Here is a 115,439-nt window from a genome sequence, read left to right on the forward strand (position 1 = left end):
TATTAAAAATTAAAATTTTATGCCAGGATAAAGGCATGTTATAAATTTTTAAAATTACTAAAATGTAAAATCATAATGGATAATATTGATATTTTTTGATTTCTTGAATGATGACGAATTGTTGTTAATTAACAAAACCTGAAGATGAATTCTTAGATATAATTAAAAATAAACCATTAAAAATCCTAAACAAGAAGATAAAACTTAATTTTAAATATGTTAAAATGTAATTAAAACATATGAATTAAAAGGGATTGATTTAAATAACCCTTAAAGTAATACTTAATATGATAAAAATGTTTTTGAAATAAAGCTTTTGAAGACAAAAGGTGTAAAAATTAAACATCATTATTTTAGAAAAATATTGTGTGAAATTTAAATTTTTTTAAGAGAGGGAAATGTGCATAATATTTGCATATTTTAACCTCGGAGATTGAAAATAAATAAAAATAAATTAAATATTAAAACGCTACTAATTAAAACGCTACTAATTAAATATATAAAACGCTAAAAAAAATATAAAACGCATAAAACGCTAAAAGTATAAAACGTTATGATTAACTTAACACCTAAAAAATAATATAATAATCATTATAATTTATCATTCCTTATTCTGGATTAAAATTTTATTCCTTATTACATAAATTATCATTCCTTATTACATAAATTATCATTCCTTATTACATATTTTATCATTCCTTATTACATATTTTATTGTTCCAAAATTCAAAATTTTATTCGTGCATATTATTCATATATTTGATTTGATCAACTATTCCAAATTATATATTCCGATTTATTCCAATATTCGACTGGATTAATTATGAAACATGATAATAACAATTTTGAGAAATGTGAACAACGTACCGTTCAACGATTTTATCAAACTTACGCGATTGATTCAAGCCTACAAAAAAACGTACAAACTCACGCAACTCTAATAAACGATTTTATCAAACCTACGTAACAGAATCAAGCCTACGAGAACATTTGAGACTTATGCGCTAACCAAGAAGAAACCGAATACAATCGAAACGGGAAAAACTTCTAGGACAACAAACTCTCTCTATATTTCTCCGATGAAATTGTCAGAAGAGGGAGAATGTTGCGTTATTCTAATTTCTTAATCTTATTATATATTTTTATAATCTAATTTTTTGATATTTGTTATAATCTAATTTTATTTTATAAACGGCGTAACCTTACTTTTTTAATATTATTTTACTTTTTTGTATTTCGTTTTATATTCTAATTTATATATTAGAAAATATATATATACCTTAAGAAAAGAAAAAGAAAGAAGTTAATAAAATATATTTTTACTGACTCGAACCTCGCGCCATATCGTCTCCATCCTTATTCTTTGCAATAGCATTCAGCTATTTTTAATTGTTGAAAATCCTTCATTTATAAAAATGATCAAAACATTAGCTCCACAAAAAAATATAATTTGCCGACAGACAGTGGTTGCTAGAATCTCCCAAAGATGGGAAAATGAAAAGAAAGAAATCATTAAAAGTCTAATAGAACCATCGTTAATATGTACAACAGCAGATTGTTGGAGTGCCTATCGCCGGTATAGCTAGTTTTAAGAAATGTTAATTTTTAGTTCATACCATGGAGTCACTGCACACTATAGATCCAACAAGTTTGGAAAAAAAATGTAGCGTTGGCTTGTAAAAGAATGACTGGTAGTCATACACATGATAAAATAGAAAAAAAATTACAAGATATAGCAAAGGATTATTGCATACAAAATAAAATCTCAAAGAGCACTACTAATAATGCCAAAAACTTTATTAAGTCTTTTAGGTTTATTTAATTATAAATATAAACATAATATTACTTATGATAGAGTTTTCAAGCCAATTGAAAATATTAGTGAATCCATAGATGATCTGGAAGATGAAGAAACAGTTGCAACAATATCAATATCAGATCTTTATACTACTGCTCAGGATTTTGGAATATCAGAATCATAAACCTGTGAAAAAAAACCAATAATTTAATATCCGATTTTTTTCAGTATTACACAGCAGGAAATATGTTGTTAATATTCTGATAATCAACAAATTTTAAATAGTTTTTTCAAAAATGAATGCCGAAATTTTAGTATTTTTAAACAATATCCTGATATAAAAAATTTATTCATTAAATATAACACCACAATCTCTTTCAGCGCCCCTGTTGAAAGACTTTTTAGTATAGCTAAAAATGTCTTTACAGATAAACGAGGATGTCTTAATGACCAAAATTTTGAAAATATTTTGTTACTGAAATCTAATAATTATTTATAATCATTTAATCATATATTACATTATTTTATTAATGATATATAATAATTATTTATATTAATCATATATTATATTAATATCTAAAAATCATTATTTTAGTTATATTTTGATAATGTGATATCGAGTCAATAAATTTTTTAGATCATTTCATGAATCTTCACAATAGAATCCTAATTTAGGTTTATTCAAACCTTATCTAAGAGTATAATAAAAAATGTGTCTGTACCTAGATACATTTTAAATTGTATCTGTATCTAGATAACTTTTTAGAAGCTGTATCATCTAGATAAATTTTTAGACGATGTATCTGTATCTAGATCCATTTAAAAAGTATCTTTTAACAACTCTGAAATTTAGTGTTTTGTGTAATAATTTTGTATAAGAAGTAGATTAAAAAAAGGTAAAAAGAAAAGGATTTGTAAAAAGAGAATAACAAAAAAACTCTGAACAAGGTTTGTAAAAAGAGGAAAATAAAAACTTGGAACTGATCTTATTAAAACTACCGATCCTACAACCCCTTAGTAGCATCAAATTTGTTACTGAGTTGTAAGATAGCATTAAGAAAGAATCATAACTTCTTATTTATAGAAGATAGCAAAAATGACGGGGAATGAGAATTTTTTTCTTACTTTTATGATAGTTGTTACCTCTTATTTAAAAATAATATCCAATTTTCTTAAAACCCCCCCCCCTTTCAGGCCAGGTTTAATCCATTAAAACTAAGTGTAAATACTATGGTTTGGTAAAATTAAATTTAAAGCTTTTACTTGATAATACCAATATTATTTGTTAAATATTACTGATCATTTATACCTAATATTTAATATTAAAAAAATTCCCGCAATTTTCTTTGATTATTAGTCCAATTAAAATTTTTGTAGAGTCATCGTTGAATATTATATTTTTGTAAATTTAATTTTTTACCAATTCTCGTCATAAGAAGTAATATTATATATTTTTTATTATTATCATTAATAAATTTATATTTTTTTTAATAATTTTAGAAATTATATAAGCCCCCCCCCCCCCCAAAAAAAAAGGGAAGAAAATTAATTAATCTTTTTTTTAAGTTAATTTTCTTTTTAATTATAAACTTTGTTTTAATTTTGACATTTATTGAATTAATATTTTTGGTTGATTGGGAAATAAATAGAATTACGGAAAAATTCAAATTGAGAAAGTACAAAATTATATATATGTCGTAATTTTTATAGGGATCATAACTATCCAGGATCATCACGGGTTTTAAAGGGATAACTAAAAAATTAGGGTTTTAAGTTAAGGAATGATAATACGGTATTATCACGTTTTAATCGTGATAAAGAGGAATCTTATTTTAAAAAGCGTTTTAGGAGGGTTTCGTTTCGCTTTTTAATTTTATTGTTATTTATTAATTTTCAATGTTGTTTTTTTCTGGCCTTATGAAATAAGATATGTCTAATATAGGGTATCAATCGATAGCCAATCAAAAGATCTATTCAAATGGAGGTCAATCTTTTCCCTAGGTCTGGGGGGTCAGGAATATTTTTATCAAAATAAAATATCGATATGGGTATCAAATAATAGCTAATTTTAATATCTTTTGACTGGAAGTCTTCATTCTTGGTCATGATGGGTATGACTTGGTCTAGGGGGTAAATGGAGGGGGGGGGGTGTAAAAATTTTTTTTTTGTATGATTATCAAATAAAAGGTAAATTAAAATATTTTTTATTATAATAATAATCACTCATAGAGGGCGGGTCTAGGTATTGGGGGGTCAGGAATATTTTTATTAAAATAAAATGTTGAAATGGGTATCAAATAATAGCTAATTTTAATATCTTTAGATTGAAAGTATTCATTTTCTGTCTTGATGGGTTTGACTTGTTCTGGAGGATGGATAAATACCCATATCGGCATTTTATTTTGATAAAAATACCTGACCCCCCAAGGCCTAGACCAGCCATCTATGAGCGATTATTATTACAATAAAAAAATATTTTAATTACCTTTTATTTGATACCCATATCAATAAAAATCATTTTTTAAACCCACCCCGCAAACCAAGTCATACCCATCAAGACAGAAAATGAATACTTTCAATTTTAAAATTAGCTATTATTTGATATCCATATCGACATTTTATTTTGATAAAAATATTTCTGACCCCCCAAGGCCTATACCCGCTCTCTATGATAGATTATTATTTTTTACAATAAAAAAATATTTTAATTACCTTTTATTTGATACCCATATCAAAAAAAAAATTTTTACACCCTTCCCTTCTATCCACCCCCTCAAACCAAGTCATACCCATCAAAACCAATAGCGTCTACATGACAGTATATTCACTGGATGCAAACCCCCCTCAAAAAATATATCTACCCCCTAAAAATACCAAAATGTTATCCATAGATAATTTAAAAATGTAATGGAAAATTTTCTAGATTATTATAGCCTACCCCACAAATGCCTACTCCCTACCCCCTACAACCTACCCCCTACCCCTTTATAGATATTAGGATGCAAACTGTTCCTACCCCCCCCCCGCTCATGTAGGCACTGAAAACCAAGAATGAAGACTTTCAGTCAAAAAATATTAAAATTAGCTATTATTTGATACCCATATCGACATTTTATATTGATAAAAATATTCCCGAACTCCTAAGACCTAGGACCCGCCCTCTATGAGTGATTATTATATTAAAATAAAAAAAATATTTTAATTACCTTTTATTTGATACCCATGTCAAAAAAAATTATTTTTTACACTCCCTCCCCTTCTCTATCTACCCCCCCCCCTCCTTCCAAACCAAGCCATACTCATTCAAGACCAAGAATGGAGATTTTCACACAAAAGATATTAAAATTAACTATTATTTGATACCCATATCGATATTTTATTTTCATAGAAATTTTCCTGACCTCCCAGACTTAGACTCGCCCATTAAGGGGGAGAGTTGAATAGATCACTTGATTAGCTATCGATTGATACCCTATATTAAACATATCTTATTACATAAAGCCACAAAAACAACATTGAAAATAAATAAATAACAATTAATTTTTAAACATGGTTCAATCAAACGTAATAATACCGAGTTCTTTATCCTTTAAAAAATTGAATTTTTAAAGGGATCCCTTTAAAACCCGTGATGATCCCGGATAGTTCTGATACCTTTAAAAATGAAACTTATGATCTGGATGTCCCAGATACCAGATCCTTTCATCAACTTATAAATAATTTAGAAATTTTTTTGGTAATAACGTCATCCCATGCCCTAAAAATATAAATATATCAATTCCTTTTTTTAAAAAAATATCATATTCTAAAAGATTTCTTACATTTTTGGAAGTACATCCATTTTTTATGGTATCAAAATTTCTATTATTATAAAAAAGAGTTACGTTTTTTTTTTAAATGGCGCAATTGTAAAACGTGAATGTGTACAATTTAAACGAATGCATTATTTGCGTTTGCAAGGCAAGCTACGTTTGAAAAGCTCAATTTGTGGGCACTATTACTCCTTATATAAAAATTTATGGTCATATAATCTTATAAATAATATTTAAAACATCAAATATTAAAAGAATAAAAATATATAATAATCAGAGACCTGCCGGGCCGGGCCGGGCCATATATTTTAAAACCAAATATTTGAAATCGGCATTAATAAATAAAATATATTTTTAAAAAATCCGGGCCGGGCCGAAAAAATTTTTAGAAAAAAATCCGGTATCATTTCTTTTTGTATTTTTAAAAATATATTTCATAAATTTGTAGGAAAAAAAAATACATGAACGCTAAACCCACCAACAATTTCTAATTAGATGTTAATCCAGGTTAAAAACCTAAGTATTATATCTCAGCATAGCAAATCATAGTGTTTCTCTTTTCGAAATCAAATAAAAATTCAAAAAAATTCACATACCACCCCCCCCCCCCTTATCACTCCTCCAATCTTTACTTTTATAAATTATTGATATTAAATTCACCGTTTAAATCGTCGCAATAATATTAACTCGATCCCATATCTAAAAGAATATTCTCAAAAAATATCAAATATTGGTCACAAAGGTTGTAATCTTACTAAATATCTAAATACGTCGAAATTAAATAAAACAATTGACATTTTATATAAAATAAATCAGTGAATCATTACATTTTTTCCCATAAAAAATGGAAAAATCTTTATATATTTTTATGCTAGGTACAAATATAATCTTAAAAAAAAATATGAATAGCAAGTAGGCAATAATTATTTTACCATTAAAATGTGATCATTTGTAATATATAAAAACCCATATGTGTTCCTGCAATTTATATTCGTAATTGGTTTCAAGATCAATTTTTGATAGATAATAAATGGAATTTATCTTACTTTATAAGTAATAATATAATATGATTTAAAAATTTAGTAAAACAAAAAAATAATTATTTTTTTCGTAAAATAATAATTCGCTATCTTGCGGATTAAATGTTATTGAAATTTAAAATGTAATTATAATTTATTTTTTAATACAATTTCTTAACAATTCTCCAACTTACTTTTAAATAGAATTAATTTAATTATTAATTTATTTTATTGTAAATTCCCCAAATCAACAAGTCGTGATACTTTTTCCATTATACAATTGATTTTTGGTACAAATCTTTGAGAAAAAAAATTAAAATATAAACTTGTACAAATTTCGAAGAGGAAAAAAAAAATATAAATTTATTTATAAACAACTTTAAAAAAAATATAAATTTTTATTAATTAAAGTTTGTAATTATAACCTTAACCAGGCATCCACTAACCTAGTGAAGGTCAACGGTCCGATCCTATCGGTCTTAGACCGGACCGATCTTTTTCTTGAGGACCGTGGTCCACACCGGTCTTTTTATTTTTTACGGTCAAGACAGCGGTCCGGACCGGTCCTTTATTATTGTTTAAGTTTGCTTTACTATACAATTAATATAATTTTTTTGTACATTTTTTTTATGATATTTTTCTAGAGGAGTCATTTTAGATTTTGTTAATTTTTATTTTACAATATGAAAACCATAAGTTTGTCCAAGAAACATTTTACTTATAGTCCCAATAAAAACATAGAGTATGTGTTCACTGCAGTACCAAATTTAATGTATCGTCAGCAGCACCTAGTAACAAAATAATTGTTTATAATTTTTTAAGCAATAAATTAATCAAAATAAGCAATAATATTATTAAAATATTTTAGTTATTATATAGTTCTATTTTTTTTAAAGAAACTGTCTGTATAATTTATTGTAAAAATTACTTAACCTTATTCTTAATAAAATAATTAGGTACCTTAAGCAGACATCTGATAAAACATAAAATATATACTTCTAATGATGAAAATGAAAATATCTCAAAAAACACAATCTACTCGTAATTTTAACATGCCCTCTACAAGCACAAAATCATTTTTTTCAATACCATTGGATAAATTTTATTGTTTATATAATACTCTTATATTTAATAAAATGATAAAACAAATCAAATTAGGTTAAAAAATATGTTTTTTAAACAAATAAGACCGGTCCAGGACCGGTCTTTTTATTTAGGACCACGGTCTGGATCGATCTTTTTCTTAAGGACCGTGGTCCGGTCCGAGGGTATCGGTCCAGTCTGGACCAAAGACTGGACCGTGACCTTCACTACACTAACCTCACTCCCTTTTTATTTTTTTTAATTAACAACACTTGAAATTCCCTTTTACGGCCTGACTGAGAATAAATAGACCATTATAATATACAATAAGGGGGAAAAAACGAAGAGAGAGAAAAAATTAAAAAAAAAAAATCAAATATACCGCAACATATTTCTTAACTTATAACACACAAAAACATATTAAAAAAAATGTTTTTATCTTCCCTTTACAACAAACCTTCCACCGCATATCCAACCTTTATTCCACTTTTTATTAATTACTAAACAACATTAAAAATATATAATTTTTAAAAAAAAAACACGTGCACTCTCTTATCTCACATTATCAAAAATATTCCTTTCCTTTCATTTTCTTCCGGCGACCTGCCAAAGATGAAAAACAACCACAAATATGTAATAAAAATATCAAAACGGTTTCTATAACTCAATACACGATTCCCCTTTAACCATTAACAATATAATGTACCTCAAATTTCCATTTTAATCTTACATTACATTTTAACTCTTATTTATGACTAACAACTGGTAACCTCAATGAACACCAACTTTTCTCATTACGAACATGAAAGAATTAAAACCAATACCCTTGCATTTTATATCAATATATCTTACTGCCCTCGTGTAATAATAAATAAACCAAAACAAAATGTTACCAACAGTTCACATACATTTTAATTCCCCTTTATGCTTTATCTTTTCATAAATATCTTTTACCGCTGCTCTAAGGTGAGTCTAAACCTTCGGGTTGAACTCCCATTTTTATTATTATTTTTTTTTTTACATTATACCTATCTAAATTCTACTTTTCATTCCCTCCAAACTACCCTCTAAATCGGACATGATCATTATGGCGCATCACCGTGCCGCCCATTTCCAACTGAATCAAACTCAACTTCGAGCCTTTATTTTCACTGACAATGCCCTTGACTTTTCTGCCCCTCCCATCAAACAGGCGGGTCCATACCTTTTCCCCAACACCGAATTTAAATTTCATGTCTTCCAGAACTACATTTCCTTTGTCCTTTATTTTTAAAAAATCCAACGGCAAACTAGTCCTCCGACGAAGGAACAATTCCGTAGGACTCATTCCCTCCCGATTTCGCGAGTTAAGATAATACAACTGAGCTAAGTACGCTCCATCCTTATAATTTACTGATTTCCTTAGCCAATTCTTAACGACGGCTACCATTCTCTCAGCCTGCCCATTCGAGCTGGGATGATAAGGCGGCGTCAAAATATGCCGAGTCTGTGACTCCACACAAAACTGCTTGAATTCATCGCTCACGAATGCTGGTCCCCCGTCAGAAACAATGGTATCTGGCAAACCGAATCTGGCATACAATTCCCGTAATTTCCTAATCACTATTCTGGTGGTATGCCCATTAACCTCGGTGTATTCCACCCATTTTGAATACTAATCAACCAATAGAAAATACGCCCTTTTATCCAGATCAAAGAAATATATGTGAAGACGCTCCCAAGGTTTCTTTGCCCGGGGCCAAACCTGACCTACCTCCTTACGGAGCATAGCTGCACAAGTATTACAAGGAACGCATTTCATTGTAATTTTTTCGATATCCTTGCCCATACCTGGCCACCAAACATACTCCCTCGCCCAAGATTTCATCCTTTCCCTACCTTGATGTCCCGCATGTAATAAATTCAAAATTTTGCCACGTAATTTATAAGGAATTACTGCTCTATTTGCCCTCATTACACAATCATCAACAATTGACAATTCCCTTTCAATCTTTTTAAAATTTTTACCATTATTTTCCCACGGTTTTTTCCCCGTTAAATATAATTTTATTTGACTCAGCTCTTTATCTTTTAAAGTACTGACTTTAAGTTCTTCCCAGTTGGTAGGACCTCCTCGGAGCATATGCGAAAGCGAACACACCAATGCTTTCTCATTGTCCCGAACCTTATCATTATTCCCTTAGTCATTTCCTTCATTTAATCCTAATCGGGACAAAATATCAGGCAAACAATTCTCTTTACCCCGACGATAGGATCTCCACGTTAGAGCTGTCCACCAACAACAACCAACGTTGTAACCGGAGAGACATCATTAACTCCCGATTGTTCTTCCGGAATAAGTGAATTAACGGTTTGTGATCAGTAAAAATTACAAATCTTTTACCAATCAAATACTCACGGCATTTTGTCAAACCAAAAATCACTGCCAGGGCCTCCTGTTCAATCACAGAATACCTGGTCTACACCTCCCGAAAAACACGCGAGAAAAACAACACGGGTCTCTCCAAGCTCTCTATTATCTGTAATAACGCCCCACCAACTCCCTTATTTGAAGCATCCACCGCCAAAACAATTTCCAATTCATTATCAAATCACACCAAAACCGGCTCCTTTCCAATTTTTTCCTTTAAAATTTCAAAAGCAATTTGCTGTACATCCTTCCACTCAAAATGAATTCCTTTTTTCAATAAATCATATAACGGCGCCGCGACCTTTGCAAAATCTTCCACAAACCTATGGTAATAATTGACCATACCCAAAAAAGACTGCAACTCGGCCTTATTGTCGGGCCGTTTCATGTTCGATATATTTCTCAAATTTTTATCCAAAGGTTTTACCTCAATTCCATTAATTCGATGACCCAAATATTCAACTTCCATTACCCCCAGAACACTTTTCTCCTTACTGGCTCTCAAGCCTTTGTCACAAATTCTCCTAAACACTTCCTCCAAACGTTGATTATGCTGCTCCGGCGTCACGCCGGTAATTAACACATCATCCATATAATAAAACACTCCTTACAATCCTTAAAAAACTGACGCCATGGTCCGTTGAAAAATCGGCGCCGATACACTCAACTCAAACGGTAATCTACAAAAAGCAAATAACCCCTTTAACGTCGTTATCGTCAATAATTTACGAATTTTTTCCTTGAATGGTAACTGTGAATACGCTGAAGAAAAATCAACCTTTGAAAAATATTTAGCCCCCTTTAACTGAGCCAAAATCTCTTCAATCCGAGGCAACGGATATTTTACCTCCACTACCCATCGATTTACCGTGACCCTGAAATCAGCGCAGAGCCTCAATTTACCATTTGATTTTTTAACCGGAACCAAAGGAGTAGCCCAATCACTATATTCCACAGGAATGATGATACCATCCTTAACCCAATGATCTAACTCCTCGTCAATTTCCTTTTCCCATTCAAAAGGAACCATTCTACAAGTCAAAAAAATCGGCGAAAAACCCTCTCTAAGTTGAACATCCACCTGATAATCATTTAAGCATCCCGATTTTTCTTCAAAAATTATACCATATTGTCTAACTAAAATGGGAATAGCACTGTTCACGGTATTCCATTCATTTATTCCCCCGGCCATAATTTGCTTCTCATTTATCTCATCATCAAAATCCGACTTACTCGATTTCTTTATCATCTACTCCGAAATTTCACAAATTTTATTACCGGTATTATCCAAATTTACATTCTCTTCAACATCAGTTATTACACTACCATTAATATTAAAAATATTCCAATAATTATTAGGAGGACCAAGCTTGGTAATCCAATCCCAACCCATAATAGTCTCAACATTTTCCTTTACTACCCATAAATCAAGGAAAAACATAGTATCGTTAAGCTGCACCCCCAATTTATTTTTTCCTAAAAACCACCATTTCAGACCCATCAAATTGTCTGACACACATGGACTCTTTCTCAAGTGTTTCTCCAGGCCAATACTTATAAAAATTTTTGCTAGACATAATCGAAATGCTAGCCCCCGTATCAAATAACATATCTATATCCTTATTGCCAATCTTCAAATTAACCTTCGGACACAAACATTGTCCATTTAAGATCTCCGTCACTAAAATATCATACACTTTAGTAGGAGGATCAATGCTTATTCCACCTGAAATAACCATTTTATTAGAATTAATATTATCTCCTAAATTAAACTCGGAATTTAGATATTTTTTACTGACAATCATATTTCTTTTCACAAGATTTTTGGGACATTTTTCCCACCGAAAACTCCTGACATCCCTTCTATTCAAATATCGGACAATATTCACAGGATATTGTTCCCATTTGAAACCATTAATATTTTTTTTATGAGAATTAAGGGAAAAAACACTCCCTTTCATTTTATCATTACCATTATCAAGTTTTCCATTATCATATTAACAATTTTCTCGATACCTCGGTCTCCCGACCCCTATATGATTAACTCTGCCATCATATAGTCACCGCGAATTTTGAGGTATTTCATTGCATCGCATGGCCACATGACCCGGCCTACGACATTTAAAACATATTTGAGATTCATTCACCCGAACAACTTTTACACTGGCATTTACAACCTCAGATTTCTTTAACAAAAATCCATCTTTAAACCTCGCTCGGGTACCACGCCGGTATCCCTTTTATGTCCTCTCCATTCACACCGATTGCAAATGATCATTTCCACAAATCTTTTATTTCCCGACAATTCCTTATTTTCCTCGTAATCATTAAATTTTCTATTAATATTTTTATCACCCACCTGACTCTTAACCGGATTTTTGCTTTCCCTTATCAACGCATTGATGGATTTCTTTTATTTCCAGGAGGATCCTAACTGACCTCTCCCCAACATTTCCAGCCTTGATTTCTTCTAAAACATCTTTTAGATTACTTTCCAAATCTGCTATTTTCTTCCCATAAATATCCAATATTAAATTAAAATACGTTTCCGCCATTTTTTTTTATAAATATCTGACACCGCAATGTCCTTCTTCCAACTGCAATACATGCCTGCCAGTACCGCAGTACCCCTTTTTATCAAATATTTCGCCATAATGACCAATATATAAATTATTACCAATATCCCAATTACCATGCCCTGCTTAATTAAATCCAATTCATCAAAATTTTTATACAAAACTTTAAGACCCAAATTCTTATATAATGAAATCTTAGCAGCCACACTATAATCATCATGATACCTAAAAAAATGAACCATTTGGTCATGAATCTTTTAATCAATACTAATACTCAATTACAAATACTCTAAATATTTGTAGAAAATATTAATACAGCACCTTAAATAAAAACTCCACTAGCAAAATCGTATAATGGTTAATACAAATGCGCAGTCACAAAAAAATTCAAGAAAATTATATAATTAAAAAAATTTTTTTCACCTTCTAAACCGAATAACTCCTAGGCAACGATCTGGTCACGGCACCACTAAAACAAAACCAAAATAATAGAAACCGTACTAAAACAAAACCAGAAAAGTAGAAACCGTGAACAATATAAAGAAAAAAATAACTAAATTGGCCAAGATCCACAAATAAAAGATATACTTACTAAAAATTCACACTCTAAATAACCTGGCAATTTTTATTATACAAAAATAGTTTTTCAAATCTTTTATTCAAAAACATAATAATCATTTTCCTACAAAAAAAATAATGAATCATAAATATATCTATTTCTTTTTTTATAAAGAAAATATCTCTATTTTTAAAAGCTAATTATCAATGATTGACATGTATATATAAAAAAAACAATATACAACATTTACGACAGTATTTCTCACGTTTCCTATTATAATAATTCATTTTATTCAAATTACTAATCAATTTAAAGATATTTTATTTCATATAAATGACAATAAAAAATTTCCAACACTCCAGCTCGTTAAAATTTATTTTACAAATGATAATTGTCTTTTTTTATTAAATATATTCAAATTTTTTCAACCACTACAAGTGTTAAAAATTTTATTATTATAAATATATGATTTCTCGATTTTTATGTGATTAATTCGCAATTCATATAGTCAACTACAAACCACTCTTGAATACAATTCATAGCAATATGACCCATTTCCACATTTGAAGCACATTCGAGTACTATCCATATATATTACACTTAGATCTGAAATAATTGGATTTTTTTATGTTACTACCGGATTTATCAATATTGGTGGTCTCTTTGGAAAATAATTTTTAAAATTTACTTCTTTCACCATGCAATTTCTTTTTATATGACCTAAAAAGCCGCATCGATGACAAACCATATCATTTTTATCACTTATTTTTGCATGAGCGTTACGCGAAAAACAATTTTTTTTTTCTCTATGACCTTTTCGGCCACAAATATCACAATTTTCAATAAAATTATTATTTTTATTTCTAATAGTATATATTTCTTTAGAAAGGTTCTTCAACTTTTATTTAATTTCTCTGATCTCACATAATTAAATATTCATTTTCACTTTGTTCAACATTATTAGTGACACTATTACTTTTTATAATCTTCACAGGTTTATCAACCACAACCTCAGATTTTTGCTTTTCTAATTTCACTCGCAAGTGAATTTAAATTAACATTTATATCTTTCGATATACATACACTTTCGGAAAAATTAGATACCCTGTATCTAAACCTTTCATTAGATTATTCCCGCTGGAATCATCTATTTTCTCACTACTTGAATTTTTAAGCTCAAGTAAAATCAAGTTCAAACTATTTTTTATATATTCAGAAAAATCTAAAGACTTGGCAGATGCTATAGAAATTACAAGCAGAAAATTTGGATCATCTAACTTACTCATTTTATTTACAAAATATTTCTTCTTAATTTTCTTAACTAATTGTTGAACAAAAATTAATGATATATACAGTAGTGATCTGTATCGGGCCTAATTTTATAAACTCGACCCGGCCCGAATTTATTTAAATATAGAAATTAATTTTTATAATCACTCAAAATAAAAGACATATGTTATATGGCATCTGATTTCTATAAATAAATTCAAATATTTTTATTTTACATAAAAAATTCATTATAAAATTGATAAGTTTAGATAAATTTTAAAAAAATTCTAAGGCCCGACCCTACCCGGCCCAAATTTAAGCCCACCCCGAAGCCCGTTCTGGCCGGGCCGGTCCTACTTCTGCAGATCTTTAATATATAGTATAAAAAAAAAATTAAAGCTGTAACCACACTCTTGGTCACATCCAATTTATTAAACTTCGAATTAAAAACTTTATAAATAATATTCTTATAAATATGCATTTTATTAAAAGTAAGACTCCTACGAAAACTAGTGAAATAATAAATCATATTTTTGTTACAAAAATTCTACCAAAATTTTAATTATTTTAAAAATTAATTATCTTCAAAAATTTGCGTAGTGTATAAAAAAAAATTTTTTTTTAAAATTAACATTACAATATATATTTTTTTTTATAAATTTTTGTTATTTAAGCAATACGATTATTTTTTGACTCGCATCCATATTTATGTATTTCAAAAATTATTTTTCACAGTAATATCGTATGTTGTATATATATTTTTTATTATATTGATATTTTAATAATCTTTTAAAGGTATAATAAATGTGTGTGATTTGCGTCACTTAATAACGCAAACAAAGATTTTATATAATATATATCAGGAGAAAATTCTAAAAGTTGTATCTAAATATGCTTGGTTTCTATTCAAAAATATATATAAATTAAAACGACAACTTTAAGATGTTTAGTAATTGACAATGTTTAATATATTTATTCTAATTTTAAAAATAAATTATATATAGAATATATCTATATATAAGGTGTGCAAAAGACAGATAAAATCCAATATGGCATTGGTTGGATTGGATGCCAAGGATGCAATATATGGATTCATTTTAAATATAAAAAAATATAATTACTAGATTTTAGATCATATATAACATAAAATTTTATAATAATCGGATATTTTTTTTAAAAAAAATATAAACATTTCAAAATACACCATTAATTAAATTTTTACATTGATTAATCAAAAACAAAGTTTAGGATTTAATCCTAAAACCGAAATAAAGCTTCAAGTATTTTATATTGTATAAACTATTTTTAAAATTTGCTCTAGCTATTTTAGCATATAATAATTGCCTATTAGTGTATCTTTGTTTAAAATAATTTCTATATATTAACATGTATAACTATGTTTTATTAGAAATATGAGAATAATTGGTAATGTTTCACAAAGTAACTCGTAACAAAACTATTATATAACCGGATGTTTAAAATAAAAGTTTGTATTTAAAATCTTTGTAAATAGAAGGCTTTTTTTAAAAGGTTAGTAATACTATCAAGCATATTGCAATTTTTTCCTAATTTGCTAATTATAGATTAAAAAAATATCTTCCATTTTTTAAATATATTTGATTACTGGAATTACGCGTTCGCTTCTAATCTATCATATATAATCCCCCTAAACCACAAAGTTGACTTGAATCGAACTCAGAACTATCGGAATGACAAGACAGGTTTATACCATCTAGACCAGAGACCTGCAGAGGTACCATTTGCACGGCCCGGCCCGGTTTTAAATTTTTTAGGCCAAGCCCGGCCCGGATATTTAAAAAAAAAATTTTACGGCCCGGCCCGGATTTAAAAATTTAAGGCCCGGCCCGGATATTTTTCAAAAAAAAAATTTCAGGCCCGGCTCGGAATTTTTTAAAATTATATTCGACCTGGTATATACAAAAATTCACCTATGAGGTATTTTACCATATTTTTCAGCGAGTATTATTGCTTATTATTTAAAAAATACATGTAAAAAGCGAATATTTTGAGAATATTATATTGAATTTATAAAAATTATAAAACTGTTATTTATAAAAATGGATATTTTGAGTATATACTATATTATATATTGCATTTATAAAAATAAAACTAATATTCATAAAAATGGTAATAATATTTTGAGCATATACTATATTTTATATTGCATTTAAAAAAAATAAAACTTATTTAATTTATAAAAATGGAAAATATTTTGAGAATATAATATATTGTATTTAATTTACTATTTAATTTATAAAATAAAAATATCGCTATTTAAAAAAATGCATGTATAATAAATAGTATTTTGAAAATATAATCTAATTGCACAATATTAATATAATTTATTTTATAATATAAATTTTTAACAAAAGAAGATAATTGTATTATATAATATTGTAAAAAAAAATAATGAAAAATGTTGGATTAAAAACTTTCATGACTCAAGGTAAATATAATAAATGCAATAAATATTTGACAGTTTGCAAAGTAAGTAAAAAACCAGCATGATTGACGAAACCCTATACTCAAGAAAGATATTAAAAATTCACAAATTATCATGAAGAAAGAGAAGCATATCTATCTTTTCAGGTTGAAGATTACTTCTTCCTTCTTCAAGAATTCTCCCAATAGTGGAAAAATTCCGCTCACAGTTTGCACTTAAAGCAGGAATTGCCAATTTTGCTAAAATTGGAAATTCGCTTTGATGAGCCGCCCACTACTCTAACAAATTATCCACCTTAAATGTTTTATCTATTATTTATGTAATTATAATATTCATCATCGGGTATTGACATATTACCAGAATTACCATGGCCCCATTCATAAAACGATTCAGTTTGTTTAACAGTCGTAATTTGACTGGTCGATGGTATTTCATTTACTTCCTGAGCCTCTTGTAATTTAATATAATCTTTTATATAGTTTTCCGTCATTTTGCGATCTGTCCCTGACTACATACGTAATTGCTTGAATTTGGGACAGAGAAAAAGAGAAATAAAATGATACTTGTGTAAAACAAATTTTTCAATTAAAAAATGCTTTATATTAAGTAAAATCAATTACAAACTTTAAGAAGTGATAATCCTTTATTTGATTGTTTTGGTAAAATATATTCTAAAAATTTAGATATGAATTATAAAAAAATATATTAATAATACTTGAATATTGGGGCTAATTTAAGATATTCCTTTATTTATTGTTTTGGTAAAATATGTTGTAAAAATTTAGATATGATTTATAAAAAAATATATTAATACTTTGAATAAATTTGCAGGAAATTAATAATTAGATCGATCTGTGGGTTGTTAGGTAGTGTTAACCATCACCCAATATTATATTAATCATAACTATAATATAATATAATCTTATAACCATTGACTCATAATGTAAAAATTTTTATAAAAAATATTAAGGCCCGGCCCGGTTAACAATCTTAAGCCCGGCCCGGCCCGGATATATTTAAAAAAATATTTTTTAGGCCTGGCCCGGATATGTTTAAAAAAAATTTTTTTAGGTCCGGCCCGGGTATATTTAAAAAATTTAAAATACGGCCCGGCCCTGCCCGGGCCGGGCTTAGGGCCGATTTTTAAAAATTAATATTATAAGAGGCAGTTTCAATACAAATAAAAAAAAAATTAAAAATTGATTTTATCACTGTATCTGGTATTAACTAACAATAATCTTTTAAGTTATTAATTAAGGGGGTATATTAATTAAAATATATTGTTAAAATTTTTAAATCAGCTTTCTTTGAGAAAATCGAGATAAAAATTGTTAAAAACAAAAATTATTATAGCTCCTCAAATTTTTCTGAAAATATGCTAGATATGTTCGGGATTCCCTTTATAATACGAGGGCTCGGATGGATTGATAGCAGGATTGGAAAAAATTAATTACAATGACACTAGATCCCATTTTGATAAGATAAATATGATTCTGCATAAACAGGTTATATTTACCGAGAACGAGTATTTTAGTGAAAAATAAAAAATGAATACTACCATTTTCTGAATCCCCTAGAAGAGCTTGAACATGAGTTTGCATTCATTTTTTTAAAAAATAATGTATATTTACGAAGAACACATAATTTAGTCAAAAAAAAAGAAAAATTGTTTCAAAAGTCCCATTAAGTTATAAAAAATTTATAAACTTAATATTAACATTTTCTAAATGAGCTATATATGATTCTGTTTTCATTTTTTTATAAATTCATGTAAAAAGATTATTTTTTAAAAATTTTATTATGTTACTATTTTTTTTTAAAAAACATTTTCTAAATCATCTTATGAAGCTAAACATGATTCTATATTTAAATTATTTAAATAACTTTTTTTTATAGGGAGTGTGTAGTTTCCAATGGCGATATTATAGTAATGCCCTAAATTAGTTTATTAATCATTATGATGTAAAAAAGAGAGTACACGCAAATAAAAGATTAAAGAATACCAAAATAAGGCATATTATTTTCAATAAATTCAATATCCAATTTTCATTCATCATTTCTATTTCTTTTTACAATTTTCATAAAATTACAAAAAAGTTTTAGCTTTCAAATTATATTTTAAAATACTTTTTCTTTTAAAATTATTTGATTTTTTTGAAATTACAAATAAATTTAATTTTGATTTTGTTATTTTTTATTATTAGTAAATTATATATAAAATAAAAAATATTATAAATTATATTTTTATATATAATGATAAATTGCATGAAAACAATGAAAATAACAGCCCAAGTAAATATATCAACCCCAATCCAATATTTAAAATTATCAATTGATATATTTACATAAACTTCAAATTGTATTCTTGATAAATTTTCAAAATTTACTTAATTCTAATATATTACTATTTTTAAAGGCAAATTATTTATTAACTAATTACAATGGCATATAAAATATATATCAAAATAAATCATATATAAGCAAATAGATCAAGCTGATAAATGTTGTGATGTTGGTTCATATATTGATATTTCTAACTATTTAAATTATAAAAGTATCAAAATTTTTGTTAAAATTACCACACGCAATCCTTTCTCTAAAGGGTCTGTTAAATATAAGCCTTTTGGAATGTATATACTTTCATTCTGCTCATGTATATATTTTCGTATTTTCTTTAAATACTTTTTAGGAAAGATAAAATTACATAATATACATTTTTGTATTTTATACCTTTTCACAGGTAGTGTCAATAAAAATATAAGATAAATATGCAGTCATACAACCCAAACACCCTTCAATAAATGTTCTAGGTCCGAATTTTTCTGCTTCTCTATACATTTCATTGAGTGTATTAATTGTATCTTCGAAATATTGTTTATCAATCTTTTATCAATATAAAACAATTTATAACTAATATATAACCTTTCCCTCTAACTCCGGTGGAAATTTATTTTTAAATTTGCATATCGTTCCCTCTTGGTAATCTCTTTGTATATAGATCTGTGTAATACTCAAAGGTGTATTGTCCATATCGAAAATGAATGTCTCATTTTGACATTATATTTACCGAAACAGAAATTCAGCTGATATAAAATTACTCAAAGCCTTTTATTGAAAATAAATTCGATTTGCACACATATTGCGAACGCTTTTATATAACATCCTTAGAAAGTAACATATAAAGTATACTTTATTTTTCCTATCAAAAAATATTTATATATTTTCATGAAAGGGGTTATTTATAATATATTTTAAAGCTCTTTTTATTTTTTAATAAATGGGAAATAGTAAATCAAGGGAAATGATAATTTAACGCCATATGCCTATCATTAAGAAAAAAACTTTTTTCATAGGCCATAACGAATCAATAGAATTTCACGAAGATATTAAAACGAACATATATTTAGATAAACATCTTGCCCACATTTTATTTACAATCAATTTTAAAGAAATAAATTTAAGTTCAGGATATAATTCTTTATGTTTTTATCATATAAACTAAATTTTAAGCAATTTTTATCAGATAAATTAAAAACATGTTAATTGTAGCAATGTTAATAATTCTTTATATTTTTAACAAACTAAATGTTTGGTTTTATCATCAGATATAAACAATTGGTAATCTTCAGGCTTAATTCAAGCATAGGCATTAATTCTTTATATTTTCAGCCCATAAATTAAACTTTTTGAAATAAAAGGAGACCTGCTTTAATTTGGAAGCTATTTGTATTATATAAATCTCTATTCAATCAGGTAATGAACCAAACATCTTCTAAATCATAAACATCCTATTTCTTAAAAAAAATTAATTCTTGATGTAATATTTTTATCTATTTATTTTTATATATCTTAGGAAAGGTTGATGTTTTTAGTCAATATCATAAGAATGAGGAAAATATTCTGAAATGGTAGACTAGAGTGTGATTTAAACATTTTAAAAGTAACATCTAAACGTGGTGATCTCAACAACTTACCGACGAATTGATTTTTCGATATTATAGTAATTGTCCATAAATTTTATATTAATTTCAAGCCCCCCACATGCCCCCCTCCTAACTAAAAATTTTTAAAATTATTTTGACCTGAAAAATTTTTTGCATAATTACTAAATTCGAGTGTAATAAGAGAGAACTAACCTCTGTTCATTCAAACCATTATCACTAAAAATAATATTTATTTATGTCTGCCGAAATACCTAATAGCCCCCGCATCCCATTTAATGAGGTACAATGAGAACATGTAAATGTAGAAATCTCCTCATAAAAATGAGAACGCTTTAAAAAAAATTGTCATAAGATCGTAGTATCGTCAGTTCTGTCCTGTATATATGTCTATTCTATCAAGTTTTTTATTATAATAAGAAATTTTATTATTCAATAGAATTAAATTATTCCTGATCAAATCAGATTTTAGGTTTATTAAAAGGCAGAATATTTAGATGAAATCTTTATTCTATTCTTATGAATTCGATTTTTTCTTTTTAAGTAAATTTCAATATTATGTCTACTTTCTTTTACCATTATATACAAAGTTAATTTCATATAGAATTTATTCGACGAACAAATATAAATCGAATAATTTATTTGTATCTTGTTTTTGTCATTCTTTGAATTTAATTTTGAATAGGCCTATTCAAAACAAATAAATTATACTCTTATTTTTTGTTGACGCCTTGAACGTAATTTTATATCAAGTTTTTCTTCATGCTTCATCATGGAAATCGCAAACATAACTGAGGTCTTTAAAACGCGTCCTATCCTTTCATATGACTTGACATTGACCTATATCATAAATAATTTTTTAATCCAACATATCTTTGCCAATTTGAGAAAGTTAGTCATGGCCGTACAAAAACAAATTACATTTTAATTTACTCTAAGTGTGAATGCAGGGTTACGGAGAATAATTCCGCGAAATATATTTTAACTTAGTTTCCAAAATACCAACCCCCCCCCCTTCTCAAACCGAAAAATAATTATGGAATTTTTTTACCCCGCATACTATACTTTTACATTTCACAAAACATGTATAATATAAATTATATATGGAGTCCAGGCTGCTATTTTGGAATTCAGAATTAGGAAGAAAAATCAAGTTAAGCTAGAACGCGGCCTAAAACTTATTTCTCGAAATTAGGTATTTTAAAAATACATAAGTCACTTCGGCCACATAATGTAAAATAATTCCTTCATTATCAAGCCATAAATGACATTATGTAATTTCATCACCCTCCGAAGTAGCTGAAGCGCGTGTCAAGTATTTTAGCTAGCTCCCATGCAAATTTTTTACTTTGGACATATCCTTAAATTCAAAACACAATTATATCGTTATTAACTATTGGAATTATATTTGAATTATAAAATGATTCAAGATACTCAATTTTATTGCAAAATTATTTTACATTTTATATTAATTTGCATTACACCATAAATAAATGGAATGTTTATGATAAAGTAATACTAGAATTTGTATAATATTTAACATATAAAGTTTTATAAATATGTTATGATTATAAACTTTATAAGGTAAATCGTCTATTAAATTTAATGATTGTTCTTAAAAAGGAACTGTAATCAAATTTTTAGTCGGGTGTATAAAATTTTAGCATCAATGGTAATGTGACAAATTTTGTTTATGTTTTTCAAAAAAATTGAATGCTATTGGCGAAAATTTGGCATTGGTTGATATAGCTCTTAGTCTAAAAAGAAACGAGATGTTTTTTCTGCGAAAATAATTAGCAGGTTAGCGTCGAAAATATTTAAATAAAATGATGAGACACACACTATATAGTTCCAAATTAGTGCTTTTCTCGATAAAAAGAAATTCCAATAGGGTCATTGTGCCTTAACCCGCATAAGTTATGAGCCCAAGGTGGTTCGGTATATGAGCCAAAAGTCAGCAATAATGGATATAAACCCGTCCTTCTTTTTATAAGACTTTTTTTAACCCTCCTGTCCGTGGTTTTTATATAAAAAAATAAATAATAATACATTAATAGATTTGGTTTTTTATTTATTATTTAACCTTACAAAATTTCCAATATTTTTGAAATAAAAAATTAATTTTATATTTGATGTATACACGTTTTGCTCATCATTTAAAATTCATCTGGTAATTGTTTTTAAAATATTTCCTACCCTAAAACTAGAGGTCCATATCGAGAGGAGCGAATTAAAGTCAACCTATTACATTAAATTAATCGCTTTACTTAGGGGCTGCTTTTTCAAAATATAGTGTGATATCTAATAAAAATATTTTAAAATACTTTTGTTTAACATTTTACGAATGAGAACCAATACTTGAATACGGGGTGTTTTTGTTTTTCCAGAGTGGGTTCAGATCCACTTTGGAAAATACCATTCGTTTGCGCACAAAAATTCCACAAAAAAAAATAATTTCAAATTTTTGAAAACTTATGTTCAGATACTGGTAAAAGTAATACTAGAATTATATTTTGGATATTGGCAAGATAAAATAAATTATCATAAATATACGAATTGCCCATAAAAATTTAAAATATGATTCTAAAATAGTGATCGGTTGGGCCGATCCACAAATTTTTCATTAATTCAATATTTTTTGAAATTAATACAAAACCTATCATATAAGGGATAACAATCCGCTCCTATAAAGAATTTGCTTCTTATGGACAAAGCAATAATTAGTACCGTATCATAAATATTGCTTCATTTAAAATATGGGCAACCAGTTTTCAAAAACAAATAGTCTGAACTATATGATGAATCGAATAATTTAATTCGTATTCTTGCTGATAAAAAAATTTCTTCAATTCATAGATTTGTTTTTTAAAAAATAACATAAATAGGAAAATATATTGACAGAATTTTTAATTTGCTTTGCACATCTAATTTTAAACAGAAGAAAAAATATCGTAATCTGATAATAAAGTCAGCAAATTAGTTCCAACTAAGGAAAACCTTTGGCAAGGAGTTGATGTAATCTCTGTTAATCACATCATCAGGCAGAATTGATAGATTAACAATAGGAACGAAAAATGATTCAATTTTATTAAAAAAACAATAATTATTTCAAATAATTCTAATATTCGATCAAATTATTAATTACTCATATTCCAACAAAACGAATAATTACGTTTTTGAATAAGCCTAATGAGCAATGTTTATGGCTGAATATTAAATCGTTAAATATTTTTAATTTCTTTTGTTTTTAAAAAATTTAAAATTGATTTCATTTATTAATAGATGATTATTAAAATTAAAACATTAGATAATATACAATAATAAAAAAAATGAAAATATTGAAGTGGTCAATTTTTTGAAAATTTTTGCCCAATTATTTTTTTTTAAAAAAATATAAGTATTAGCCCTGATTTAAACTTTAATATCAACACATCACTAATATGTGATACAAATTTCATAATTGTAATAGTAATAGTAGAATAATTCATTATCTTGGAATTATTGAATATCAAAATATACAATAACTGTGCACAAATTAAAATAAATCAGTTACTTTTTTATGATCATATCAAGGGTATTATTTATCATAGTGATACCTGTGCCAGGCTACACAAGCATTGTTTAATATAATTTATTCTACAAATAAATATTATACTTGATATAAGCAATAATTTGTTTTTTAAATATAATAAAAAAATTGCTTAAAAACAATAAATACATTTAAAAAAAAATGATTTACAATATAATGAAAATTAAAACTAAAAAATATTAAGATTTCAAAAGATGCTTTAATCTAGTTCTTTTGGTGAGATGTTTTAAGGATCCAGCTATAACAATATCTTCAATAGTATAAATCTCATTTATTGAATTTAATTCCTTTTCCATAAGAAATACTTTCAATTTTTTGATAATTTCATTTGCTTCTACATAATTTATAAGATCATAATTATCACCATCATTATCATCATCTGGCTTCTTAAATTTATCATTTTTTACAGTTCTAAATTCTTTAATTAAGTCATTTATAATATCTTCTATATTTTTGTAATGATGAACAACTCTAAAATTGTTTTCAAAATTTACAAAATAATGGCCCAATACATCCGAATTAATAATAGATGAATTTAAATAATCGGTATCAATATCCATTAATTCTTGAGATTCAATATCATCCAAAAATCCAGATTTATAAAAACATTTTTTGATTATTGTAGGATTAATATCTTTTGCAGCCTTTGAAACCCAATATATAGCATCCATTAAATCTATGTCATGTTTCGTATCTAATTCCATATCACTAATTACCCTGTTTTATATAATTTATTGATTTAAAAAAAATTATAGTTAGTTACCGTTTGATAAATGAACTTCTGTATAAAACTTTAAAATTTTGTATTATACCTTGATCCAATGGTTGCATAAAAGAAGAGCTAGTAGGTGGTATAAAGACTAATTTAATATTTGATAGTTCATTGTTGGTATAATTAAATAAATCATTTAGAAATATTATTATATTTCTGTTGTCATTTATAAGAGTATCATTTAAATTATTTAACCACTCTTCAAAAATGGAATATACCATCTGTGCCTTATTGTTTGCTTTCCATGTAACAGGCAGATCATTACTATCTACATTACCAAAACATTTTGGTTTAAAACATTTTCCAATAACTAATGGTTTTAAGACTTCTCCATTCATATTTACAGCTAATAATATAGTTAATCGCTCATTAGAATCATTTTGACCTTTTTATAAAATAGTTTACATGCATTTATATTATTTACCAACCAGCTTGTTGATATTTTTCTATTGATGATGCTTTTGGAAGTGCTCTATAAAATAAAGTAGTTTCATCTACATTAAATACATCTCTGCTAGAATATCCTTGTTCTTGTAAAATTTCAGGAATTTTTAACTTAAGCTCTGCACCTCTAACTTCTGTTGATGCAGATTCTAAATTCATGTTTGAAAAATTTATCTTATGCCTATGTTTAAATGATTCAAGCCAACCATTTGAAGCATTGAAATTATCTTGTTTTAAATGTTTCGCAAATTGAACTGCAGCATTTTGTAATATAGGTCCTGATATCTTTAGCTCACTAACTCTTGCCCTTTGAAAAAATTCCCATGTATATTCATTTATTTCGCTTTCATAAGATTTGAGGATGCGTTTTCTTTTATTTGGTGCAGACTCGCCTTCATACCGCTTCAAAATAGTATCTCTCTTTCTAAATATATTGCTTACTGTTCCTTTTGCTATATGGAATTGTGCAGAACATTGTCTTTGGGAATGATTTTTAAGATATTCTATGACTTCCATTTTTTTACTTAAGCACAGTTCATTGTGATTCTTTTTATTTTTCGTCACAGTCTTCATTTGTTTCAAATGAATTCGGTACGAAACAGCGAAAATCAGAATAGCGAAAAATAAAAAAATGAGTCATAAAATAATATTATATTTATATATTGTCCCTTTATAAATACTAATTTTTTGTATATGACAATAATAATGTATGACCATTATATGAACTCTATCTTCTATAAATATTATCTATAAAATACTAATATTTTGTTTATTTAGTGTATTTTTAATTAAATATAATGTTTAATATTAATTTTATATGACATTAATAATGTATGGTTTGCCTTGCATAATATAATATGAATCATTTTTAAATCCTAAATATGATATTTATATATTTTCAATTTATAAATACTGATTTTTTGTAATTTTAATATAAAAGCATGGCAAACAAAATATCTTTCTTTCTTATAAAATTTTATTCATATAAATAAAGGGTTTTTTTTTAATTATTTATATTTTAATTAATAACTTTTACATTCAATTTTAAGTATACACTGCATAGACAAATTGAACATTTATATTTGCACTGAATAATATATAATATTATAATAACAAAATCATAATACAATATGCATTCATAAAATCTTAACAGTATATCTATTGGAAAATGACAATCATCGAAAATAGATTTATTGATTATGTTTATTTAAAGGGTTGAAAAAAAGGAATATTATATTCATATAATAATAATTTTCAATAGCTGCTTTTCCTGCTGATTTATTATGCAAGCTAAATTATTTGCCACTAAGAAATTTAAATAATATTAGTAAATAAAGGGTTTTTTAAATTATTTATATTATAAATAATAACTTTTACATTCAATTTTAAGTGTACACTGCATAGAGAAATTGATCATTTATATTTGCACTGAATAATATATAATATTATTATACACAATAATAATACAATATGCATTGATAAAATATTAACAGTGTATCTATTGGAAAATGACAATCATCTAAAATAGAATTATTAATTATGTTTATTTAAAGGGTTGAAAAAAAGGAATATATTCATATAATAATAATTTTCAATAGCTGCTTTTCTTGCTGATTTATTATCATTTGCAACTGAATTATTTGCCACTAAGAAATTTAATTTAATATTAGTAAATAAAGGGTTTTTTTAAATTATTTATATTTTAAATAATAACTTTTACATTCAATTTTAAGTGTACACTGCATAGACAGATTGATCATTTATATTTGCACTGAATAATATATAAAATTATAATAATACAATATGCATTGATAAAATATTAACAGTGTATCTATTGGAAAATGACAATCATCTAAAATAGAATTATTAATTATGCTTATTTAAAGGGTTGAAAAAAAGGAATATTCTATTCATATAATAATAATCTTCAATAGCTGCTTTTCCTGCTGATTTATTATCATTTGCAAGCTGAATTATTTGCCACTAAGAAATTTAATTTAATATAATAAAAAAAAACTAATTATATACTTTTCTCATATAAATTTTCGCCATATTGGGAACATTTTTAAAAATGTTCCCTGATTTTCGCTGTTTCGGTCTTCGCGATATCGTGCCCAGGCCGTTTCAAATAAAGCTATTAAATCGAAAGGCAAAGCCCAGATGATTTCTTAAATTTTATAATCTAAATCACATGACTTGTCATATTTGATTGGTTTTTCTTTAATTTTTTTAAAATAAAAATTTCAATATTAACGTGCTTGATATGATATGATATCAGCAGCACTATCTCACCTAGTGTTGTTAAACGTCTCAATTTTGATAAACGTCTAACTATTTGCAAAAATATCCCACAAGCCTAGAGATTTTACATAGAGAAGCAATGGCGTAACTAGCCTTACAATCTCAGAGGAGAAAAATTTTTTAAATTATATTCAAAATTACCAATTTATCTTCATTTTTGGATAACATCGCCCAAAATTACTTTCTTTTTTTATGGTTAATATTATCCAAAATTACTTATTTTAGCTAACATTAACAAATTTACATTTGGTATAAGAAAAATTTCAAAATTTTGTTAGGCTATTCAAATTTTTTTTAAAGGGTTCTCTAGCCCCGGCGCCTTCCCCTTAATAACCCTTTTGTATAGAAGATAGAAAGGTATCATCTATTAACGAAACCTTGATATAATATTTTTTGGCTAAAATATTGGGTTACACATTTTTTAAAATCCCATTCTTTTAAAGTGCAGATTGATAGTTTTTTTTAAAAGCTACTTTTAAAAGTAACGAAATGCCGCTATCACTATTTTTCTCAAAAAAATAGCTCGAATTTAGAATGTTTTTGTTATAAATAGTTTTATTATTTTTTTGTATGAGTCATGAAATATTTTTTTTGTTTGAAATTTTATTTTTAATATTTTTTTTTGTTTCGCGCAGTCATCTTGAACGTCATTATATAAATATTTTTAATATTTATTATGTAAAAAAAAAATAAATAATAATTTAATATTTATAAAAAAAAATAATCTTATATAAACTAAAAAAAAAGTGGAAATTCATTATTATTTAATCAATTATATTTTTTTTATATTTATTGTTTTAAAGAAGAATAAAACCAATATATTCAAAAAAAAAAGGGGTAAAAAAAAATATACTGTTAAGTTAAACGTTTCTGTACAGTGAAATTTTGAAATTGGTGCCGTGTTTATACAAAGCAACCTGGTTAGTGCGGTTGTCGTAATATCATATAGTGGTATTTGAGTCTTCGAGTGGAAAATATCATATAGTGGTATTTGAGTCTTGAAGTGAAGTGTACATCGTCTTCATCTACATCTACGGTAAAATATCATATAGTGGTATTTGAGTCTTCGAGTGGAAAATATCATATAGTGGTATTTGAGTCTTGAAGTGAAGTGTACATCGTCTTCATCTACATCTACGGTAAAATATCATATAGTGGTATTTGAGTCTTCGAGTGGAAAATATCATATAGTGGTATTTGAGTCTTGAAGTGAATTGTACATCGTCTTCATCTACATCTACGGTAAAATATCATATAGTGGTATTTGAGTCTTGAAGTGAATTGTACATCGTCTTCATCTACATCTACGGTAAAATATCATATAGTGGTATTTGAGTCTTCGAGTGAAAAATATCATATAGTGGTATTTGAGTCTTGAAGTGAAGTGTACATCGTCTTCATCATCGACATCAGCTGTCCATTTATTTTTATTTTTTTTCTCTGCTCTCTCAAAATAAAAAAAAAAAGTCTTATCGTACGGAAGTGCTGTCCGAATTTTACGAGTTGTAAATCTGTTACACAAAATTTGCCCAAATTTTTGTCGTATCTTTAGACTTATTAACTGTAGATGTACATGTGTATTATTGGGTTGTTTACACTATTAATAATATCATATCTATTAACATTACAAATAACAAAAATTTTTATTTTGAAATTAATTATAAATTTTTTATAAGGTCGAAATGAAAAGTTTAAAATTTGTAAAATACTGGAAAATACAGTATAATATTTTTGGGGCATTGGTTATATTAGTAATATGGATGTGTAGCTTAATATGGGGAAGAAAGTTGAGAAGAAGTCGAAGTGTGAAAATAAAGGGGCAGACATTGACTATAGAAGGACATAATGGGGAAGAGGATGTTATGGGAAAGGTAACATGGTTCCCAGTGCAGGAGTTAATTAATGGGTGGACGGATAGCGAATTAGATAAATTAACCTATAGGCCTGAAAGGAGAGATTCATCTACTAATCAGAGATTGGGGACATATAGGGGACCTAAAGAAAGTTCACAGGGAAGGAGAGGAGAAATGAGACCCAACTTTGATTCAAGAGTAAGGGGGAGAATGAATTGTTATAATTGCGGAAGACAGGGACATATGGTCAGAGATTGCCAAGAAACGAAATGTTTTGAATGTGGAAAATATGGACATATAGCCACGTTTTGTTCAGGAAGACGTGATAAGCTACGATGTGCAGGTTGTGGTCGATTTGGTCATAATAGGGAGGAATGCAATGTGGGTAATTTCAAAACTAGAGGCGGTTTTCCGCAGAGGGACATGGGGCAAAGTGCTCCAAATGTTAGAATTATAGAAAGTGAAAAAAATAAAGAGGTAGGAATACCATTTTTGGCTGTGAATAAAGAGCAGAATAGAATCTGTTTCCGTTGCCGGAAGGAAGGACATGGGGCGAGAGATTGCGAGTATTTGTGACTATATGATGGCAAAGAGCATGCCGCAAAGGTCGGGGGGCTTTGGGCGAAAGAGATGGAAAGATTAGATTATAGTGAGAAAGATTGGGTATCAAAGGGCATATATATGATACAAGAGGAAAGGATACATGATCCTTGCCCTAGAGTTTGGATAAATTTGAATGGAAATATGGTATCCATGTTATTTGATACCGGGGCAGCCATATCCGTGATGGGATATGAGAAATATCAGAGTATTTGGTCGGAAGGGATAATTAAACGGGAGGACATCAAGATCCGTCAGTTGGATGGATCAGAAGTCGCAGTGATGGGAAGGGTGGAGTTAAAGGTGGTATTAGAGAATAGAGTGGAGATTTTGGACTTATGGATAGTAGATCGAAAAATAGAGTCAGTAGTGGGATGGGATTGGATCACCCGAATTGGTCCAGATTGTGGTTTTTGGGGGGTATTCGCATGGTGTGGTGTATTTTTACCTGTTGCAAGATATGAAGAAAATAGAGATATGAATTTGTGGTATGGAGAGAGATTGCCAGGAATTGAAACCTTTTTGGAAGGGGAAAGGAGAAGAGAGGATAATAGGGTTGTTAGAGACTGTAGGGGAGGTTTTGGGGGGAACTGTAGGGGAGGTTTTGGGGGAAACTATAGGGGAGGTTTTTGGGGGAACTATAGGGGAGGTATTGGGGGGAACTATAGGGAAGGTTTTGGGGGGAACTATAGGGGAGATATTGGGGGGAATTTTAGGGGAGGTATTGGGGAGAATTATAGGGGAGGTATCGGGGGAAATTATAGGGGAGGTTTTGGGGGGAACTATAGGGGAGGTTTTGGGGGGAACTATAGGGGAGGTATTGGGGAGAATTTTAGGGGAGGTATTGGGGAGAATTTTAGGAGTTGTCGCGACTTTGGGAGAAAGGAAGAAAGAAATGATACTGAAGAACAGAAAGAAATTCATGATCAAGGAAAGTTTGAAGCGGAGCTGGAGAAATTGGCAGATGGGAAAATAATGTTGCCAGAAGAAGAGACTAGAGAAGATGATGATTTGGAACAAGGAAGTACTAAGGGAACACATAGCCAACAAATGGAAATGGATGGAAAGGAAACGAGACGACGGGAAGAGAGGGAATTGCGGGATAGAGAGATAGAATTTGGTATGATCAAAGTACAAGAGGGAGTGAGAAACTTGATGAAAAATTACAAGGAGATTTTTGATGAGAAGTTGGGTTGTCTCCGAGATTATGAAGTGGATATCAAATTAAAGGAGGGATATGTGCCCAAGTTTTGTGCATTACGTCGGATACCGTTCGAATGGCGAAATGAAGTAGACAAGGAATTGGAGCAGTGGGTGCAGAAGGGCATTGTTTGTCCAGTGGAATATAGCGAATGGGCAACACCGTTAGTACCCGTGAAGAAGGCCAATGGAAAGCTTCGTTTATGCGCTGATTTTCGGGTCACGCTAAACCCGTGGGTTGTGGAGATAAAATATACGTTACCTCGGATTGAAGAAATATTAGCTAATTTAAAGGGTAGCATATATTTTTCAAAGGTGGACTTTTCGAACGCTTACTTACAATTGAAGGTGAAACCCGAGGTACAAAAGCTATTAACGATCACGACTCCGAAGGGATTGTATGCCTTCTGTAAATTGCCGTTTGGACTTAGCGTGTCGGCTCCAATTTTTCAACGAACGATGGCGGCAGTTTTTCAAGGACTAGAGGGAGTATTTTACTACATGGATGACGTATTAGTGATGGGAAAGACTCCCGAGCAACACGAACGAAGATTGGAGGAGGTGTTCAAAAGGATCAAGGATAAAGGATTGCGGGCAAGCGTTGAAAAAAGTGTGTTGGGAGTATCAGAAATCGTATATTTGGGGCATAAAATCAATGGGAAAGAGGTCAGACCTTTAGACAAAAATATGGCAAATATGCATGTTGAAGCCTAATAATAAAGTGGAAGTACAAGCTTTCTTGGGAATGGTGAATTATTATCACCGTTTTGTGGAAGGCTTCGCGCAGATAGCGGCGCCGTTGTATAAATTGTTAAAGAAAGGAGAAAGATTTGAATGGAAGATTGAACAGGAGGAGGCTTTTGAGGAGTTGAAATTGAGGATTGGAAGGGAACCAGTACTAGTGTGTTTTGATAACGATGTGCCAGTGATATTGGCCGTTGATGCTTCGAATAGGGGTGTGGGTGGAGCGCTATTACATTGTATAGACGAATTGGAGAGACCTATTTTATTTTTCTCAAGAATCTTTAGAGAGGCCGAGACAAGATATTCAGTGATCGAGCAAGAAGCGCTAGCGGTTATATTTGGATTGACTAAATGTCGGGAATACTTGATCGGACGTCGATTTGTCATATATACGGATCACAAGCCCTTGGTTCATCTTTTCAGGAAGGACAACAAGGAGCTCATGTTGTCGCCTAGGTTGCAGCGATGGCTATTGCTGGTAGGCAGTTTCGACGTGCAAGTGAAATACCGACGAGGAAGAGAAAATTACTTACCGGATATTCTTTCTAGATGTGGAGCGGGAGAGGATTGCGAAACGAGTAGGTCGAAAGATATGGATGAAGAGGATGAGCACGGGTTGATTAGAGCGATAGTCGGAATATCTAAAGGAGGACCAGTTGCATGGGAACAACTCAAAAATGCTACTTTAAAAGATCGCGAGTTGACGAGAATCAAAGCGTGCATATTGGGTGGGAAGCAATGGCGAGATGGGGACAAAAAGTTCAAGCAAGTGGAGAAAGAGCTAACGATAGTGGACGAGTGTGTGGTACGAGGAAGTCGGGGAGTGGTGCCGTCCAGATTGCGGGAGGCAGTAAAGGCAATGATCCATGCTGGACATCAGGGTATGGAACGAATGAAACAATGGGGGCGGGAATACTTATGGTGGCCTGGCATGAATAAAGAAATCGAGAATATGGTGAGAAGTTGTGAAATGTGTAATTCATGGGCAAGTATGCCTCGAAAGGACAAGAAAAGTATTTGGCCTAGGGCTACTCAACCATGGGAAAGAGTACACTTAGACTTTTTCGACTTCGAAAATAAAATATATCTCCTCGTAGTGGACGCTTACTCAAAATGGGTAGAGTATCAAGAAGTAAAGGGGTTAACAACGCAAGTAGTAATTAAGACGTTAAAAGATCTTTGGGCAAAGTTTGGGGTAGCGGAAATAGTCGTGTCGGATGGAGGACCCGCTTTTATAAGTAAACAATTTAAAGTTTTTTGTACTGAAACTGGGGCGAGACACATTTTGGCGCCTCCTTACCACCCAAGCTCAAATGGGCAGGCGGAAAGGTTGGTGGCGGTGGTAAAGAGTTGGTTGAGGAAGTCGAAATATGGGGGTGGAGAGATTTGGATAGCGATTGCGTATTATAACAATAGTCGAAAGGGAGAGGAATTGTCCCCAGCAGAAAAGTTTTTGGGCCGTAGAACTCGTATTCAGTTGGATTTCTTAAGACCCAAACCGGCGCAGGAGGAAAATTCAATGGATAATCAGTGTGAATTTGTGAATGGTCAGACCGTATGGGCGAGAATTTTTGGAGGATCCCGAAAATGGGAGTCAGGAATAATTATACAGAACATGGGGCATAAAATGGTGAGAGTAAAATTCGTGGACGGAAAGGAAGGAGTTAGACACGTAGAACAGATACGGAAGAGAGTAGAGTCTGAAAGATTGAGATCTAGCCATGATGCGGCGAGGAGAGAGGGATAGATATCTTAGCAATTCTCGAGTTAAAGCACATAGAAAATAATAATACTAATAATGATAATTAACCCAAGATGATAATACCTCCGCAGTTCCGAGATTAAATCAAATTTAAAAAAAAAAACGATAATGATAATTAACCCGAGCTAGTAATACCTCCGCAATTCCGGAATTACATCACATTAGTAAAAAAAAACAAAATAAATACTAATTAACCCGAGATAGTAATACCTCCGCAATTACGGGATTAAATCACATTTAATAAAAAAAAAAAAAGGGGATCAATAATAATAATGGTAACCGGTGCTAATAATGTTGGAGGTTAAGGGGCTATATATATATATATATATATATAAAAAAACTTTCGTGATTCTCGAGTTAAAGCACATAGAAAATAATAATACTAATAATGATAATTAACCCAAGATGATAATACCTCCGCAGTTCCGAGATTAAATCAAATTTAATTTAAAAAAAAAAAATCGATAATGATAATTAACCCGAGATATTAATACCTCAGCAATTACGGGATTACATCACATTTAATAAAAAATAAAATAAATATCAATGATATCAGTTAGTCAATGATTTCGTGATTCGGGGAATAAAGCGAGTATTTTTTTTAAAAAAAGGGGGAACTTAGTTAGAGTGCCAATAAATGATGCACAAAAAGTTAAAAATGTTGGGTATGTTAACCAAAGTAATAAATTAAAGTAAGGGATAATTTTGAGAGATGTCGGGATGGTAAATCAAAAGTTGGAAATAGAACTTGTATATAGTTGGAGAATAGAATAAAAAGGAGTGACAATTGGACTAGGAAACAAATAAAAAGTGGTTCCAAGTTGGACTGAAACACGGAAAAGATTTCGGCAATGACAGTTGGAAGCGAGACACAAAACAAGGAAGGTTCCAATAATTGGGCTTTAAAAGGGGAATTTTATAAATGCAAAATTATAATTTTTTTTTGTATAATTGTTAATTTTGTTAAAGAAAATTTTCCTGTATTTATTCATTTTGACCCAAAAGAAAAGTGAGTGAAAACTGTTATTAATTTTTTTATATTATACCTTTTTCTTAAAAAAGAATGTCGGGGAGGCATCGGTGCATATATTGGGAGAATTTAACCGTTAGAATAAGTATTTACCGAGGACATGTTAATGAAGATGGGCGACCAATCTCGCCTTCGATTTACCGAAACATAATAGACCATTCGCCTCCAATACGCCGAAACAGTAGATCGCCCCCGGTCCAAAGGGGAGTGTCCGGAATAATAACGAACAATTTAGATCACTCCGAATTACCGGAACCCCGGCACCTCAGCATGCGCTCGAGGAGGAGACGTTCTTGTTACTTGTGTGGTTCGCCTAGTCATTTGCGAATGCGGTGCCCCCGTGGGCCAAATCGTAGGCAAGACTTAAATGATAATAGGGAAACGACGAGCCACAGAAGCCGAAGCCCGGGAAGGAGCGACGCACGCCCAGTTAGGACCATTTTGCCGCCTTTGACGATAGGGGCAATGCCGCAACAAGATCAATCCATAACTGCGATGGGGCGACCGGTGGGGATTATTGAGCCGTTTCGAGAAGAAACGCGGGAGGCGAGTCCCAGGGCCTATTACGCTGAAGAGTGGCCGATGGTTGATTTGTCGGCCTCTGAGATTCAGGAATTGTTGGAGGATGTAATGGGACCAGAATAAATTTTACAAATTTTGTAATAATAAAACAATTTTTTTTAAAATATCATTTTCCTTAATAGATTTTCGGGAATAATTAAAATACGATATTAATATATGTAGTAAAACTTTTAAAATATTTTACATCATATATTTTTTTTTTTATTTATGTTAACATATGTAGAGAATAATAAATAATTACATTTTGATTTTATGTACAAAACCCCCTTGTTTATCTTTGTTAAACAACAATTTTAATTTTTTTTTGTATGTTCAAGGGTTTTCATTTAATGGGGGCGTGTTATAAATAGTTTTATTATTTTTTTGTATGAGTCATGAAATATTTTTTTTGTTTGAAATTTTATTTTTAATATTTTTTTTTGTTTCGCGCAGTCATCTTGAACGTCATTATATAAATATTTTTAATATTTATTATGTAAAAAAAAATAAATAATAATTTAATATTTATAAAAAAAAATAATCTTATATAAACTAAAAAAAAAGTGGAAATTCATTATTATTTAATCAATTATATTTTTTTTATATTTATTGTTTTAAAGAAAAATAAAACCAATATATTCAAAAAAAAAAGGGGTAAAAAAAAATATACTGTTAAGTTAAACGTTTCTGTACAGTGAAATTTTGAAAGTTTTTAAAAATAATTTTTACGTTTCTCCATTCCCACCAGTGTCTAAATGAGCGGGGGGGGGGGGTAGGAACAGTTTGCATCCTAATATCTATAAAGGGGTGGGGGTAGGTGATAGGCATTATGGGGGGTAGGCTAAAATAATCTAGAAAATTTTCCATCATTATATTTTTAAATTATCTATGGATAACATTTTGGTATTTTTAGGGGGGTATATATATATTTTTTAGGGGGGTTTGCATCCAGTGAATATACTGTCATGTAGACGCTGATTCCCACCAAAAAATACTGGTATAAAAATATGACAAAAATTAAAAATATATATAATTTTTTTTATTGCATCTCATTACAGTCATTCACTAGTCTAGAGCAAGGATAAGAAAGTAATTTTTATTAAATAAACGTTCAACACTAGCTCTTGAGAGGGCAAAGCATTAATAAATTTAACACCTTTTTATATAAGAAAAATGATCAAAAATATTCGAGTATTATTAAATTTAAAAAAATGCATCTAGAGAATTTTCAATAGTATTATAATTAATAAAATCTATAATAGATAATAGATGTTATTTTATCCGGCTAGGTCATTCCAAAATTATTAAGTTAATAGTTAGAATAAAAATTATATAGGGGATAAGTGACATAAATACATATTTGCTGACCGGCCTGGTTTCCACCCTTTAACCTCTTATTTATTAAACCAATTTCTCTCAGAATTGGTTAAAATGTGAGAGTATTGAAATAAGGGATTTAGCGTGTTTTATAAAATTATAAATATTTAAATAGATGAGTGATTATTTTTAAGCATGTTTATCATCCAGATAATAATATAAAATATTATCCAGAGACCTGCAGGCCCGGCCCTGGCCGGGCCGTATTTTAAATTTTTTAAATATACCCGGGCCGGGCTTAAAAAATTTTTTTTAAACATATCCGGGCCGGGCCGGGCTTAAGATTGTTAAACCCGGGCCGGGCCTTAAATTTTTTTATAAAAATTTTTACATTATGAGTTAATGGTTATAAGATTATATTATATTATAGTTATGATTAATATAATATTGTGTGATGGTTAACACTACCTAACAACCCACAGATCGATCTAATTATTAATTTCCTGCAAATTTATTCAAAGTATTAATATATTTTTTTATAATTCATATCTAAATTTTTACAACATATTTTACCAAAACAATCAAATAATGGAATATCTTTAATAAGCCCCAATATTCAATTATTATTAATATATTTTTTTATAATTCATATCTAAATTTTTAGAATATATTTTACCAAAACAATCAAATAAAGGATTATCACTTCTTAAAGTTTGTAATTGATTTTACTTAATATAAAGCATTTTTTAATTGAAAAATTTGTTTTACACAAGTATCATTTTATTTCTCTTTTTCTCTGTCCCAAATTCAAGCAATTACGTATGTAGTCAGGGACAGATCGCAAAATGACGGAAAACTATATAAAAGATTATATTAAATTACAAGAGGCTCAGGAAGTATCGACCAGTCAAATTACGACTGTTGTTAAACAAACTGAATCGTTTTATGACAAATGGGGCTATGGTAATTCTGGTAATATGTCAATACCCGATGATAAATATTATAATTACATAAATAATAGATAAAACATTTAAGGTGGATAATTTGTTAGAGTGGTGGGCGGCTCATCAAAGCGAATTTCCAATTTTAGCAAAATTAGCAATTCCTGCTTTAAGTGCAAGCTGTGAGCGGAATTTTTCTACTACTGGTAGAATTCTTGAAGAAAGAAGAAGTAATCTTCAACCTGAAAAGGTAGATATGCTTCTCTTTCTTCATGATAATTTGTGAATTTTTAATATCTTTCTTGAGTATAGGGTTTCGTCAATCATGCTGGTTTTTTACTTTGCAAACTGTCAAATATTTATTGCATTTATTATATTTACCTTGAGTCATGAAAGTTTTTAATCCAACATTTTTCATTATTTTTTTTTACAATATTATATAATACAATTATCTTCTTTTGTTAAAAATTTATAAAAATAAATTATATTAATATTGTGCAATTAGATTATATTTTCAAAATACTATTTATTATACATGCATTTTTTTAAAAAGCGATTTATTTTTTTTTATAAATTAAATAGTAAATTAAATACAATATATTAATATTTTCCATTTTTATAAATTAAATATTAGTTTTATTTTTTTTAAATGCAATATAAAATATAGTATATACTCAAAATATCCATTTTTATAAATAACAGTTTTATAATTTTTATAAATTCAATATAATATTTTCAAAATATTAGCTTTTTTCATGTATTTTTTAAATAATAAGCGATAATACTCGCTGAAAAATATGGTAAAATACCTCATAGGTGAATTTTTGTATATACCAGGTCGAATATAATTTTAAAAAATTCGGAGCCGGGCCTGAAATTTTTTTTTAAAAAATATCCAGGCCGGGCCGTTAAAAAATATCCGGGCCGGGCCTTAAATTTTTAAATCCGGGCCGGGCCCGGGCCGGGACGTGCAACTGGTACCTCTGCAGGTCTCTGATATTATCATTAAATAGATGAGACTGATAAATTTATTGTAATTTTTAATTTATTATATAATTCTTGAGAAATATCTAATAACCAGTTGAAAAACCATACCATGTTTGAACTGGGTCAGATAATTAACTTTCACGTAAGTTCACCAAGGCTCAAATCTGTTACAGCATATTCAAATTTTATTGATTAAAGATTTAGCTACATATTGATATTAAATCTACTAGATATAATACTTTTAAATATTTTCACAAGTTACGGAACATCTTATAACGAAATTTATAAACTGGTAATTTATTTTATCAAGATTTTCGCGAATTTAGGAAAAAGGAATTCCATATTATGATCATTTTCCAGGATGACTTTGTCGATATGATCTGTACCAGAATTATTTATAATATCAATCTCTATTGTAGCCATTTTAAATTATTTTGAAAAATAGAGTGCAGATATTTAAATAAAATTTCAAAATTAAAATAAATATTATGAAATATATCTTAATAATTTTTATGTCTATTTATTATATAAAAGCTCTATTTCTTAAATTAGTTGCGAGCTCCTTGAAAAATACTAAGGAGATTTATAAAATAAATATTATTTTTGATTGATCACAACCTTACTAAAGATACTGAAATCAGGGAAATAACTAAAATCTTCAAATGAGCATTAAAAAGATTTTTTTCGTCCAAAATTTTAAGTAAAAACTTTAAAGATCAACAAATTTTAGGATTATTTTATATAGATCGAAATATCTTTTACAAAAATTAGTGATTTCATCATGGGAGATTTTTTTTTATAAATAAAAATCGCAAAATATCTACTTATATAAGATTATTTACAAAAAAATATTGAAATTTTAGATAAAATTTTGCCAAAAAGTCATGTCCGAGCATTCTCATCCTTTTGATCAAATGTTTAATTCTGATTGAATGCAAAATTAAATTATCAAAATACAGGCCAATTCTTTCACAGGTATGCTTTGTCCTAACTTTATTTTCCCTTTATCCATTTTTTTACCTATGAAATTCTTACTCGAAAATAGCTTTAAATGTGTTTTTTGTGATTCTATTATATCATATCGATAGATTGGATAATTTACTAATTTAAAAAATGATATGTAATTAAGTTTGGCTTAAACTAGTGTACGGCTCAAATTTTAGCAGATTTTTAAAACAGCTAACTCAATATTTCAGCAAGAAAGATATTGTCTAAGCCTCGAGATTTCACCCATTAAACCTTTGTGCCATCAGTCAGAAAAATCTTCCGGCTAGAACATAGTTTTTCGAATAAAATATTAAGTTAGCCGTTTTTAAAAAATCGGCTCAAATCGAGCCGTTTAACAATACTACCTTGGAAGTGGCGTTAATTTAACATTGATTTTTTAAAATACCTTTTTAATTCTTTTTTCTTCCAAGTTATTTGTATCTGAGTAGGAAAATAAAATAATATTCATACATATGAAGTTAGATGAGCGAGTAGAGCGGTTATAAAAATGCTATGTGAACTTACATTAAATCCAAGACAAAATCAAATAGCAATGCTTTAAAAGATGAGGTTAAAATTTTTTAAATAAACCTAATTTGAAAACTATCGTAGATGTCAGTTTGAGATTTGAAATTCGCCCGTAAAAAAAACAAATCTTGATATAAATAAGTAAATTCATCATTTAGTAAAAAAAAATTTTTTTATATTATTATTTGTATATACTCTTTGTTATATAATAATTATTATTAATTTATCAGTGTGAATTTTTAGTTTTGAATCGAATACGATTAATTCATTATTCGATTAGTATATGAATAGGTCTAGTTTGAACAATAAGATGCCATATAAATTGAACTTCTTATTTTTGTTAAGAACGGCTTCGGTTCCTAGAAATTTTAAAAATTGATCCTGGGTCTGACTCCTATATAGTTTAAGAATAAGGTGAAGGGGAGGTACATCGATTTATCCCGTTTCCGCGTAGTTCCGGTATCAAATTCTGATTTTATCTTATTAATATTTTTGATATAAAGTTAATAGATAATCTTCAAAATTTAAATAAAAAAATGTTAATCAATATTTTTACTGAATAAATATCTTTCAAATTCAATTCACACATTATAATTATAAATTTAGTATAATATTAATATAAGTGAAAATTCATATAATATTATTAATAATTTAAGCAAGCGAAAATTTGTGAATTCTTCATCTAAAAGAGTATTATTGGCTTTGCTTTGGCGGCCACTGATCCACTCTCTGCGCATGAGTTTCTGTTTTTGCCATTAATTTTGATGTCCTTTATTTAGCGCCAACGTTATAATTGGGAGCAAAAATAGCCTACGCGCATCCTATGCACAGGATGTTCAATCAGGGGGATTTCGGTCATTGAAAGTATAAAGCTGAGATCAAATTTTCACTTATTTAAATAAATATTATAGCTAATTTATAATTATAACATTTGAATTGAATTTAAAAGATATTTATTAAGTAAAAATTTGTTAAGCATTTTTTTAAAATTTAAAAGAGAAAGCGAAAAATAAGTAGCGTTTAAATTTAATAAATAAAATATAGATAATAGTAAATAAAATTAGCAGATTTAAGCGATCCCATTGTGTCATGGTGAGATTTATTAAATTTACGCTATATAAATGTGCCATTTAATAATTATATAAAATTTTTAAAATAATTGATTTACAAAAAAAAATATAAATAAAAAAATAGAATGTTTTGATTTGCCGAAGAGATTTATAATATTTTAAAATTCAAATAAACTAAAATATAAATCGCATTTATTAATTTTAATATAAAATTTAAAAATAGATTTTTATTTTAAAATTGTAAAAATTAAATATATATATTTTTTTTTTACAAATTATATAAATGATATAATATTATGTGATATAATTGTGATATTTAATAATTTTCAAAAATAAAATGTTGTGAGATTTATGAAGAGCTTCATAATATTTTAAAATAAAAATAGGCTAAAATATAATTGAGAAGCATTTATTAATTTTAAATATAAAAATATTTCACTAATTTTTTTTATAAATAAATTTATAATTGTAAGATTAAATATCAAACTATAATAAATGAAATAAGCCGGTCCGATTTCACTAATTTGATTTTATTCGGGATACACGTATTTAATATATCTTAGTTTTTATTATACCGTTACATAAGTCATTTAAAAAAATATACTACTATCAAATGTTAATTGAAATTATCATTTAGGTCTATTTAGTATTATCATTTGTAAATTGTCTATACATGACCAATAAAAATTATTAGAATTATTTTAAAATAATTTATTAAATTTTAAAATTACATACATTTTAAAAAAAAAATTAATCACTTAAATTATATATATATTTAAATATTAATAAATACAAATTAAGACGCCATTTATCGAATCTAATTGGTAAATTCAATAGTATCGATAGATACAAAACATCGACCCGATCCGATGAAAAATATAGGTATATCCCTGATTATAATTTTTTTTAAAAAAATGAAAATAATTTGATAATATTTTAAAAATAAATATATATTTTTTTAAAAAAAATAAGTATTTGTTTGAAATTTTTTCTATATTTGAAAGACAAAAATAAATATTGGTCCGCTAAAAAAAATAAATAAATCTAATTTATCTATTTGTTCAAGCTATCGATAATCTGCATATCGGATGCCGTGATTTCGAAATCGAATATATTGATATTAGAATCGATCATTGGTTTAGAATAGGCAAAATATTTGAGCATGATCATCAAACCGCGCTGCAGGGCCCACCTTAATAGTATTTGATCGGTGGTTTTAGAGTAGTTTTTACCTAATCGCAACAAAGTTTTGTCCAACAACAAATCCCTGCAAGCCGGTGAATCCAAGGATATCATGGCTTGCACCTGTGCCCCGTGACTATGACAATACTCTACGATATCGTTTCGAAATAGGCGAGGATGAAAACTGATTTGATTTACGGAAGGGGTCATTGAGGCTGGAGGGAATTTTGCGAGATTATCGAAATTGAACATGGTTTCCAATTGGGTTTTGTTAAAATTGGAGACGCCTAAGCTCCTAATTTTGCCTTCCTTAACGGCGACGGCCAGGGATTTCCATATAGCTAGTAATGTTTTCATTTCCTCTGAGTCAGAATTTTTAGGACTAGAATTACTGGGAGGATGAATCACGTAGAGGTCCACGTATTTCAACCTTAACCGGTGCAGGCAATCGTCAATATAGTTCGATGATAAAATATTTGGAGTGTAAACGTCTAATATAATTCCTTTTTTTTACGTATTAAATTAAAATTAAGTAATTCATCGTATAAATAAATGTAATATTATACCTAATTTTGAGATCATAAATATGTCTTCTCTTTTCAATTTGAATTTCGGGAGGAATATTTCTAAGGCCTCTCCAACAATTTCTTCATTTTTATCCGTTCCCGAGTCTAAAAGCAAATAAAAAGACGGATTAAAATTTAGAGAGAAAAAATCGATTGCTGCTAAAAATCTAACGAATACAATACACAATATTACATCCAAGTGGTCAATCAATTGTTTATCGGTCATTGGTTACTTTATTTGAATAGCAGCTGATATAATATGTTATCAAAAGGTTAAAAGCATATTATTAATTTATTCAATATATAGATAGAATTTACGAAAAAGGAAAAGGGATAAAAAAAATGAAAACTACGATGCCACTTTTTGGAGGCCGATCCGATATTTCCGATATTAAATTGATATGAGCCGAATACCGATCCGATATCTTATATAATTTTATGGTTTTATACTTTTTATTAGTATAACATCTATAATTTAACTATACCATAACTTATGTCATTTAAATACATTATAATGATCAGTTATAGTTTATATTCAATTTCAATTCATATATATTATGAAATTTGAAAAATTTTTTAAAATAATATTCAACATTAATATATCAAGGATTTTTTTTTAGAAATACCAAAATTTCCAATTTATTAGAGGTCAGCCTGCGGCGATGGTAACCGTTAATATCACCAGCTTTACTAAAAACAGATTCTATAGAGATTATCGCACACTTTGATAAACAGAATGAGCAAAAAAAAATAACGATATGGCAAGAATGTTATTAATTATTATTATTAAAAATAAATGATTTTAGATATATTTTTAATTGGCCGATAACCTATATTTAAAAAGAGTGATATATCAGCCCGATCCTATCCGTCGGTACATCCCTAAAAATTAGGAAAGAGAAGGGAAGAAAGAAAGCATATATATGGAATATTATTCGATGGAAGAAATAAAACTTATATATTTAGAGCCAGGGATTCGAACCGAACCCAAAATCGGATAAACCCGGGTTTTTGAAAATAATATCTGAACCCGAACCGAACCTGAGCCATTTATATAAAATTTTCAAAGCCCTGAACTGAACCCGGGTTCATTGTTTAAATCAATATAAGATATTTGTATAATTGTAAATACAAATATTAATAATTTACTTGAGATTTTTATAATATTTTCAAATTTCCAATTAAGTAAAGTGTTAATAAATTTTAAACAACTATTCTCAAAGATTCCTATTGGAGTGTTAATAAATTTTAAACAATTAAATTCATTTAAGTCATTTATTTTTAACTTATTATCAATGATTATTAATTAGAGGAAAATGAAAGTGAATAAGGCTAGGTAAAAATTATTATATTGGATATTGTTAATTTAAAGAAATACGTCTAAATAAAAATTTTTTAAATTGATACATGACTATGCTTTGTATTTTTAACTATATTTTTGCCCATAAATAAAATAAAAAAATTATTTTTTATACCAAATTTATATCTAGTTTTTTAATTATGATTTAAATATACATTTTTTTTTATCAATTCAAAAATTCTTCAACCCGAGCTGAACCCGGAACCAAAACCCGGGTTCAAAAATATTTCCCTGAACCGAACCCGAACCGAACCCAACTTTTTTTTTTATACCCCGAACCGAACCCGGTCTAAAATTTTGACGGGTTCGCATCCCTGGTTAGAGCGAATAACGGAGGTAGCAAGTCTTGGTCGTAAGAAAATGGATTCTTTAGGCTAGTCGGTTTTTTCACGAATCCGTTTGTCTAATTCTTTAAAAAAAATAGTTGAGCTTTGCTACCGAAGATGGGGAGATTGGAGCAGGCGATGGGTATCCATAAGAAAGAATGGTCTATGGAACTGTATCTGATGATTTTCCGGGATTCTGCCAGGGCGAGGCCATAGCCGTTATGGTAAGATGGTGCGTTTTTATCAATGCAGGGTGAAGTCCCAAACCAGGAGCTGACCCTTTGGCCAATGAATCAAAGACGTTTCATCAGGACCTCAATTGCGAAACTAGCGATGATCGCAAGGGTAGACATTGCCCCCATTGCCGCTTTTGTCGAGGCCGTTTTCCACGGCACACCAAATGATGATATCATATTAAGTGCCCTCAAATCCGTAGGCATCTTATCTGAACCGATGAAAAATTTCCTGATGGAACGTCCTTGATTCCTCGGTCAAAGGGTCGGCTCCTAGTTTGAGACTTCACCTGCATTGATCCAAATGCATCATCTAACCACAACGTCTCGACCTCGCAGAATCCCGAAAAATTATCAAATACAGTTCCATAGACCCTTTTTTCTTATTCATACCCATCGCCTGCTCCATTCTCACCACCTTCGGTAGCAAAGTTCAAAGTTTTTTTTTAAAGAATTAGGCAAACGGATTCGTGAAAAACCCGATCAGCCTAAGGAATCTCTCTTCTTGCGACAAAGACTTGCTACCGCCATTTTTCGCTCTAACAATCTAAGTTTTATCTCTTCCATCGAATAATCTTCCATGTCAATGCTTTCTTTCTTCCCTTCTCTCTTAGTTTTAATTTTTTTTATCCCTTATCCTTTTTCGTAAATTCTATCTTTATATTTTTCACCTTTATTAATTTTATCTTAGAAAAATTAATCCTATGCTATTACCTTTTGATAACATATATATTATATCAGCTAATGAAAACACTTTATCATGATTTTACAATACAATAACAAAATTTATTGACGCATCTTTCTTGTGATACTAGCTTTTGATAAATTTTATTATATTTGTCACGTGGTGATAATTTATTTTTGGGATTATATTTTGTAGTATGACTGTTGATTGAAATATCAGATAGGCTCATTGATATATTTTCTTGACCACAAAATATAGAGTAGGTTCTTGTCCATCTTCTGCAACATAACTCAGGACAGTATTTATCTAAATTATAAAAAGCTCGTAAAGCCACTATATGCCTACAAGGCAAGAGCATTGTTGAAAGGAACCCACATGAACATTTATCTAAGGATATATGTATAATCATCCCAGTATCATTAATCTCCACAGGTGAGAATATGTTATTATCATGATAAGGAATTTTAATTGATATTATTTCAAGAATTTCCTTAATAATTCTCGTGAAAGCATAGGTTGTTAATAAATCACTGTATTTGCTCTCAGGAGATAATGCATTATATGGAAATAAAGACTGTTTACTATTATTCATTATTGTTTTATGATTTTTTCCAAAGGACAAATTTACAATGGTTGATATATCTTTGAAAAAACTGTTTAATGTTGAAAATTTCGTGATAACCTTTTTATATTTGGTTCATAGATTCACACCTATTATTTGTAGCATTATAAAAATGTGGTGTTGATGAACGGAATCCCAAAACCCATTCTGATCTTATATTATGCCAATTTGTATCATAATATTTTTGCACTTGTGGCAAGTTCATATTTGCAAGCACTATATATAACCTATTATATTCTGACTCTGATCTCGCATATGCCATTTTTTGCAAAACAGTTAAAACTGTAACAACATCCTCTCCTGTTATATTCCTTTTGATGGTTGTTATTTTTCTCCTAAAGCTGCGCATAACATGAAATATATATATCTGTATATTGGCATTAGGAAAGCTTTCAAATAAGACCTGTCTATCAGCTAGGTTCTTATCACCTATAATAACCTTAATTTTGCTTATATCATTATGTATTTTGAGGATATCACAGCAACCTTTTACACAAAAATAGGTTTCACCTTTAACAAGCCAGAGAGCTGCTATTTGGGATTGCCCATGGCTGTCTATATTACAAGTAGAATAAAAAGTGGCATTCCTATAAGAATATATTTTTATTATTATTACATATATATATTAATATTTTAGCATAATATTTAAATCTTTTTTTAAAAAAAAATGCCATAACTAGATTTAAAATATTAAAAAACTAAATTATTAATTTACCTAGATTATTAAGGTTATAAATATTATTTATTGTTTTACCTATATTATTGAATTTATATGTTGCATCAATAAAAAGGACCTCTGGATAGAATTTATGATTGTGGGACATATTTATATCTTGGTAAAATATGCCCATTAGTTGATTATTTTCCTCTAATATTTCAACTATTGCCCCATTATCTTTTAACTGTTGATACACATTAAAAAGTATATTATTTGATGGCTTATTGAGGTAGCTCCCAAAATTGTGGATATCCTTTAAGGTTTGATGCAACATATAAACTCAATAATATAGGTAAAACAATAAATAATATTTATAACCTTAATAATCTAGGTAAAATAATAATTTAGTTTTTTTATATTTTAAATCTAGTTATGGCATTTTTAAAAAAAAGATTTAAATGTAATGCTAAAATATTAATGTAATAATATGAAAATTACAATATTATAGGAATGCCACTCTCTATCCTACTTGTAATAGACAGCCATGGGCAATCCCATATAGCAGCTCTGTGGCTTGTTAAAGGTGAAACCTATTTTTGTGTAAAAGGCTGCTGTGATATCCTGAAAAAACATAATGATATTAATAAAATTAAGGTTATTATAGGTGATAAGGACCTAGCTGATAGACAGGCCTTATTTGAAAGCTTTCCTAATGCCAATATACAGATATATATATTTCATGTTATGCGCAGCTTTAGGAGAGAAATAACAACCCTCAAAAGAAACATAACAGGAGAGGATGTTGTTACTGTTCTAACTGTTTTGCAAAAATTGGTATATGCACGATCAGAGTCAGAATATAATATGTTATATTCTGTAATTACAAATTTGAATTTGCCACAGGTGCAAAAATATTACAATACCAATTGGCATAATATAAGAACAGAATGGGTTTTGGGATTCCGTTCATCAGTACCACATTTTTACAATGCTACAAATAATAGATGTGAGTCAATGAATCAAAAATTCAAAAAAGTTATCACAAAATTTTCAACCTTGAACAGTTTTTTCAAAGATGTATCAGCCATTGTAAATTCTATGGCCTTTGAAAAAAATTATAAAACAATAATGAATAATAGTAAACAATCTTTATTTCCATATAATGCTTTATGTCCTGAGAGCAAATACAGGGATTTATTAACAACCTATGATTTCAAGCGAATTAATGAGGAAATTCTTGAAAGTATATCAATTAAAATTCCTGATCATGATAACAACATATTCTCACCTGAGGAGATTGATTATACCGGAATGATTATACATACATCCTTAGATAAATGTTCATGTGGGTTTCTTTCAACAATGCTCTTGCCCTGTAGGCATATAATGGCTTTACGAGCTTCTTATAATTTAGATAAATACTGTCCTCAGTTATGTAGCAGAAGATGGACAAGAGCCTACTCTATATCTTGTGGTCAGGAAAATATATCAATGAGCCTATCTGATATATCAATAAACAGTCATACTAAAAATTATAATCCCAAGAATAAATTATTTCAACGTGACAAATATAAAAAAATTTATCAAAAACTAGTATCACAGGCTCAATATATATCACATCTACCGCAAGATAAATTTGATTTTATTGATATACAAATTGACATTATTGAAGAATGTATTCAATATGACCATTTATTCTACGTGATACCATCTGATTTGACCTCCTCTCCAAATAATATAGGTATTATTAATATATATATATTATTTTATATTTTTTCATTTTACTTAAATTATTTAAGACCTTGATCATATCCTAATTGAATCTTCCTCAGATAAGGCTTCCTCTCCAAATAATATAGGTATTATTATACATATATTATTATATATTTTTTCATTTTACTTAAATTATTTAAGACCTAGCTCATATCCAAACTGACTCTTCCTCTCAGATAAGGCTTCCTCTCCAAATAATATAGGCATTATTATTATATATATATTATTATATATTTTTTCATTTTACTTAAATTATTTAAGACCTCGCTCATATCCAAACTGAATCTTCCTTAGATAAGGCTTCCTCTCCAAATAATTTAGGTATTATTAATATATATATTACTTTATATTTTTTCATTTTACTTAAATTATTTAAGACCTCGCTCATATCCAAACTGAATCTTCCTTAGATAAGGCTTCCTCTCCAAATAATATAGGTATTATTATTATATATATATTATTATATATTTTTTTATTTTACTTAAATTATTTAAGACCTCACTCATATCCAAACTCACTCTTCCTCAGATAAGGCTTCCTCTCCAAATAATATAGGTATTTTGAAATATATATATAATTTTATAATAATCTTTATTAAAATCCTCAAATTTGGTATAGAAGTATCCAAAATTATCTTAAGTATTTTATCATTTATATTTATATATATATATAAATCTATATAGATCTTGATATGATGACTGACAGAAGCAAACAACAAAAAGAGGAAGAATGTATATAATATACACAATTTGCACTATTAATTATATATATAATATTTATTTTTAATAATGTAGATAAGGAAAATATGGAGATAAAATTAAAGAATATCAAATTGCCGGCTAGGATGAAAAGACAGGGAAGACATAAAAACTCTGATCTTACAGTTATAGGCTTATCAAGAAAATTTGAAAAAAAAAATTGTTAACAATATAGAAAGTACCGATATAGAAATTGGTATTTTATTTTATATGAAATTATTTACATTATTTTATTTGATAGCATACCCACCAAATTCGCAGAAATAATTTATTAATTTCTTATTAAAAGATAAAATAAATTCAAGTATGTATATTTTTTTATTGGCTAAATATTTATATAGATAACCACATTTTACAGGAGTCCTCGCAAAATATACAAGAAACATCTAATAAACTTATCAGTAATTTATTTTTATAAAATATTAATATTTTTTTATCAGAAATTAAACCTAAGGCTTATGTCTTACTATCTCAGAATGAAAAAATTTTGTGGATTATAAAAAAGTTATGTACAATAAAGGCTATAGAATATTTTGGAAACAATATATTAATTTGCAGCTATGATGTCTTAGTTCAAACATCATTCGATATGCGATGCATCGAAAATGTTGATGTAGATATTACTATACTTCAAAAATATTTTACAAAAGAAGCTTGGAAATTACTTTATATTTTATATAAAAATATACTAGCCGAAGCATGGCTATGTGATGGATGCCATATATTGTTAAATGATGATCTTTCAGTCATGTGCAATATATGTCTGAATTGGTATCATTTTAGATGTCAAAATATTAATAAAAAACCAAGAATAAAATATTATTCGTGTACAACATGTCCCTAAATGTTTATAATATTTATGATTTTAAATAAAAATTATGAATTTGACAGATTTTCATTATAAGTATCTAATAAGCTTAAAAGTATTAATTTTTATTTAAATGTATCAATTTTTCTTATTGCCCCCACATTTTCATTATAAGTATCTAATAAGCTTAAAAGTGTCTATTTTTCTTATTGCCCCCACATTTTTATTATAAGTATCTAATAGGCTTAAAAGTATCAATTTTTCTTTAAAAGTATCAATTTTTCTTATTTCCCTCAGAATTTGAATATAAGTATCTAATAAGCTTAAAAGTATCAATTTTTCTTATTGTCACATTTTCATTATAAGTATCTAATAAGCTTAAAAGTATCATTTTTTCTAATTTCTATCAATTTTTCTTTAAAAGTAACAATTTTTCTTATTTCCCCCACATTTCCATTATAAGTATCTAATAAGTTTAAAAGTGTCAATTTTTCTTATTGCCCCCACAGTTTCATTATAAGTATCTAATAGGCTTAAAAGTATCAATTTTTCTTATTGCCCCCACATTTTCATTATAAGTATCTAATAAGCTTAAAAGTATCAATTTTTCTTATTGCCCCCACATTTTCATTATAAGAATCTAATAAGCTTAAAAGTATCAATTTTTCTAATTTCTATCAATTTTTCTTTAAAAGTAACAATTTTTCTTATTTCCCTCAGAATTTGAATATAAGTATCTAATAAGCTTAAAAGTATCAATTTTTCTTATTGTCACATTTTCATTATAAGTATCTAATAAGCTTAAAAGTATCATTTTTTCTAATTTCTATCAATTTTTCTTTAAAAGTAACAATTTTTCTTATTTCCCCCACATTTCCATTATAAGTATCTAATAAGTTTAAAAGTGTCAATTTTTCTTATTGCCCCCACAGTTTCATTATAAGTATCTAATAGGCTTAAAAGTATCAATTTTTCTTATTGCCCCCACATTTTCATTATAAGTATCTAATAAGCTTAAAAGTATCAATTTTTCTTATTGCCCCCACATTTTCATTATAAGAATCTAATAAGCTTAAAAGTATCAATTTTTCTAATTTCTATCAATTTTTCTTTAAAAGTAACAATTTTTCTTATTTCCCCCAGAATTTGATTATAAGTATCTTATAAGCTTAAAAGTATCAATTTTTTATATTGCCCCCAGATTTTAAATATATGTATCTAATAAGCTTAAAAGTATCAATTTTTCTTATTGCCCCTACATTTTCATTATAAGTATCAATTTTTTATTTAAAAGTATCAATTTTTCTTATTGCCCCCACATTTTCATTATAAGTATCTAATAAGCTTAAAAGTATCAATTTTTCTAATTTCTATCAATTTTTCTTTAAAAGTAACAATTTTTCTTATTTCCCCCAGAATTTGAATATAAGAATCTAATAAGCTTAAAAAATCATTTTTTCTTATTGCCCCTACATTTTCATTATTAGTATCTAATAAGCTTAAAAGTATCATTTTTTCTAATTTCTATCAATTTTTCTATAAAAGTAACAATTATTCTTATTTCCCCCAGAATTTGAATATAAGTATCTAATAAGCTTAAAAGTATCAATTTTTATTTAAAAGTATCAATTTTTCTTATTGCCCCCACATTTTCATTATAAGTATCTAATAAGCTTAAAAGTATCAATTTTTCTTATTGCCCCCACATTTTCATTATAAGTATCTAATAAGCTTAAAAGTATCAATTTTTCTTATTTCCCCCACATTTTCATTATAAGTATCTAATAAGCTTAAAAGTATCAATTTTTCTTATTTCCCCCAGAATTTGAATATAAGTATATTATAAGCTTAAAAGTATCAATTTTTTATATTGCCCCCAGATTTTAAATATATGTATCTAATAAGCTTAAAAGTATCAATTTTTCTTATTGCCCCTACATTTTCATTATAAGTATCTAATAAACTTAAAAGTATCAATTTTTCTTATTGCCCCCACATTTTCATTATAAGTACTAATAAGCCTAAAAGTATCAATTTTTCTTATTGCCCCCACATTTTCATTATAAGTATTTAACAAGCTTAAAAGTATCAATTTTTCTTATTGACCCCACATTTTCATTATAAGTATCTAACAATTTTTCTAATTTCTATCAATTTTTCTTATTTCCCCCAGAATTTGAATATAAGTATCTAATAAGCTTAAAAGTATCAATTTTTCTTATTGCCAGATTCTAAATATATGTATCTAATAAGCTTAAAAGTATAAGTTTGGGGGAACCTAGCCACTGCCTCCCTCAAAATCCTTTTCAATATTAATTAAGAAACACAATATCTTTGGGGACATAATGGTTATACTGTTGCCTTGGTTTATTTTCACCTGCCTTACAACTTCTCTTATTATGTTCCCCTTCAGTTTTATGTGCAAGATGTATTAATTAAAAGTACTGAATTCCATAACCATATAATCTTATAATAATAATGTTTTTACCCCATAGACTCATTCAGGGATAAATAATATAAAATTACTTGGTATACAAATAATAATTCTTAACATTTTTTAATAATTGCAATATGGAATCAAGATTATTTTATTTAGTTAATAAAAACCTACAATATTAATAAAATTTAACAAATATAATTCAAATATTCTGAAAAATTAATTATAAATTAAAACTATAATGTACCGAATGCACGATAACCTTCCATTAGAGCAGTTTCAATCAGTTTAAATATTGTGGCCTTATTATCAGCAAGATAGGTACATACTATAAAAGATATTTTATATAAATAATTTCATTGATTAGTTACATCCTAGAATTGGCATAGAATATCCTGAGTTTAACGTAATCGAAATCATGGACATGTTATTTATCCAAGTCTAACCTTAAATTGAATGTCGTAAAAATTCAATGAAAAATTCGTATGGTCATTTCATCGTAAAGTTTCGTTCAATTCTGTGATTGGTTCATTAAAGTGCGGGAAAAGTAATAGTTTATTTTTATTTATAATCATTGTAATGGAAATTAAAACGGTATCAAACAACATCAAAATTCTTCTTGAGAAAAGAATTAATCCCAATATAATTCAAAGTTAACAATCTAGATATAATCAATTTAGTAATGTAATTTTAGAAAACAAAATTACTAATAAAAAATCCAAAAGAGGACATGATATTCTATGTTTTAATGATTTGGAATATACAATGCATAGAGTAATTAATTCCAAATCATATTACCGATGTAGAAAAAGAAGTTGTTTTGGATGGGGTATTTTCCAATCAGTAAGTTCACAAGGATCATACCTTGGAACAATGAAAATCTCCTATTGGTAAGTTTTTTTTATAGATAATTCACTATAACACCTATTATTTAGTCAATAACCTTCTACTTATGTCTGATAGTCAACCAATAACTCAATTCCAATTATCTCAACAAATTATACAACCTTCATTATCAAGTTTCATAAAATATTAGATTTTTAAAATCAATATAGTTTTAGACTATCAGCTAACTCAATCTCATAGCAACGTCCAACATGCAGTCTGCTAATATCATATCAAGTTTCACAAAATAAAATTTCTATAATCAATTATTTATAGGCAATATGTTTACTCAGTCTCAGTTCTTTGTTACAAACTCTCAACCAACTTCAACTAGTATCATCAATTATTATCTTTTTATATTTATTACTTTAGGTAATATGTTTGCTCAATCTCAACGCCTAGTAACACCTAACATGCAACTCTTAATGCCATATCAAGTTTAACAAATTATCAAATTTTATAATCATTTAATTATTAGGCATTATATTACCTCATAGGAATGACTCTAAAAAAACAAATTCCAAATATATCCTAAAAGAAAGAAATTTGGAAAAGCTGACTACACAATATAATAATCATATTATTAATAAATTGGAATTGCTGATAAATCATCGCTTATATTAAATTAGTATACAATTCAAATGTATTTGATAATATTTAATTTATATTTGTTTTATACTTGTTGAATAATTTATATTTACTTTAATCATATTTCTTTGTTTTATTATACATTTTAAATAATAAATATTGTCTTATACATTATAAATAATAAATATTTGTCTTATACATTATAAATAATCTATATTTGAATAATAAAATGCTTCTTAATTTGCTGTAGAAATTGAATCCTATAATAACATAAATAAATACATTTAAAATTACATTTTTACCATTCCAAATGAATTAATAACATTTTTACCTTTCCAAATGAATCAATAACATTTTTACCATTCCAAACCTGTTAAATATAATAAATTATACATTAAAAATTAAATTTTCACCAATACAAATGAATTAATAAGATTTTTACCTTTCCAAATGAATCAATAACATTTTTACCATTCCAAACCTGTTAAATATAATAAATAATACATTAAAAATTAAATTTTTACCATTCCATATGAATTAATAACATTTTTACCTTTCCAAATGAATCAATAAATTTTTACAATTCCAAACCTGTTAAATATAATAAATAATACATTAAAAATTAAATTTTTACCATTCCAAATGAATTAATAACATTTTTATCACTTCAATCTTGTTAATCGCCATTTTGAACGAATTGGACGAGTTGGACGAAAAATACGATGAAGTGTCTTACGATCAAAGGCATCCCCCCCGAAAAATTTAAAAATCATCTGGCGGTAATACTGTCTTAGATAATAACGAGCGATGAATAACGTCAATCAGTTTAAGCAATGACTAGCCGATCCTAATAATCTATTTATGAATAATATAAAAGATGTAAGTTATACACCGATGGCTTAAAAGTCTATTGAATATTTTAAATAAAGCAAGAAATAATATAAATACAAATTCGCTGTTTTATAGGTGATAATTTATGAAATCATTGATGGGCAAAAAGTTATGATGCGTTAATATTACTAACTAACTTGCTCAAACTATAATCTTAAATTAAAAATGTAATGAATTAGCTTTAAGGGCCAAAATAAATATTTAATAATTTTAGCCTTTTGATTTTATGAGATAATAGACATTACAATATTTTTTAAATGTAATAAACCAAGACATATCCATTTTTATGCATAGCACATAAAGCTAAAATTTGCTAATATTTATTCAAAATAAGGTGATAACTTCTAATATATAAATTATCAGTATGATATGAAATATATTAAAATAAACGTTTTAAAAGCCCTTCCGTTTCCATTTTAAAGCAGTAAATTAAACATGTAAAATTATAACATAAAAATGCATTATAAAAAGGTAACATAGTTTGTTAAAAATATTATTTTATAAAATACTAATTTTACATATTAGTATTGCACCCCAAACATGAAAGGAAATTATTATATTTCTTATTTTAATGGCAAAAAATATCTTCCTAATATCTAACTATGCTTTACATGGGTGCAAAATATTATTTATATATTAATTTAGCTGAACATTAAAAAAGGAAACATATTTCCTTTCCTTATCAAATAAAATTTTTACAATTTCATTTTAGAGTCTTGAATAAAGAATTATAATTTAATATATATCGATTCTTATTCGAACTATCTCAGAATAATTATCTTAACATTTTATAGGAAAAAAGAAAAGGACTAAATTTCAGTCTTTCTTTGTTATCGTTTGAAGTATAAATATAGTAAGATATAGAGGAATCTCTATTTAGATCATCTTTTTTCTGATTAAGTCGGAATTGTGTTCCTGAATTTCAGATAATGTCAAACAACTTTAGGTTAATTTTACTATAAATTATGGTATACAAACATTTATAGGAAAAAAATTAATATTCATTCAAGTGTTTGGGGCAAAATTATAATATCATATCAATTTATAAAAGTATAATTCAGTCAGAGAGTAGAATTAAAATATTCGATTTACATATAAGAAAAATAAATAATTAAGAATCAAATTTAAGAAAGCCACGAAAAGAGATCTCTCAGAAAGGCAAGATACTTTTATAAAAATTAGGATATTTTCAATATTTAAGCTATCTTGTTAACTGTTTGGTTTTATTTAATGTTTTATTATTATGGTGCCAAAAATACAAATAATAAAACCATGTATGGATTTCTCAATATAGCTTTATAACTGGGGAATTATTTTTTTGGGTTCATTGGAAATTTATTTTCTATAGTTTGAACATTTTTCAAGTTTAAGGCGAAATGTATCGATTGGCGAGGAAAACTAAATGGGTTTTATTTTCTTACGTATATCAAAATATTATATAACTAAACCTAAAAAATTGGATACCTATCTGATCTGATCTCTTCTCTTCTCTTCTCTTCTCTTCTCTTCTCTTCTCTTCTCTTCTCTTCTCTTCTCTTCTCTTCTCTTCTCTTCTCTTCTCTTCTCTTCTCTTCTTTTCTCTTCTCTTCATGGTATGAAATGTCTACAAATGATCAACCCATCTCTGGTCTAAAAGCTATCAGATTTTTCAAATTTAAAATTGGTCCTCAGTAAATGATACAAAATTGTGAGATTCCTAATTAAAATTGTATCCTATCATTTTTATTATATATGCACTAGAAAATTTTTTATATATTTTTTTTAATATATTCAAATTACATTGAAATTAACAAATTTAAAAATTATAAAAAAGAAAATTATAAAAAAATTATATTATCTGTTTACACTTTATATAATATATATCCATCCGAGACCTGCAGTGGTACCAATTACGAGCCCCGACTTGAATTTATACAAAAAATATTTCGATCCGATCCATGGTGTTTGATTTATTTATATTTTTAGACCCGATCCCGGTTTTATATTTTTATGCCTGGCCCGTTTATCTTAAAAATTGGAATCAAATAAATTTTTAATTTAGTCTGGATATATAAGCATTATGGTTAGATTTTCAGCTAATATAAATTTTTTATATGTTACATGTTTTTAAAATTATCAAAATAATGCTTCTGTAATACTTATTTTTTGGCGAAATCTTATTGGAGTTATAATTTAAACAATAAAATATTCAAAGTATTCTATTAATGTTAATCAACGAAATGAAAATGGTATTTTGTTTATTATGAGATAGGAAATCCAATGGTTATGGAAGCCACTTAGATTGCTTGACATCAATTGGTAGAGCTAGTGTTGTTAAATGGCTCGATTTGAGCCGATTTTTAAGAACATCTAACTCTATGTTTTATGCAGAAATATATTACACAAGCTAAAGATTTTGCTCATAGATGGCCCAAAGGTTTGATCAAAGCAATATTTTTCTGGCTAAAATATTTATTTAGCTTAAAAATTACCTCAAATAGAGCAGTTTAACAACACTAGATGGGGACCTGAAATTTTGCCCGAAGCCCAGTTTAGACCTAAGTTACTTTATATATATGGGTCAAACTCATGTTTGGTTACAATTGTAAATTAACCTAGGAAATTCGTGACACGAGCCATGTAGCAAAGGATAGAATAATGGACAGTCAGATATTTGTATTCTGAAAAGGAGTGTTTTAACGCAACGTGATAGGCCTACCCCAATCCTTCTGCCTATTCGTTTACGGAAGAGTATGATCAGATCAATCATAAATCGGGACTTCCAGGGGATAATAGCACTATTAAAAGAAGGATCAGGTTTTATAAAATGTTAATTTACTATATTTTCTATAACAAATAACTAGATATGAAAGCAGTTATGGCAAGATCTGATGGAGATCTGACAACAAAGCCATCAATCTTGGTAGGTAAAGAAACTTGAGAATGTAAAGTTTACAGTATTTTCAGTCACTATTTTGATCCCTTTCTAATAAAGACATAGAGGTATGAAATATTTAAAAACAAGAGTGGATCGTAACGCATATAGGATCCGAGGAATGATAAAAAATTCAAGAGGAAAAAACGCTTTATGAGAGGGAAGTAGGGAAAAAAATCTACCACCTCTAAATGAGTCAATAGTGTTTTAGAGGAAAAAAGAGATTGCTGTGTTACCACCAGCAGGGGAACCTATGATTTAGTTCTTCTTGGGGGGTGGTGGGGGAGGGGGAAAGTTAGAAGGTATGTGAATCCGATTCAATTGTATTTTAAAATATTTTTTTAAACAATTAAATTTTAAAGAGTAACATGTATAAAAATTTATAATTTTTTAGTTATTATTAAAAATTAAAATTATGTATAAATTTTTTTTAAAAAAAAGAAGAAAAAATTGAAAATATAAAATGGTACATATATTTATCTAATTTAAAAAAAATATGGATAAAAATATTATAAATGAGGAAGGGAAATTGAAAAAAATGTCAGCAGAAAATGAATCCATGAAGCAAATAAAATTTGATTTTGTAATCTCAATAACAATGCGTTCACGTAGTTTTATTCTTTCTTTTGGATTTCCTGATTTATCCTTTAGGGTTCTGCCAAGTTTTTTAATTAGACTAGGCATCTAGCTCCCAAAAGATCTTAAATAAGGGTCTATTCGTATATTTATATGTTTCAAAATTCTCTGTGTATTTTAGAAAAGGTCCTTATTGATGTTGGAAGGATGAGTTTTTATGCATAAGATACATGAAATATATATCAGAGACCTGCAGAGGTACCATTTGCACGGCCCGGCCCGGTTTTAAATTTTTTAAGCCCGGCCCGGCCCGGATTTAAAAATATAAGGCCCGGCCTAGCCCGGATATTTTTTAAAAAAATTTTTTACGGCCCGGCCCGGATATTTTTAAAAAAAAAATTTCAGGCCCGGCTCGGAATTTTTTAAAATTATATTCGACCTGGTATATACAAAAATTCACTTATGAGGTATTTTACCATATTTTTCAGCGAGTATCGCTTATTATTTAAAAAATACATGTAAAAAGCTAATATTTTGAGAAAATTATATTGAATTTATAAAAATTATAAAACTGTTATTTATAAAAATGGATATTTTGAGCATATACTATATTTTATATTGCATTTATAAAAATAAAACTAATATTCATAAAAATGGTAATAATATTTTGAGCATATACTATATTTTATATTGCATTTAAAAAAAATAAAACTTATTTAATTTATAAAAATGGAAAATATTTTGAGAATATAATATATTGTATTTAATTTACTATTTAATTTATAGAATAAAAATAAATCGCTATTTAAAAAAATGCATGTATAATAAATAGTATTTTGAAAATATAATCTAATTGCACAATATTAATATAATTTATTTTATAATATAAATTTTTAACTATGATTAAAAACTTTCATGACTCAAGGTAAAATATAATAAATGAAATAAATATTTGACAGTTTGCAAAGTAAAAAACCAGCATGATTGACGAAACCCTATACTCAAGAAAGATATTAAAAATTCACAAATTATCATGAAGATAGAGAAGCATATCTACCTTTTCAGGTTGAAGATTACTTATTCTTTCTTCAAGAATTCTCCCAGTAGTGGAAAAATTCCGCTCACAGCTTGCACTTGAAGCAGGAATTGCCAATACCCGTTTTGCCAATTTTGCTAAAACTGGAAATTCGCTTTGATGAGCCGCCCACCACTCTAACAAATTATCCACCTTAAATGTTTCATCTATTTTTTTATTTATGTATTTATAATATTCATCATCGGGTATTGACATATTACCAGAATTACCATCACCACATTTGTCATAAAACGATTCAGTTTATTTAACAACAGTCGTAATTTGACTGGTCGATGGTATTTCATTTACTTCCTGAGCCTCTTGTAATTTAATATAATCTTTTATATAGTTTTCCGTCATCTTGCGATCTGTCCCTGACAACATACGTAATTGCTTGAATTTGGGACAGAGAAAAGGAGAAATAAAATGATACTTGTGTAAAACAAATTTTTCAATTAAAAAATGCTTTATATTAAGTAAAATCAATTTTATTTCTCCTTTTTCGCTTTGAAAGGTATTACAAACTTCAAGAAGTGATATTCCTTTATTTGATTGTTTTGGTAAAATATATTCTAAAAATTTAGATATGAATTATAAAAAAATATATTAATAATACTTGAATATTGGGGCTTATTTAAGATATTCCTTTATTTGATTGTTTTGGTAAAATATGTTGTAAAAATTAAGATATGAATTATAAAAAAATATATTATTACTTTGAAAATTAATAATAAGATCGATTAGTGGGTGTTAGGTAGTGTTAACCATCACACAATATTATATTAATCATAACTATAATATAATATAATCTAATCTTATAACCATTAACTCATAATGTAAAAATTATAAAATTTAAAAAAAAATTTTTAGGCCCTGCCCGGCCCGGGTATATTTAAAAATTTAAAATACGGCCGGGCCGGGTTTAGGGCCGGCCTGCAGGTCTCTGATATATATATATACGATGTGTAAAATAAAGAAGGCAAACTTTTGAAATTTAATAACATTTTGTATTATGAAAAAAAATATTTAAGAATTAGGATTAGGGTTATAGTATTTTGATTTTTTTAAAAATGTTATAAACCAAAGTTACCCATTATTAAACAAAGCGTAATTTTTAACTAAAATTTGCGAAAATATATCCAAAATAATGCGATGATAAATTAGATAAATTAAAATGAACGCTAAAGCTTTTATATTTCCATTGTGCAATAATAAAATATAACATTTAAAATTATATATTAATTAATCAATAATATAGGATACATAGAATATATGTTTGGAAATATAATTATTACTTAAATTTCTCGTTACCAGTTGGCAAAATATTTCTTCTTTACTTCTAATTAAATATTTTACAATGTATACGAAACGAAATAATATTCCTTTTATAAAATAACGTATCTATAATAATTTCATCTCTGTGCCTTTCTATTTGTTGGCAAAAATTTAGCTAAATTTTTTAAAAAAAATAATTTTATAAAATAATATTTTTCTACAATTTCATTTCAGGACCATTAAATTTAAAAGATTATAAAATTACCCCATTATAATTTTATCTATATATCATATCGCTCCTTACTCGACCAATCTCAAGGTAATATAGATGTAATGAAAAAATAACGACTATATTTTTTCAGTCTTTTCCACACATGTAGTATATGTCGTAAGATATGGAGGAATGTCTGAAATGTAGATAATTTATAGAGCACTGTAGTGTAAATTGGATTTCCATCATCAAATATATAGTTACCTCCCTATTAATTTTAGATAACATCATGGTGAATCATTAAAATTTTTTAAAGTAAAAATCATCTGAAATCTTTAGGGTTAAGGCTACTAAACACGAAGTGAATACAATTTTCTAAAACAAAATATTCCGAGATTAAAATATACGCTCTATACCTCACCCACTCCCTCCCTCATTAGCGCAATACCGGATAACACTAAATTCTTTTATACCCTCGGGGAGAGAGATAGAGTGTGACTGAGGTTAGTCGGTACCCAGTAATTTTATTTTTAAAATATCTAATTATATTGGTTGAAATTTTTTACCCAATTTATCATTTAAAATCGTTCATAATCACATAAAATAAAATTATCTTCAAATCCGTGTAAAATTACTTTATACCCTTTAAATATAACTTTATAAAAAATATATTAATCTATAATAGAGAATGTAAAACATAAACATTTATATAATATATACACTATTGAATTAAAAATATTTTTTAAAAAACAAATAAGGATATATTAAAATTAAATATAAAAAATGTATTTATATAATCTATGAGGAAAAACATAAAAAAAGAATTAAGAAAAAAAAATTTTTTTAAAGTACATATCACCCTAGAGAAGAGTAAATGCTTAAAAAGTTGGACCCGTAGATTTCGAGAGAAATCTGTTGACAAAGGTTAAATCTTTCATTGGAGTTCCCTGAGATCTGTTTCATTTGTTTCCTATGATTTTTATAAAATTGAGGGCCTCACTTCCGAACAGGCCTAGGAACTATTGGTATAAGAACAGTGTTGGTGATACCCGCGTATTTGTTTTTTTAAGGGTTTCTACCTTTTTGATGGCAGAAAATGAGAGGTTGGACTATGCTGCAAAATTGACACAAATATAGTCCCAAGTAAGCGGGAGACATTAGTGCGTTTTTATTTGAGAGGCCCACTGGTACTAGGGTGGATGGAATAATAACATTTTTAAGGGCAGCTAGGAGAATGTTGTTGATAGATTGTCCACCGTTCAAGAATGGTGAGCGTTCGATTCAATAGTCTGGCCAATAGATGCAAATGGAGGGAACTACAACATCACAGCCAAGGCGAAGGGTTATGGATATACGTAGCTGTTCGCCAATCATGAGGAGGCCAAGATTGGAACTGGGGATGGCTTCCAACCATTCATTGAATTTGCGTATAATCGAAATTAGGTATTTTGAATATAAAATTTGTTAAGATAATTGAAATGTTTGAATTGTGAAGGTAAAGGTGAAGTTCAAAATGTAGTCAAATTAAATGACAATTATATTTATGTAAATTTTAGTAATATAAATAGTAAAATCGAAAAAGTAATAATTATAAAGGAAAATAAATTATAATTTTTACTTTACATTTTGATTATAAATTTCAAACTTTTATATTAACATAAATATTACTTTTTTAAGATCCAGAATTTGATCTTCAAATTTTCAAAGATCTCGTATATTCATAAAGATAAATTTACATATATTTTTATATCCTCATTTTAGTAGGTAGGCGCATAATATAATACCAGTTTACATTAAACTAGAATATTTTATAGATTTTCAATTTATCACAATTGCCTTTATAATAATCCATCTAGAGCTGTTAGGATATTATTTCTGGGAGAGTAGGTTTTCTAATTTTTTATTTTTTTTTAAAAAAACAGGAGCTAAATTACTATCTAATATTTAGTTTTGCTATGCGGTTAGCCGATTTTTAACAACGGCGAACTCAATATTTTAGCCAGAAAAATATTACCAGGCCTACTCTGGCTCTGAATATTTCTCCTCTTTCTTTCTCTTTCATTGTGAAGATTTACTTTCCAAACTCTATTCTTTTATTTTTTTTAATGCGTCTTTATTTAAAGTTTTGTGGTTCAGATAACATATTTAATCCTATAAGTTATAAATAATATTTCAGGGTTAGGGGTGAAATATCCAGCTACCCTTCCCAACCCCCCAAATACGCCACTGATGTAGAGCCCCCAAAAAAATTTGAGTTTAAAAAAAAAATATGGCAAAAAAATATTAAAAGAAAGAAAAAAATTAAAACATAATAATACAATTGAATCAAGGATTAAAATTCAAGTGGGTCGATCTCCCGCCATTTTGGGAGCTGCCACTTATTGATAGGAAAAAAAAATGACAGGGAAATCGAAAAATATTTGCGGATTCATTGAACATAATTAATAAAAAATTTATTTTATTTTCACAAAATGATTAATTTAAAAACAAATGAAAAAAAAATTACCTTTTTTTGTATAAACTTCGAATTTAGGAATTCATTTTTAAAAAAAAATTTACATTATTTAACCTACATATCATATTTAATTTATTTGCGAATTAGAATTTAGAACATGTTCAAGGAAATTTTATTGGTACTGTATATATCTTTTGAGCTTTGTTTAACTTCAGAATCGAAGTCCAGCATTGATCAAAATCCTGATCGTATTAAAAGATTCGGGACATGGAATTCCTCGCATCACATAGAGACTTGTATTTGTTCATTCAAATGTAATATCATATTTTTTTTTCTACTTCTAATTTTTATTTAACAATTCAAAAAATTAATTTTTCAACTTTTATATTACATATAAATATTTCTTTTTTAAGATCCAGAATTTGATCTTCAAATTTTCAAAGATTCGTGGCTCCCACCACTTTCCCCACAGATATTATCGTACTTTGGGAATTGGCTTACTATACAACGGAAGATTATGACTGTTCGGTGTGCCTTTACTTCGTAAAATTCATAATTTAATGAAACAAAAGATAAATAATTTGTTTGATTTTATTTTATTTTTAACCAATTTATTAGAACACGATGTTCTTCAAATCTCGCAATAACCCGATAAATCCGGAAATATTCAATTTAGGAATTGTGACCTATTATAAAGAAGCAAAAATTACCCTACCTATAAAACAGGCGACGACGTTTGTTGACGTTGTGCGGAATATGATTCCGAATCGCTACGTTTAATCCAACTGGTAAAATTATCTGGTCTATAAGTCTTTCAAACATGTGGCTGTTTATATTAATATTTTTTTTTTCAGAGATCTACAGAGGTACCATTTGCACTGCTCGCAATGGTCCGGATTTTATTTTGATTTTTATAGCCAATAATGGCGATTTCAAATATTTGGCCTTAAAATATACGACCCGGCCCGGATATTCCAGGCCCGGTCTGGGCATATTTTAAAAATGTACCCAGGCCGGGCTTGAGACCGGGCCTGCTGGTCTCTGATTTTTTTATGTTAGCGGTTCTTATTTCTATAATATATTTTATTTTGTATAGAACGAAATTTTTTCACCACTTAATTCCAATTCGTAAAATTTTATTAAAATATTTTTTTTTCAAAAAAGAAAAAAAATCTAATTAAATAACTTTTCACCACAAAATTATAAAATTTTTTAACAGCTAGGATAATATCTGACTAACCTCATAAATATTGTAAGTATGATTCCCAACCCTGTTAAATGCCTCATTTTATTGAAGGGTCGTTTTTTCAATTTTTCTGTAAATTTCCCGGGATATGGTAATTTTTTTCAGTAATTTTTTCTCTTTTTCCTACGACTTTCGGATATTTTTGACTAACCAATAAAAATGTTTTGATTTCAACTCATTGTTTATCTTGATATTTACATGGTATTGTATTAAATATATACTAAATTGCTCTATTTGATATAAACTAAATATTTATAAGACAAAAGCTTGGAGTTGGGTGAAGCTCTGAGTCTCGCCGGAAGCATGTTTGATGATTTGAGCAAACCAACATTTAAAAAAGCGATCTGGGTTTATATTTCAGGGCTAAATGATGATGCCGCTATTAAAAATGCTCAAACTTTGAAGTATAAAGGTAAGCCCGATATCTTAATTCTTCAATAAACTATTATAATAATGCTTTTATATTTTTTTAAGTATTGAAATATTTGTGTTCACTTTTAGTACTAAAGTCAATATGGAACACTTGTACAAAATAGCTTCCTCCCCTTCCCATATCCTATGGTTTTCGGATTATTGTGCGGCTTCTAAAACCATTTATAATATATAAATTGTTATCGCATTATAACAATAACATTTTAAATTCAAATTGAAAATAATTTTATTATTATCTAAATTAATTTTTCATAGTTTATTTCCTATTAAATCATATATTTATCATTCAATAATCGTATTCATTATCATGTAATAAAAAATATTATTCTAATTATAAAAAGAAAAATTAATATCTAAAAAAAATCAAATGTAAAAATAGACTTGACAAAAAGAAAATTTCACAAAAAGTAACGATGATTTTAAATAGATACTTTTGCAAAAATTAAGATAAAATTCTTTAATATTTTAAACTATCTCGTTTAGTGTTTACTATTATATTTATTCTCTTCATTTATTAAGACAGTAAAGTTTTATGATTAATGTTGCTATAATACAAATAAACCATAATTATGTTTCATGACAGAAGATTTATTATTTTTTTTCGTTTCATTACAGTATAATTTTATTTTTCATATTTTTAATTTGGGAACTTTCTAAGCTTTGGGCGTCATAGAGTTGTGAATAATATATTTAAAATTCAAAATGGCACACACATGTTTAATTTTTTTAAAAAAATTAATTAAAAATTTATCTTATATTCCTAAAATTTCGATTTTGATACCTTGTCCCGCTTACCTAAATTAGTTATGAATTTAGAGGTCAAGAATTCGTTAATTAATTAATCTTATCAAATGTAATAATAATTATGCGCAAAATATCTTATTAAAATTAGAAAACATATTTTTTTAAAATCTAAATTAAGGAAATCATATATTTATATAATAATAGGTATAAAAAAGGAAATTAAAATATGGTTCAAATTTTTAAAAAAAATTTTCCCTCCTTCTAAGATTAAAATTTAAAAAGCCCGATTCGGGTCGTTTGAATGAAAGAAAAGAAAAGAAAAGAAAAGAAAAGAAAAGAAAAGAAAAGAAAAGAAAAGAAAAGAAAAGAAAAGAAAAGAAAAGAAAAGAAAAGAAAAGAAAAGAAAAGAAAAGAAAAGAAAAGAAAAGAAAAGAAAAGAAAAGAAAAGAAAAGAAAAGAAGATAGAAAAGAAAAGAAAAGAAAAGAAAAGAAAAGAAAAGAAAAGAAAAGAAAAGAAAAGAAAAGAAAAGAAAAGAAAAGAAAAGAAAAGAAAAGAAAAGAAAAGAAAAGAAAAGAAAAGAAAAGAAAAGAAAAGAAAAGAAAAGAAAGAAAGAAAGCAAAATAATATAATCCTGGAGACATGGCAGAATGATTTAGACATCTATTTACAAAATCATAATAAAAATAATATAATAAAAACAAAATGTCCGACAATAATAATTTTTTTTTTAAAAATCAATGATTTTCTTCTCGAAAATTATAATTACAAAAACGTCCATAAATGACAATTGCAAACTGACAGAAACTAATTTAGTCGATCTATGAAAGAGGTATAGAATTAGCAATCAATTTTGAGTAATCAAATTTCGGAATTATTTGTATTTTACTAGGGGGAGAGGGAAGGATAAAAATGTGATTCGATCTTATTTCATATATTTTTTCAAAATTAAATTTCATCCATCAGCTGTCAGTTCACTATGATTAAATTCAACATTTTCAAATACAAAAATGTGGATTTGAAGAAAAATAGGAGTGGGTTTAGGGTTTCCCGTTGCGACTTGATATTGAATCTTCAAATATTGATTATTATTTTCTTTAAAATGAAGTGATCGTCTCTTATTAGTATTTTTATGTAATCTTATGTTTTTCATTTTCTGCTTCACAATGCTAGTTAAAAGTAAAACAAAACTAGCACCACCCCCCCCCCCCCATTTCCCATAATTAGACATTTTAATTAATCGAACATGGGCTTTTAATCTATCTTTTCATTTCGTATAACGTTTAAATAAGCAGTTTAATGCCTCTTTCATGCATAAGATACAGTCTGCTCAAAAATACATGGAAGCCCTGCTCATAATTATTTCCCATAATTTTTTGTTTTCCCAAAAACCAATCTGCCCTGTAATATATATACAACAAATAGGCCTAGGTGCTTAATATCATGTATCACATAAATTAATATAAGAGTTATTAATTGAATGAAAAAGTAAGATATGATTCTATATAATACACATCTTTAATTCTGAATGATCTAACAGGAATTAAAACAATATATTTGTCGACAATTTTTAACCTATAATTATATTTTAAAGGTCTATAATTGAAATTAGCCATAAAAGGTTAACATAAATATTTAGAAATGATTGGGTTATGTTTTATTAATAAAAAATCTTTGTTTACATTATAAAATCTTATTTTAACATGTTTTTCACTATATTTATTTACTAATTGTTTCAAAAATTTTTCAAAAAAAAGGTTTAAAAATAATTATTAAAACTGTAAAATTCTAAGTTTTAAGTGAGAGGGAAATTTATTCCCACTCCAAATTCAATTATATACTGAAATTGTAGATACATAGTAATTCGTTTAAATTTACATCATTTTTATATTTATCTGTGGATTCTAAATTTAAACTATTATGCTTATAGAATACAATCTAATAATCAATATATTAAGATATTTAATAATTGTCCAAATACAATTACTTTAATATACTACAATTGGTTTATAAAATATTTTATGTATAAAAATAAATTCAAATTTTTATAAACTTAGCGGGAGGCACGAGAAAATTTTTTTAAAAATTGGCGGGATTCGACTATATCTCTGAAATAGTCTCTTTCCTTTTAGGGTGAGAGGAGGATGCTATATAATCTACAAGACAGACCATTGTTTAAAAAATAAGACAAAATAGGTCGACCCAAACACTATTAATTTTCAGAATAAAAGCTCTCTTTTAATTTTAAGGTTATAATTTTGTTGTTAATATTTTTTTTCCCCTTATATTGCTACTATACAGATAAAAGCACAAATAAAGAACGTAGCATTGGCATCGATTTTAGAATTAATAATTCAATTATGCAGCCAACTATTAACGGAGATGGTATAAAGACACGATATATACTTTAAAAAAATATAAAATAGATAAACAACCATGGGATATAATATCAAAAATGTAAAATTAAGATTTCTCAGTAGCCTAAATCGGGCCCGAATCCCTTAAAATAATTTCGTAACCCATCCCCACTCCCACACTTGCATAAATACAGACTATGCCACTGATTTTATATAAGGATCAGTTTGATTTAAAGCTATTCTATTGTTGATTGAAATCTAAAAATGTAATTAAGATAAGATGAGGCTAAAATTTAAATATAATGAAAGACTGATAAGGTTTGTACTACAAAAAGAATATTTAAGAATTTGAGCATTTTGATTTATATGAGATAATAGAAATTACAATATATTTTTTTTTAATGTTATTTCCAAGCCGTATATCCATTATTAATCATAGCTCATTTTATAGCTATCTCATTCTCAAATTTATACGAAATTGAATTAAATTTTAAAGCTTTTACATTTCCATTGTGCAAGTTTAATTAAAACATGTAAAAATTTAAAATTTATATATTAATCATGATACCCCAAAAAAGTATTTACAAAAAAGCTATCATATAAAATATGTTTTAAAAAAATATTAACTTTAATGTTTTACATACTAGTAAAGATTATTACATTTTTAAGTTACCAGATGGCAAAAAAATATTATTCTTAATTTCTAACTATATAATTTAGGCATGTTATAAACCAAAAAATATTTCTTTTTTAAGAAAGCTATTTCAGCTAAACTTTATTTTTTTTTAAAAAAAAATTAAATCTTTTTCTTATCAAAATAAAATTTCTACAATTTTCATTTAAGAATCTTGAATTAATAATTATAATTTAAGGTATACATCATCATATCTATTCTTATTGGACCCATCTCAAGGTATTTAGATGTTCTTAACGTTTTATAGATAAAAAAGTAGAAAAGGAGTAAATTTTTATGTATGTCGTAAGGTATGGAGGAATTTCTAAAATTTAGTTCTTCTATAGAGCAAATTTTCTTTTTTTTACTGATTTAGCTGGAATTGTATTTTCAGTTAATGTCGTATAACTTTGGATTAATTTTACTAAATATGGTACACAAACATTTATAGGAAAAAATTAATTTAAATTTTATTCATTCAAGTGTTCAAGGTAAGATTGTTCTGAATCGATAGGGTAAGGTTATATCAATTCTGTAAATATGCCACTAGATTGGCGATTCATGAATATACACAGGAAACAGTTCTAGCGCCATTTTTTTGGTTTACATATCGGACTAATTGTCTCATTAACCATATAATGACAAGACACATTCAAAAGCATTTAATGAATGAATAGGCAATCTAGGTTAATATATACATCATTAGGTGTACTTTAAACCCGTTTAACACTAATAAAATCTTCAGAGAATTAAAAGGCGAAGAATATTTATTCCTAATAATCCCTTCACTCCCTTAAATGGTTTTATATTCTCCTGGAATAATATGAGACTGATTGGCACTCAAGACATGATTTCTAAGATACCTAAATATGATGGATGAAATATTTAATTTAAGATCATGTATAGTTACATAAAAATATCTTCAAAAATTTATAAAAATAAATTATACTTTTTAAACCCTAAATGTAACTTTTTTTAAAAATATTTTCCATAATAAAATTTAATATTCATATATATAACTGATACCGAAATGCAGCGTCTTCATGATTGGATGGGGGGAGGGGTGGGTAGAAATCAGGGGCGTCGCTAGCCTTTACAATCTCAGGGGGCTCAACTAAAAAAAAATTATAGGGGGGGTCGCCCCCCATTGCCCCCAATTTGCGAGACTCAGCCCACTTTTGCCCGGCCTTCGGCCGGGTTTTATATTAATATATTATACTTTTTTAAAATTTGTTAACTCTGAACAATTATTCTGAATTATTTTGTCATTTATTATATTATGCATACAAAATAAACTGGCATATAAATAATTAAAACAATACAAGACATTTCTTAGAATAATATTTTTTAATATAAAATCTATTTATTACAGTATAAAATATTTTCGATTGCTTGATATAAAAAAATTTTGCCTTAAAGAATTACAAGTGATAAAAAAGGTTAATTAATTTGAAGAGATTCATGTAAATGGTGCAGGTAAATAAAAAATATATTTTATTAACTTTATTGTATATATCTCTATAAAAATGTTTATATATATATATTTTACAAAAAATAATATTTGACTAACATAAAAGTATAATCTTAAATTAACTAAAATATCAGTTACGACTAAAATAAAGGTTACCATTTGAAAATTAAAATAAAGGTTATAAATTATAAAACCAAAATTATATTATTAAAAAATGTTACAATTTGTAAAACTATAATTATATTATTCAAAAATGTTACAATTTGTAAAACTAAAATTATATTATTCAACATAATTCATATATATGCCTCAATTGATAATGGTTTTTAAAAACCATATAATATAATATAATATAATTCTTAGCAACTTACATTGTCATGAAACTAATATAGCTTCTGTTACCATTTTAGACATTGTTTTATAGAATGGACTAATAAGGAAAAATTTATAGGCCTAACCAAATCAACAATTCTTGAAGAAGAGATTATAAACGACAAAGAATCATAAAATTAAATGGTGATTAAAGTTTCCTCTTAGATGATATGATGGGTGAGATATTAAATTTCTAAAGATTATCTTCCATTTTTAATAATATATAAACGACTACACAGTTGACCATTATTGTTTATCTAAAATATGCAATTTGCTCTAAGCAGCTGTACTAATAATCTTAACTTACATTGCCATACAAATAATAGATACTGAATGACACTCACAATGTAAACTTATATCAGAATTTATTATGTTGGATAAATTGATAAAATAAAAACATAAAAATCTTTGGAAGAAATAATTATGCAAATATATTGAAGCGTGGAGTTATTTACACGGCAATGCCATATTAGAAATGAAACATTTTCTAACTATAAAATAAGGACCAGAATGATATGATGAAACAATTAAGATTTTATATATTGTCGCACCAGCTTGGTATATTATATCTTAAAATAATAGTAGTTTGTAATAATATCAAAAAATATACTTGTATTAAAAATTTAACTCAAGACTGTTTTTCAAAAAAGAAAAAAATAGCTTTCCTAAAACACGTAAAAAAAGTGAAGAAAAGATATCAAATTTATTACATCTATTGCAGGATGAATAATAAAATGTTTAATTTTTATATCTATTTATAACTAAATAGATGTAATTTACTGCAAAATGTTACCATATTTATTATCACCATTTATTATTAAAATTTATTATAATATTAACTGTAATATATTATATAACTGTCAAATACGTCTATAAAAGTGGCATTTTCTCTAATAATTTATAACCAACTATATATAATAGACGATTATAAACTATATCTCTATTTATTTAATCTCCTATACTTATTTGGACCTTGATAATATTTTTAGGAATAGGTATGAAAATTAAATTTAAAAATAAATATACAGTTGATTAGTCATTGAACTCGGCTAATTGTAATATTAAATTTGTTAATTTTCAAATAATATATGATTATATTTATTTAATTAGGGTTATATAATAATTTAAATAATAAAAGTCAATTAAACTTCATGTTACAGCTAAATTAATATTAAGTGAGTTATTGATATTATATTTTTAATACAGAATTTGATTGCAAGCTGACATAGTGAAAATATAAATATGTATTTATCTAATCTAATAATTAAAATAGTATTCATTTAATAAAAATTTAAATAGTCTTATTAATTTCTAAATAATAAAATTAAAGTATATATTGCTTAATGGAATTATAAAAGAAATCATTCAGGAGGCTATTAAAAAAATTTATTTTTAATTCAAGGGGATATTAAGGAGCCATTAAAAAAAGAAAGAAAGAAAGAAAGAAAGAAAGAAAGAAAGAAAGAAAGAAAGAAAGAAAGAAAGAAAGAAAGAAAGAAAGAAAGAAAGAAAGAAAGAAAGAAAGAAAGAAAGAAAGAAAGAAAGAAAGAAAGAAAGAAAAGAAAAGAAAAGAAAAGAAAAGAAAAGAAAAGAAAAGAAAAGAAAAGAAAAGAAAAGAAAAGAAAAGAAAAGAAAAGAAAATAATATAAAAAATTATTAAGCTCAAATCTTTAGAAAAAATTAAAACTATATAATTGTTATTTATATATTTTTTTGGATGCGAATAATATTAAAATATTTATTTATTTTTAATGCAAATATAAATATTTACAATAATGATATTTATAATTTTTCATTGCGGTTATTGCTTCAATTAATTCATATTTTCATTTAAATCCCATTGATCAAAAATATGTAAAAATTTCGTATAATTAAAAAAAATTGATGGATCTAATATTTCAAATAAATTTTCTAATTGTAACCATAAACCGTAAATTGTTACTCTTTAAAGAATGCAATTGTAACTGTGTATTTTTTTAAAGTAACTTTTAACAAGAGTAGACCTCATATTAAAAAATTAATTTTAAAAATATATCTTTTAAAAAATTACCTTTTTATATATAATTTCGAATTTACATGGTCCAATTTTTAATTTATTATTTCAAAAAAAAGAAGATCGAATATAATAATATACTAGAACTTACTTTAATCATATTTTTTTTTATTTTGCTTATTCAAATTTAGATCATGTTCAAGGAAATATTATTGATCCTGTTTGTCTCTTTCGAATTTCATCTGACTACTGAATGGATAGACGGCAATGATCATCATCATATTAATCATATTAACAGATTTGGGTTATGGAATCACCCATATCATAAAAGGATTTATAGTCATACATCCAAATGTAACAAATATTTTTCATGAATTACTAAGGGTTGTATTTATTATATTGTACCCACTAATTTCAACTTTATATGAATATTACTTTTAAGATCCAGAATTTGATCCTCAAATTTTCAAAAATCTTGTGGCTCCTGTGAATACACCCACAGATATTATCATACTTTGGGAATTGGCTTACGATACAACGGGAGATTATGATTGCGCAATGTGCCTCTACTTCGTAAATTCATAAATTAATTGTTGAAATATTATTCTCCATCTTGAATAATGTTTATTCTCCATCTTGAATAATGTTCATTATATAATCTATTATTTAAATTTTTCTTTAAAAAAAACAACTAATTATAGGGTACGATGTTCTTCAAGACTCGCAATAATCCTTTAGATCAAGAAATATTTAATTTGGGAATCATAAGCTATTATAAATATTCAAAAATTACTTTACCTTTAAAAAAGGCAAATACTTTTGTTAAAGTTGTACAGAATGGAGTTCCGATGGCTACATTTAATGCAACTGGTAAATATTCTTACATCGACTGATTTTTAAAATGATTGAGAGTTATCCATTTAGGTTAAAAAGTGTCAAGAAATGTTTCAATAAACGTTATCTTCTATTTTTTTATATTATTATCTATCTACCACCACGAATCGATCTGCATTTAATTTTGCCCATTTTCTCCAACATCATCCTATTTGCTGATACGTGACAGATATTTTTAATTTTATTTTCTAAATTGTCAATTTACTTACAAGACAGAATTATAATCGATTCTAGTAAATAGTTTTGTTAGATTTCGTTTAAAGAAGAGAGCACATATACTCTGTATTAGTAAGATGGCAGGGTTAGCGTAGCAATTTAAGATGTAACTAGAGTAGTATGGAATGGAAAGCAATATATTAAAGGATTTTATGAAAGTAAGACTGTTTCATCGTATGATAAGGGATTAAAATCAATTTTAATAATGCTTGTTTTGTAGGTTGCTTCTAAGAAATATACGGGTTAAGAGAACTAGCAGCCATCTTTAAAAATCACCACCTACCTGGAGCGAATTGTGGGTTGAAGAGATTTCTCATAAATTTTGGGCGTAAATGATTTTGATATATATTAACGTTAAATATAATATATCGATATTTATATCGAGAATCTTTAAGAAGAGTTAAATACCTATCATCACATGTATTTAGTATTTTGCTGCTATCTGGCTTTAAATCGGCTTAAATTATAATACTTAAAAACCCGTTAAACGTAAAATATTTTCCTTCTAAAAATATTTAATTGGTTTATTAATTAAAAATAATAATTTTAAAGGGCGAATAAATTATTGTTAACAATAATTGCCGTTAAATATTAGCCTGAGGAAATATCTTTCAGAAATTATATGTGGCCTAAACAAATGTATCTTTTTTTCACAAATTATATATAGCCTGAGAAAATATCTTTTTTTCATAACTATAAATAATATTAGAGCTTGAGAAAATGTATTACTAGTTTAGATGACAATATGGAGATAGAATAGTATATTTCTCAGGCGTTGATATTTATTTACTCAGTTAGTGTAGTGACTATACAAACTAATTTTTTTGCACATAGAATGCAACTAATTAACTTTTCTGACTTTCAATGTTGCAATTCATTCTGACAACAGATATGTTTAATTTGAATACTCAAGATATTTATATTAAAAAGTGAATATTGTCATTAATACATTTAATTGCACTAAAAATATTGGACCCTATTAAAGCTATTTGATAGGCAATTATCGGTCAACTGATCGAATCGTGTTCAAATACCCAACCTCCTTATTTAGACTCACAAGTTACACAATTATTTATTTGGTAACCTTTTAGCTTAAAAATTATAAAAAATGCTATTCGATATTAACTAAATATTTTAAGACAAAAGCTTAGATTTGGGTAATGCTATGACTCTCGCCGAAAATATGTTTAATAATTTGAGCGAAACCAGCTCTAAAAAAACTATCTGGGTCTATATTTCAGGACCAAATGATTATGCCGCTATGAACAAAGCTAAATATTTGAAAAATAAAGGTAATGTCATTATATAATACCTCTTAAATCATTACAATAATGTGTTTTTATTTAGGTTTTGAAATATTTGTGTTCGCTTTTAGTACTAAAGTCAATATTGAACAATTGTACGATATAGCAACTTCCCCTTCTCATATCCTTTGGTTTTCGGATTATTGCACGGCTTCTCAAACCATTTATAATATGTAAATTGTTATCATTATGATAACAATATAACATTTCAAATTAAATCAAAAATAATTTTTATTTTCGCATTAATTTTTTCATAGTTTATATCTTTAAATATATATTTATTATGAAATATCATATGTTTATTTAATTATCAATTATAAATTTATTATAAAAGTATATAATACATAGAGTAGATACCAAAAATATTATTTTAATTAAGGGATAAGAAAAATGAATATCTAAAAAAACGAATGTAAGATATTCCTGAAAAATAAAATTTTTCAAAAAGGCTCGATACTTTTTAAAAGATACATTAGTAAAAAAAAATTAAGATCAAATTCTAAATATTTACAACTCTCTCCTTAACAATTAACTGTTTACCCTATTTATTGCTTTATTTTATTAATTTTGTTTTTTTTAGTTAAATATGTTTATAAATTATAGTGTAAAAATTACAAATAAAAGAAGCGTATTTCTCTTTAAATATCTCATTATGAACTAGACGGAAGAATTATTCTTTTGGTTCAGTAATAAATTTATTTTGGGGAAAAAATATCCATATCTACTAGTTATAAAAAATATCGAAGTAGATAAGTCATAAAGGAAGCAATAATTATATGGCAAATCATGTTTGAAAAAATTAATTTAAAGTTTGTTATAAATCATTATTAAAGATTTAAAATTATAATTATAGTTCAGATTTGAGTTTTTAAAATAAATAATTGAGAAAAGAAAAAATAGTGTTAAAATAAAATATTTTTAAAAAAATACCAGATTTTTTATCCCCTTAAAATGGTGTTCCCGAAATTTATTTAACCAAAATGGTCACTAATTTTAGTAAGATATCTTGGACGTATTTATAAAATTTATTAATAAATTCCTTGTATAAATTTTATAACAAATCAAGTTGAGATAGGAATGAGATATAGGAAAGAAAATTTTTATATGTCTTATTGAGGAAGACTTAGTTAATGACGCTCTTCTTGCTGTTACATATATTTCCCTCAAAATGGATGTAAAATTAAGACATATTTGAATAAGGAATTCTAGATATCATCGATCCATATTTTTTTATACTCTATTGCATAAGCTCTGTCTTAATCTTTTATAAGTAAATTTTTTTTTGTAATTTTCATGTATCGAAAATCTTTCAATATAAAAATTTTAATAATTTTTCAACCTCCGCTGACGACTAGCAGATCTTATAGAGAATAAAATATGTGGAAGTATTAGCAACACTTTTAAATATGATATAAACATAATTATCTAAACAAAAGGCAATTAAAGAAACAACAATATGTTTATTATTTTTTTAAATGTTTCTTTCTTTCTATTTAAAATTTTTTTTTTTTTTGGGGGGGGGGGGGGGCAAAATTGGAAAAAATAAAACATTAAATTTCTCAAATAATGGGGGGTAAAGGGAATGAATGGTTAAAATTAAAAGGTTAGAGAGATATGAGTTAGAGTTCAAATTAAGATGTTGGAAAGATATGGGGATGTGGTTAAAATTATAAGTTTGAGAGATATGGAGTAAATTTCGTTTCCTTCTGCAATGTTACAAATCCTTTAATTCTGTTCTATTTATTTTTTACAATTAATTACGTTAAAAATATTGTATAAGAAGATATTTATTAATTTTAAAAATTAGAGATATTGAGAATAGTGTTGTTAAAAAACCCGATTCGAGGCGATTTTAGAGAACGGCCCGATTAAGATTATAATCAAAATAACATGATGTTATGTACTAAAGATTTTGCACATAGCTGGCAAAAAATGCTTGGACATCTATTTTTTCCAACGTATTATTATTTTATTTTATGGTAAAAAAATTTTCATAAAAATATGCCAATTTGTGGATTTTATTTTATTGAAATTTTAAAATATAATTATATACATATATTATCTTTTTTAATAGCTATAACCTCAAACTTTACTTCACTATGAGGATGTCTTTTTTTGTAATGTAAATTAAATTTATCTTTTCTAATTTTTTTGGAGGTACAGCATGTATGCAAACATTTTACCTTGTAACATATTTTATTGCTTGGCATTTAACTTAAAATTTATATAGATTGTAAAAATTGATTTAATTAAAAATATTTATCTAGATTGTAAAAATTGATTTAATTAAAAATATTTATAATTTAATAATTACGTGATACGTGATATATAGCGCATCGCCCTCTAACGTTGAATACACAACAGAGCTAAGCTAGGTTTTCCTCAAAATCTATCAAACTGGATAGTTAATTAGGGGAAGAAAAATGAGGAGCCCTTCACACGTTTGTGGGCTAGCCGTACGTACTTGTAGGCGCAACATTTCTGAAAAAGTTACTTAAACCTCTATAGGCTTAGTAAAAAGGAGTGGGATAAAAAAAAGAGCCTATACCCGAAAACTGCAGTATAATTTAATTACTTTAAAGGTGGGTGATGGCTGATTTTAATAAATTCTTTAATGTAAGTTTTGATGATTATTATCAGTATGAGATTTAATGTTCATAGAATATAATTAATAAAATAAAAAATAACATAATTTGAATAAACATAATTAAATGAATGCGCGTTACATAAATAAAAACATAATACTATTCAATAACCAAATATAATATTTTAATTTATTAATTCCTATAATATAACATTCGCAAATTAGCGTATTATTTTTTTATAAAAATATGCCAATTTGCGGATTTAATTGTATTGAAATTTTAAAATGTAAAAATATAATTATTATTAATCTTATTATATTGAAAGATTTAAACCAGGGTTGGTATGTCGGTCAATTGACCGGAGGAGTATTTGACCGGTCTAATACGGTCAAATACGGTCAAATACGGTCAAATACTCTAAAATAGAGAATAAATATTTTGATAAATTAACTAGTATGCATTAAAAGCATGTTTATCAATTTTATTAAGTTACAATTTATTTTAAAATATATTTGCATCATAAATAATCCAAAACAATAGAATTTTTTTTGTTACTAAAATAAATAAATACAATAATTTAGCTAAGTCATGGTTTGTTATGAAAAATTTATTTAATATTTCGCCCTGTATAAATTATATTAATTCTCATATATTTTATTTATACTTGTTACATATGAATATAAAAATTAATTTTCTTTTTTTTGTTCAGGTCAGATTCACAAAATAATTTATTCAATTCTGGTAAAATATTATATATTTTATTATATAATATATTATATTATAATATTAAGCCAAATTATTGAAATAATTACCGATTATTATAAAATAATAAAGTTTGATTAACTTTACAATAATCTAAATCTTTTTAATTAAATTTTCATATATTAGGGATTATGGTCAAACCAAAGCATCAAGCTTGGAAACATTTTAAAGAAGTACGCGATGGAAAATCAGTTAAAGCGGTATGCAGGTTTTGCAAGATGTCCTATATTACCCACGTTGATAGAATGGTCAAGCATTTATTAAGCAGCTATACTATGTGCCCTGTCAGAATTAAGGAAAATTTTTATTCAAATTCCAAAATTTCAACCTCTACAAAAAATCCCATAAATGTAGTCTGTAATACTTCTAGCTCTGATGAAGAAAAGGGTGAAATTATCGAGAATGATTATCAAATTGATAATATTTTGTCTTGTGACTCAAAAAAATTTGATTCCATTATCTCCAATCAATTTACAAACAAGGCGATTAAATGTAAATCTCAATCTTGTATAAACGGTTTTTTAGATAGAATTAATCCCAAAAAAAATATGAGCTAGATATATTGTTTGCAAAGGCTGTATATGCGAGCAATTTATCTTTCCACATCATGAAAATCCCTACATCTAAGAATTCTTTAAAAATTACGTCCTATTTACATTTTACCCAGGCAAAGGCAGCTTGCTGGTTATCTTTTAGACAAAGCGTCAGGAGATATAGAGGCGAGAGTAGATATATTAGATAAATCTCCTCACTTATCAATTGTATCAAATGGCTGGAGCAACACAGAAACGAGAGTATTATTAATTTTATGGTGATGACGCCTGATCCAGTATTCTACAAATTTTTAATACTGAAGCAAATTCTCATAGGGCAGATTATATTGCCTAGGAATTTAAAAATATAATTCATGAATTGAATCTGGTAAAAGTATATTCTTTAGTTACTGATAATGCCGCTGACATGAAAGCAGCGTGGAGAATTCTAAAATCTGAATATATTTATAATCATATACAATGTTATGGTTGTGCATCGCCACGATTTTGAACGATTGAACGGCGTCAGTTACCATATTTCAATAATTAAAAAAATTGTTAAATTTTTCTAGAATAAACACATACCAGCTGCAGTATTTTCCCGTAATAGGAATTAACATGACATACCATCTACTTTATGTACACTTAGCCAAACAAGATGGGGATCGTCAATGAAATGTATGGAGCGAATACAAATATGTAAGAAAGCACTTAAAGCATCAGTTGTTGAAGAATCTGTGTGTGAATATAATACCTAGACTGACGATTCATTTATTAAAAGTGTACATCAATGCAAATCAACTAGAGATGCCATCTTGGTTACACTAATCATTAATAAAATTTTAAACGAGATCCTTTATTCCTATATCTGATGCAAACTTTATTAAAGAAATACCGGATCATTGTGATAATAAAGCAAGTTATCAATTTAATAGTAGTTTTTAACATGATAATAATTATTATATGTGTTACCAAAATGGCGGGTCCAGCTGATTTGCTTTTAACGACGCTTAAAAATGCATTTTAATGAATGAATCGTCAGTCTAGGTATTATATATGTCATTGTCTATACCATAATTTATTGTCAAAAAATAATAATGTAATTTTCATGCAAAATTCTCTATTAATATTATAAATATTGTAATTATAATTACGTATGTAGTTGCATAAGAAATATTTTCATATTTTGAATGAATATTTTTAAATAATGGAACTGTTCAAATTTTTGGCGATTAATCGTCAAAATTATTTATAACATCTTATAAAACAGCTGATTAATAATTTTTTGGAAAACTTATTAATTTTAATTAATGCAAGTGGTTAGAATTTTTAAATATAGATTTTTGGAAAACTCCAGTACACCCATAAAATCCCAAAAATATAATTTTGATCAAATATCTATATAAAATTTGAAGGAAGATAAGAATTAACTTATAGCTGAAAAATAAGTCGATTTCATGATTTAACAAATATTATGTAACTAAGTTGATATAGTTAAATTATGTTTGAATAATACTTGTTGATTCAATTAATGTTGTTAAACGACTCTATTTGAGCCTATTTTTAATAAAGGGATACTCAATATTTTAACTAAAAATATTGCCTTGACCTCAAGATTTATCTAAAATATGTCCAAGTCTTTATGCCATTTATCACCTAAATCTTTAGGCTTGATAAAATATTGGATTAACTATTTATAAAAATCTTCTCAAATCGGGCCGTTTAACAATACTAGAATCAATTAAATATATGTAAATAAGAAAATTTTAAAATAATTACAATTCAAATTATGATCAATGATTGAGTAGTGTAAAATTAATAAAAATAAAAATATTATAATTTTTATTAAAATATATTTTTAAATGCCTTAAAATCATTTCCAAAGTTAATCTGTATGTTTTATTCATGTTCTAGTAAAACCAAGCTATCCTTTTTTATAGCAGTATTCGAACGTTTATCTAATTTAACTATTCTCTTTTATGATTAGAAAGTTAACTCACAACTCAATATGGATGATCTAAACCGATGCAGAATATAAGATGAAAATGCATTTTTTATGAATATATAGTTTCGACAAAATATTATGTAACACAAATCTTTATAATTTTATAAAATAAAATTATAACTATTACAATTCATATTTTGAGCAATGTATAAGAAAAAATAAAGCATTTACAATATAATTTTGGCTGAGATATATTTTTAAATGCCTTAACATTTACAAAGTTAATCTGTATGTTTTATTCATGTCCTAGCAAAACCCAGTTACTCCTTTTTTATATTAGTGTATCAACGTTTATATGATTTAGCCATTCTCTTTAATGATTATAAAGTTGATTCACAACTCTTTATGGATGATCTTAACTGAATTGAAAATGGAAATACATTTTTTTATGAATACATAGATTTGACAAAATATGATGTAACACAAATCTTTATATCTTTATAAACTTATAATAAATAAATTTTTAAGAATCTAAATTTTATTTACTAATCTCTTCAATATTATTTTCCAATATGGTTTAATTTATTTATATGTAGATTCCAATTATTTTTCAAATTTTTAATTAGTTTAAAAAATTGAAAAATCTTTTGGATAGGATTCTCTTCTTCTATATAATTTGTACTATTTTCAAAAATTTCTTTAAGTTGGTAAAACTCGTTTTGGTAAATCGATTCACCATCGTTTAAGTTATAGATCCTACAAAGAAAGTAAAAAATTGTACCAGCTTCAATTACAAAATATTATTCCAGTGTTCTTGGCCCATTTTATAATACATGACTAATATCAATTGGCTCTAAAATATATTTAAAATAATAAATCTTTTTGTTTTTACAATCTCAAGCTCATTTTACTTATTATCTTTGCACCTATTATTTTCACCCGCATCAAATTAATTATATTTACTTCTCCTTGTTCCTCATTACCATATGAGGTCCGGTTGGTGCTATTAGGTATTTCAGATAGTGTTAAAGAACCCGATTCTGGTCTATTTATAAAAAAAGGCCAGATACAAATTTTAGCCAAAATATTATATAAGTTTGGAGATCTTGCTTATAGATGGAAGCAAGACTTGCCCTTCTATTTGATAAATTACGCCAAATCTCGATGCTTACATGATATTATTTTGGTTGTAATCGAGCCGTTTTTAAAACTCACCCAAGCTTTTTAACAATAGTTTTTTTTTTAAACTGATAGTGATGTTAAAGTTATTTCTCTTCTATTGCATTCTTATTTTTAAAAAGTTATTACCAATATTTCAAATGGACCATGAAAATTTTAAATATTTTTTTTGAAGTGGGGGGGAGGGGGGGCTTGATGCAAATTTTTTTTCAAGGGTAGAGGGAAGTTTAAAATTTAGATGAGACTACTTCCCCCCACCCCCAAATAGACCTAGAATCGAGTCTGGCAATAAGAAGATAATATATTTGCCACCGATCATTTCATTTTTTGCCGTCAAATAACTGGTTGTCAATCTTTTAAATGTAGCACTTTATTCCCATTTTCTATACTATTACATAAAATTATACGATACTCAAATGAAATCTGTAAAACTTAATACAGGTCACTCAATGCCTATTATAGGATGTAAATATAAATACTATAATTTTTATTTGATTATAATATATTTATTATTAACTCAGATAAGTTAAATTTTAAAATTAGAGTAATAATATTATAGTAAGAACATAATACTAATACAATTTTTATTTGATAAGCAATCAACGTTTATTGATAAAAGTTTTTACATCAAATAAAAATATCTAATTAGATATTTTAATAATAAAATAACTTCATCATTGATATATTTGTAATTTTCTTTTTAATATTTATAAGCTTAAATTAATTGAGAATTTCCATTAATTATTTTATTGTGTTTTAGCAATTTCTTACTCATTTAAATGTTTAGTACATTCTTTTAAAAATTTTGTTGCCATAATTTAATACTTGAAACAGTAAATAAAATAAAACATAATTATTACTTGATATATATAATATATTTTAAATCTGTAGTAATGCTGGTCATAAGTTAAGAAAAATAACCCAATTTTGGAAAAAATTTAAATATAGAAAAGAATAATTTAAATCATGCACCATAATCTAATATTATTTATATATGCTGTAAAACCTCTAAATGAACAGAGAATTTACTATATTCAATAGATAAGTTTCTTAACTATATAATGCTATAATTATTTTATCCAATAATTGTAAATAAATAATTTAATTTTTATTTTTTGTATGATGTTATTTGTTTTTCATACAAAATAAGCATGTATAAATAATACAAAGTAAATTACAAAATTAAGACAAATTTAGTTAAATAAATCTAAGAATATAAAATAAAAGACTAATATAACAACGAATTATGTGCTATTACTTAACTGTACAAATCAATTTTAGTATTATTTAGCATTATATCTTATTGGCTGCTTAGACCCACAAATTTACCTAATAAAACTGAAAGTTAACTTGTGAGGTTTAATTATAAAACAATTTAATACAGTCATAAGTCTAAATTCTTAATTGTAACATAGCAAGAAAATGGACAATCAAAACAGTTAAATTATCAATGTATAGTGCTAATATGATTATATGATTTTATTTCTAATGTGTATAGCATAGCATATTGATATTTCTCACATGCTAACAAATGTTATATTTATTCCAAAAATTTTCTAACTTTAATAATTTTAGCAATAACTAGAAATATATTATGATTTTAGTTGACCATTCTATATAAATGTTAACACCGCAAGAGTCTCATACAATATTTCTAAAAAATATTTTTTTACATTTATTTAAGTGGGTACATATCTGATAAAGGACAAAGATACTATAATGGAAGTTGTCCGTGCATCCCTTGAAAGTGGTTATCGAGCCTTTGGTAATTATTAAACAATATTTATAATTGTGAAACATTATTATGTATATAGAATTAAATAAGGCAGTTTTTTTATAACAATTGAAAGCAAAATTTCTATAGAAAATAGAATATTTTGTCTTTTTTTTCAAAAATTCTTCAGGCAGATTTCTATATTAATCTTGTCATATGTCTAGACTTTAAAGTTATTTTTATTTTGCAAAATATGTAATTTTTATTCCAGAGATGCACCAATACCAATAGTAGCCTTATTTTATATTGTTATTTTTAGAAAGAGATGTACTATACTCATGATATTAGCCAATATTAATGAAAAATAGTTGAGTAATCGCTAAATGTTGGCTAATTCACCTTAATCTACAAGGCTCGGTTTTAATTCGTACCAGTTTTTTTTTCAAATTTGAGCCACTATATATTTAAGAAAAACAACCAAAGCCAAAGGGATAGTTTTTGGCTAAAAACTCGGTCTTAAAATTGGCTTAAATGGCTAAAAATATTGTCCTTACCAGTGAGTTAATTTTGAAATATCGGCGTATTTTTTTAAGCCATTAATTTATAACAAAAAATAAATTGATCCACAGATCTTGTAGCATATAGGAAAGAAGAAAATATTTAAAACTAAAATATAAAGTTGTTTATTAATATCATTTCCTTTTTTATCATGCAATTAACCTTATAAGAATGAACATGCACAACAAAAAAAATCGTAAATACGAGCATTGGATCAGCATCCAAAAAAGTTGAATACGGTGCTATTATGTGCGTAGTTATTTTATAAACTGTGGAAGTCATTCTTTTGATATGTTAAATTGCGAAATCATTCTTTTTATGTTAAACTGCAAAGTCATTCTTTTTTGGTTATGAATATTTTTCTTTGATAATTATATTTTACTTTTATTAAGATAAATAAATTAAAATTAGTCACTCTTTATAAAAAATTATATTTGATATATAATTTTATTTTATTATTGTATATTATATTATATTATACTAGTTGATAGCCCGTCAAGAATGACGGGAATTAATGTTCTTAAATATTGGATATTAAACTTGGACCTTATAGTAAAATTTAGTAGAAAAAGAGGTAAATTTGTAAATCATACCTCATAAAATATTCGTAATTTCTGATTTAAATATTGGGAAAAATATTAATACCCGCCTTTCTCGAAGGGCATAATTATAACTAATAACACCAGAGCTCCCGTTAGTCAGCATTGCTGTTCGTTCCCCACCGCGTGAAGGTGGGAGATGGGTTTTAGGGGAGCAAAGAATGAATAAAAGAAGGTAGAAATATAGGAAAAAGAGACAAAAATATGAAAAATAATAATTTACAACCATATACTATAAGCGCGGAATTAACACCGCGTGTCGGTATCGGTTCTAAATCGCTAAACGATAAATAGCCAAAAAAAGGGATGTTCCCGATTTTGTTACCAGTAAAAATCCTATTAATGTTTTATTTAAAAAATGAAGATCCAAACCGTAGCAAAAAACATAAATAAATTACTTAAGTATAAGAAAATTAAGTATTACTAAATTTGTAGTGTCTGTTTAATAATATAATTTGTAAGATATAAATTTGTATTAAGTATTTAAATATAACGATGTTTTATTGCCATTTAAAATATTTATTAAATTTCTAAAATGCTTTCTTAAAATTTCAAATATAGATATGTAATATATTCGTATATTAAGTATTTAATATAACTATTGAAGAAATTTTTTATTGCCATTTAAAATACTTAATAAATTTGTAAAACGTTTTCTTAATAATTTAATAGAGCTTAATAATCCAATGAAAAAAAATAAATATTGATTAAATTTAGTTAATTTTAAAAAATCAAATATAAATAAAGATTTTTATAACAAAATATAAAGCTTAAAGGGGCTGAACGGTAAGAACGTTTGCCTTACGGGAAGAACGTTTGCTTTTGAAATTAAGGCGCGAGTTCGAACCCCTAGAGATAATAAAAGCCTTCGATTTATTTAACATTAATAAAGAAAAAATAAAAATTAACGTTATAAAGATAGGAAAACGTTCATTTCTTGAATACGGCTATTATATATATAGATTATATGTAATATTTGTTAAATTATATTAAAAATATATTAAATTTTATAATTCTAGGGAGTAAAACATTAAAAAGATTATTTTGCGCAATTATTCTTTTAATCTATTATTATATTAAAAGGATTTATATAAAAAAATTGTTATTTTTAGATAAATGATTTATTTAATAAATTAAATATATATTATTTATTTTTTATAAGGCTATCGAATCTAGCGAAAATAAAAATATAAGCCATTCATAATGGAAAATTAAAAATGTTGGCCTAAATGATTTTTTTCCATTTCTCGCAAGTTTCGTGATTCTTAAAAAACTTTTACGATTTGTAAAAGTTTAATCTTTTTTATCATTAAACTTTTGTAATTTGTGTGAATAAAAATGGCGAATGAATATTAACTCATGGAAAATATTAAACCACATCGGTGTGGTCAACAGCGACCTAAAACATAGAGAAACGGCAGCTAGCTAAGTCAAGTGGGAAGAGATTGGGAAGAATTATGACCCAGGAAAAACAACATCAATTAAGATGAATCTAGAAAAGAATACTATCATCTGAAACCCCTTGAATTACAATGGAATTAAATTTTTTAAAATTAAAAAAATGTAAATTCACTATTTGTAGGTCGTTTAATTTTTTATAAGCTTTCCATCAATAGAACCTATGATGTGAGGAAAACTTGATTCCCTGAAGTATACTAATGATATTTCAAGCATCTGTTCAACTGTTGGTAAACAGTTGCTTGGGTTGAAGACCTACCCATATTAACCTGCATGTTGATGTGACAATAGTGTTTACTGATGCTTTGCCAATCTTTGCATATAATATTATTTTTTTTAAAGCTCATACCAGTTGTCAAATATCTATAAATATATTCTGAATGAGGGTTATATACAGCCGATGCTTCGATAAAGTTTTTATGTCTTATTATAGCGGTGTCTATGACTCCCAATTTCTAAGAATGTATGGAACACACAAAATTTTTCAGGATAAGAAAGAATACTATCATATATTCTAAAAAGTTCATGATATCTAGAATTAATTTATATATAATATAAATAATATCATATATATACTGGCCTTCTAAAAATCTATGCCTTTTTTTCTACGTTTAGTCGTATCTTCAAATAATATGAAAATAAAATATAGAATGAGTAAATCATTCACATTAAACATTTTTATATATTTTAAATTGAAAATAGGTGTATGATTCGGGACATGTTTCGTATCTCTCAAAACTTACGAAAGTTGTGCATTTCGCAAAACTTTTGAGTAATTTTTTTGATTTAGGACATGAATATAAAAAGGAAGAAAAAAAACGAAATAAAATTATTATTGTTGTCTTCAAATTTTTTTTAGAAATTTATTATTTTTTTCAAGTTTTCTAGGGGGAAAGAAAAATGCAAAGGAATTAATTTATAAAAAATTTATCATTAAAGGTAAAAAAAATGAATTTTCTTTTTGATAAATATTTAATAGAGTGTAAAAAAACCCTAAAAAACAAATTAAAACAACTACCAACCTTAAACAAATTCCCGGAACTCAACCAAACCCTATAAAAATAAACTGTCCAAAAATTAAACAAAAATTCAAACAAAACAAAGCTGAAAATATATCAATCGTTTTCTTTATTTTATTCTTAATTTTCCAATGTTCAACAAGTAAAAAAAATCGTAATTTCAAAAATTCCTAATAATTAAAATAATAATCATATTATATAACTAAAATATTACATAAAAAAAAATACCACGTGATTATAAGTGACGTGTTATAATATACAATATATATTTATGAACTACAATTATATCTAATTATCCCGAAAATAGGACATGCTCACCCTTTATGGGCCCGGCACGCCTATATATATCAACAAACAAAAAGGGTATTCAAATAAAATATATTTCTTTTTTTTTAAAAAAAAACTAATACATATTACATAATTAATAAAAAAAAATACAAGGAAAAGTTCACTGACTTATTTTAGTTTTCCCGAATATAAATTTTTACGCTGACATTGCACTTCCCCAAAAATCATCTGCAGACCTGGGCTCTCCAAATGCGGATTCCACTAACGGTTGTACCTGCGTGGCCAACGAAGCCACCGCTCGCTGCAATATATCGTTCCCAACTGAATTGCCAGATCCCCCTGCGGAAGATATCGACACAATACCGTCTTGACCATTCGGCGGAAGTCTACTCGTACTGGCTGTGAATCCGTGAGAAACCGAAGTCATCCCGGGTCCTAGCTCACGATACGCACGTCTTTTTCCGTCATTGGTCCCTGCCAGGCATTATCAGAAACGGTCTCCAACGGTGCCCGAGTTCCCCTTTGAGGTCTGGAACATTGATGCCGCAGATGCCCCTCACCCTGACAGTTGTAACATCTCTTACGACGCATTCCTGAGTCAGGTGGCTGATTTTCATTAGTGGATCTTGAGCCCAGGATCATGCCATTGTCCTTTTTGATTAACGTTATTTGTAAGTAAAACTCCCCTAAATCTACTAAACGGGACACGGTTTCCATTTAAAAGTAAACTTAATTAACACTTTTATAATTTGGAGAAAAAAAAATCTTTTACAAAAAAAAAATTAAGTCAATTTAATAAACACTTTTTAAAAAAAATCTTTTGAAAAAAAAAATTAAATTAAATAATAATTTTCATAAAAAAAATTAACACTTCATACACAAAAACAAAATTTTATATTTATCAACACTACTGCAACCTCAACCAGGCTCTCTTCCATCATTCTTCCCTTTTATTTCATTTTAACAACTATATTTTATATATGGACTATTACAATATAAACTAGAAGTAAGGGGGGGGGCGGAGAAAAAATTTAAAAAAAAATTAAGCACGTGCCAACCACAAAAAAACAATTATTTCTCATCTTATAGCACATACAAACGCACACAAAAATAACATCTTTATCTCCCTTTTACAAAAAGCATTTCACCGTTTATTACACTTTTTCTTCAAATTTTAATTATGTAACACAGCCGTAAAACGTTTCCTTCCATACATAAAACATTAACCAAAATAAGCATGTTTTTTATCACCATAATTCTCCATTACATAAAAACATACAATAAAATGTTTCTACTTCATTCTTTCCCTAAAGTTAAACTTATTTATTGCCAACAACTGGCCTACCAATCTTTCCATTACAAACATGAAAAAAAAATTAACATTACCTTCGTGTAATAATACGTAAATCCCTAAAAAAAATATCAGCAATTCGCGTACATTTTAATTCCCGTTTATACTTTACCTTTGCCCAAATATAATTTATCACTGCTTCAAGATGAGCCTAAACCTTCGGGTTGAACCTTTCATTTTTATTATTTATATATATTTTTTTTAACATTATATCCATCTAAAATCTACTTTTCACTTCCCCCAAACTACCCTCTAAATCGGACATGATCGTTATGGCGCATCACCGTGCCGCCCATTTCCAACTGAATCAAACTCAACCTTGCACCTCTGTTTTCCCCAACGATGCCCCTGGCCCATTTCTTGCCCCTCCCGTCAAACAAACGAGTCCATACTTTTTCTCCAACTCCAAACCTAATCTTTCGGTCCTCCAGAACTCCCTTCTCGTGACTCTCGGCCCTTAGAAAATCTAAGGGAACCCTACTAGTCCGCCTGCCCAAAAACAATTCAGCAGGTGTCACTCCATCCTTATTCCTGGAATTGAGGTAATACAACTGGGCCAAATACGCCCCATTTCCGTGATTACCGGCCTTCCTTATCCAATTCTTAACAATTGCTACCATCCTCTCAGCCTGACCATTTGAGCTGGGATGATAGGGCGGGGTCAAAATGTGTCGAATCCTTGACTCTTTACAAAACTGCTTAAAATTTTCGCTAACAAAGGCAGGTCCTCCATCAGACACAATTGTTTCAGGTAATCCGAACCTGGCCATTAATGCCCTCAATTTCCTTACAACAATTTTCGTGGTATATCCATGTACCTCCTCGTACTCTATCCATTTCGAATACGAATCTACAACTAAAAAATACGACCTTTTATCTAAATCCAAAAAATCAACGTGTAAACGTTCCCACGGTTTTCTCGACCTGGGCCATATCTGACCCACGTCCTTTCGGGGCATAGCCGCACACGAATTACACGGCTCACATTTCTTTGTGATATTTTCAATATCCTTTCCCATACCCGGCCACCAAACATATTCACGAGCCCACGATTTCATATTCCCCTGACCTTGATGTCCAGCATGTAACAAATTTAAAATTTTACCCCGTAATTTGAACGGAATTACGGCTCGATTACTCCTCATTAAACAATCATCCACCACAGACAATTCCTCTTCCACCTTTTTAAAAACTTTACAATCATCTTCCCAAGGCTTTTTCCCCATTACACATAATTTTAAAAAATATTAAATTTAATAAAAATTTTAAAATACATTGCAAAGGAATAGGACTCAACTTAAGATCCTCCCAATTGGTAGGACCCCCTTTGAGCATACACGAAAGCGAACATACCAAGGCCTTCTTAATGTCCCCGCCCTGTCCACCTTCAACTCATATTTTCCATCATCAGACCCTAATCGCGATAAAATATCCGGCAAACAATTTTCTTTGCCACGACGATATCGAATTTCTACATTACCAGCAACAACCACCGTTGCAACCGAGGGGACATCATCATCTCTCGGTTATCTTTTCGAAATAAGTGAATTAACGGCTTGTGATCAGTAAAAATTACAAATTTTTTACCAATCAAATATTCACGACATTTTGTCAACTCGAAAATCACAGCTAAGGCCTCCTGTTCAATCACAGAATATCTCGTCTCCACCTCACGAAAAACACGCGAGAAAAATATAATAGGTCTCTCCAAGCCCTCCACTAAATGCAACAACGCCCCACCAACTCCTTTATTTTTTTAAATTTTTTCTCCGCCCCCCCCCTTCTTCTAGTTTATATTGTAATGGTCCATGTATAAAATATAGTTGTTAAGATGAAATAAAAGGGAAGAATGATGGAAGGGAGCCTGGTTGAGGTTGCAGTAGTGTTGTTGTGTATGAAGTGTTAATTTTTTTTATGAAAATTATTATTTAATTTAAAGATTTTTTTTTTCTCCAAATTATAAAAGTGTTAATTAAGTTTACTTTTAAATGGAAACCGTGTCCCGTTTAGTAGATTTAAGGGAGTTTTACTTACAAGTAACGTTAATCAAAAAGGACAATGGCATGATCCTGGGCTCAAGATCCACTAATGAAAATCAGCCACCTGACTCAGGAATGCGTCGTAAGAGATGTTACAACTGTCAGGGTGAGGGGCATCTGCGGCATCAATGTTCCAGACCTCAAAGGGGAACTCGGGTACCGTTGGAGACCGTTTTTGACAATGCCTGGCAGGGACCAAATGACGGAAAAAGACGTGCGTATCGTGAGCTAGGACCCGGGATGACTTCGGTTTCTCACGGATTCACAGCCAGTACGAGTAGACTTCCGCCGAATGGTCAAGACGGTATTGTGTCGATATCTTCCTCAGGGGGATCTGGCAATTCAGTTGGGAACGATATATTGCAGCGAGCGCTTCGTTGGCCACGCAGGTACAACCGTCAGTGGAATCCGCATTTGGAGAGCCCAGGTCTGGTTCAGATGATTTTTGGGGAAGTGCAATGTCAGCGTAGAAATTTACATTTGGGAAAACTATAATAAGTCAGTGAACTTTTCATTGTATTTTTTTTATTAATTATGTAATATGTATTAGTTTTTTTTTAATACCCTTTTTGTTTGTTGATATATATAGGCGTGCCGGGCCCATAAAGGGTGGGCATGTCATATTTTCGGGATAATTAGATATAATTGTAGTTCATAAATATATATATTGTATATTATAACACGTCACTTATAATCACGTGGTATTATTTTTTTATGTAATATTGTAGTTATATAATATGGATATTATTATTTTTATTATTAATTTTTTATATATAAGGAATTACTATTTTTTTACTTGTTGAATATTGGAAAATTAAGAATAAAATAAAGAAAACGATTGATATATTTTCAGCTTTGTTTTGTTTGGATTTTTGTAATTTTGTATAATTTTTGGACAGTTTGTTTTTAGAAGGTTTTTTTAGTTTCAGGAATTTGTTTAAGGTTGGTAGTTGTTTTAGTTTGTGTTTTTAGGGTTTTTTTAGTTCTTAATTTCTTACATAAAAAAATTCCTAATAATTTAAATAATAATCATATTATATAACTACAATATTACATAAAAAAAATACCACGTGATATAAGTGACGTGTTATAATATACAATATATATATTTATGAACTAAAATTATATCTAATTATCCCGAAAATAGGACAGGGTAAATCTCTGTTTTTTGAATCTAATTGACTTTTGTATTAATTATGTATTTTTATGCCATATTTTTACGTTGGAATTTTTAAATAAAGTACTTCACCTTTTTTAAAAATTAATTCAAATAAATCTTTTTTTTGTTTAAGATGGTAGATTTTGTCAACTTGAGATAAGGAATCTAAGGGGATTCAGGATATCTTAATTTTAAAACTCTTACCCTGAATTCGCGCGTTGCACAAATTCGCGGTAGGTGCCCACACTAGAGATCTACATTTGGCGGGTTTTTAGCCCTCCCATACTTCGGATCGGCGTAGTCGGATTTTTTAAAATATTTTCAACCTTGGGCGAGGGGCAGGCGGGTTAAAAAGATTTAAGTAATGGGCGAGCGTGGGCGGATGAATTTTTAATATATTTTTTTTGAAGGGGGAAATGAGCAGAACAGACTTCAATTTATTAAAAATGATAATTTTATTTCATAATGTTACATTATTGTACATGTTTAATTTAAAAATACATTTTAAAAAATAATGAATAGAGAGCCAAACTAGTCTTAAAATATTTTTTAAACAATAGACGGGCGAATGAATTAAGAAAATTTTTATAGATAAATGAACGGGCGGTCGGGTTAAAAAAATTCCCATACAACGAGTGGGAGTCTAAAAACTCGCTCATTGCAGACCTCTAGCCTACGCCGTGAGATTTCGACAATTTTGCCATGTAACATTTCAACTACCCTTTAATTTTTTCGAATTTTTGTATATATATTATTTTTTTTTCTCGAGGTGAGAATGGTCTGCTATTGATGAGATGATAGGTGGTACTCTATTACATTTAGAAGGACATGTCCTTTCAAATCGGATTTTTTTGGGGGGAATTTTTTAAATAGCAATCAGTAAGATATAAAAATGAGAGATTTAAAATTCCAAAATATATAGAAAGAAATAGAAGAAAACAAAATATATACTCACCAATGACATATAATGATACCTAGACTGACGATGCGTCCATAATAATACATCTGAAAGCGTAGTTGAATGCAAATCAGCTGGACCCGTTATTCTGGTAACCCATACGGTAATTATTCTCATGTTAACTAATATCAAATTGATAACTTGCTCCCTTATTATCCAGGCGATTCTCTAATAAAGCTTGCGTCAGACATGGGAATAAATCGGCGTCTCGTTTTAAAATGTAATCAAATAGGCGTCCCCAGCTGTTTTCGAATGCATCGTCAGTCTAGGAATCATTATATGTCGTTGATATTCACGAAACATTTTTAAAAAAATAAATAAAATGGACGAAATGAATAATAAAAAAAAGTTTTTTAGAAAATATCAAGAGTCATAATTTGTATTTAAAAATTACTAAATTGCAAAATAAAATGTATAAATATCAATGACATATAATACCTAGACTGACAATTCATTCATTAAAAGTGTACATCAATGCAAACCAGCTGGAGACGCCATCTTGGTTACACTAATCATTATTAAAATTTTAAACGAGAGCCTAATTTATTCCTATATCTGATGCAAACTTTATTAAAGAATTACCGGATCCTCGAGATAATAAGGAAGCAAGTTATCAAATTAATAGTAGTTTTTAACATGAGAATAATTACTATATGTGTTACCAAAATGGCGGGTTCAGCTGATTTGCTTTTAACGACGCTTAAAAATGCATTTTAATGAATGAATCGTCAGTCTAGGTATTATATATGTCATTGATAAATATTTGACCCAATATCGAATTATGTTATTTTAAAAAGACACCGCTGAGTTGTACGAAAATGAACACCACCTAGGCGAAGCGTTCGAAAAATTTCTGCCTCAGTTTAAATTGAAGAGGGAAGACATATTCATAACGTCCAAATTGGGTTTAAAAAAAATCAAATTATTATTTATTTTTTTTGTAAATATTAAAGGGCAAAACTAAATCCTTCAAAAGTTAACTACCCCTCCTCTCCCCCCCCCCTTTTATGGAAACATCCATTAAAAACCATAACTCTGGTTGTTAAACGGCTAACTCAATATTATATCCAGAAAAATATTGTGCAAGCTTAAAGATTTTGCTAAGTCTCGACGATTAGGCAAATATTTCCCTGGCTATAATGTTGAGTTAGCCATTTTTAAAAATCGGCTCGAGCCGTTTAACAACACTAATCAAAACCATTTAAATTTAATACCTAAGAAAAGGGTATTCCACATAGTAGCCACAGCTAGTGATGCAAAATTGGTCTATTTGAGCTGATTTTTAAAAGCGACTAGCTCATTTTATCCAGTAAAATATTACTCAATAGCCTGAAAATTTTGCTTTATATAGATGGCACAAAGGTCCCGACATCTATTAGCGAAATTTCGAAGCTTAGGCAATATTTTTTTTCTGGCTAAAATATTGAGTTAGCCATTTTTAAAAATGGGCTCAAGTAGCCACCGCATTAAACTAAGTTTAATTTAAAAAATAACCTTGCATTCGCGTTATTTAGGTTGGTTTTTTTTTATAACGAATATATATATATAACATTTAAGCCACCAACAACCAAGGGGCCGAGAAAGCTCCAAAGGCTATTCAAGAGACCCTGGATAACCTTAGAACTCCTTACCTGGACCTATTTCTAATTCACTGGCCCGGTGTTCAAGATCTTAATGAAGATGACCCTCAAAATAGGTTTAATTTTTTTTTTGTAACCTAAATTTTTTTTCAATTAGAACTTGTAAAATGAATTAATAAATGCAAATAACTATTAAATTTTGGCGGGAACGAAGTTTCGAAATGGAGAATCTGGACACCAGTTTAGAATAAAGACCAACAAAATCAAACTTTTTTTGGTCCTGCCACGGCAAATTGGCAATATTTTTTTTATCTAGTAAAATAAACATATTTTAAACACATGTTTAGTTAACCTAAAGATATATATAGAGAAAAAAAATGAATGGTTAAATGATAAATAAAAATTTCATAAGTACCAGGGTGGGGCATACCAATACAAGCCAAACTAATCCTCCAACTTCGTCGCGAATTCGCGCTGACCGTGAATTCAGGGTATTACGTTTTAAAACTGGCCAATAAAAACGCACGAAACTTTTACGATAATATAATTTGGGAGTTGACTGTTGAAAAACATTAACAATTTAAAAATCTCCCCTTTTTTATTTCCCTAAGAAATTTACTTGTATTTGTTAGATGTAAATGATTTGCAGGATCAATACATGAATGAATATATCTATTTAAAATACTTCATAATTAGATATATAATCACAAATTTTTCTTTAAAAAAATAAAGATTCTCGATATTTTTCTTCATTTTTTCGAAAATTACTTCATGTTGATTGCACTTTGTCAATCTAATTTTGACAGAGACATGTAAATTAAAAGGGGGAAAATAAAGGAAAGTGTTAATGGTGGGTATATATGATTTCATAAACTCTTCAAAAAAAATATTATAGAGAAATTCGCACCCAGAGCTGGAAATGCATGGAACAAGCCCATCTAAATGGCAAGTTAAGAGCAATCGGCGTTTCAAATTATACGGTTAAGCATCTAAATGAAATGTTGGACCCCAATAGCCCTTACCATTGTAAAGTTGTACCCGCCGTTAATCAGGTCGAATTCCATCCCTACTTGTACCAAAAAGAATTGCTGGAATATTGCAACCAGAAGGGGATACGGTTGGAAGCCTATTCCTCTCTGGGATCTCAAAAGAGCCAGGATCTACTGAAAGATGAAAAGGTGGCCCTGATAGCTAAAAATCATGGGAAATCAGTTGCTCAGGTGAGATATCAGCCGTTTAACAACACTACTTTAAAAAATAATTTATCAAACAAAGATATTTTAAGGAATAGAAAGTATAGGCTAATGAAATGAGCCTTATGTTTTGGATCGGTTTTATAATAATTTTCTCCCTATCCGATTCAGAGCAAATTTTTTTTATACACCCAGTTTTAATGCTGTTATCATATTCCAAGATGTTTATGCGAAAAAAAAAATTAGCTGCCAATCTGGGTGCCAATTATAAAATACACATATTTATTTTTAAATTATTTAAAATATCGGCAAAAAAAAACCCCCTATTTGTATTGAATGATTATATCAAAATTTATGAAATTTTAGGTTCTACTAAGGTGGGCCGTTCAACACGAAATTATAATCATACCCAAGTCTTCTAAAGCTGACAGAGTCAAGGATAATATCAAGATATTCGATTTCGAATTGAGTAGCCAAGATATGGAAACTTTAGACGGGTTGAACAAAAATTTGAGATATAGTTGGGATCCTAGCAAAGTGTTCTGATTTTTTTTTTCATTTTGTTTGATACATATATCAAATTAATCATGTTTTTCTTTAGCTTAATTTTTTTTCAAAATATTTATTTAAAAAATTATATATTTTTAAATAGTATAATACCAGTGTATAAATATACTTATAACGTTGAAACCGGTAAGAATAAACTTATAGAATATTATTAATAATTTAATTTAACTATATTCTTCAATAATAGACATGTTTTCACGACGAACTTTTGAATGTTTAAAATAAATTTATTAAACCTATGGTTCCTTTTTGGGAACTCGAAGTCGCTTGAAAAATATTTGATCGTTATTCTATTTAAATGACTAACTGTAATTTAAAATGAGAAATTTAATAAAAAAACAATGGTTGAAATTATTAAGATTTTTGGGATTGAAATCACAACCATGAAAGTGGGAAAACGTTATAAGCAGATTTATATGCCTTGGTCTTATTTTTTTTTCCACCCTTAAATCATAGATAATTTTATTGGACAAAATTTTTAATAATGAATTATTAAAATTGTTAACTTAGTAGTCCAATTTTTTTATATAAGAAAAAATGAATCTTTTATTTAGATTTTTTTTATGTATTATTCTCCCATTAAAGAGTCAGCTTAAAAATAGAATTTATAACCAATTAGTAGAAAATTACGCCTTCTTTTGATTCCAAATTATGCTTAATATTTTTACACAAACCTTTTTTTCTTCTTATAAATACCATATTAGAACATTTTTAAAAATTTTTACATCGCAAATTAATTAATTATTTTTTTATTGCATAATAATTTACTGCCAATATATTATTCTAAAAATTAGCCAATTTTTGTTCATAAATTATGAAATATATAAATAAAATATATTATTTCAATATATATATATATATATTTATGAGGCCAATAAAATTAGAAAATATTATTTTTATGAAGTGTTTGTTTTGTATCTAATGGATTATTTTTTTAAAATCAAAATTATTATGGAATATTGTCACGTTTTACCAAACTGAGGGCATAATTTAATTATTTTTATATAAATTTGTCAAAATGTAACCTTGAATTCATAGTGGCGCGATTGCAATCGCGATTTAACAGCTGATTGATTTTTAAAATCTGTTTATGAGATCAATTTTTATTTATCAATATTAATTTTACCTTTAATTCAAATTTTAATAATAATCTAAGAAATAATGATTTTAATAAAGAATAATTGATCTCATAAACAGATTTTAAAAATCAATCAGCTGTTAAATCGCGATCGCAATCGCGCCACTATGAATTCAAGGTAAAGGATTATAAACAGAGCTTGGGAACGTTAACTAAAAATGGTTTCCGGTTTTGAATATTTAAAAAAAAGAAGGTATTTCCTATTGGAGGCAATACCTTTACTCAATTATAACAAGACACTAGAAATAAATTACATCTGCATAAATTTTTCATCGGTAAAATTTGGTCAATAACTTATTTCGTTATTTCTCATGCGGGGGATAATTTTGTATAAATTTTATTTTGAAGTAGTAAGAATAGTATTATTTTTTATAAAGTAACGCAGCATAAAGATTATATTAAATGCGCCAAAAAATATATGAAATGTATCGATAAAAAAAATATTGAACAGGTATCAGATTTTTTGTCAAATGTAAAATCTCTCCGCAGTAACCCCAATCAGGAGACCCCGAACCTTTATTTATAACCGTTCCGTTTGGTTACTGAAAAATTTTATAAAGGTTTGGCTCGGTTCATCTAATTGTAAAGGTTTATAAAGCTTCATCGGTTATAAAAGAAAAATATAAAATTATTTTTATTGAAGCAACCCAATCGTATACGATTTTAATTATAAATATTATTATTTATTAAAGTTTTTCGGGAATCCAAACCGAAACCGAACCGTAAAACCGCTAAAAACCGGTATTTTTTATCAAACCTGACACCGAATCTAAACCGCAAAATTCTAGCCGAACCTGAACCGAACCGCTAAAATCCTTCTGAACCGGTTAGAGCCTCATGATTTTATGCTTATAATATAATATGTAAGGTCCGTGAAGTTGGCCCCACAATTTTTGATTATCAATGGTTTATCAGTTGGTGTGATTAGTACCCGATTTGTACCGTTTTCAGTTCGATTTGTACCATCACCGTTTTTGAGATATTCAAAGAACAAAATGGGGGGCCAACTTCACGACAGCCCCACAACTTTTGAACTTAAAAATAAAAAGTGAATAGGTCGATAGAGAATGATTTGTACCGTTTTCAGTTCGATTTGTTCCATCACCGTTTTCCAGCTATTGACCGTTGAAAATATGGCGCCAAAAATAAAAAACACTTAAAATTTTTTTTAACTTACAACGATAGAGAATTTTTTTCTCTTCCTAATGATGCCTCAAATTAAGCTTTATCTTCATTATTTATTTCGGAAATCAAATTTTAAACCTTATATTATAACGTGAAGTTAGCCCCCCCCCCCAGATATTGAAAATTTGAGATTTTTCAAATTTTTAAAACGGGATTGATTTGTACCCGATTTGTACCGTTTCAAACTCGATTTGTACTATTATCGTTTTCCAGCTATTGACCTTTAAAAATATGGCGCCAAAAATAAAAAATTTTGGTATCGGACCCATCCGTTTGACTTTGTTTTGTCATTATACCATTTCGCGTCAATTTTTCGAAAAATTTCATCTAATTTTCAATACAAAGGTAAATAATAAATATTCACATACATATTTTATATAATTTTCAAAGCTTCCAATGATATAAAATTTTCAATACAAAAAGGTAAATATTTTGATTACAACTTATTTTGTTACACTTTTGAAAAATTTGATATAATTTTCAATACAAAGGTAAATAATAAATATTCACATATATATTTTATATAATTTTCAAAGCTTCCAAAAATTTAATATAAAATTTTCAATACAAAAAGGTAAATATTTTGATTACAACTTATTTTGTTACACTTTTCTTTAAATTAGGTAGCATAGTCATTTACTCCACTCTGTAAATGATACCTTCCTCATATAGAAGGTCAAAATATTATAAAAACAAAATATATTTTAACTGTAATTCACCCACCTGCAATGGAAAAGGTTATACATTAAATAAATAACTTATTTACTTTGACCACAGCATGCAATGGTAAATTATTTAATATACAATATGTGATTTATTGTTTTCTAGATGTTTGCAAATATTTGACTGCAAGAAGAGAAAGTATTTTACAAAATAACATAAAATATTATACTTTAAATTTTTTTAAAATAATTAATCAAAATTTTGTTAATATATTATCTTTTAAATTTTATTAAAAATAGTTCATCTAAATTGTGATATTATATTATCCTTTAACTTTATTATAAATAACAAATTTTTTTAAAATAAATTTTTCCTTAATATCTGGCAATCAGGCTGGTGATGGAGACAGAAATTTTAGATATCTGGGGTCTTTTTGGAAGAAGATCAAGAACCCGTTTCTTCCAATCTCAATCAAGAGCAAGAGGCTGGGAAGAGTGTTGGAGGAAGTATTTTACAAAATAACATAAAATATTATACTTTAAATTTTTTTAAAATAATTAATCAGAATTTTGTTAATATATTATCTTTTAAATTTTATTAAAAATAGTTCATCTAAATTGTGATATAATATTATCCTTTAACTTTATTATAAATAACAAATTTTTTTTAAATAAATTTTTCCTTAAGTATCTGGCAATCAGGCTGGTGATGGAGATAGAAATGTGGTGATATCTGGGGTCTTTTTGGAAGAAGTTCAAGATCCTTTAACTCAAATCATAGAACTACCTCTACATTTCCCATTCTTAGATGAAAGTTTTATAGATGAAGAAGATGTAGTAGATACCTCCATTGCAGCTAATAGCTCTGATACTTTTCCAGTAATAGTTAATAGCATTCAATCTTCATTCTTAAATATCGAACAACCATATAATTTTATTCTTTCCCAAAAAAATCGTAATTTATTATATTCCAATAAATATTTATATATACATTATAAATTTGGGTTTTTATTTAAATGTAGACTAAAGCATTGTACCGCTAGAGGTACTTTGTTAAATAGGAAGTTTACATTAACCAATTTTCACAACCATTCTGATGAATCTGAGGAAGAGCATTATGCAATTTTAGTAACTATGAATAAACTTAAAGAACAAATTCGAGCATACCCCTATCAAAGCAAACGTAAAACATATAATCAAGTTATGCGTATTAGAAAAATGGATCCACTCGTTCAACTCCATCCTAATGCTCTACCAACATTTCTATCTGTGAAAAGTATTATGAATCGTGTTATTAGATCATTGAGACCTCCTTTACCTCTTATAAATTCTGATATCCGATTAGACGGCGATTATACGTTAACACTAGATAATAAAATATTTTTAATTTGTAATGAAAATAATGAATTATTAATATCTACACATGAATTACTTGGATGCCTCTGTAATGCTGACCAAATTTTGATGGACGGTACATTTTTTTCGTGTCCATTATTATTTAAGCAATTATACACTATTCATTTAATGATTAATCATACAATAATTCCATGCTCATATATATTGTTACCAAATAAAAACAAAGAAACATATTTAAAAATGTTGGATCTTTTAAAAATTTATTGCCTATCTATAGGTTTTTTATTTTCTCCTTCTAAAGCACTTATAGATTTTGAAATGGGAGCACTTATAGCTCTCGAAGAAATGTTTACAACCATTTCTGTCAAGGGATGCTACTTTCATTATTGCCAATGTATTTTAAGACATATATAGGGTAATAGATCGACAGCATTTAGTCGGCTTAATCCTGATTTTAAGAGATTTTATCACAGACTCATGGCGATACCCTTTTTAAATGAAACGGACATACCATTGGTATTGTCTGAATTAAATAGTGAGGTAGAGGCCTTTAATTAAGATCCCATAAGAGATCTTTTACATATTTTAAAAATACTTGGATTAACCCAAACGCAAAATTTAAATATAAGATGTGGAATATGTATGATGTTCAAGGAGTAAGAACAAATAACCATGTTGAAGGATTTCATCGTTCTCTAAAAGAGTATATAACATATTCTCATCTTAATTTATATCTTTTTATTGATATATTAAAACAAATACAACAAGATATGGATATCAAATTCATTCAATTGCGTAATGGGAAAAAAGTTACTGAAAGGAAAAAAAAAATGCTGTCAATCTATTACCCTGTATACGTCTTGAAATACATTGGCATTAATGAAAGTAGCATCCCTTGACAGAAATGGTTGGAAACATTTCTTCGAGAGCTCTAAGTGCTCCCATATTCAAAATCTATAAGTGCTTTAGGAGGAGAAGATAAAAAACCTATAGATAGGCAATAATTTTTTAAAAGTTCCAACATTTTTAAATATGTTTCTTTGTTTTTATTTGGCAACAATATATATGCGCAAGGAATTATTGTATGATTAATCATAATGAATAGTATATAATTGCTTAAATAATAATGGACACGAAAAAAATGTACCGTCCATCAAAATTTGGTCAGCATTACAGAGGCATTCAAGTAATTCGTGTGTAGAAAATATTAATAATTCATTATTTTCATTACAAATTAAAAATGTTTTATTATCTAGTGTTAACGTATAATCACCGTCTAATCGGATATCAGAATTTATAAGAGGTAAAGGAGGTCTCAATGATTTAATATCACGATTCATAATACTTTTCTCAGATAGAAATGTTGGTAGAGCATTAGGATGGAATTTTTCTAATACGCATAACTTGATTATATGTTTTACGTTTGCTTTGATAGGGGTATGCTCGAATTTGTTCTTTAAGTTTATTCATAGTTACTAAAATTGCAAAATGCTCTTCCTCAGATTCATCAGAATGGTTGTGAAAATTGGTTAATGTAAACTTCCTATTTAACAAAGTACCTCTAGCGGTACAATGCTTTAGTCTACATTTAAATAAAAACCCAAATTTATAATGTATATATAAATATTTATTGGAATATAATAAATTACGATTTTTTTGGGAAAGAATAAAATTATATGGTTGTTCGATATTTAAGAATGAAGATTGAATGCTATTAACTATTACTGGAAAAGTATCAGAGCTATTAGCTGCAATGGAAGTATCTACTACATCTTCTTCATCTATAAAACTTTCATCTAAGAATGGGAAATGTAGAGGTAGTTCTATGATTTGAGTTAAAGGATCTTGAACTTCTTCCAAAAAGACCCCAGATATCACCACATTTCTGTTTCCATCACCAGCCTGATTACCAGATACTTAAGGAAAAATTTATTTAAAAAAAATTTGTTATTTATAATAAAGTTAAAGGATAATATTATATCACAATATAGATGAACTATTTTTAATAAAATTTAAAAGATACTATATTAACAAAATTTTGATTAATTATTTTAAAAAAATTTAAAGTATAATATTTTATGTTATTTTGTAAAATACTTCCTCCAACACTCTCCCCAGCCTCTTGCACTTGATTGAGATTGGAAGAAACGGGTTCTTGATCTTTTTCCAAAAAGACCCCAGATATCACCACATTTCTGTCTCCATCACCAGCCTGATTGCCAGATACTTAAGGTTAAATTTATTTAAAAAAAATTTGTTATTTATAATAAAGTTAAAGGATAATATTATATCACAATTTAGATGAACTATTTTTAATAAAATTAAATCGCAATCAGTAAAGGATTTAAAAATGAGAGATTTCTAATCCCAAGATACATAAGAAAGAAAGAGAGAAAAAGAAATACACCCACACACCTTTTTAAAAAAAAATTAAATAGATTTTTAAAAAACATTATTAACGAATAATAAAGAAAGTTATGGAAATTTTTTTTTGTTAGAAAATATCAAGAATCATAATTTGTATTTAAAACTACTAAATTACACAATGAAATGGATTTGACCAAATATCGAATTATGTTATTTCGAAAAGACACTGCGGAAGTGTACTAAAATGAGCACCATCTAGGCGAAGCGTTCGAAAAATTTCTGCCTCAGTTTAAATTGAAGAGGGAAGACATATTCATAACGTCCAAATTGGGTTTAAAAAAAACAAATTATTATTTATTTTTAGTAAATATTAAAGGACAACTAAATCATTCAAAAGTTAACAACCCCCCTCCCCCCTCTTCCTTTATGGAAACATGCTTTATAAACCAAAACCATTCAAATTTAATACCTTAAAAAAAAGGTATTCCACATAGTATAGCCACCGCTAGTGATGCATTGAGCTGATTTTTAAAAACGATTAGCTCAGTACTTTATCCAGTAAGATATTACACAAGCCTGAAAATTTTTGATTATAGATGGCACAAAGGTCCGGACATCTATTAGCGAAATTTCGAAGATTAGGTATTATTTTTTTTTTCTGGCTAAAATATTGAGTTATCCGTTTTATTAAAAATCGGCCCAAATAAAGCGATTTTACATCACTAGCCAACGCATTTAAACTAAGTTTAATTTAAAAATGCCCTTGCATTCGAGTTTTTTAGTCTGGTGTTTTTTTTAAATATCGAATATATATAACATTTAAGCCATGAACAGCCAAGGGACCGAGAAAGCTCCAAAGGCTATTCAAGAGACCCTTGATAAACTTAGAACTCCTTACCTGGACTTATTTCTCAATCACTGGCCCGGTGTTCTATATCTTAATGAAGATGACCCTCAAAATAGGTAAATTTTTTATTTTTTAACCTAAATTTTTTTAAAAATTAGAACTGTAAAATGAATTAATAAATGCATATGCTAGTAAATTTTAGCGGGAACGAAGTTAGGAAATGGAGAATTTGGAGACCAACTTGGAATAGATATAAAAAAAAAGAAAATTATGATTCAGTGATTAACAAAATTTTTATACGAATTTTTATAATGGTCGCAAGAACAAAACGCAAAAATTGTTACAAACTTAATATTCAATATACAACCCAATTTAGCCATAGAAATTCTAATTAATTTTTTTTTTTAAAAAGTAAAAATAATAAGTAAATTACCAGGGTGGGGCATACGAATACAAACACCAAAGCCAAACTACTCCTCCAACTTGTTCGCGAATTCGCGCTGACAGTGAATGCAGGGTATTGCGTTTTAAAACTACCAATAAAAACGCACGAAACTTTTACGATAACATAATATGGGAGATGGCTGTTGAAAAAACATTAACAATTTGTAAAATCTCCCCGTTTTTATTTCCCAAGGAAATTTCTTCTAATCAAAATTTACCCAAGAAAAATTTACATGTATTTGTTAGATGTAACTGATTTGCAGGATCAAGAAATGAATCTATACATCTATCTATATATTAAATATGTAATCACAAAATTTAAAAAAAAATCATTATTCAAATTTTTTATTAAAAGTAATGTTTTTCGATATTGTCCTTCACCTTTTCGTCACTTTCGTAATGATTGTACTATGTCAATATAATTTATGATAATTCTTAACTGGCAACATTATTTATAGACAGAAACATGTAAATTAAAGGGATTTCATAAACTCTTCAAAAAAATATTATAGAGAACTTCGCACAAAGAGCTGGAAATGCATGGAACAAGCCCATCTAAATGGCAAGTTAAAAGCGATAGGCGTTTCAAATTATACGGTTAAGCATCTAAATGAAATGTTGGACACTAATAGCTCTTTCCATTGTAAGGTCTTACCCGCCGTTAATCAGGTCGAATTCCGTCCCTACTTGTACCAAGAAGAATTGCTGGAATATTACAACCAGAAGGGGATACGTTTGGAAGCCTATTCCTCTCTGGGATCCCAAAAGAGCCAAAATCTATTGAAAGATGAAAAAGTGGCCCTGATATCTAAAAACCACGGGAAATCGGTTGCTCAGGTGAAATATAAAAGCTTCTTTTTTTATTAATCCAACATTAGAAAAACAATTTAAGGGTATTTTCCGACGACAAATATTTTAGTAATATATCGTTTCCTGGCTAAAAAATTGAATCAAATCCACCCGTTTAACAACACTACTTTTAAAAATAATTTATCAAACTGTTATCGATATTCCAAGATGTTTGTGCCAAAAAAAAAATTAGCTGCCAATCTGGGTGCCAATTCTAAAATACACACATATTTATAAATAAATCATTTTAAATATCGGCAAAAACATCGAAACACAAGCTCCCTAATTCTATTTGTATTGGATGATTGTAATTATATCAAATTATTGAAAGCGCTTATTAATTTATTATTGATAAATTTATGAAATATAAGGTTTTACTCAGGTGGGCCATTCAACACGAAATTATAATCATACCCAAGTCTTCTAAAGCTGACAGAGTCAAGGATAATATCAAGATATTCGATTTCGAATTGAGTAGCCAAGATATGAAAACTTTGGACGGGTTGAACAAAAATTTGAGATATAGTTGGGATCCTAACAATGTGTTCTGATTTTTTTTTTATCTTGTTTGATAAATCAAATTAATCATGTTTTTTTTAAAAAAAAAATTTATAAAAATTCTACATTTTTTTTAAATAGTATAAATACTAGGTGTATGAATAAGCTTATAACGTTGAAACCGGTAAGAATAAACTTATAGATTATTATTAATAATTTAATTTAACTTTTCAGAACCAACTTTTTGAATGCTTAAAATAACTTTATTATACCCATGGTTCCTTTTTGGGAACTTGAAGTCGACTTAAAAAATATTTGATCGTTATTTCTATTTAATTGACTAACGTAATTTAGAATGAGAAATCCAATTAAAAAAATATGATAAAATTATTAAGATTTTTGAGATTTGAAATCACAACTCTAAAAAGTGGGAAAACGTTATAAGTAGATTTATATGCTTAATCTTATTTTTTTTCCACCCTTAAAACATAGATAATTATATTTGACAAAATTTTTAATAATGAATATTAGAATTGTTAACTTAAGTCCAATTTTTTTATATATATTCCAGATAAATATTTATTCTAAAATATTTAAATGAATTTTTATGTAAATTTTTTTTTGTATTATTCACCCATCAAAATAGACTGCTTAAAAATAGAAAAAATTATTTAATAAATTTGCAACCAATTACTTTGATTCCAAATTATGCTTAATATTTTTACACTAACCCTTTTTTTTTCCTCATAAATACTAAATTAGAACAATTTTTTTAAAAAATTTTTACATCGCAAATTAATCAATTGCATATAATTTCCTGCCCAATATATTATTCTAAAAATTAGCCATTTTTTGTTCAAATTATGAAATATATTTAGAGGCCAATAAAATTTTTTAGAAAATATTATATTTATTTTCCTTTGCATATTTGAAGTGTTTGTTTTGTATCTAATGAATTTTTTTTAAAAAATCAAAATTATTATGAAATATTGTCACTCTATACCAAACTGAGGGGCATAATTTAATTTATTATTATATAAATTTGTCAAAATATAAAGGATTATAAACACTGTTTGGGAACGTGGACTAAAAAATCGTTTCCGATTTTGAATATTTTTTAAAAAAAAGAAAGTATTTTCCTATTGAAGGCTATACTTTTACTCAATGATAACATGACACTAGAAATAAATTACATCTGGGTAGATTTTTCTCGGTAAAATTTAGTCAAAACTTATTTGGTTATTTCTCAAGTGGGGATAATATTGTATTGATTTTTATTTTAAAAAGTAGTAAAGAAGATATTTTTTATAACGTAACGCAGCATAAAGATCATATTAATGATGCACCTGAAAATGACATAACAATACTAATGCTTTCTAATATACTCAAACAAATTCTATAAAAGAAATATATATAGTTAAAACCTTATAATTTGGTCATTTTATTTATATGGGAATAATGACTCTTCTGTAAGACTACCCAATAGATAGGTACTATATTTTACTCAAATTAATTAAAATAAATGCAACAAAATCTAAAATATAAAAATTAGTTTTTTCTTACATATTTCGCACACTAAAATAGACAAAATCTTTTGGAAAAATGTTATATCTTACAATTTATATTTATTATACGATTTAAATAAAATACAAAAAAAAAATTCCATAAATATATAAAGTATTTAATGTTAAAATCATTATAAACATAGACTTATTAAAATATAAGTTGCTATTTTGAAATTTTGAGTTAGTATATGTTCATGGTCAAAATTAGAGTTGTTAAACGGCTCAGCCGATTTTTAAAAACGGCTAACTCAATATTTCAACCAGAAAAATATTACGCAAGCCTGAAGATTTTGCTCATAGAAGAAACAAAGGTCTACTCATATATTATCGAAATCTGGAGGCTCTGACAATATTTTTCTGGGTAAAATACTGAGTTAGACGTTTTAAAAAATCGACTCTAAACGAGCCGTGTAACAACACTAGTTAAAATATAATAAGATTTATTTTATAATCGTAGTCACGTGGCCGAGTCCGACCGACTATATATAAATTATCGCCCAAGTATAGAACCCCCAAGTTGGCTTGAGAAATAAAACAACCCTTACTGTATAAGAATTCAAGTCTATTGGATTTGGGATCAACGCCCACATCCACTAGGCCACTGACGATATACTAACACCTCCAATTTTTTAATATTATTTATATAAATATAAACATGGCATTTCTAAAGTACTTGGCATTTTATAAAAATCCTGTATTATTAGTCATATATTTCTATCACAATTTTGGAAATCGCTGAACTGGAAATTTTTAATTGAAGAAAATTCTTAATTTGAATGAAATAAAATTAAACATATGGGTTAGTGTTTATTTAAAGGTTTGAGATAGGCTGGTTTTCCTTTTTATTGACAACTCAAAATAAAAAGGTTATGTGATTATAAATAGGCCAATATAAATGTAAATAAATCATCTGTTGTAGCAGCAATTTCGTTGAGTTGAACTATAATTCCTGATTTTGTGTCAAATATAAGCTCTCCACTGCTATTTTTAATGTATGATTATGGATAAAAAAAAGCAGAATTAAAATACTTAATGAGTAAAAAGGTTAAAATTTAATAAATTTAAATAAAATGTAAAAATTAAACAATCATACTTTGATATGTTTAAGAAAAAAATTTTTTTTTATAATAGATGTTGGTCAAAATACACGTGGGCAAATTTTACCTCTCTTGGGTTTGTAAATCAACCCTTATAAGATGAACAACGGTAGTCAAGGCGTGAATTGTTTTTAACGCCAGCGTAAATGGCGGGATTTTCTAAATAAAAATAACGCCTCATTTATAGTAAACGCTATTTGTTTAAGGTGCGGTATTTTATCAGTGCATTGTTTACAAAATCAAGCATTAAATAGGTATAATTAATAAATAAGAAACTTAACAATGAAATGCTTTGATAAAATTTTATAAACATGTGCCGTGACGTACATTTCAAAAATTATCATCGCTGTGAAGAATCAGTTGGGGATAGCGTTAAATACCGCATCGCTTGAACATAATGTGTTTACTATAAATGAAATGAGAAGTAATGTATGTTAAATTCTTCATTTTATTATCTTAAGTGATTAAGCATGAAAAAAACTAATTAGAAGAGATGATTTGCGAAATTTCATTTTCTACCAGTGTTTGGTAAAAACTTTGAGACAGCAGGATCAACCCGAGACTAATTTAATGACAACTCATCCTGGGTGTAAGGCTAGGGCGGGTTCGGACCTCTTTTAGAAAATCGATAATACCTAATTCCTAAAGGGTTAACTTATTGGATGCACCCCTGGGAAGATTAGTGCTGTTATAGGCCCAGAACAGCCTGATGAAGATTTTTGTTAAAATAATTATATAAGCATCAATATGTGGCAAATAGATGTCCAAGTCCAGCTATGAGAAAAGCCAAGCTTACATAAAGTAATCATAATCGGGCCGTTTTTTAAAATCGACCAGGAGAGATACTTACTTAATATTTTATATGCGGCATATACAGTAAATTTTTATTTAAAGTAATAAATTCATATATAAAATGTTAATACTTATAAAATAAAATTTTTTAGATCTATACAATAGAATTTAAGTATATTAAACTAATTGAATGAACAAAATTATAAAAAAATAACAAATTTATATTCTGTAAATGGATTTTGAGGCGGTGCAATAATCCGGAGACCAAAATACGTGATAAGGAGAAGACGCTATAGCATATACTTGTTCCAGATTCACTTTTTTTGTGAAAGCAAACACAAATATTTCGATATCTAATATAATCAGTTAATAATTTAAACGTGCAAATATAATAGATTTTACCATATTCTTTTAATAGCTTGGCAGTTTTTTCGGGGTAACCTACAGATGCATCCGAAATGAAAACTAATAATTGTTTTAGCGGATATGATCTTTTAGAAGTTTCAAAAAGTTCGTGAGCCAAGTGCAAAGCTTTATCTACATTTAGATAGTAACCTGTACCAAATTTTTTTATATAATAATTGAATACATTTAAGTTATCGATTTAATACCTGATGCATTGAAAATGGGTGTAGGTAAATTGCTTAATATCGTTGAAAATGCTTTTGCGCTATTAAAGGGTAAATGAACATCGGCATCTTTGTAATAAGTAATAGTTGCCGCATTAGATCCATTAATTCCAATAGGATTGTTTCCAGTTTCAAAAAATAATGTACCCTATACATTAATAAAAATTAATTTGAATATATTTGGTGGTTAATAATTTTGGTAATTTTATATTATATAAATAACGTTAGTATAAATTATGTTTTACAAATATGACTGAAATCGAACAATCATATTCCTTAGGAGATGAGTATGCCAATTCTATAAGAGCGATGATATCAATAGGCTTATTTTTAGCTCCAACAGCTTTCTTGTACAAATCCAGGTCAAACTTAGGAACTTTAAAAAAATTATGTATATTATTCTAAATAGATAAATTATATACATTCAAGTGGTTTTATATATGGCTTGTTGATACCGTATCCGCCATGTAATGTATCCAAGTAGCAAAGTGCAAGAAGACCTATAAACGTGTTTCTCAACATTTCCGAATAGTTAATGTTATATTAAAGTTCAAAAATATAAAAAGTGTTTAGTATATTTTTATATAAAAAATTTTATTTTATTAACTTGTAATTAATATTCAAATTGACTTAAATTTAGTTTAAAAAAATTTTTAAAAAATTAATAATAATTAATTTGAATATTTGGTATTTTCATTATTTTTTCAACTATTTGCAAGAAAATTTTATTTTGTGAAAATCAAAAAAAAAACCTTCATTTCAAACCATATTCATCAAATATTATATCTTTTTTATAAAAAATCATATTATTAAACTAATTAAACAAGATGTATTCAAATTTATAAAAATTGATTCTTTCAAAAATAAAAGTTATCTGCAAGATAAATCAAAAAGTGATATTATAATTTGTAAAACGCATCTCTTAACTTTTGTTATTTTAGATCAGTTATAATTTTTTATCAAATTTTGATTCCTTAAAATAACTCTTAATGGCAAAGATTAACCAACCATTAAGCTGCAATCCAATCTGATCTTTTCTAATATGAAATATAGTATTTAAATTTATAAAATTATTTTAAATATTTGTCACCAATATTCTTGTTTCTTTTTTTAAAAAAAAATCGAAATTGAAATTTAAGTAATTACTTGCCTCAAACGTCTATAAATGTCATTAACGATAATATCTTCAACATTTTCTAGAATATATAATAAATAGTAAGCAGAAAATAATTCCCTGGAAAAAAAATCCAGAAGAAAGGAGTCAAACCGAACCTTTAAAAAAGGTTGATATGCATGTTTGAACCTTCTAATCAAATCATTTTTGAATGATAATATCAGTATCCATTTTTAGATTTTCAATCAGAGTTAAAGAATGAAATTCTCACAGTCATAAAATTTATACTCACCCCTAAAAGATATAATTTGGCCTTGAAGAATCTTGAGAATATTTGTAACGTAAAACCCTTCCTAGCGCGAATTAGTGGCGGAATTTACGATATACGCTATATTTTTATATTCTCCGCCGGGATCTGAATGTGGGGTTACCCATATTTCAGAGTGGCATGCTGTATATTTTTATTTTTTGGCTCTAATATTTATTTTCGGGTTTCTTTAATAAATATATACTGTTTAGTATAATTAAAGGAATATTCGTAATGCTAAAATGGGGTTGGTTTAACCCAGTTTTAAGAGATTTAAACAGCAACGATATTACGATTATTATCTTATACGAACCTGAACCCTTTATTTTTTTATCTAAGCATATAAAAGTACAACCAGTAAGTATTGTCGTAGTCTCAAATATATTGTAAATAATGGAGTTTTGCGTATTGCCATAAATCCTTAAGAAGTCTTTAAATTGTTTTTGCTCAATACTCAATAAAACTTGATATCGGTCTAAGTATACAGAAACGTATAAAACACTATTTTGCAAGTATTGTTGCTCTCGAATAAGTTTACCTATATTTCATATGAAATAGGACTAGTAAATTTTTTAAAATCTAATCGGCATCTAATCCATATGCCATAAAAATCAGTTAAACATAATTGTTCTGATTGTAAACTTAATATTGTTATTTTTAAAGGAACTAATGCACTAGTAAGGTCCTTTAATTAGCACCAATCATCTTCCAACAAAATGACTTCACATGCTTTAATAAAATCATTATAGAAATCTTTCAAACTTAAGAATCGTTCTAACATCATACAAATTGAGGACCAACGTGTTCTGCAATCATGCCACTGACCTTTTCATTGATTTTAATATTCTTACAATTGTGGGAGTTCTTACATATTTTGCAACAGCCCTTCTTTATCAATGATAGTTTTAAAGAAGTGATTTTAGGCAAACATTAATAGCCAATTGTAAAGTAAATATTATTACCAACACTAGAAAATTATTTATAATATCAATCTCTAAATATAATGGAAGTCCAGAACGTGAAGATAAAACAAATGTTTCCACAAAAAAAATTAATAAAATTAATAAAATTGAAAAATTTTGTAATATTTTTTAAAAAATAGTTTTTATATTATAAAAAAAATTGTATATTATTTTTTTAAAAAAATATTTTTATTTTTAAATTTTTTTTATAACACTTCTAACCCTTGGACCCTGTTCGGGTTTACTTCTCTGGTTATAAATATGTTTTTCATTAATTTGCCAAATAATTTCAAGAGAAAAATTAACCAAAGTATTAAATAAACCTCAATATCACCTCCCATATTTTTAATTAAAGTTAGGTCCTTTCATTTACACCTAATTTTTAAATAAAGATTACATGTTAGTATCCCAATAATTTTAAATATGATATTCAGGTTAAATTTTGATCAATTTTAACCATATAATTGGTCATAACTCCAGCCCAGCCTAGGATTTGGTAAAAATATAAAGCAGTTTTGTACGCATCTATAGAAAAAAAATGAACAAAAACACCTCTTTTTTATAGCCATTTCCGGGTTTTTACTTCTTATTTTGGGTATTAATCGGATTTCTTTGAAATTTATTTATATCTTATATTAAAGATCTATTATTAAGCTATATAATAAAATTTAAATTATTGCTCTAACTTAATTTATTCTTGAGATATTTGAAAATTAATGATGCTATTTTACCAAAAAATGTCCGCTCTTTAAACTCCAATATCTTAGCGAGTTTAAGATATAAGAAAGTAAAATTTTATTTTTCTTACTTAGTTACAGTATATACTACCAATATATAAAAATTTTAATTTTGAGGGGGTCGAGTTGAAATCTTGGTGATGGGAATTCACCATATAAATGCAATATTTCTAACGAATATTTTAACCTAAAAAAAAATTATATTCATGTACTAATATTTCTTTTTTATTTCCATCACAATTTTATTTTATAGTAATTTACGATAGTTAGGTAATAGCACCATTTTGTTTCACCCGATTTCATTGGGAAGTAGTGTTCAAGTTATGCTTGTTACAACACATTTAATATTTTTTTAGCAGCATTTTGGTTAATAAATTTATATTTGATAATTTTTTACAAATTAATTTAGATATTAGAAATTGTCATCTATTCTAGTCAATAATTCTAAAAATTCAAAGAAATTTTAGATGTTCATTTTAGAAATATTCAAAAAAAAATTGTCTTATTACAAAAAAATTTCCTAATTTCGCCCCCTAAAGACGTCAGAATTCACCCTAGATATTTATAGCTTGTATAAGATATATTAGATGTTTGAACAAATCCTCCCCTCACAATGTCACGAGTGTAAATGTGGAATATCTAACCTTAACGACTGGTTGACTTCTCAACCTAAGCGCGATTAGGGCTAAATAAATATTTTGCGTGAACTTAAAATAGATTTTTTTTTGACGCAAAGAAACTAAAAATTTAAAATTTGATTAAAAATAAAAACGTAAAATGAAATCAATTCAAAAAAGGTATAAAAAATTAATAAACAAGCTTTGAAAAGATTAATAATCTAAACACTTAAAATTTTTAGAGTATTCGAAATTTTATCACTCGGGAGTGTCATACAAGCTTAAACATGATGAACCGCCAATCAAAAATTCAATTTTATGCTATAAAATTTATTATCTAGAAAGAAAGGGTTTTTGTGATTTCTATTAATTTTAATTATATTTTATGATAAAATTCCGAGCAGATTTACAATTAAAATTAAAATATTCACTTAGATTCACGGATCCTAATCTCTATAGTTTATTTACTTATTGGATATACATTTACACTACTGGCGATATACAAAATTTTATTTGCAGCTACAATATATAGTCAAATTTTTTATTTAAAGATAAATTCGTAATAAAAAAATAAATAAATCTGTGAATTAATGTAGTAATTTATATCTATTGTTTTTAAAAAAAAAAAATCAATTGAACTAATTAAAATTAAAAAAATTACAGAAAAATAAACAAAATTTATATGCTAAAAAGTTTTTGTGGAGCGCTGCAGTAATCCGAAAACCAAAACACGTGATAAGGCGAAGACGCTATAGAATACACTTGTTCGAGATTCACCATTTTTGTCAAGGCAAATACAAATATCTCGACATCTAATATAATCAATATCAGTTAATAAATTTAAGCGTGCAAATAATAATATATTTTTTTTACCATATTTTTTTAAGAGCTTGACAGTTTTTTCGGGGTAATCCAGGGATGTGTCCGAGATGAAAACTAATAATTGGTTTAGCGAATTCGTTCTGTTAGAACTTTTAAAGAGTTCATGAGCCAATTGCAAAGCTTTATCTACATTTAGATCGTGACCTGTAAAGAAATATATATATATTATTATAATAATTGTATACATTATAAGTTACGGATTTTGGTACCTGTTGTATTGAAAATGGGTGTAGGTAGATTACTTAATATCGTGGTAAATGTTTTCGCGGTATTAAAGGGTAAATGAATATTAGCATCCTTGTAATAAGT

At 27.4% G+C, this 115,439-nt stretch overlaps 8 protein-coding genes and 1 long non-coding RNA gene across 11 annotated transcripts; 5 read left to right on the plus strand and 4 right to left on the minus strand.

The window, feature by feature from the left end:
• Nucleotides 1-10,303: 10,303 nt before the first annotated feature.
• Nucleotides 10,304-10,714, minus strand: LOC135926654 (uncharacterized). Its single transcript, XM_065462582.1, has one exon. The coding sequence runs from the start codon at nt 10,712-10,714 to the stop codon at nt 10,304-10,306; it is 411 nt and encodes a 136-aa protein (XP_065318654.1).
• An 8,683-nt stretch (nt 10,715-19,397) lies between these two features.
• On the minus strand, nt 19,398-20,101 carry LOC135926403 (golgin subfamily A member 7-like). Its single transcript, XM_065462268.1, has 4 exons — nt 19,913-20,101; nt 19,721-19,873; nt 19,570-19,671; nt 19,398-19,527 (listed from the first exon to the last, which is right to left on the minus strand). The coding sequence occupies exons 1-4, from the start codon at nt 20,018-20,020 to the stop codon at nt 19,480-19,482; spliced, it is 411 nt and encodes a 136-aa protein (XP_065318340.1). The 5' UTR covers nt 20,021-20,101; the 3' UTR covers nt 19,398-19,479.
• A 4,445-nt stretch (nt 20,102-24,546) lies between these two features.
• Nucleotides 24,547-26,339, minus strand: LOC135926200 (tigger transposable element-derived protein 4-like). The gene is made up of 3 exons (XM_065461967.1): nt 25,721-26,339; nt 25,284-25,677; nt 24,547-25,237 (listed from the first exon to the last, which is right to left on the minus strand). The coding sequence occupies exons 1-3, from the start codon at nt 26,307-26,309 to the stop codon at nt 24,700-24,702; spliced, it is 1,521 nt and encodes a 506-aa protein (XP_065318039.1). The 5' UTR covers nt 26,310-26,339; the 3' UTR covers nt 24,547-24,699.
• Nucleotides 26,340-29,797: 3,458 nt separating this feature from the next.
• On the plus strand, nt 29,798-30,466 carry LOC135926655 (uncharacterized). The gene has a single exon (XM_065462584.1). The coding sequence runs from the start codon at nt 29,798-29,800 to the stop codon at nt 30,464-30,466; it is 669 nt and encodes a 222-aa protein (XP_065318656.1).
• Nucleotides 30,467-41,909: 11,443 nt separating this feature from the next.
• On the minus strand, nt 41,910-53,535 carry LOC135926191 (uncharacterized oxidoreductase YtbE-like). Its single transcript, XM_065461949.1, has 4 exons — nt 53,397-53,535; nt 53,273-53,353; nt 43,366-43,470; nt 41,910-43,302 (listed from the first exon to the last, which is right to left on the minus strand). The coding sequence occupies exons 1-4, from the start codon at nt 53,449-53,451 to the stop codon at nt 42,671-42,673; spliced, it is 873 nt and encodes a 290-aa protein (XP_065318021.1). The 5' UTR covers nt 53,452-53,535; the 3' UTR covers nt 41,910-42,670.
• On the plus strand, nt 49,516-50,076 carry LOC135926194 (uncharacterized). Of its 2 annotated transcripts, none has more exons than XR_010571799.1 (4): nt 49,516-49,577; nt 49,706-49,753; nt 49,817-49,976; nt 50,022-50,076. It is a non-coding gene; the product is annotated as an uncharacterized LOC135926194 (long non-coding RNA). The 2 variants fall into 2 exon arrangements; XR_010571798.1 differs by lacking the exon at nt 49,516-49,577 and adding an exon at nt 49,629-49,661.
• Nucleotides 53,536-69,430: 15,895 nt separating the features above from the next.
• On the plus strand, nt 69,431-76,144 carry LOC135926437 (uncharacterized). Of its 2 annotated transcripts, none has more exons than XM_065462324.1 (6): nt 69,431-69,585; nt 73,373-73,535; nt 73,624-73,754; nt 73,883-74,051; nt 75,431-75,583; nt 75,639-76,143. In XM_065462324.1, the coding sequence occupies exons 2-6, from the start codon at nt 73,376-73,378 to the stop codon at nt 75,770-75,772; spliced, it is 747 nt and encodes a 248-aa protein (XP_065318396.1). In that variant the 5' UTR covers nt 69,431-69,585; nt 73,373-73,375; the 3' UTR covers nt 75,773-76,143. The 2 variants fall into 2 exon arrangements, with proteins under 2 accessions (XP_065318396.1, XP_065318395.1); XM_065462323.1 differs by lacking the exon at nt 69,431-69,585 and adding an exon at nt 70,798-70,821 and having other exon boundaries at nt 75,639-76,144.
• A 6,824-nt stretch (nt 76,145-82,968) lies between these two features.
• On the plus strand, nt 82,969-97,240 carry LOC135925759 (glyoxal reductase-like). Its single transcript, XM_065461230.1, has 6 exons — nt 82,969-83,064; nt 84,284-84,364; nt 94,540-94,647; nt 95,300-95,438; nt 96,218-96,542; nt 96,882-97,240. Exons 1-6 carry the CDS (start codon nt 83,016-83,018, stop codon nt 97,059-97,061), a joined length of 882 nt encoding a protein of 293 aa, XP_065317302.1. The 5' UTR covers nt 82,969-83,015; the 3' UTR covers nt 97,062-97,240.
• Nucleotides 97,241-100,162: 2,922 nt separating this feature from the next.
• On the plus strand, nt 100,163-106,761 carry LOC135926193 (glyoxal reductase-like). The gene is made up of 5 exons (XM_065461950.1): nt 100,163-100,191; nt 100,234-100,266; nt 104,615-104,753; nt 105,594-105,918; nt 106,302-106,761. The coding sequence occupies exons 3-5, from the start codon at nt 104,617-104,619 to the stop codon at nt 106,479-106,481; spliced, it is 642 nt and encodes a 213-aa protein (XP_065318022.1). The 5' UTR covers nt 100,163-100,191; nt 100,234-100,266; nt 104,615-104,616; the 3' UTR covers nt 106,482-106,761.
• The last annotated feature ends 8,678 nt before the right edge of the window (nt 106,762-115,439 follow it).

Source organism: Gordionus sp. m RMFG-2023, chromosome 3 (genome assembly GCF_954871325.1).
Source record: "Gordionus sp. m RMFG-2023 chromosome 3, tfGorSpeb1-WG-v2, whole genome shotgun sequence".
Lineage (NCBI taxonomy): Eukaryota > Metazoa > Nematomorpha > Gordioida > Chordodea > Parachordodidae > Gordionus > Gordionus sp. m RMFG-2023.

What these genes read in the sequence shown, in the direction of transcription:
- LOC135926403 (XM_065462268.1), bottom strand. Translation starts at nt 20,020, where the DNA reads ATGGACAATACACCTTTGAGTATTACACAGATCTATATACAAAGAGAT. An exon ending in CACCGGAGTTAGAGGGAAAG is followed by an intron (nt 19,874 to 19,912) that starts GTTATATATTAG and finishes TATTGATAAAAG; the next exon opens with ATTGATAAACAATATTTCGA. An exon ending in TAGAGAAAGGATTGCGTGTG is followed by an intron (nt 19,528 to 19,569) that starts GTAATTTTAACA and finishes TAATTTAAATAG; the next exon opens with TTAGAAATATCAATATATGA.
- LOC135926193 (XM_065461950.1), top strand. Translation starts at nt 104,617, where the DNA reads ATGAACAGCCAAGGGACCGAGAAAGCTCCAAAGGCTATTCAAGAGACC. An exon ending in GAAGATGACCCTCAAAATAG is followed by an intron (nt 104,754 to 105,593) that starts GTAAATTTTTTA and finishes AAAATATTATAG; the next exon opens with AGAACTTCGCACAAAGAGCT. An exon ending in ACGGGAAATCGGTTGCTCAG is followed by an intron (nt 105,919 to 106,301) that starts GTGAAATATAAA and finishes ATGAAATATAAG; the next exon opens with GTTTTACTCAGGTGGGCCAT.
- LOC135925759 (XM_065461230.1), top strand. Translation starts at nt 83,016, where the DNA reads ATGAAATCTGTAAAACTTAATACAGGTCACTCAATGCCTATTATAGGA. An exon ending in ATTCATAACGTCCAAATTGG is followed by an intron (nt 94,648 to 95,299) that starts GTTTAAAAAAAA and finishes ATAACATTTAAG; the next exon opens with CCACCAACAACCAAGGGGCC. An exon ending in GAAGATGACCCTCAAAATAG is followed by an intron (nt 95,439 to 96,217) that starts GTTTAATTTTTT and finishes AAAATATTATAG; the next exon opens with AGAAATTCGCACCCAGAGCT.
- LOC135926654 (XM_065462582.1), bottom strand. Translation starts at nt 10,714, where the DNA reads ATGGATGATGTGTTAATTACCGGCGTGACGCCGGAGCAGCATAATCAA.
- LOC135926200 (XM_065461967.1), bottom strand. Translation starts at nt 26,309, where the DNA reads ATGAAGACTGTGACGAAAAATAAAAAGAATCACAATGAACTGTGCTTA. An exon ending in AGAAAAATATCAACAAGCTG is followed by an intron (nt 25,678 to 25,720) that starts GTTGGTAAATAA and finishes TTTTATAAAAAG; the next exon opens with GTCAAAATGATTCTAATGAG. An exon ending in AGAAGTTCATTTATCAAACG is followed by an intron (nt 25,238 to 25,283) that starts GTAACTAACTAT and finishes TATATAAAACAG; the next exon opens with GGTAATTAGTGATATGGAAT.
- LOC135926191 (XM_065461949.1), bottom strand. Translation starts at nt 53,451, where the DNA reads ATGTCCATGATTTCGATTACGTTAAACTCAGGATATTCTATGCCAATT. An exon ending in TTCTATGCCAATTCTAGGAT is followed by an intron (nt 53,354 to 53,396) that starts GTAACTAATCAA and finishes TATCTTTTATAG; the next exon opens with TATGTACCTATCTTGCTGAT. An exon ending in GGAAGGTTATCGTGCATTCG is followed by an intron (nt 43,471 to 53,272) that starts GTACATTATAGT and finishes ATTTGCTTTTAG; the next exon opens with ACTCGGGAACGGATAAAAAT.
- LOC135926655 (XM_065462584.1), top strand. Translation starts at nt 29,798, where the DNA reads ATGTGTAGCTTAATATGGGGAAGAAAGTTGAGAAGAAGTCGAAGTGTG.
- LOC135926437 (XM_065462323.1), top strand. An exon ending in GCGCAATGTGCCTCTACTTC is followed by an intron (nt 73,755 to 73,882) that starts GTAAATTCATAA and finishes AACTAATTATAG; the next exon opens with GGTACGATGTTCTTCAAGAC. An exon ending in TAAATATTTGAAAAATAAAG is followed by an intron (nt 75,584 to 75,638) that starts GTAATGTCATTA and finishes GTTTTTATTTAG; the next exon opens with GTTTTGAAATATTTGTGTTC.